This window comes from Diadema setosum (genome assembly GCF_964275005.1).
Source record: "Diadema setosum chromosome 20 unlocalized genomic scaffold, eeDiaSeto1 Scaffold_20_unloc_1, whole genome shotgun sequence".
Lineage (NCBI taxonomy): Eukaryota > Metazoa > Echinodermata > Echinoidea > Diadematoida > Diadematidae > Diadema > Diadema setosum.
This window is the reverse complement of record NW_027307649.1, coordinates 782686-926864: the sequence shown is the minus strand read 5'-3', so window position 1 is coordinate 926864 and position 144179 is coordinate 782686. Positions and strand designations below refer to the sequence as shown.

Below are 144179 nucleotides of genomic sequence, written 5' to 3'. Positions count from 1 at the left end.
CAAAGGGAGCGCACCGGGTGCCCACTGTACAGTCATGTTCATTGTAGACATCATTACTTAAATGGATGGTATAGTTTTGGTTGAGATGGGGCTTCAGGTTTCCATTGTGTGTGTGTGTGTGTGTGTGTGTGTGTGTGTGTGTGATAAACCTCTTATGAAATATGAAAGAGCATACACATTCTAAGAGGAATTCAAAGTTTATTTGATGAAAATTGGTTTTGAAATGGTCCGAGTTATCCAAAAACAAAGAGGTCCTGATAAAAGGCATGACCCACCTTTTATAAGGACCACTTTGTTTTACTTTGTTTGTAGATATCTCAGCCATTTCGAAATCGAATTTCATCAAATAAACTCACAATTCCTCTTAGAATCCAGTGTATATTTTTTTTTCATATTTCATGGGTGGTTTCTAATTATCTCACATTAAGTTGAATCTCAATCCCTCAATCTCAGTCAAAATCTTACCATCCCTTTGATAAAGATTCTTAGAAAAAGCCAAGTGAAATACACAAAACTTGTAGACCTACATATGCACCATTAATTCACCTGTGAAAGTACTCATACAACACTTATGAATATACTTGCATTTTCTTTTTCGTTTTGCATGTTGGTCAGATAGACAGAACATGTATACATAATATTAATAATGCAATATAATCTTTGCAGCGAGAAAGAAAAACCGGTTACAGCTCGTTATTCCGAAGGTTCGTTATTCCGAAGGCTCTTTATTCCTAAGATTCGTTATTCCGAAGGTTCATTGTTCCGAATTTCATTTTCGGATTAACCAATCTTCGGAATAACGAACCTTCGGAATAAATCCACAAATTTTTGGATTAACAAACCCTTTTCCATTTTCGGATTAATGAACCTCTAGGTACAGGGAATTCGCGTGATTCGGATTAACGACCCTTCGGAATAACGAACGTTCGGAATAGCGAACCTTCGGAATAACGAACAGCACCCGAAAACCACCTATTTCTCTCTCCTTTACTGACCAATCAAACATACCAATTAATACCTTGCAGATGATTTAGCTTTTGTTTTATTATCGCTGTGTGAGATATCAATCAACGCTAATTTTGAAGAATAAATTTCAATCCATTGCGTAGGGGAATCATTCGGTTCTGTACAAGTCTCTGAGAATCTCCTAGAGAACGCTTCACTGTTATCATTGTTACTTTATATCACTTCAATCACTAACATCATAACCATTATTGCATGCAGGGGGAGGAGTGTTTCAACTGAGTTTATTCGACGCTGTGTCATCATCATCTGTTAAATAATTTTAATAATTTCTCTGCCAAGATACTTATCTAGCTATGATTTTTTTTTTTTTTTTTTTTTTTACTTGCGTAATTTGTCTATGTATCAGCTGCACTCTTTGGTTTTCTTTATATGATGGGATTAAAAAAAAAATGTACTCGAGACATGTGTTATTTCATTGGAAATTCTCGTGTCATTGTAATCCAGCTGAGTTTTGTATAGGATATTGTAGATGAATAGAGCCGTAGATCAGCACACCACGCACTTCATAGGGAGGTTAATGAGAACTTGAATGAAAGGGTCCTACATTACGAAAGTCATCAAGTTAAAGAGATTATGTGATATACCACCTACTTTCCTCCGAGCTTACCTCTCACACTTCTGCTTCTGATCGTATAAAACAGACAGATTTTGTGAGTACATAATTATATTACCGTTGCTGTGTATCTACAGCACCATCTATCGGGAGGGTCTTCCGATCTAATAAGAAAAAAAAAAAAGATTGTGGCCTAATACAGCGATATAAATGTAGTAATTCCGGTATGTGACCACGAGATAGTATAATCTATTCTGCAGAAGTTTTCAATCACTCTTGAACATTTTCTAAGCACAGCTTATCTTTTACATACTGTATTGAACAGAAACAAATAAGTGCAGTTCATTGGTTACATACCTGCAAATGTAATTTTTACAGGTCCTATTGTTATTGCGTATCATCACACCTAAGCATGATTTTCTAGTTATATGCCATACAGTACTCCCATCTCATTCAGGTGGAGGAAATCCACTAAGAGTAAATATCAGTATGATATACGAAAATTTTTACATACAACTTTGGAAAATTACTATTCAAAAACACAGAAGAGGGAATTGGCAAAAGTCAAAGCAAGGAAAGTAAAGTTAACGGAAGCAACATTGTTGACTGAAACAAAATTACAAATAAGGAAAAGTAAAGGAAATGTAAATAGTAGAAAAATAATCCGTATTCAACATTCATAAAACTGATTACTGTATGTATATTCAAACAATACACATTTCATATGAACGTAAGGAAGTCTAAGACGCTAACATCAAATGCCTAAACAACTTTACCCACTCGGGTTACGCACACCAAGGAGTCCTTGCGCACATACAAGAACATCCATCCAAATCATAGTAAATCTATAAGTGACATGATGAAAACTAAATCTTATAATTCAAACAATTACATGTGGAGTGAATGAATACAAATTAAAATATACACTGTATATTTTTTTTTAAAGAGTAGGTCCTAGTGCTCTTTGTTGGGTCAAAGGGTAATGCTCAGTCCCCCCCCCCCGCCCCCCGAAGAATCTGGTACCATCTGGAAGTCATGATTTTTCTCCATTTTGTTTATTTTTTCATATTTTTGTTGTTTGTGTAGGAAACTACAACTGCGTTGGCTGGGGCCAGGCTGCAGCCCCCTAGGAAAGTCACACGCTTCAAATAAATGATTGAAGATACATTTTCTGCTGTGTTTTGTAGGTTTCGTGAAAATTGACTTAATCGTGCCCTGATAATTGAACATAGATTAAAGGGAAATAATGATGTCAATCTTCGACCTTCTTCCGTGTGATAGAAATGTTACAGAACATGTTACAGGGGCATGATATGCAAAGACTTTGTGTTCAAATCGATTACTTTGTACTGTAAATGTTAGGAAGCAGGATATCAGTCATTTTCATATCTTGATTCCAGTTAGATCGGAAAAACATGATTGATCTGTGGATTTGTCTGCATGCTCTTCTCAAAATAGGCCCAGAACAAGTCCTGCCCATCGTGGTCCTCTGTCCAAACCAAGTTAGGCCTGTTTCTGCTCAGAAAGAGTCTTACCAGGTATGGCAGCCGCTCATCTGGTATGTCTTCCAAAAATACCAGGATCACCTTGTCAAGTCCTGTTTCATTCACATGCTCCAGAGCCACTCTGACCTTGGTGATGAACCAGGCATCATCAACACAGTGGTTGCTAATCAAGAGAACAGTCTTGTAGCTGGTCTCGATGATGTGGTGAACAGCATCAATGTAGTACATTGAAACTCTGAGAGCTTCGTCGCCATAGGCAACCCGTTGGAGATGGGGCATTCTCTCTTCCAGTGCAGGTCTGAAGACACCGTGAACCCAGTCATCATCACCATCTTGGCACATGATGTTGAGCTCATACTCATAGTCATTTGCGTGTACGTCTTCTTCTTGTTGCTTATACCCCAAGACAAAAAGCTTCAGCAGGAAGATTTTGTAGTTCAACCACCAGCGTTTTCTGTAAATCAAAAGGCCCAGTAACGTTACTATGACACTGCCGGAGATAAGTCCAGAGATGAGTGGTGCGTTGATTCCACAAAAGTCACCTGGATAGAATGCTTCAAGTGGCAGGTTCACAATTTCTTTGAAGGAAGACTGTGAGCACAGGGTTTCGTTAAAGGGGGAGGCATTGACGTGGGTGGTATGGAGCCAGTTTTGGAACCATGCCAAGCTGCAGTCACAAGTGAAAGGATTGTGGGAGATATCAAGGCGCACAAGAGTCTCTGGAAAGTATGTGTTTGCAGAAATTGTAGTGAGATGATTATTATGAAGGTACAACCTTGTGAGATTCGGTGTGTAAATGAGTAGATTTTTCTCAAACAGAGATATCACATTATCCTGCAGAAGCAATTGCCGTAAGAATCCCAGTCCTCCAAAAGCATGTGGGTCGATTTTCTGGATTTCGTTTGAATACAGCAATAGGTGTGTTAAAGACGATAGGTGAGAGAACATCCCTGCTTTCAAAACGGCGATTCGATTATCGCTTAGGTTAATCATTTGCAGCTGACGTAAAGGTTTAAAAACCCAAGGGTACTCGTGCAAGTTTACCAACTTATTTCCCCATAGATCGAGGGATGTTAGTGAGTCTAACCCGAAGAAAACGGATAAATGTTCATGATTACTTACCAGGTCTGTGACACTCAACTTTGCGAGTGGCATGACGAGTGTTCTCATAGAGCTTGCATATGTAAATTGATTTAGTGACGCAAACTTAATAATTGTTTTCAAGAACGTTAGGTTCTCGAGGTTCTCCAACTTTTCAAAAGTACCATCAAGTTCGATAAACGGTTGAAAAGACAGATCAATAGATTTTAGGGAAGTGAGCCCGATAAATGTATCTTTGGAGATGTTTCTGATATTATTAGCGGTTAGGTTGACCTCTTGCACATGGGACATTCCTTCAAATGTGTTTTTATTCAAAGAATATATTTCGTTTTTTTGCAGTTTCAGTTTCCGTAAAGAAGGCAGATGCCATGGTCCTGCAAGCTTCTCTATTTTATTGCCGAAAAGATCAATATATTTAAGATAGCGAACGCCATTAAGTACAGAAGGATCCAACACTCTTATGTCATTGCTGTCCAGCCTGAGAAATTGTAGCTTTTTTGTACAGGCGAACGCACGAAGAGGCAAGTGTGAAAGTTTGTTTCCTTTCAGATTCAAGTATATGAGTGAATTCAATCCACAGAATGAGCTATTAGTGATCAAGTTTATCCTGTTGTCCCTGAGATTCAAATGTCGTAGGTTTCTAAACCCCCTAAATGCGTTGCTCTGTATTTGAGAGAGTTGATTCAGCCCAAGACTAATTGATGCCAAATTAGGAAAGTCTAGACGTTGGCAGGTGAGAGGTATAATAGTGTGAATTTTTGCGCTGTTGATCACCACATAACTGATGTTATAATTTCCCATGAAGGCTCTCATGTCGAATATTAGAAGGTTAAAGTGGTTCAAATAGAGACCCGTCAGGTTACGGAAATTCGAAAAGAGTTCTTTGGGAAGTTCCGATACTTTGTTGAAGGCCAGGTCGAGACGGTCTATTGTACAGTTCCAAATAGCAGCAAAACTCTCCTGATGAAGATGCGTGATCTTGTTGTTTGTGAGATCAATCTTAAATAGGTGTTGGCAGGATGAGAATTGAGCGAAACTGATGTTTGTGATCAGGTTGTGGCCGAGGTAAATAAACTTCAAGGCTCTAATGGACTCAAGAGCGTTATTTGGGATGTCGGTCAGTCTATTATGAGATAGCTCAAGGATTGACAGATGAAGATTGTTATGAAAGAGGGCATCTGGAAGTCGGCTGATGTTGTTGAAGTTCATATAAACCACTCTCAAGTCTAGGAGATGCTCGAACGAATTTCCCTCGATCTGAGTCAGCGCGTTCCATCGCAAAAGCAGGACTTGGAGCTTTCCATATGCAGCAAACGACATGTTGGTGATGGTCAAAATATTGTTGTATGATAAGTCAAGATTGTAGACGTCGTCTGGAAGATTCTGGGGAACAGCTGAGAGTTTGAGGTGAGAGCAGTCTACTCGCGGAAAGGGGCCCGGATAAGAGATGGAGCATTTGGGAGGAGATTGTACCCAGTGGCCAGCAATACATGACAAAGTCATCACTGTAGTTAAAACTGTAAAAACAACGCTTCCAGCCATCGTGGTTTGCGGTGAAATAGTTCACTCTGAATTCCCAGTGCTGCATGCAATCATTTTTGAATCTTTTCCAGGATTCTGGGTCACTTCATGAACAAGTGCAAGCGCTATCCCGTGTTCACTTGTTTCACTCTCGTTCTTTTGCCGTGCAACCATTCATACAAAGTTTAGTGAACTCTAGTTATGATATCAAGAGCTGCAGGAAGAAGGTGCAATCAAATAAAACAAAAACAAAAACAAAAAAAAACCACTACTCGATTTCTTTCCTAAGAGCTTTCCTTCCTAACGAAAGAAATTACAATAAGGAAGGAAAGATAGGAAAACAAACAGAAAGCAAAAGGGAATTGTGCATGTTCTAATTATGGGCTTAAAGATGGATCAAGAATATAATGCGCTGTGCGCTTTAGTAATAATTTGTCCATTAAATGAGCAATTCACTATACTCCCCTTCCATTCATTGCACGCTAGGTTTTAGGTCAAGGCATTCACTGTTTTGGACATTGATGGAATCTCATGTGAAACAAGACTTAAAGTTCCTTCTGCGATATGCACTTATGCTTTCATATAAAAAAAAAAATGTTCTTTATAAAAGTTATTTTATTCACTGAAGCCAAACATTCAGCACTATATAAGTGTTCTTCAACCCCCCCTCCTCTTTTCATTCTTTTGTTATTATCTTTTTTTTTTGTCCAGCAGACCAATGGGAACTGAGAATATTGCTGTTTCTGTTTATGATTATGGGTACTCATTATCTCACCGGGCTTGAAACTAGTTCCCGACTGTAGATTTTGCTAGTTGCAGAGATGTCTTCGCTAACCCACGACTCTTAGACCTCTTTTGTGAAGAAAATTTAAAGACACGATTTAACAATGTGGCTGGCCGACTTTAAAAATTCCCAGTCTGGGCTGTCTGACCTCTATTATTGTGTTCAGATGGATGAAAACTACAAAGAAAAGCAAGCATAATGAATATCATGAATCAATTTAATTGTAAACCGACACGCAATTCTAGGGCCCCATTTCTCTCTCTCTCTCTTCTTTCGCTCTTTAAAATAACAACAACGACACGCAATATCCTCAGTTCTCTTTGTATTTTTCAATGTACACTTGATTAAAAGTACGGGCTTTATTGCTAAACCACTTATGAACTCACGTCACTGCCAATCATGCCTGTGAAAAAACCTCGTCTCATTCACAATGATAACGGACAATGACAATGACACCGTCAGCCCCACATTCCACACATTGTGAACGCTACTGGTTCTATGGCAGCCGAATTGTCGCTGGTTTCGGTATATCTGAGAGTGCAAAATTATCACATTTGGAAAATTGCAAGGGTTGACAAAAATAGTCCTAAAATCGTAACGCATTAACCAAAATTAAAGAACTTAGTGTCATTCTATTGGAAACAGAATGGCCTTTCCAATACTATGCAAAATAATGACATGCTTGCAACAATATTGCTGAAATTCAAGATCTTAGGTGTTTCGTTCGTTTTGGGCCACCCTTTATATGACCACCCAATTCAAATCCACACCCCCCCCCCCACACACACACACATATAGGATTCTTTGTGATAGACTAAGACACAATGTAGTAAGTAAAGTTGACAAACCAGAAAAAAAAAGGCCTAGTGTCAAAATTCGACGGCTTAAAACAAAACCGAAATCAAGATATTAGCACTTTTCTGGACCATATTCTTTCGGCAGGCAGTGTTTTCACTCGGAAACAAAACATAGCACGCATGAGTGACCGAAATTTTTTAACGCGCTCTTTTCTCCCTTTCACTCTTTAAAAGGGTTAGAATATTTCAATATACCAATTTTATATATATATGTATATATGTATATATATATATATATATATATATATATATATTTTTTTTTTTTTACAGTGCATATAAAAATAGGTAATCCAAATGTGGAAGGCTACTATTTTAAACCTGTGAGCTGCTATGGAGGGCTGCTGTTCGTTATTCCGAAGGTTCGTTGTTCCGAAGGGTCGTTATTCCGAGGTTCTTTGATCCGAAACACGCAAATTTTATATACCTATAGAGGTTCGTTAATCCGAAAGTGAAAAAGGGTTCGTTAATCCGAAAATGAAAAAGGGTTCGTTAATCCGAACATTTGTGGCGTTATTCCGAAGGTTCGTTGATCCGAAAATGCAATAGATTTCGCTATTCCGAAGGCCCGTAAATCCGAAAATGAAATAGGGTCCGTTATTCCAAAGGTTCGTTAATCCGAAAATGAAATGAGATTCGGTATTCTGAAGGTTCGTTAATCCGAAAATGAAATAAAGGGTCGCTATTTCGAAGGTTCGTTATTCCGAAGGTTCGCTGATTCGAAAATGAAATAGGGTCCGTTATTCTGAAGGTTCGTTAATCCGAATATATCATAAAATTCGTTATTCCGAAGGCTCGTTAATCCGAAAATGAAATGAGGCTCGTTAATCCGAAATTGAAATAAGGTTCGTTAATCCGAAAATGAAATGAGGTTCGTAATTCCGAAAATGAAATATATTCACTGTGATAATAAAATAAGTTGTCGTAAAAAAAAAAATGCTTGCAATGAAAATTCGATATGTCTCGGGGAGGATGATACACGTGTATATTTTCAGCTAAAGCACGTCGTGTTGCGTGAAGAAGTGGCGTAAACAAGAATCTTGATTCTAATTCAGTCTGAACAATTATTTACCTTAGCAACGATCCAGGGCATAGGGGGCTGTGTGATTTTTCTATATCCTACCATCAGACACCTTCACATTTTTAATGATAATAACAGTAATGACGATAAGACTAATACAGATATTGATAAATACGTATTGACAAGACTAAAAAGTATTATTGATAGATAACGCAGGGCAAGTCTGATTATTACTAGATTCATAGTGAAAAGTGTTGTTGTTGTTTTATCACATAAACGTTGAACTCACCTTAGAATTGTATGCTCTTTACCTTTTCATAAAGCAGTTTCTAAGTATCTCGCAAAATATTAAATGCTGAATCCTCACCTAAACCAATACAACACCATCCCTTTTACCATGGGCGCTGTAGCATTCTTTTCAAAGGTATGTATATGACGCTGCACATTGTATTTGTCTATAATTATTATACCTGACAAAGGTTGATTCTCAGGTTGATATTCTTTATATTTGAAGATGGAAGTTCGAATTATAGGCCATTCCATTAAATAAGATGCACAATCACTTTAGCCGTCATTCAAGCGCATTACAGCTTGGGGTTCGGGGCTAGGACGACGTCCCAGCCTACTCCCAAGCTTATGAAAATAGTTTCCTTTCATACAGAAATTATTGTTCTTATATTACTTATGGTATATATCGTTGGAACGTTCTAATAACTGGATGTTCAAGCAAGTATGGAAAAATATTTGGAGCTTCATGATTGCTAAACAGGCATCATAGTAAACGCTAGACCACTAAGTTTTAGTTTCAGTGAGCCATAGTTGGAGCATTGTGTATTTAGTGATATAAGCTATGGTTGATGCCAGTGCTCTTGTTCTATCAATATTTCTGCACAGTCGTTGCTATACCAATCACCATGCCCTAGGGAAAATGTGACTTTGTATAACCAAGATACTAATGGGAAACAAAGCTTTAAACTGAAAGAGATATTTTCAGACACTTACTTCAAGTTTTTACATTATTTCATTATAAAAACATTGTAGTTTCCGGAACTTTTAAGTGTTACCATGGCAACAGCGATTGTTTATCATTCCCATTTCGATTGCATTTGAACAGGTGGCTGTAAGTCCATAAATCTTTAGTCACTTTTGGCACCCTTGCTACTGTAAAATGAGTAAAGGTATATTTTTTTCAAAAAAATGTGTTACTATGGCAACATGAGAAGAAATAAGGGAATAATTTGGACTTGTATTGCAATAGAACAAATAATTCCAGCACTATAAAGTGAACCACTTTTCTTTAACAATGGTATCATATCACTGGAAACACGCGATTTTTTTTTAATGTTGCCATGGCAACGGGAGAAGACGCCAGATTTCAGAAAGGCTCATTAGCAAAATCTGTTTGAATATTATAAGCCGAATGTGGTGCTTTTACACAGATTGAACAACTTGTTCATTATGTTGGCAGGAGAGAGAGAGAGAGAGAGAGGGGGGGGGGAGGGGAGAAGACCGCGTTCTCGTTAGCACGAACTATGTATGAGGGAGTAAAAATGGGAAAATAAAGGTAATGTCTTCATTTTTTACAGTAACAAGCAGGAATCAAACTTAAATATGACATCATGAGGTTTTCAACACATCGCTTTTTTTCACTTTAAAACTGAAAAAAAAAAAGATGAAAGGGAGGAAGAATTTCCTTCATAGCGGTTGACATACTATGTCGAGTAAGCCCTTTCAGTGCCATTATCCCCAGAGATGGGGCAAGTTTGATATTACTTTTGTAAAATTTGCTTCGAGTTTCCTTGAAATTTTACAGTGGTTTGGTCGTTTTTTCGTTTACATGATTAAGTTCATACAACAGTACAACGTGTATCTCAAACCGTTATTTTTTTTTTTTTACTGTTGTTGAGTCAATGAGGACATCATTTTGTAAGTTTGAAATATTAGTGCTCCATTCCATGTCCCACCTTCCCCATACTGTAGTCGGGATCTTCGATGTGCAGCGGTTCATTATGAGCTCAAATCGTCCACCTTCATAATGGTTATTTTTAGCACTCAGAATCATGATTATGATTGTTCGTATGATAACGACCTATATAATCGGCAACATCTATACATACATTTTTTTTTGTACAAATATCAAGTGACGCGGTGTGTCTTGTTTTCGTGAGGTGCTTGCAGTTAGTCCCCTTTTTATTTTGTGTCTGTGTGTATGTGTGTTGAGGCTTGTATCGATCTTCTGGGGGTATTAATGTCTTATACAGAATCATGGTTATTTCATAGAGGCAAGGCATTCTAAAGGGATAATATAGTTTTGGTTGAGATGGGAGATGCAAATTTTAACTTTTGGCAAGACAATTAGGAATCACCTGAGAAATTCAAAAAGGATACAATTCTAAAATAAATTCAAAGTTTGTTGTATCAAAATTGGTTTTTGAAATGGCCAGGATACACAAACAAAAATGTAAAACACAATGGGCTAAACAAAAGGTGGGCCCAACGTTTTATTAGGATCCGTTTGCTGTGGATATCTCAGCCATTTCAGAACCAATTTCATCGAATAAACTTTGAAGTCCTTGTACAATTACATGCTCTTTCATATTTCATAAGCAGTTTTTCATTATCTCACAAAAGAAAGTTGGAATATGCCTTCCCCTTTTAAGACGGTGACCGCGGCCACCCCCCCCCCACCCCAAGAAAAAAAAATCGTGTGTTTAAAGAAAGTGAAATGCATGCAAACTGACAGCTCTGTTTATATATATATATATATATATATATATATATATATATATATATATATATATATATAATATATACTTCTAACAATGGGTATCCTAACTTAAATATCCACACAGTATACACCTTACTATGTGTCCAAAATCGAGTTTTACACAGAAAAGTTGTAGTTTCTTTTATATACATGCATTTCTTCTTAGAAAATGAATAATGTAACGCACATGACCGTAAAAGACGTCGAGTTAATAAGGTCAAGGGTATATATAGAAATTGAAAGAGATGAGGAATGAAAGGTGTCAACGAACACATAAGACAGTATTGTAATCAAAACACAATATTTTGTCACGACAAGAATTTTACTCCTTTATTCGGAATTTAAGAGTCATATTTTATTTCGGATCAACGAACCTTCGGAATAACGAGCCTATTCTTATTTTCGGATCAACGAACCTTCAGAATAACGAACCTTGTTTCATTCTCGGATTAACGAACCTTCGGAATAACGATCCTATTATTATTTTCGGATCAACGAACTTTCTGAATAACGAACCTTATTTCATTTTCGGATTAACGAACCTTCGGAATAACGAACCGTATTACATTTTCGGATTAACGTTCCTTATTTCGTTTGCGGATTAACGAACTTTCGGAATAGCAGATCTTATTTAATTTTCGGATTATTAAACGAAGCTTCGGAATAACGAACCTTGTATCATTTTCGGATTAATGAACCTTCTGAATAACGAATCTTATTTCATTTTCGGATTAACGAACCTTCGGAATAACGAATCTTCGGAATAACGAACCTTCGGAATAACGAACCTTCGGAGCAAAGAACCTTCGGAATAACGAGCTGTAACCGCTATGGAGAGCACAATGTTGGTTGTGAGGAAAGAAGAACTCTTCCTCATCAAATGGTACCTAATTATGTTGACAAAATAATGTCATACACGACTGAGCACATGAGCTATTTCCAAGTTTGAGTGTTATCGTGAAAGAAACAATGAATGTCTCGCTGAGTGGATGAGATCTGTCAGTGAAAATGGTCAAATTAACAAGCCAGCCTACACAACTGCAGGTTTGTGTTTAGGGTTTCTTTTAGCCTTTTATGAGCCTACACAACTGCAGGTTTGTGTTTAGGGTTTCTTTTAGCCGTTTATGGTCCATAACGTTCAACATAGCCACGTTGTCCATATCTTGATAACTCAAGGCTACCAATTATCAATTTTTCTCTCTTTATATTCATGACATGGTTTGTCGCTGCGAGCTGTGTTGAATGTGAACAGAATAAAAATGGACTTCATGGTGATAAAGCTTGGAAAAAGTGCAATTTGTCATTGTTGTCTTTAAAGTTCATGTACTCAGTCATGCGTGACATTAGTCAATATAATTAAGTATCAATGGAAAGAAGAGGAGTCTCTCTTTCCTCACAACCAACATTAAGCTCTCCATAGCTGACAATGGTGAAATAGTAGCCCTCCAAAGTTGGATGATCTTTTTTCTGATATACAATGTATATATATACATATAAATATAATTTATGATTATACATATATATATATATATATATATATATATATATATATATATATGGGTGCAACATGCCTTTCTTTAGATGCGCCATCGCATTGAAGAAAAACACAGGACAACTAGTTTTAAAAATAATAATATGTAAATCTTTTTGTACATGTTTATTCAGTTGTTAAAACATCGCTAGGGTATGTACACAATATACAATAACGATATGAAATATAACAACATTCTTTTTTTTACATATACAGTCTATTGTGTTTGTCGCGCAGTAACTGTGCATCAAACAGGTTTCTATGACCTCTTTTTTAATTCACTTTTTTTTTGCAAATTCCTTACAAAGTGATATACATGTATTCGTGTGACTTAAGGACAGTATCGCTTTATCATTCGGTAAATTTACAAAATGTGAATGTGATTTTCTGCCTGACTTTATAGAGATTATCGGAATCAAATTATTGCTAACCGTCTGTGGCATATTCGCATTACCTCGGTTCAAATAAATGACATAGTCCCACGTATACACATCCGCATACATATGGACATATACCAGCACATATATTTTGTTTTCGTGATCTCATTCAAATCATGCTTGTCCACACACTTATCTCCGTGTATCACATACCTTGATTTTAAAAAAAAAAAAGAAGAAAAATCTCTCCATACAACTACGGGTGAAATAAAGTTTGCGTCGGCGCTTTGATTACCATTGATACAGATGGGAAGAAACAAAAAAAGAAGCATCTCTATCACGAAATACTACACACAAGAACTGAGGAAAAAACAGTCGCCGTTATCAGTTAACCAGATCGCTTGTAGTGGCGGATCCAGGGGGAGCGCACCGGGCGCCCACTTTATTTTTTTTTAAACAAAAGAAATTAAAAGAAAAAATGGGAGAAGGGTGTGTGTCTCTTTACGGAATTCCTGGATCCGCCCCTGGCTTGTTCTTTGTCTATCAGTGTGTGGTCGCATTTTGATATAGTACTACTGAGGGTGTAAATACACGACATCATTCTGCCTTCTGTTCAATTGCGTCACACCGTCAAAGCGAAAATAAGGGAGGCGAGTATTTACAAAGATTAGAACCGGAAAAATACAATATTTTGTAATTATGTACATTGTGAAAGCTGGCAAGATCGCACAATAGTTTAATTTCCCTGCTGCAGTCGACAAACTTAAATACTGATAAACCTTTGCCTGGCATAAGAGGTTCGGACAAACAAGCAAACAAACAAACAAACAAAATCTTCACATATTTTCTGTATTACAAAGAGCAGTGCAGCTTCAATGATAACAAAGTTAGCATTTTGTTTTGCTTACAATGAAATGTACAATAATAATAATAATAATAATAATAAGGTCTTATTTACCCAGGGTAGCCTCTTCAGTGTTGCCACTGCTCTACCAGAGGGCCCTGCTATTATTATTACCCTAGCGTTGCCAGGTACCCATTTATACACCTGGGTCGAGAGGGACATTGTGGGTAAAAACATCTTGTCCAAGGATGTAAGCACTGGGCGGGATTCGAACTCGCGGTCCTCCGTTCGGGAGTCGGGAGTCTTATCCACTATGCCACAGCCCCCCCCCCCCCCCCACAATGTTACCTTGACTTTCTAGAAAGACAACGACATTACTGTACATTCCGTGTGTGCCGCCCTAAAAGGATGATTAAAAACGAAAATGCGTACAGACCTGATTGCACTCAGCAATTCGTGGCTAGACTAAAGGCATTGCCTGTAAAGTAGAAAACTTTGCACATGCCATTTCCACGAGTTAATACTTTAATCGATGCATACTCTGATAAACTTATGTCTGCAAAGCTTCCGACCCTCAGAACACAGCATATTTCTCCCGAAGATACAAAGCACCTAACGAACGTCTTATATACTGGCACAAAGCAGCTATTTTTTTTTATCACAGCCTCTTAGATATAGTTTTCGATTCTACAACTCGCATTTTGTATTCCCTTTGTCCTACAACTTTATTCTGCCTATTACACGCCTACCATTTAATCTAACTGCAATTCATGTTTCATGAAACAGCACACCAGAAAACACGTAATAAATAGATCCTATATACAGCAGTTTGGTGGATTTACATCTTGGTGCGTGCATGCTTGGTAGGGAGCATGAACAAATTCACACAGGAAATATTTCACAGTGATTATACTTCTTTATAGATTTTACGGTAAGGTGGTGGCATGACAATTGTATTCTGAGTTGCTGAAGAGGCTACAATTATTGTTAAAAAATAGTTGGCCTCACAAGATACGTTGCTCACAAGAGTTGGTTTGCGTAAACATACTTTTTACTAACAATACACCGTTTTAATTGGTCACGAGGCACTGCTTTAAGCTGAATGTGAATTTGACGTGCTAAACAAATGTCAGAAGAGATCCAATTACATAAATTCTTCCTTACAAATACAATCCCTGCTAATGCTAAAGATATACACAATTCGTGACAATGATATCGTGAGGGTTTTAGACACTTATTGCGCTTCATTACACAAGCACATCCTCGTCGTTCATACAAAGTCATAAGCACACATAGACCGTGACAAGACATCTGTAACATTGTTTCAAGTGAAACTTGTGTGTCTATCTTAACCAGTGGCGCATCTCGGGAAAACGGCGCCCGGGGCAAGCGCGAAAATTGCGCCCCTAATTTCTGAAAAAATGTTCAACCCCAACCCCATCCCGGTAGGGACTTTAAACAAAGTCCACATGATATGTTTTTTCAAGCACTCAAAAGGGGTCTTTTGAGGGTGATTTAAATGTAATGAATTTTGATAAATTTTGGCGAACGAGCGCAGCGAGCGAGCCGAAATTTTTTTGTTTTTCAGCTTATGCAAAACATGGGATTCTTGTCATTTTTTTTGCTTGTTAAAGGTCCAGTTTACCTTTGGGAGCAGTGATTTCAAAAATGTTCAAGATATCACATTTGATGCATATGTGTAGGTCTGTTGTATCATAAAACATCCTACCATATGAAATATTTGCAATAAAACCTAAAATATAAGGAGATATCAGGGTTTTTCTCAGTAAACCGTAACTGTATACGGTTTAGTCTGGAAACATTTTTATTATAACTATTGTTCACATTTTGTGTATTTAACAACACTTAACATCGATTATACGGATTCAAATTTTGACAGTGGTTGTTTCTATCCCTAACTCACATTTTAGAACTATTTTAAAGCACTAATGCTTTCATCTGCAAATGGTAAATTATGCCTTTAAATCTTACAATTCTAATCAAGATACAGTGACGACCTTATAGATAACGATTTATACCAACAAACTGAGTACTTGAAAAAAATACTTTAAATTAGTACGAGCGAGGGAGCCGAAATTTGTATATTTCCGCGTCATCATTACGTTTTGTTCTTATCTTTTTGATTTTTTTGCCCCCCCCCCCACCGTATGTTCGAAACAGTTGGCGTCCTCTTTTGATCCAATCGGCGATCGCTTCAGAACGAATGAAATTGCAGTCGCTGCTCCGTGTAACATTTTTCCTGCTAAATATGAAATGACGTGTGTGAACACAGTAGACATTGTCATTTTGTCCGCGTCATCACCACGTTTTGTTCTTACTTTCTTTTTTTATATAAATTTTGGTGAGCGAGCGCAGCGAGCGAGCCGAAAATGTTTGCATTTCAGCTTACAGAACATGGAATTCTTGTGTGAACACAATAAACATTGTCATTTTGTCCGCGTCATCATCATGTTTTGTTTCTATCTTGTTTGATTTGGTTTTCTGCCCCCCTCCTTCCGGATGAGTTTTTTATTCTTATTCTTTTCATTTTTCTTTTCTTCTTCTTCTTCTTCTTTTTTTTCTTCTTCTTCTCTTTTTTTTTTTTGTTTTTTGCGCCCCAAGGAGTGGCGCCCGGGGCACGTGCCCCCCCCCTTGCCCCCCCCCCCCCTAGATACGCCACTGGTTTTAACTCTACACAATAAGGGAAAACAGTTAAAAAAAATCCTACTCGCTGATTCAGTTTGGTTTGATTAGTAGTCAAAGCAACAATAATAACAAACTTCAGGTGAAAGTCCGCAGGATATAGGATGTGTTAATGTATGAGAAGTGAAAATTAAATAGTTAAGATAACGAAGTATAAGAACGTATAAGAAATAAGCAAAAGTTGAACTTACCATCTCGGAAGATGCACGTATCTCCATCACTTAAATGGTATGTACTAGGTCAGAACTACGAGAGTGATATCCCAAATCTTTGCAATACCAGATACCACCGTTACTTCCACATTTAATAGTTCAAGTAACATTTTAACCATGCAATGGGAAGGGAGGTTGAATATATCATCAAGCATTTTGCCTTGTGGAGATACACTGACTATTTTTCTGTTATTTTCAAATGATTACTGTTTTTATTGAATCACGAATGTAAAAGAACAAGAAATGTGAGATAATGGATGACTTGTACACCAAATTTTGAAATGTAGCATCAGGTATGATTTACTCTTATAAAGTAAGCATTATTAATTCACATGTGAAATTACTCATAAGACATTAATGAGTATACTTCCATTTTCTTATATTTTAGTGCATGTAGGCCAGATAGAACATTTACACATAATATTGGTAATGTAAAATAAGCTTTGCAGACAAAGTAAAAAAGCACCACATATTTCTCTCTTAATTGACCAATTAAACCTTGAATGTGATTTAACCTTTTTATCATCATTTCGGTCATTTTTGTCGTATTCATTCTTTCGTGTTTACCTCGCTTCGTGGGACAAAAGATCAGCTTCATTTCCTTCAGTTTGTAACCACGATGATGAACATCTTCCGTGCACTATGTTTTTACTTTGTTTTTAGATATCTCAGCCATTTCGAAATCGACTTTCATCAAATAAACTCAGAATTCCTCTTAGAATCCAGTGTATTTTTTTTTTGTAAATATATTTCATGAGTGGTTTCTAATTATCTCACATAAAGTTAAAATCTGGATCCTCCATCTCAGTCATAACTTTACCATCCCTTTAATAACGAATCTTAGAAAAAAGCCATGTGAGATACAAAGAACTTGTAGACCAAATTTTGTACTATAGCATCAGGTATGATTAAAATTTAACCGTATAAAATAAGCATCATTAATTCACCTGTGAAACTAGTCCTTATGAATATACATGCATTTTCTTTTTCGTATTATTTAGTGCATGTTGGTCAGATAGACAGAACATGTACACATAATATTAATAATGCAATATAATCTTTGCTGCAAAGAAGAAAAACCACCTATTTCTCTCTCCTTTATTGACCAATCAAACATACCAATTAATACCTTGCAGGTGATTTAGCTTTTGTTTTATCATCGCTGTGTGAGATTTCAAGTAACGTGAATTTTGAAGAATAAATTTCAATCCATTGCGTAGGGGAATCATTCGGTTCGGTACAAGTCTCTGAGAATCTCCTAGAGAACGCTTCACTGTTATTATCATTGCTTTATATCATTTCAATCAATAACATCATTACCATTATTGTATGCAGGGGGAAGAGTATTTCAACTGAGTTTATTCGACACTGTGTCATCATAATCATTTTACACCTGTTAAATCATTTTAGTAATTTCCCTGCCAAGATACTTATCTGGCTATGATTTTTTGTTTTCACTTTCGTAATTTGTCTATGTATCAGCTGCACTCGTGGGTTTTCTTTATATTATAGTTTTAAAAAAAATGTACTCGAGACATTTATTATTTCATTGGAAATTCTCGTGACATTGTAATCCAGCTGAGTTCTGTATAAGATATATTGTAGACATGAAAAACTTCATTCCAAAAGATGCTAAATCCATTATTTTTTAATGGATTTAGCGCCTTTTGGAAGCAAGCTCTTCATATACAGAAGGTTAATGAGGACTTGAAAGGGTCCTACATTACAAGCGTCAACAAGTTAACTGAGGTTATGTGATATACAAACTACTTTCCTCCCAGCTTACCTCTCGCACTTCTGCTTCTGATCGTATAAAACAGACATATTTTGTGAGTACATATATTACCGCTGCTGCGTATCCACAGCACCACCTATCGGGAGGGTCTTCCAATCTAATAAGAACTATAATTGTCGCTATGCGACTGGTATGCCTCCGCCATAATGCATGATTCTCCTAATAGGTATACAGTTCAGCACTTTCCCTTGATCTTTGACCGTTTGACCTTTGACCTTTTTGGCAAAAAAAAAAAAAAACCCACACTTTCCCGAGAATCTCTATTGGGTTAAACATGCATGCACCAAGTTTAAAAAGAAAATAATCCTGCAGGCATTGCATAAATATGAGGGGTATAGTAAAATTTTGAAGTGTTACCCTTGACCTTTAACCCTGACCTTTGACCCCATGAACCCAAAATTCCCTAGATAATCACTGCCAGTCAGTACATGCATATATACTATGTTCTATGAAGATACCTTGAAGCATTTCCAAGGTATGGAGATAAAAGTGAAATTTTAACATTTTTACTTGACCTTTTGACCTTTGACCTTGAGCATGTGCACCCAAAAGTTGATAGGCACAACTTCACCCCCTAATATACATACATGCCAACTATCAAGAGGATACCTCCAAAGGTTTTTTAGTTACGCTGTCGACAAAATTCATTACGGACGGACGGAAGGACGGACGGACGGAATAACGGACAACCCGAAAACATAATGCCTCCGGCACCACTTCGTGGCGGAGGCATAAAAAGTGTGACCCAATACAGCGGCATAAATGTAGTAATTCCGGTATGTGACCACGAGGGAGTACATAATCTATTCTGAAGAAGTTTTAAAATCACTCTTGAACGTTTTCTAAGCACAGCTTATCTTTTACACACTGTATTGAACAGAAACAAATAAGTGCAGTTCATTGGTTACATACCTGCAAATGTAATTTTACAGATCCTATCATTGCGTATCCTCACACCTAAGCATGGAGTGGGTCCTAGTGCTCTTTGTTGGGTTAAAGGGTAGTGCTCAGTCCCCCCCCCCCCCCCCCGAAGAATCTGGAACCATCTGGTAGTCACTCATTTTGTTTTGTTTTGTTTTTTCATAGTTTTGCTGTTTGTGTAGGAAAATAAGTGCGTGGCCCGGGGCCAGGCTGCAGCCCCCTAGGAAAGTCACACGCTTCAAATAAACGATTAAAAGTACATTTTCAGCTGTGTTTTGTAGGTTTCGTCAAAATTAACTTAATCGTGCCCTGATAATTGAACATAGATTAAAGGGAAATAATGATGTCACTCTTCGACCTTCTTCCGTGTGTGAGAGATGTTACAGAACATGTTACAAGAGCATGGTATGCAAAGACTTTGTGTTCAAATCGATTACTTTCTACTGTAAATGTTAGGTAGCAGGATATCAGGCATTTTTATATCTTGATTCAATTTAGATAGGAAAAACATGATTGATATGTGGATTTGTCTGCATGCTCTTCTCAAAGTAGGCCCAGAACAAGTCCTGGCCATCGTGGTCTTCCGTCCAAACCAGGTTAGGCCTGTTTCTGCTCAGAAAGAGTCTTACCAGGTAGGGCAGCCGCTCATCTGGTATGTCTTCCAAAAATACCAGGATCACCTTGTCAAGTCCTGTTTCATTTACATGCTCCAGAGCCACTCTGACCTTGGTGATGAACCAGGCATCATCAACACAGTGGTTGCTAATCAAGAGAACAGTCTTGTAGCTGGTCTCGATGATGTGGTGAACAGCATCAATGTAGTACATTGAAACTCTGAGAGCTTCGTCGCCATAGGCAACCCGTTGGAGATGGGGCATTCTCTCTTCCAGTGCAGGTCTCAGGACACGGTGAACCCAGTCATCATCGTAATCATGGCACATGATGTTGAGCTGATACTCATAGTCATTTGCCTGTACGTCTTCTTCTTGTTGCTTATACCCCAAGACAAAAAGCTTCAGCAGGAATATTTTGTAGTTCAACCACCAGCGTTTCCTGTAAATCAAAAGTCCCAGTAATGTTACTATGACACTGCCGGAGATAAGTCCAGAGATGAGTGGTGCATTGATTCCACAAAAGTCACCTGGATGGAATGCTTCAAGTGGCAGGTTCACAAGTTCTTTGAAGGACGACTGTGAGCACAGGGTTTCATTAAAGGGGGTGGCATTGACGTTGGTGGTATGGAGCCAGTTTTGGAACCATGTCAAGCTGCAGTCACAAGTGAAAGGATTGTGGGAGATATCAAGGCGCACAAGAGTCTCTGGAAAGTATGTGTTTGCAGAAATTGTAGTGAGATGATTATTATGAAGGTACAACCTTGTGAGATTCGGCGTGTAGATGAGTAGATTTTTCTCAAACAGAGATATCACATTAGCCTGCAGCAGCAATTGCCGTAAGAATCCCAATCCTTCAAAAGCATGTGGGTCGATTTTCTGGATTTCGTTTGAATACAGAAATAGGTGTGTTAGAGACGATAGGTGAGAGAACATCCCTGCTTTCAAAACGGTGATTCGATTATCGCTTAGGTCAATCATTTGCAGCTGACGTAAAGGTTTAAAAACCCAAGGGTACTCGTGCAAGTTTACCAACTTATTTCCCCATAGATCGAGGGATGTTAGTGAGTCTAACCCGAAGAAAACGGATAAATGTTCATGATTACTTACCAGGTCTTTGACACTCAACTTTGCGAGTGACATGACGAGTGTTCTCATAGAGCTTGCATATGTAAATTGATTTAGTGACGAAAACTTAATAATTGTTTTCATGAACGTTAGGTTCTCGAGGTTCTCCAACTTTTCAAAAGTACCATCAAGTTCGATAAACGGTTGAAAAGACAGATCAATATATTTCAGGGAAGTGAGCCCGATAAATGTATCTTTGGAAATGTTTCTGATATTATTAGCGGTTAGGTTGACCTCTTGCACATGGGACATTCCTTCAAATGTGTTTTTATTCAAAGAATATATTTCGTTTTTTTGCAGTTTCAGTTTCCGCAAAGAAGGCAGATGCCATGGTCCTGCAAGCTTCTCTATTTTATTGCCGAAAAGATCAATATATTTAAGATAGCGAACGCCATGAAGTACAAGAGGATCCAACACTCTTATGTCATTGCTGTCCAGCCTGAGAAATTGTAGCTTTTTTGTACAGGCGAACGCACGAAGAGGCAAGTGTGAAAGTTTGTTTCCTCTGAGAGTCAAGTAGATGAGTGAATTCAATCCACAGAATGAGCTATTAGTGATCAAGGCTATCTTGTTGTCCTCGAGATTCAAAGAATGCAGGTTTCTAAACCCCCTAAATGCGTAGCTCTGTATTTGAGAGAGTTTATTCAGCCCAAGATTAATTGATCTCAAATTGGGAAAGTCTAGACCTTGACAGGTGAGAGGTATAATAGTGTGAATTTTTGCGCTGTTGATCATTACATAACTGATTTTATAATTTCCCATGAAGGCTCTCACGTCGAATGTAAGAAGGTTAAAGTGGTTCAAATAGAGACCCGTCAGGTTACGGAAATTCGAAAAGAGTTTATGGGGAAGTTCCGATACTTTGTTGAAGGCCAGGTCGAGATGGTCTATTGTACAGTTCCAAATAGCAGCAAAACTCTCCTGATGAAGATGCGTGATCTTGTTGTTTGTGAGATCAATCTTAAATAGGTGTTGGCAGGATGAGAATTGAGCGAAACTGATGTTTGTGATCAGGTTGTGGCCGAGGAAAATAAACTTCAAGGCTCTAATGGACCCAAGAGCGTTATTTGGGATGTCGGTCAGTCTATTATGAGATAGCTCAAGGAGTGACAGATGAAGATTGTTATGAAAGAGGGCATCTGGAAGTCGGCTGATGTTGTTGAAGTTCATATAAACCACTCTCAAGTCTAGGAGATGCTCGAACGAATTTCCCTCGATCTGAGTCAGCGCGTTCCATCGCAAAATCAGGACTTGGAGCTTTCCATATGCAGCAAACGACATGTTGGTGATGGTCAAAATGTTGTTGTATGATAAGTCAAGATTGTAGACGTCGTCTGGAAGATTCTGAGGAACAGCTGAGAGATTGAGGTGAGAGCAGTCTACTCGCGGAAAGGGGCCCGGATAAGAGATGGAGCATGTGGGAGGAGATTGTACCCAGTGGCCAGCAATACATGACAAAGTCATCACTGTAGATAAAATTGTAAAAACAACACTTCCAGCCATCGTGGTTTGCGGCGAAATAGTTCACTCTGAATTTCCAGTGCTGCATGCAATCATTTTTTAATCTTTTCCAGGAATCTGGGTCACTTCATGAGCAAGTGCAAGCGCTATCCCGTGTTCGTTTGTTTCACTCTCGTTCGTTTGCAGTGCAAACATTCATACAAAGTTTAGTGAACTCTATCTACTTATAATATCAAGAGCTGCAGGAAGAAGGTGCAATCAAACTATAAGAAAAAAAAAACACTACGCGATTTCTTTCCTAAGAGCTTTCCTTCCTAATGAAAGAAATTACAATAAGGAAGGAAAGATAGGAAAACAAACCGAAAACAAAAGGGAATTGTGCATGTTCTAATTATCGGCTCTCCATTGTGTCTGTAGTTTTGTAAAAGCAGGAATCTGTCTATGCACTAGGAGGACTGTCACTCATTTGCTGCTGCCTTCGAAAAAGTGTATCACATTCGTATAGTATACTGGGATGCATACAAGGAAGGGCCGTTACACTGAACTGAAAGAAAGGAGCAAGTTTGTAGCATATCTTCACTATTCTGTCATTTTGACTGTAGGTGTAAATAAGGAATTGCAATCTGCTTTTTTTGGTCCTTCCCTTCCATTCGTTGCACGCTCCGTTTTAGGTGAAGACATTCACTGTTTGGGACACTGATGGAATCTCATGTGAAACAAGACTTAAAGTTCCCTCTGTGATTGCTGTGTTTTCATACCAAAAAAAAAAAATGTTCTTTATAAAATTCATTTTAGTCCCAAACGTTCAGCATGAAATAACTCTTCTTCCATCCCTCCATCTTTTCTGTCTTTCTTTCTTTTTTCTGGCCAGCCGGTAGTGGCATAAAGAGTTTAGTGATCACCCTTCAACATTGTCAAGGACCTGTCAGCTTTATAGAGATTATGTTTTTGTGAAAGAAAGGAGTGGGTAAGATGGCTCCCTAATAAAACCACAATTTTATGACAGCAATGTACTGTCCCCTGCATGACAGTTGAACCTCGTTGTCGGGGGGGGGGGGGGGAATGCAATCGCGGTTGTTTTCAAGAAGTGGAGAAATGCGCATGGTATATATAGGAGTGAGTACATGACGTGAAAACATTTTAAGCATTCATGAACTTTTATGAAAAATAGCCGATATGTAAGGAAATACACGAGTGTTCATAATCTAGCTAACGACTTGAGAGAATTCATTCAGTAAGAAATAAAACGTCAGCAAAAGCGATGGTACCAAAGTACAAAAAAGTACAAAAGTAAAAATGTATGACCTATGAATAAATGTACTGAGAATTCGTATGCATTCAATACAGGGTGGCCCAAAAAGAACGGAACAACTAAGATCTAGAATTTCAGCAATATTGTTGCAAATATCTCATTATTTTGCATACTATTGGAAAGGCCATTCTTTTTTCAATAGAATGACACCAAGTTCTTTAATTTTGGTTAATTCGTTATGATTTTAGGACCATTTTTTGTCAAACCTTGCAATTTTCAAAATGTTATCATTTTGCACTCTCAGATATACCGAAACCAGCGACAATGCGGCTGCCATAGAACCAGTAGCGTTCACAATGTGTGGAATGTGGGGCGGACGGTGTGATTGTCATTGTCCGTTACTATTGTGAATGAGACGACCTGTTGGGCTCATTGAGATGCTAAATTTAGCTAGAAATTTAGCTAGCAATTGCTTGATTTATGCATTCGGCCCAATCTCACCGGGCTTGAAACTAGTTCGCGACTGTAGATTTCTTCTATTGCGATTGCGACTGAGATGTCTTCGCTATGTTATAGCCCACGACTCTGAGACGTCTATTGTGAAATTACAGTGTCTCCGAGCAGTCGCAAGATAATTTAAAGACACGATTTAACAATGTGACTGACCGATTTTAACATTCCTAATCTGGGCTGTCTGACCTCTACAATTGTGTTCATATGGATGAAAACTACAAAGAAAAGCAATCATAATGAAGATCATAAATTGATTTAATCATAAACCGACACGCAATATTCTCAGTTCTCTTTGTATTTATCAGTGTACACTTAATTAAAAGTACGGGCTTTATTCCTAAACCACTCATGAACTCACGTCACTGCCAATCATGCCTTTGAAAAAACCTCGCTATTTTCCAGCTAAATTTTGCATCTCAATAGGCGTTTTTACATCAGCCCGATAAAAATCCAAGCTCGAAATATTTTTCGCGATTGCGAATTAGAGCGCTATTTCATTTCTTATTCACATCAGCCCGAAGAGAATTAGTCCGCATTTTTTTCGAGCTAATTCGACAGCTAAGTATGTGCAAACAGCATCATGTGTGTGCCCTCTCAAAAATTCCTCATGATTTGTGTGCAGTTTGCCTCGATCGATCGGGTCACACACGCTAGGCATGATGGGATTCATCGCGCTAATTTCTCGAGTCGTTCTCACATTATCAAATAACGCGCTACTATCCCGCTATTTCAGAAATTTCCCGAGTTGGAGTCGAGAAATGTTCTCGATCAGAGCGATACAATTAGCGGGCTAATTTGTGTTCACATTATCAAATAGCGCGCTATTTCGCTATCGGGAAAATTTCCCAAGTCAGAAAATAGCGCGCTATTTGGAAACCTCCGGCTGATTTGAAAACGCCTACTGAGATGTTAAATTTAGCTGGAAAATAGCGAGTTTTTTTCAAAGGCATGATTGGCAGTGACGTGAGTTCATAAGTGGTTTAGGAATAAAGCCCGTACTTTTAATTAAGTGTACATTGATAGACACAAAGAGAACTGAGAATATTGCGTGTCGGTTTATAATTGAATTAATTAAACATCGGGCTGATGTGAAAATGCCTAATGAGCCCAGCAGGTCGTCTCATTTACAATGATAACGGACAATGACAATCACACCGTCCGCCCCACATTCCACACATTGTGAACGCTACTGGTATTCTATGGTAGCCGAATTGTTGCTGGTTTCGGTATATCTGAGAGTGCAAAATGATCACATTTTGAAAATTGCAAGGATTGACAAAAATGATCCTAAAATCATATCGCATTAACCAAAATTAAAGAACTTGATGTTATTCTCATGGAAAAAGAGTGGCCTTTCCAATAGTATGCAAAATAATGAGATATTTGCAACAATATTGCTGAAATTCAAGATCTTAGGTGTTTCGTTCTTTTTGGACCACCCTGCATATGACAGCCCAATTCAAATCCACACACACACACACACACACGCACACACATACACACACAAATATAGGATTCTTTGTAAATAGACTAAGACACAATGTAGTAAGTTATGTTGACAGACCCCCAAAAAAGTTTGTCTTACCTGGAAGAGTAATCCTTTCTGTAGCTTTAGGCCTATAGTGTCAAAATTTGACGGCTTAAAACAAAACCGAAATCGAGATATTAGCACTTTTCTGGACCATATTCTTTCGGACAGGCAGTGTTTTCACTCGGAAACAAAACATAGCACGCCTGAGTGACCGAAATCGTTTAACGCTCTTTTCTCCCTTTTCTGCGAACTTGCACTTCCTAACTTTCTCTCTCCCTCATTTCAATCACTTTTTGAACAGATTAGGATGGTTCAATTTACATATATATATATATATATATATATATATATATATATATATATATATATATATATATATATATATATAGTGCATATCAAAAAAGGTAATCCAAATTTGGAAGGTTACTATTTTAAACCTGTCAGCTGCTGTGGAGAGCACAATGTTGGTTGTGAGGAAAAAAGAACTCTTCTTCTATCAAGTGGTACCTAATTATGTCGGCAAATGTCATACACGACTGAGCACATGAGCTTTTTCCAAGTTTGAGTGTTATCGTAAAAGAACAATGAATGTCTCACTGAGTGGGTGAGATCTGTCAATGAAAATGGTCAAAGTAGCAGGCCAGCCTGCACAACTGGAGGTTTGTATTTAGGGTTTCTTTTAGCCTTTTATGGTCCATAACCTTCAACATAGCCACGTTGTCGATAACTTGGTCACTCCCATTAAGGCTAACCAATTATCCATTTTTCTCTCTTCATATTCAAGACATGGTTTGTCGCCTCGAGTTATGTGTTAAAATCCGTTAATGTGAACACACACACACATATACACAAAATGGACTTCAAGGTGATAAAACTTGGAAAAAAGTGCAATTTGTCATTGTTGTCTTTAAAGTTCATGTACTCAGTCATGAGTGACATTAGTCAATATTATTAAGTATCAATTGAAAGAGAAGAGTTCACTTTCCTCACAGCCATCATTGAGCTCTCCATAGCTGACAATTATGAAATAGTAACCAAAGTTAGATTATCTTTTTTTCTGATATACACTGTATATATTTGTACAGTTAACAACAAAATTATTCATACCCCTGGGAAATTTTTAGTTTTGAGCAGATTTCTTACAAGTAAACGATGAAGTGACAGTGATTGGGTGTTATATCTCATGGATTTTCTATTATTATGCAAATGAGGAGAAACTGGAATTAATGTCAATTTATGGAGGACGAATAAGAGTAAAAAGTTAACACCCAATCACCATCACTCCATCCTTCACTTGTAAGAAATCTGCTCCAAACTAATAATTTCTCAAGGGTATGAATAATTTTGTTGTTAACTATATATATATATATATATATATGGGTGCAACATGCCCTTTTTTAGAAACCCCATCGCGTTGAAGAAAAACACAGGACATCTAATTCTACAATAATAATATGCAAATCTTTTTGTAGGTGTTTATTCAGTTGTTAAAACAATCGCTAGAGTATGTACACAATATACAATAACGATATGAAATATAACAGCATTTTTTTTTTACATATACAGTCTATTGTGTTTGTCGCACAGTATACTGTACATAATATATGTTTCTACGACCTCTCTTTTTATAATTCACCTTTTTTTTTTGCAAATACCTTGCAAAGTAATATATTCGTGTGACTTGAGGACAGTATCGCTTTATCGTTCGGTAAATTCACAAAAACTGAAGGTGATTTTCTGCCTGACTTTATAGAGGTTATCCTTTCTTTATCAGTTTAAGGACGATTGTAGAATTCATTGATTGCCATATGCAAAAAAAAAAAAAAAAAACCACCCAAATTTCACGTTAAAATTGTATTGATATCTTACGAAAAACAAACTAACATGCAAGCATTCCATTTCTTGTTAAACATGTGTTGTGATGTGAATATCTTGTGCTGAAGTACGAAGATTATCATCATCTACCTGTCAGAATTATCATATAGGGCCACGAGATAACACGCGTTAGTGGTGAAGGACATGTGAATTAAACTTCACAGATATCCAATGCCGCCTACAAATGGAAACAAAAAAGAATATCGGTAAAAATCATGGTACTTTAATATCATCAATATCTGCTTGTCCTAAATTGTAAGTTGTCGTCTTGACTGAGAGGAGGAACAATATTTTCGTATTCAAAATACGTATCGAATTAGCAAGGGTGCTAGTACCGTTGATATTCTTTCTGTTGTTGTTGTTGTTGTTGTTGTTGTTGTTGTTGTTGTTTTTGTTGTCATTGTTGTTGTTGTTGTTGGCTGGTAATATATCAATCAATTCCACTTCAGAACATAATTCATATCTCCCCTTCTTAATATGTCCAAACTACGAAGAGTGTCATACATTCACATTTACAACTCATTCAGCTTGGCTGTCTTGTAAACCATGCACAGTTCCTTGTGGTACGCCTATATGGGCCGCAATGAATTTTCATACTTGCACTATACGTTACGAGGCTTTCGGCTAGTTCTACGACCTGAACGAGTGCGCACATATAATATGTCAGTAACTGGTTTGATTTCGGTCTAATTTCACTTTCTTCTTTCATTCCATATTGGAAGCTCTACAGTATTCTCACACCTCTTTCGTTCTTGTAGACTGACACACCATCGGCTGTGTTACTTGTGTGTAAAAGCGAATGAATCCCATTTCTACGTTCAGCATAACGTAAAACGGAATCAAATTATTGCTAACCGTTTGTGGCATATTCGCATTACCTTCAAATAAATGACATAGTCCCACGTATGCATATCCGCATAGGGACATATACCAGCACATATATTTTGTTTTCGTGATCTCATTCAAATCATGCTAGTCCACACACGTATCTTCATGTATCACATACCTTGATTTTAAAAAAAAAGAAAAAGAAAAATCTCTCCATAAAACTACGGGTGAAATAAAGTCTACGTCGGCGCTTTGATTACCATTGATACAGATGGGAAGAAACAAAGAAGAAGCAAAGCTTCTCTATCACGAAATACTACAAACAAGAACTGGAGAAAAAACAGTCGCCGTTATCCGTTAACCAGATCGCTTGCAGTGGCGGATCCAGAGGGAGCGCACTTTATTTTTTCTTTGTTAAAACAAGAGAAATTAATAGCAAAAAAAAAAAAAAAAAAATAGGTAAGGGGTGTGTGTGCCCCCTCCCCCTTTGATTTTGTAAAGGCGCCCCCTCTTTACAGAATTCCTGGATCCGCCCCTGGCTTGTTCTTTGTCTATCAGTGTGTGGTCGTATTTGGATCTAGTACTACTGAGGGTGTAAATACACGACATCATTCTGCCTTCTGCTCAATTGCGTCACACCGTCAAAGCGATAATAAGGGAGACGAGTATTTACAAAGATTAGAACCGGAAAAAAAAATACAATATTTTGTAATTATGTACATTGTGAGAGCTGGCAAGATCGCACAGTAGTCTAATTTCCCTGCTGCAGTCGACAAACTTAAATACTGATAAAACTTTGCCTGGCATAAGAGGCTCAAACAAACAAACAAAATCTTCAAATATTTTCTGTGTTACAAAGAGCAGTGCAGCTTCAATAATAACAAAGTTGTCCTTTTGTTTTGCTTACAATAAAATGTACAATGTTACCTTGACTCTCTAGAAAGACAACAACATTACTGTACATTCCGTGCCGTGCCGCCTTAAAAGGATGATTAAAAACAAAAATGCGTACAGACCTGATTGCACTCAGCAATTCGTGGCTAGACTAGACGGCTATAACTAAAGGCATTGCCTGTAAAGAAGAAAACTTTGCACATGCCATCTCCACGAACAAGTCAGCAAAGATACAGAGTTAATACTTTAATCGATGCATACTCTGATAAACTTAAGTCTGCAAAGCTTGCGACTAATGTCATGTAAGGACCCTCAGAACATAGCATATTTCTCCCGAACACACAAAGCACCTAACGAACGTCTTATATTCTGGCACAGAACAGCTATTTTTTTCATTTTTTTTTTTCATTTTTTATCACAGCCTCTTAGATATAAATCCTACAAATCGCATCTTGTTTTCCCTTTGTCCTGCAAGTCTATTCTGCCTATATATATTACACGCCTTCCATTCAATCTAACTGCAATTCATGTTTCAGGAAACATCATTCTAGAAAACACGTAATAAATAGATCACAGCAGTTTGGTGGATTTACATCTTGGTGCGTGCATGCTTGGTAGGGAGCGTGAACAATTCACACTGGAAATATTTCACAGTGATTATACTTCTTTATAGCTTTTCTTACGGTAAGGTGGTGGTATGTATTCTTAGTGGCTGAAGAGGCTACAATTATTGTGAAAAACAGGAGGGTTCACAAGATATGTTGCTCACAAGAGTTGTTTTGCGTAGACATAATTTTTACTCACAATACACCGTTTTTAGTTGGTCACGAGGCACTGCTCTTAAAACTGCTGCATGTGAATTGACACGTTAAACAAATGTCAGAAGAGGTCCAAATACATAAATTCTTCCTTACAAATACAATTCCTGCTAATGCTAAAAATAAACACAATTTGTGACAATGATATCGTTAGGGTTTTAGACACTAATTGTGCATGATTACACAAGCACATCCTCGTCGTTCATACAAAGTCATAAGCACACATAGACCGTGACAAGACATCTGTAACAATGTTTCAAGTGATACTTGTGTGTCCATTTTAACTCTACACAACAAGGGAAAACAATAAATATCCTCCTACTCACTGATTCAGTTTGGTTTAATTAGTAGTCAAAGTAAGAATAATAACAAACTGTAGGTGAAAGTCCAATAGGGATGTGCTGATGTTACAACATGAAGTGAAATGAATAGTTTAGATAATGAAGTATCAGAAACACATCCAAATAAGCAAAAGTTCGGCTTACCATCTCGAAAGATGCAAGTATTTCCACAACTTAAATGGTATGTACTAGGAAAGAACTGCGAGAGTGATATCCCAAATCTTTACAATACCAGATACCCCCGTTACTCCCACATTTTATAGTTCAAGTAACATTTTAACCATGCAATGGGAAGGGAGGTTTAATATATCATCCAGCATTTTGCCATGTGGAGATACACTGATTATTTTTCTTTTATTTTCAAATGATTACTGTCATTTTTGTAGACATTAATACATATGCGCTTACACTTACACTAGCTATCCTACCTGCAAGTTTAAATCTTCATGCTTGAAAAGGAAATCACAACTTGGAAAATTTGCAAACATGGGTAAAGTGGACAGGAGTTATGCATATACATGTAATATCATCATTTTCTGGTGGTCACGTGGTAAATAAAGGAGAATTTAGCAGTATTGTCCAGGCGAGCTTTAGCACTACTTTCTGCATCTTGTGGGGAAGTTCAAGATGCTGAGCTATATCTGGTTTTTTAAGACAACAGAAAGTCCCAACAATTTGGTGCTGACGTCTTTGGTGACATTTTTACACTTACATCTATGGAATGATCAAAGTGGCTTTTCCTGTTGTCGACACGCTTTTGTTTGTTTTTGCTTTTAATTGTGCGTTTAGAGATACACAAATCTACACCTCTCTTTGATACAACACTAGATTCATTGCATGCACAACAATGCTAATTTCAAAAGTGGTGTAACAAATAAATACTAAGAGTTTACCAACGAGGCATCGAAATATATATACTTTAAAAAAAAATATTGTCGATATTCCCTTTTGCCTTCAACAGCAGCTTTTGAGCCTGCTCATCAATCGAAGAACGTGTCTACATGAAACGTGAAGAAACTACTGCCATAATATTACACTCAGTACGTGCTTCTATAACAGACTCCCTCTTAAACGCAGGGCAGAATGTTTCTCACTCGATCGCTTCCTCCATCCTCCCCTGTTGCCATGGAGACATAGGTCCCTAATACGACCGAAAGTTGTCTTCTGGGTAGTCGGTATCGTTTAGAAGACCATCCGGGCTGAGGGATTCCCGTTCGTCCTTCTCCTGGATTAATCTTTCCATCTCCTCCCTCATCCGCCGTCTGAAGAATCCACACTTCACAGGAAAAAGAAAAGTGAAAGTGGTGCAAAATATAACACCACTTGAACAAAATGTATACAAAATTCCATACGAGACATACTTGTGTGCGTATATCATATTACATCTTCATAGTGTCTTCCCAGTGTATGATTTGGCAGTACTGTCTGAGGTGGGTGTACGTTGTGTGTGCGTGTGCATGTGCGTGTGTGCGTGTGTGTGTGTGTGTGTGTGTGTGTGTGTGTGTGTGTGCACTGAGATATAATTGCATTCATTTTGGGATTGTAGTTTAATAAGTGCAGGAATTATGACAATTATTATTCAGAAATTGAATTTAGAAGAATAAGGAAATATGTGCTGGGAAGTTGTTTATACAGGTATATCGGAGAATTCGTTAAAAACTAAAGGATGGAAGACAATTATATTGATTAAATATGTTTTATATTCAGCGAGATCAGAAGGGGAAGTACCAAATCTTAATGATGTAATGAAGTATTTTAGGGAGTGTACAGAAGAAGAAAATGAAATAGCAGTTAGAAGAGGAACAGTTGGAATAACTTATTTGTCAATGTGGGAACATATACAAGCCGATGACGTAATGTTTTAAGGTGAAGGTTTGTTTTTCTTTCTTTTCTTTCGTTTTTTTTTTTTTTGCCGTCTTGTTAAGTTGTCCTTGAGAGTCAGTCATTATTATGTGTTGCTGATTTTTTTCCATCACTTTCACATCACTACCAAAATGTATTGTATTGTATAAAGAAAAAAAAAAGGCAATTACACGTAGGCCAGATTTATTCAAGTTTTAATATACTTATAAATTGAAACACGAGAGCTGAAAGCATGCATGGGCTGGTTGGGGGTGAGTGTGTGTGTATGCGTGTGTGTGTGTGTGTGTGTGTGTGTGTGTGTGTGTGTGTGAGTTTGTGTGTGCGCTAAAAAAACCCGGATATTATTTTGATCAACTTTGATCAACTGAATCTTGATGTAAGATTTGACATACCTTTATAAACTTTGTATGTTAGTAAATGTTGTTTGTCTTTGTATAATGCTGTTTTGTCTTTGTGAATGTGATTTATGTGGCATTGAACAAAATTCGAATTAAGAATCATAAAAAAGTGTGTGTGTGTGTGTGTGTGTGTGTTAATGTGTGTGTGCGTGCACTTTCCTTCTGCCTTAACTTTTTTTTTCAAATCTTGCATAAACAATTATTGTAATTACTTTTGCGATTACACAATGTAGCAATCAAGCATCATTATTTGGGCCGTCTCCTTTCTTCTTCACTAGGCTCTATGTCTGACGAACTGCAGAAAATAATGTTTCGCATTTGTGTGTGTGCGTGTGTGTGTGTGTGTGTGTGTGTGTGTGTGTGTGTGGAAATTAGTTTGGATAAGAAGTGAACTATGGTGGCATATTGTGAACTATAATATCAGATTGCAGGGGTCATCAGTCATGCTTTTTTTTTCCCTATAATTCCCACCAGCAAATCACTTTGTTCGTCTTACTCTGATGATTTTGTACCTTACTAATATTGGCTCAGTGTATGTGCCTTGATAGCGTTACTTCCCATAATAGGGTATTTATAGGAAAAGATAAAAGAGGTATCTATACATCCTGGGCAGGGTCATGAGGTCAGTAGAATATGAGCCTCGGGTAAAGAAGAGGAATAGAGTATTCAACTGGTTGGCAAAAAGAAAAGAAAAATGAAATTACCTGTCACCTGATAGATATTGTTTACCACGTCTCGATATTAAAGGTATAATAGCCTTAGTTTGGCAAAGGCACCTCGCAATGGAATCGCAAACAGCGATCGGCTCGCTCAGCTCCGCTCGCAGGTCGCTTAGCTCCGCTCGCAGGGCTGGTCGCTTCACTTGCCGTGACTGTGCACGTCCACAAATTATAAGGAGCTGCCTTTGCAAAGGTTATGCCAAAGGATATTTCCATCTCTCTTTACATGTCCTAATCTCCCTCCCTTGTTTTATAGGCCTACATCACTCCATCTCATCGAACCACAAAATTCATGTTCTTATCCTGACTGTCAGCCTTGATCAAATAACTAAAGACTCATTAATTTCAAATTTTTACATTTGAACATATATAAATTAGTTATACTGGGTACAGAGTTTGAGGATTTATAATGATTGGGATGAAAAATAAGAATGTTTTCAAAGTTTATAACAAATTGCAATGAACAAGGATGATGACATGGCAGCCTCACCATACGAATGCATGAGATGTGGCTCAAGGAAGCAGCACAAAAGAAGAAGGTATGCATAGATTACACACAGGTGAGCTTGCAAGCATGCGGTATTGTAATGGAATGACACTGCTACATTTCTGAGATATGTGAGGCTCCTATGTCATCATCTTTGTTCAGTGTAATTTGTTTAAGGTTTTTGAAAGTACTGTTTCTCTGCTCAAGAACCACAATAAATTCTACAAATCTATACATGAAGCTGTTGATTTATGTACTACATGATGTGAAATTATGAAAATCGTCCGGAATGCCCCTTTAAGCCCCAGAAGGGCATTAGTGCCGTAGATGACACTTGGAATAGTATTGTTTTTCTTTACAAGAGTGAATAAGATCATTTGCTTGGGCTGTGAGGTGATTACTAAGTACTGCAGACATGAATATCAGAGGTAATTTGCACGCCTTGATATTGATATCTATATGGAGCTGCAGAAAAGTGCCATAGATTGGGCATTAAATCAGCACCCATCTGCTTATCTGAAGACCTGAAAACGGAGATGCTCAGGCTATGAAGTCCTTACTACCGACGTTCTTACCTTCCACATGACTAAAATGACGGCGACAAGACAGACGATTCCCGCTGCGATGCTCACCGCAATAACCCACTTTGGCACGGGCTTATTGGACACGGACGATTCCGTGTATATTAATGTTACGATCTGGACAAAGAGTGGAAGAAAACGCAACAGTAAAACATGACCAATAGCTAGTTCTTTGGTGCATTCACCCGCGCTGTCTAATTCTCACGCGTGACAAATTTCACGCAAAGAGTCGAACCCTTGAAACACACATTTCCAGAAACAAGTTAGGTTTGCCAGTCTTATAATCACATATTGCATACACACAGTGCATTTGAAAAGATATACAATCTATCCATTCAATGACTTATAATTCTACCTACCTACTTATGTCCTTTGACTTCAACATTCTAAAATATGAAAGATTAATTTCCATTAGTAAGGCTAATGTACCTTAGAGTTTGCATTTGCAAATTTGGTCCATGGCAAGGAACCACGTTCCTATGGTTTGGTGATGTATCTTTGTGCTGTAATTTTTATCGCTATGTGAGATTTGATCGATTTCCGGGAACATCATGTGTAATGTAGTCCTTTAAAGGACTTGTTTGGCAAGAGAAGAATCTAGAAAGAGGAGAGTAGAGAGGGAAGTGACGTAGAGAGAGTGTAGGGAAGGCAAATAGTGAGAATCAATGGGCAGCTGGGAGCTGGAAGTTGAGGATTGCACAAATGGAGATGGGAGAATAGGAAAACTTTCAAACAACACATTACTCTTTCTGTCTCAAATTTACAAATATTTGTATTCTTTTCCTCTGATGTTGTGCTGATCAAAATGAGTTTAACCCTAACTAGGCCGGGCTATTTAGGTAGATCATAGAGCCGGGGGGGGGGGGGGGGGGGGGGGTGGGGGGGCCCTCCAGATCTCGGCCGTCGACCGCGCGATCGCGACGAAAATTGGCACACACATTGCCTATGATGTAATCTAAAGTATCACAAAGTTAAATTTTTAAAAATTATCATTTATGCTAAATTATGCTAATTTATGCATAATGATGCATGAAATCAGACAATTTGGTATAAATCACTAAATAGAGCTCAAAATGGGCACATTTTTTGTGTGAACGTTCTTTTTAGTGTCCTGAACAAATATGAGAGAAAAAAATTTTGCCATCAGAAAAAATTTCTTAAGTATTTTATTGTTTTTTGAATTTCTTATGTATTTCTTTGTTTTTTCGACCTTATGTTTTTCATTGTTTTTTCGATGAAACTTGTCCGTGACATTGTTCCGATCAAGAAAATATGTTATTAATTGATTTTAATCAATAAAACCCCAAAATAATCATACTTTTATGAAATTTGCCTGTCAGCACAGTTTGCATTGAAATTGTACACGAATTCACGTTTTTGAGCAATTTTTGGTCTGACATGCACATACATATTTATGCGCAACTTCAGAACCGCGCACCCGGGCATTGCAAATTTGGTGACAAAAGATGCGGGAGACTCAAAAGAAAAAAGTCATGAAACGTCGCGGCGATAGCTTTTCCCGTTAGCGATACATCGCGCGGAACGTCGGGGGGGGGGGGGGCCTCGGAGGCCCCCCCCCCCGGCCTAGTTAGGGTTAACAGGTTTCATCTCATCTTTCCCAAATTCTCCAATGTCGAATATGCTATATCAATAATTCAGAGTTTTTCAGGGATTTTTAATGGGAGCAATACGGATCATATCTGAAGCAGAACTCCTGTAGGACTGAACGGGTTAAGTGATGACCGTATCCCTGCTACATCAATGATACACCAACTCACCTTTACTAAGTCAGGTCTGTCTGACGTTGGCTGTATATGTCTCCTAAGAGGGTCGTCCACGCCAATCTTCCCCTCGGCAACCAGCTCAATTTTCCCTAAATCTTCCTGCAGATCAAAACAATGTACATGAATGCATAAAATATCAGTACAAGGATGATGCACAATGTATCCAGGCAACCATTTAATTCAACTTCTCTTTGTTTAGCTGTGACAAAAAAAAAAAAAAAATCAGCATGTTCTTTATTCTCACATAATATGTCAGTTTACATTAACCCCCATTCATCCTCAAGGATGGAGACTTCAGTTCATTAAATTAGATCTACATATATTTTAATGTTATATTTCAGGAACAAAAAAATCACAATTTTGTTTTGTTTTGTGTTGTTTTTTAAATATTTAATACATTCAACATTTGCCTGTTCCACTAGGCAAAGGGAAAGAGAGCGTTTGAAGTATATCCAGCATAATTATATCTTTGCTCAATATGTTTCAGGGACTGCAGAACATTTTTTAGTGTGTGTGTTTGGGGGGAGATCTGCAGGCTAGATCGTGGGGTCAAGGGTCAATGGCAATTCAACAAGTTACAAGATCTATAAAAAAAAAAAAAAAAAAAAAAAAAAAGCTGCGGAATTAATGAACCTCCAGTCACTCCTATCACACCGAGCTCCATCTCACCTTCAAAAAGGTATCTTCAAATATCCTCATGCTGAATTCCACAACAGCGCCCCCACCCTGCTCCAAGGTGTCTACCGTGCAGGGAATATATGCACACTCTGTATTGAAACATGTCTGGAAGATTGTTAGAGAGAGAGAGAAAAAAAAATAAAGCACAGCATATTATTACCAGTGTATCACGTAAGTATGAATCATCACTGCTAGACTTTATAGCAGCTGACTGCATTCTCCACAGAGTTACATATGTATCTCAACAAAATATCATTAGATAATATCACAGTTAATTAGGGCGAATTATTTGTTTCCATGCTTATTTTAAATCTGATACCATCCAGCTGAAGAAGAAATGACAAGGAATGGCGACAAGCCATCCAAGAATAAGCCAGTTCACAGTTAGCTAATGGGCACATTGGTACAAATGACCTTTCTTTTTCTCCATTGGTTAGACACTTCACTCGTTTTCAAAGCAGCATGATGCATAAGCATGCCCACAATTTATGGAACTCACGTTAAACTAAGAATAAACTTGCGCAGAGCAGGTGACAAGAATGGTCTGTCAGTTGACACTTTGGCAGATGTTCATTTCACTGTTTTGTGTTGAATGCATAAACAAAGCCTTTCTTTGCAAATGATTGACAAATTGCCCTACATCGACGTAAATAAGCACTGAATTGATCAGTGTTTTTTAGTAGTTGCCATGATAAAAAATCATGAACTCGAGCAGGATTCGAACCTACGACCTCCTGATCACCGGACAAGCGTCATCTCCACTAGACCACCGAGCTTTCGCCCGACAGCAAGTGTTGGTTCTAATCCTTATAGCATGCAGCGGGTACTGCTTTGTTATTTAAATTTCTTCCGTCGAGATGTTTTCATTGCAACTGATTGACAAATTGCCCTACATCGACGTAAATAAGCACTTAATTGATCAGTGTTTTTTAGTAGTAGCTTTCTTCGACGGAAGAAATTCATGAATTTGAATAACAAAGCAGTACCCGCTGCATGCTATAAGGATTAGAACCAACACTTGCTGTCGGGCGAAAGCTCGGTGGTCTAGTGGAGATGACGCTTGCCCGGTGATCAGGAGGTCGTAGGTTCGAATCCTGCTCGAGTGTGTACGTTCATGATTTTTTATCATGGCTACTACTAAAAAACACTGATCAATTCAGTGCTTATTTACGTCGATGTAGGGCAATTTGTCAATCAGTTGCAATGAAAACATCTCGACGGAAGAAATTCATGAATTTGAATAAGTCTTTCTTATACCAACATTGCTAAATACCAGGCTTGCAGTCAGGTGGATGTGCTAGTAAGCACCATTTATAAGGGTTACATGAATAATCATTACATTAGGGATGCTTATCTCAGTGAATTAAAAAACAGTCATGCCTGATTGTGCAAATGACCTTTTTGTGCTCATGCGCAAATTGGAACTGTAAACTGGCTTACAGTTATCACACGTTTCTGGGCAAATGGACGTACGACTCTCTTTGCTGGTAATGAATGTTGTGATTTAATATATTCTGACATCTCAAATCACACTGTTTTACCCATTTTTTGTCCTTTCACTTCAATAAGCTGGGAGGAGGGACAAAGAAAGGAAATGCACCCAAATAAAAATCAAAATGCAAGTTGTAGACTACATGGATATTCAAGGAAATGATACTCAATTCATCTCCTGTCACTTATTCATTATTATTATTCTTTTTTTTTTGTAGCCATGAGATTACCAATAGCAAGAAATTCTTCCCTCGAGATGTAGGGCAATCCATCACCCCATCTTGCAAACAAGAAAGTCTATAATATTTTCTTAATAACAATTTAACAACATGTAACAATACAATAATTGAGGTATCCAACTGTTATTTGCTTGAAAAATATTACTAGAATGTCATGCTCATTGTTTTTAAAGATCTCGTATATATGAAGAGTTTGTTTGCAAAAACCGATAAGTCCATATTTGCCAAATGGAGATATTTGCGATTGAAGGTCAAGAAAAATAAAGAGAATAATAAGAAAAATGTTGATTCTTTTGACCATAACTTCAAAAATATACCTTTATAAGTAGTGACCAATATATCATTTAAAAAGTATTATTTTGTACTTTATGGCAGAGATCGTACTTTAAAATCTTCAAAAATGGACTTATCGGTTTTTGCAAACAAACCCTTCATATGTAATTTGTAAGATGCATGCCCTAAATGCTTATCACTCTTGGCTTTATACCATCAATCAGTAGCAATCTATTTGATATTTGATCCTGATTGGTCTATCTTGATCAGCTCTTGATTTTGTAAAGCCCGCCGCACACTACACGACTCACGACTATACGACCTTACGACCAAAAGACCCAGTCGTACGACCTGCCAACGCACACTATACGATCAGACCTTACGAGTAGGCTTACGACTGTTCTGTCTTCAGTACATTTTACCAAGGAGTATTAAAGTGCATGCAGTGCGCACTGCGTGCGCTTGCATTTTACTGTATCTTGATTGGCTGAAAGCCCACGACCGGTCGTAGAAATTCAACATATCAAATCTCTACGACTGGCGCTTAGACCCAGTCGTACCACTGGAAACTGGCAAGACTGCGACGTCACACTTCCAGTTTTACGGTCGTACGACCGGTCGGATCGTATAGTGTGCGGCGGGCTTAAAGGACAAGTTCACCTTCATAGACATGTGGGTTGAGTGAATGCAGCAATATTAGTAGAACTCATCAGTGAGAGTTTGAGGAAAATCGGACAATCCGTTCAAAAGTTATGAATTTTTGAAGTTTCTGCTCAGTCACGGCTGGATGAAAAGACTAAGTAAGCTTGTGATGTCACATGAGTAAAACGATATAAAGAAAGAATAGAGAAAGTTCTCGTATAACAAAAGAACACACGACTTCTCTCTTTCAGAAGGCAGGGGGAATAATATTACCCTTAACATACGTCAGTAGCAAGTCGAAGAAATGTGCACTTTATTCAACAAGGCAATCGCCAAATTGTGTCTCGCCCATTCGCGTACAAGGAATTAATATTTTTTATAACTCCCAGAAGTTAATTGACCTGCTTATGACCTTTGACCTTGTGGTGACCTTCAACACCCTAAGGGACATTTACCATCCAAGTTTGGTCACAAACGGAAAAAGGGATCAAAAGTAATGAGCCATAATCGAAATGCGCCATAAAAACTTAACATTGGGCCCTAAAAATTTGTTGACCCCTTTCTGTGACCTTTGACCTTGTGATGACTTTTAACTCCCCAAGGGACATCTACCGTCCAAGTTTGGTCACAAACGGACATAGGGATCAAAAGTTATGAGCCACAATCAAAATGCACCCTAAAAACATAACATTGGGCCCTAAAAGTTTGTTGACCCCTGTCTGTGACCTTTGACCTTGTGACGACCTTCACCTCCCCAAGGGACATCTTCCATCTAAGTTTGGTCACAAACGGACAAAGGGATCAAAAGTTATGAGCCATAAACGAAATGCGCCCTAAAAACTTAACATTGGGCCCTAAAAGTCCGTTGACCCCCGTCTGTAACCTCTAACCTTGTGGTTACCTTCAACTTCCCAAGAGACATCTACCATCACCAAAGTTTGATTGCCATTGTACAGTTTGTAGCAACATGTGCCGAGTTACGTGTGATAAGAGAGTCTTCCAAGTAAACTTTAACGCATGACCTCAAATGACCTTTGACCTTATCATGTGACCTCTTACGGCACCATAACATGAAGGTACCCCTAGTGCATCCATCACCCAAGTTTGATTGCCATTGTAGCAACATGTGTCGAGTTACGTGTGATAAGAGAGTCTTGCAAGTAAACTTTAACGTATGACCTCAAATGACCTTTGACCTTATCCTGTGACCTCCAACAGCACCATAACATGAAGGTACCCCTAGTGCATCTATGACCTAAGTTAGGTTGTAATCCAAGCAACTTATGTGAAGTTATTTGTCAAAAGAGAGTCTTGCAGGTAAACTTTAACATAGAAAAGAGAGTCTTGCACATACTCTTTAATATATGACCTCAAATGACCTTTGACATCATCACATGACCTCCGACAACACCATAACATGAAGATACCCCTAGTGCTTCTATCACCCAAGTGTGGCTGCCATTGCTGTAACAGTTGCCAAGTTATGCATCATAAGAGAGTCTTGCAGGTAAACTTTAACATTTGTGACGGACGACGGACGACGGACGGACGCCATGTGGATCCCTTAGTCTCGCCTTCACCTCCGGTGGGCGAGACAAAAAGTGAAGTTTTGTGAAATTCTCTTTTTATTTTCCTTATATAGTTGTATGCATGTGACATCATACACTGTAGTAGTCTTTTCATCCATCAGTGACTTCGCAGATATTTAAAATATTCATAACTCTTGAACGCATTGTCCGATTTTCCTCAAACTTTCAGTGATGCGTTCTACTAATATTGCTGCATTCTCTCAATCCTAATGTATATGAAGGTGAACTTGTCCTTTAACAATCGTGCAAGACAACAAGGCTATACGTTTAAGATACGCATCCTAGAACGCCCATTCTCATCCCTGAAAGACTGGTCACGTGACAAGTATTTACCAATCGCTTATTTTTGTTGGAGCCAAAGAGGGCCGATGCCACCGGACCGTTGGGTGTCTCCTCTGGGGTGGCCGTCTTGTTCCTCTGGGCCAACATGGTCTGTAGGAGTCGGGACTGTTCGGCCATGAGGGAGTGGATGTCACACGTGCCTGTTCCTTTCATCTGAAAGAAACATGTCAAGACACCAAAACGAACTCACTTGGGTGTTAACCCTATTTTAACTGGGCTATTTGAGACCAAATTTTTACGGGGGGGGGGGGGGTCAATTTGACCCTCCCCCCACCCCTTCAGATATCGGCTGCCGATCTCTTCTTCTTGTTTAACCCTATTCTAACTGGGCTATTTGAGACCAAGTTTTTACGGGGGGGGGGGGGGTCAATTTGACCCCCCTTCAGATCTCGGCTGCCGATCTCGCGATCGCCGCAAAATTTTGCCTGAAGATAGAGCCGGATGTCAACTACAAGATAACATGGTCATACAATAGAAAAATATTGGCTTTCTACTTCTAATAATAAATTAATTATGCAAATTTAAGCATTAAATCATATTTTCACCTATAACTCCATTAAAAAAACTGAAGGATCACGGAATTTTTGTGTCAAAGTTCCTCAAGACACATCGAATAATTTTTTTGCAAAAAAATAGCAAAATCAAAATCACTTTCTTTTGTTTTTTTATTGTTTTGTTAATTTCTTATGTATTTCATTGTTTTTTCAACCTTTTGTTTTGTTTTTGTTTTTTTTTGCCAAAATTTGTTGCAGGCAGTCTACATTAGAATTGATTGATTTAAGTGGTTAAAAGTTGAAATAATCTAATTTATATCAGTTTTTAAAAAAACACCCACAATTTGCATTGGATTTCCACACGATTTCATGAATTTGAGCTGTTTCCGGGTTGACATGCATATGCAAAACATTATGTAACTTCGGAATAGTGTACTCGCACGTCGCAAATTTGGTCTCAAAATATGCGGGAGACTTCAATAAAAAAAAGTCAAGAAAGGACGCGGCAAAATCTTTGCGCGTTGCGGAATCGTGGCGTGAAATGTCGGGGGGGGGGTCAATTTGCAAAACAACAACACTGTGTTATTTCCTTCACAAACACACACAAGCTGGATCTGATCGTAAGTTTCGATGTCGAACACCAACAGAGCTACCTTTTGCAATCATGTCAGTTTGTTCCTCTTCACAGCATCATTTCAAAACTTTTTCATGAAAGATTCTTAGGATTGAAACATCCGAGAGGATACTGTGCGATATATTTAAAAGTATATCACGCTCACTTCACAATCTATAATAAAACTTTCAAACGACAGTGTCAGACGAATATGCTTGTCCTCGGAGACTTACGGGAATGTGATAGACATTGAGGTGATGGTGTACATCACATTTTTGAAAATTTGTACATGCTCCCCAAGGTATGATGTTCCTGTTAAGTCTCTATTCTTGTTCTGGTACTCAATTCACTTTTTTTTAGGGGATCTCCACAATAAACTCCACTCTTCCCTTCAAAATCTATGCTATGATAACTAATAATAGTGAAAATATCCTCATCTTTAAATCAAATTATCATGTACGTAAGATATAACTGCAAATTTCCCACAGGAACATTATATATTACTTATTTTTTCCCCTTTATCTTCTTGCTAGTTTCAATGGCAGTATCAAATACACGGTACTGTAATTTGCAGGTGAGATTACATACAAACAAAAGGGCATGAAATACTTAAGTCAGAGGTGTTGTTAGTATTTAACAACAATGCCTTCGGTACTCTTGCAAAGGTGTATGGGCAAGATTAAGACAAGATAATCAGTTATTCCAGAGACTTGACTGAATCAGAGAGAATGATAGCGTCTCTTACCTCGATATTTGAGAAGTAAACCAGCATGTCTCCAGATTTTGTCTTCCAGGGAACGGAGATGTTGACGCTGGTCATAAAAGGGAGGTTGCTGGGGCCTAGATTCCTGGCCTGATGGAGAACAGGAAAGAGGCTTGAATTAGACCCGACGGCACAAACACATCTCTGTCATATTATACAGGTTTATCTTATCTGTACACGTTAAAGTGGTTTAGACCCAAGTAAATGCTATTCATAAAGTGTTGGAGAAAGAACACGAGAAACGGGCAAAAGAGAGTCAAACACAACACGAAATATTGGGGATGACACAAGTACGTCTTCATTTAAAGAAGCCAAACCTACAGGAACATTATTTTTTTTTCTCCATAGGCCACACAGAATTTAATCTTAGAGACTCAGTTTTTGAAAATAGAATGATTGATGTTATTCAATAGCAATGCACAGACACATCTGTTCGTTTCTTATAGGATAATAGGAGGTGATGATTCAAAAACAACAATTGGAACAACCTTAAAAAAAGGACATCTAAAAGACTTCCACAAAAACACCATCAACAACAATAACAGCAACAAAACGTATCAAATATCCACAGAGACAAACAAACAAACAAACAAACTTTAACGTAAGCAAAGGTTAAAGTGGTTACACAGATGCATGTACATGCATGAAATAAACTACATAAGATGACCACTAACATCATAAATGTGTCTGAATGATGGTCCTATGTGTCTGTCCATATCAAACTTGACATTCTCCGAGGGTATCAGAGGCATGCCGCTGTCCATCTGTGATTCTATGGTGGCCTTGTCCGGAGTGCTGGCCGCCTGCGTCTTGGGCTGACCGTACAACAAACTGTTGGGGTGGCTTACTCTGTGCCAAAGAAAAGAGATAGATAGACAGACAGAGAGAGCAATAAAAATAGACCATCTCAAAAAGAGGGGACCTTCATGTAAAACTCCGGGGAAGATCGATTTGCTTGTTATATCAGAACCAGTCCATGACGTCCCATCAGCCAATGTACGACAGTAGCGGGACTCGATGAGAAGCTTGCTTGTTAAATTATAGAGATAAAGATAGGACTGTCTATTTTTCTGGCCTTTATTCACGAAAAAGAACAGAGAAAATAAGAAAATATACTGTGCATATTGCATAACCTTCACATCTACTTGCAAGAATTTTCCTTACCAAATATTGGAGCATTAAAACCTTGCTTCCACAATGTGTTATCCTCCTTTAAAATTTCTCTTTCTGGGTGATGTCTTTCATCGGTCTTTGAGTGTTCCTTTTTTTTGTGATAAGTGAGGTTTTACATTCATCTTTGAGAAATCTCTTTTTGGATGGAAGTCTAACATCCTCCTTTGAGTACTCTCTGTTTTGGGTTGTTGGTTGTTGTTTTTTTTTTTTTTGGGGGGGGGGGTGGAGTCTCTAATCTTTGAGTATTCTCTTTTGAGATGGACTCTCTCATCCTTCTTTGAGAATTCACTTTTGGAATGGTGTCTCACATCCTTATTTAGTATTTCTTTTTGATGGAGATTCACATCCTTCTTTGAGCATTTTGTTTTGGGGATAAGGTTTCACACATTCTTTGAGTATTTTGTTTTTTTGGAAGGACTCTCACATCCTTCTTTGAGTACTCTCTTTTGGGATGGTCTCTCACATTCTTCTTTGAGTATTCTCTTGTGGGATGGAGTGTCACATCTTTTTTTGAGTATTTTCTTTTGAGATAGAGTCGAACATCCTTCTTTGAGTATTCTGTTTTGGGGATGGAGTCTTGCATTCTTTGAGCATTCTCTTTTGGGATGGCCTCTCACATTCTCCTTTGAGTATTCTCTTGTGGGATGGAGTGTCACATCCTTCTTCGAGTATTTTCTTTTGAGATGGAGTCAAACATCCTTCTCTGAGTATTTTGTTTTTGGGATAAGGTCTCATATCCTTCTTTGAGTGTTTTGTTTTGGGATGGAGTCTCACATCCTTCATTGAGTATTCTCTTTTGAAAGCGAGTCGAACATCCTTCTTTGAGAATTTTCTTCTCCTACAATCATGAAAAGTAGATCCTAGGTAAACGCCTAATCTCATCATGGAATAAAACACAAAAGTTGACAGATAAAAAAGAAGAAAACTGTAATGGTAACTTAATTCCTCAATCCGCAGTTAGGTCAGCCAAGTTCTCTTTATCCAGACCACAAATAGTGCACCCTGACTTTCTCCCCACACCCCTAAATGACTCTCTTACCCGGAAATTGTAACGTCTGCCTCTATCCTGATTGGCACCGTGATCCTCTGTACGTTATTCTGGAGGGTATTGTTGTATTCTGTGCTCGATGTCCTAGCCGTCACCACGATGTCGATGTTGCGGCTGTTGGCGTCTGCTGTCGGCACGGACAGCTTGACTCTGAAGCTGCTCTGCGAGGACGAGAGAAGATAAATCAAAGAGGAATAATCATCCTTTGCAAGCTTTCTGTTAAAGGACAGGTTCACCTTCATAGACATGTTTGTTGAGTGAATGCGGCAACAATTAGTAGAACACATCAGTGAGAGTATAAGGAAAATCGGACAATCCGTTTCAAAGTTATGAGTTTTTGAAGTTTCTGCTCAGTCACGGCTGGATGAGAAGACTATTATGGCTTGTGATGTTACGTGTGTACAACGATATAAAGAAAGAGAAAATTCAACGTATTTTCACTTTTCTCGCATAACAAAAGAATACTCGACTTCTCTCTTTCAGAAGGCAGGGGGAATAATATTACCCTTAACCCTATTCTAACTGGGGGGTCAATTTGAGCCCCCCCCCCCTCGACATTTTGCGCCGCGATTCCGCAACGCGCAAAGATTTTGCCGCGTCGTTTCATGACTTTTTTCTTTGAAGTCTCCCGCATATTTTGAGACCAAATTTGCGACGTCCGGGAACACCGTTCTGAAGTTACGTAATGTTTTGCGTATGCATGTCAACCCGAAAATGGCTCAAATTCATGATATCGTGTGCAAATCCAATGCAAATTGTGTTTTTTGGTTAAATTGATATAAATTAGATTATTTCAACTTTTAACCATTGAAATTAATCAATTTTAATGTAGATAAGTTTGAAAAAGTGCCTGCAACAATTTTGGCCAAAAAACAATAGAAAACAAAAGGTCAAAAAGGTCAAAAAAATGAAATACATAAGAAATTAACAAAACAATAAAAAACAAAAGAAAATAATTTTGATTGTGCTATTTTTTTTGCAAGAAAATTGTTCAATGTGTCTTGAGGAACTCTTACACAAAAATTTAGCAATCATTCAGTCGTTTTAATGGAGTCATAGGTGAAAATATTATTTCATGCGTAAATTTGCATAATTAATTTACTAAAAATAGAAAATAAAAATTTTTCTTTTGTATGACGATGTAATCTTGTAGTTGACATCCGGCTCTATGTTTAGCCAAAATTTTGCGGCGATCGCGCGATCGGCAGCCGAGATCTGAAGGGGCGGGGGTCAAATTGACCCCCCCCCCCCCCAGTAATAACTTGGTCACAAATAGCCCAGTTAGAATAGGGTTAACATACGTCAGTAACAAGTCGAAGAAATGTGCACTATATTCAAAAAGTAAAGTTTTGTGAAATTCTCTTTTATTTTCCTTATATCGTTGTACGCATGTGACATCATACACTGTAATAGTCTTCTCATCCAGCACTGACTGCGCACAGATATTTCAAGAATTCATAACTTTTGAATGGATTGTCCGATTTCCCCCAAACTTTCACTGACGTGTCCTACTAATATTGTTGCATTCACTCAATTCACATGTATATAAAGGTGGACTTGTCCTTTAAAACACCTGTAAGAAACAGGTGGCATTATAAAATCATGCTTCCTACTAACAAATAGCATGCTTCCTGACTTATTGTGTTTTTAATCCGCAATCTATCAAAATCATGATTCGCTACTAGAAGTTCATTTGCTCGCAGTGTAAAAGAAAAACGTGGAAACCGTCAAAATACACGTACAGAATTTGATTTTATTGGGAGAATTAGAGAAATGAAGATACACACGTCATTGTACAGCAGTGCGTCATATATAGTCACTGGCAAAATTATTTGCCACGCTCTTAAACACCACATACAAACTAAATTTCATCCAATGCTCGAAGCATATTTCAGGGATCTTTAAAATGCAGGCCAGTGCAGATAGTTGGAATTGATAGAAAATTCTATTATCTATTCTAGAACCCCAGTGTGGGAGGTTGGATTACAGCACACCACTCTGCTCCTATACAGTAATGTCTTATTCAAACTGGACCCTGGGCACAGTGCGGTCGATACATTTGTCTATGATTTGGCGGACGTAGGCCTACGCAGGTGACTACTAGATACGGCAAACAGCATATATGTTCACATTGTCTACCGAGCATCCTGTTATTTCCTGAACACCATCTGAGCAGTCCTGGGTAAATCCACACAAAGACAGTACGGGGATTGCATGGAAATCGAAACTCACATACAATGTGTTCACACAAAAAAATGAACATAATTGCACTGAGAGTAGAGATGTAAAAGTCTGTGCATTAAACAGCATTATCGTTGTGCCTGTCTCCCCAGTTCGCTATATAGAATGAAGGAGCCACACTATCTTTTTCTTTCTTTGATGTGACCACTAATGCATTCTAACTAATCTCATCTTAATGAAATCTATCTGCTGACAATCATAAAACATAAACCTGAAGTTAGGTATTCTATTAAATTCACTGCTATATACTTAACCTTGTACATACTTCCTGACACAGGAATAAAGACACCTGTATACAGGTATTACGACGGTGGTAAATAATCAACCTTTTGTAAGTGCTATATATACAGACGTCGGTATATACTCAACCTTTTTCGTTTTTTTAGTTCCTGACAGAGGTCAATATCACATCTTCTACAGGTTATATTTTCTGGCGTAGGTAAATATTGAGCCTTACGCAAATCACGTTTTCTGTTGTAGGCAAATATTCTACGTATAAAGGTAGCTAATGGCACCTGCGACTTACCCTTGAATTAGCCTTCATTGGGTTATCCACATCACATAAGAGGAAAGCAGTCATATTGGGTGCTTGCGGGAGACACAGCACAATGGCGTCTTGCTGTTTGGGTGAGGGACGAACAGATAAATAAGGTGAGTTCTTGTCATTTCTCATGTTTTGATGCATCATGCATTGTCCCAGACACAGAAGTATACAATTAATCATGCCTCAAGGGTAACGACAGGTCACTTTGAATGTTGTGGTGAAGCCAATAGAGTGTCGTGCAGGAGTGAGATCAGTACCTTCATAACGTTTTCACCTAAATGTTAGGACTTTAGAAATGTCCAAACATATTGGTGCAAGATTAGGCGATGGTTGCAAACCTTCCACGCTCCGATCAACTGGACCATAACATTTTAACAAGACCTCCAGGCATAGAGCTTCATTATAACAAATGCAAGCAGCCTTCTATGCTAATGGACAGGCTGAACCCTTGACTTATCATCATTCACGCACTCTACTAGCTTATAGGCCTAGATCAGATACCTTGCTCTTCCTCAAAGACATTACCAGGATCTTGTTGCATAAAAAATGTTACAAATGATTGTAACTCAAAAAATCAAATATTAGTCATCTGACATAACTTTGCATTTTTTTTTATAATGCTAATCTGTTGCACAAACAAGTTACGTTTGAAATCATAACATAACTTCCGATCACGTCCGAGCTGCGTTTGATCCAAGTTGCAATCAATTGTAACTGCTAACTTATTTGCAAACAGGCCCCTGGACAGACCATATGGGGACTATTATCCAACCTGCCAACGGCTCCCCCATCCCCATTCTCCAAAATATGGCTTATGGCTGCCACTATTCTCCATGAAAAAAAGAAAAAAAAGAAAGGTGAACGAGAAGCATGAAGACGAAGAGTCCCCAGAAATCATCCCTAAGCACATGCCTTCACAACAAGGAGCTTCCCATCATACTCACCCTGTTTGTCTCCACCCGGACGAAGGTGGTCTCCAAGGGATGCTCAATGATGACCTGGGCCTGGTGAGCTTCCTCGCCGCGATTTCTTAGGTCCACCATCACGTATATGTTGTCTGCTGAGCCCAGCGGGAGATACTGAGTACCCCTAGATGTCAAGGAGTAGCGAGTGATGCCCTCATAATGTTCAGTTAACATTAAAGACAACTGGTAGAGAACAATACTATGTCATTTTGATGTTCTAAATCTTAAAAGAATTTAGGAGAAGGGTGACATATTTTTGTCTCCATGCGTTTAATAGACAGCTTGAACACTTAAACATTTGAATGTTTGGGGTAGGTTTAGGGTACATCGTAATTTCTGACTTGGAGGCTGATTGCTGGTTTGCCATGCAGACAGAGCATTAACATATAAACATTAATTGTGAAAGGAGATATTAACAATCTGTGTACACTGCTACAGAGAGGCAATTCGACTACATTTCTGTCAAGAAAGTAATGTCAAATGAGAGTCATGAAGTAAAATAACATGATGCCTCCCTCCAGCCTCTGATCCTTTTGGCATGTTCTACCTTGGTATGATTACATCTGCCGTCAGCTGTAAGTCCGTCACACACTTTGAGTCATTACCACAATTATGGATGAAACTTGCCTGTTTGAAAAAAAGATGAAGAGAGGGAGGTAGAAACAAAATAAGGACGGTAAAGAAGATAGAAAGAAGGAACCTAGAGGTACAAAAGGGCCCCATTTTTCTCTCTTTCTCTTCTTCCTTAAAAACAACAAGAGGTACAAAATGATAATAAACAAACAAACAATTTAAACAAAATCTAACTTATGAACAATTATTTTTGATGTTGTTGATTCCTAACATTAACACAGTGAAAAATCATGAGATTACTAAAATCTATGACTATTCATTCAACTTCATACAAGTTTTACATTGATAAATGGAGTGTAAAATCATTGCAATTTTTTTTTAAAAAGGGCTTCCGTACCGGGAAAAGGGAAACTAAAGAGTTGTTCATATCATTAGAAAAGTCAGTTAAACTCAGTTTTACAATTGTCGTGAAAGGAATATCCTGTGTAAACATGAACAATGTGGGTATGTCTGTTTTCACATCATCCTTCCTGCAAAATCGAAATTTTGTACTTGAATACTTCATCTTGGGGAAACAGGACCACTGGATCTTGATTGTAATTAGCTTTCCCCACCATGTCGTAAATGTCTGTGCTTGATAAATTGCTGGTTTTTTTTTTCGAAATTAGTTGGAAATGGACTCCAGGAGTAAGTAAACTACGAGCACAGCACAAAAGTGTTCGACTGATCCTTCAGCCAATCTTTCTCTAGGTGAGAAGTTTTTCAGCACTGCTGTCACAAAGTCTGGAATAGTGTGCCATTCAGAGATATTGCGACCATTTTGTATTTAAATAGACTCTCAAACATACCTGTTTTTGTTGAAGTACACCTTATAAACTTTGTAAATGTGCTTTGTCTAAGCGCTATGGTGCTGTACAGTTTGTCATGCTCTAAATTCTATCATCATTAGCAGGTGTTTACAGGGTGTTTTGACTGTAACATGACTGCTACAATTAATGTGATGCCTTACCATCTGACCCACGCTGCTATCTGAATAGGGGCTGATTGTAGGACAAAGCCGCCCACACTGGGTGATGTATCGCGCCCCCGGCTGGGTCCGTAACTTGTGAGACAGTCTGAAGGGGACCGGACTCAGGAAATCCTTCATATCTTTCTGGAGAGATCAAAAGGGGCAAGGAGGCAAGACAGGCGATAATAAGGGGACAAACACATCACCAAGAAGGATTATATTAAAAATCATACTAAGTACTCCCACGAAGGTAAATTCATTTCGTGGAGATAATTCACTACGAAACGATGATTGAAAATAATTATTACCATGTTTTGCACAAATTTGCAAATAGAATCATACATATGTTGTAGAAAAGCAAGTTTCGAAATATTGTTTATTGGAACTCACTGTGATTTTGCTGGTTTTTTTTTTTCCTAGTAATGCTACTGTCCTCTTGTTTGATTGCAAATTTTGGTTTGTCTCACAATGCTAGTGATAAAGAGGTTAAAAGATGTAGTTTGCTGCTTGGAAGCACGAATACGCAACCGAGCGCTTAACACATGTATAAACAGCGCCACCATGTGGCTGGAGTATCTCCCGATGCCTGAATGCGTGTTTTTTTTTTAGACGGCACAGATTGGGGACCCTAACCCGAACCCTAACCCTAACCCTAGCTCTAACCCTAACCATCAAACCCTAACCCTAACCCTAACCCTAACCCTAACCCTAAACCCTAACCCTAACCCAACGTGTTTCCCATAGGTTTAATACGCGCCATGCCCCAATCTGTGCCGTCTTTAAAAAAAAACGCTTCCCGGATACGTTGAAAAAAAAATATAGCTTTTGAATGTAAATAACATTATGCACGGGAAAAAAAACCACATATCATATTTTTTACCTCTTTATCCCTGATAAAGACCATTATTAATGTTAATCTATGTTATATTTTCCTTCTAAAGAAAATATTCGTTATTCAAGGATAGTCCATAACTTTTAATACTCCTCTGATTTGAGTGTACGAATTCTGGGCCTTTACCCGAGTATCCAGAGTCTTCCCTTGTGAGAAATGTACAAGTGTATAGAGCATGAATTAGGTAACCCTTTCGTATTTAGTATGTACGATGTCCAGGTATATGTATAGAAAGGGTATGATATATTATACAGGTAGCACATAGATACACATCCTATGGAAATATAGTAATGATTAGATTCCTGTACCACCAGTATTTCTTTTTTTTTTTTTTTCATTGCCTATGTGGATTTTCAAGGCGCCATTGCCCGTTTTACTCGCAGTAAATTTGCTACCGATGTGTATATCAGTCATTTGAGTGTATATAGCTACGTTTTTATTACTTTTGTCACGTCACTATGCCATAAATCTGGCTTTATCAGTTTTCATATACTCATTTCTTTCTCTTCTATTATGCTCCGCCGAACTTTTTGTGAACGTTTATCTTTTTATTTTTATCGGAAGCCCACCGAGACACTCGAATCTTCGCTCACCTGTTGTGTGTGTTCCTTGTTCTTCTCTCTCATCATTACTGACCCTTCTAGCTCAACTTATCCTGCATTCTTTTATTCCCAGTTCCCTTCCTTCGCAACGATCCTCTATTTATTCAGGTATTTACGCAACCCATGCACATTGCTATGTGCATCGATTATTTCCCGTGCTTTGTCACATTCTGTCTGCTGGTTATTCTCCCTTTGCATAATAAATTGGCACTTCTCCATTACACCTATACTGTTAATGCAGGTTTATATTCTAGGCAATCTCGTCTTTTGTTATGGCTGATCTCTCGAATGCACCCTTTCATTCCGTGCCAAATGATGATTTTTTTTTTTTAATTGTGTAGGCTCACAACATCCGAATCCGACTCAGTTACTCAAGCAACTCCTTATGACAACTTAGTTGCCGATAATCTTAATTCAGCGGTAAATGAACTGCCTTAGGATTTTACTCATGATTTAAATTTGAATATGTCATGTAATTATAACAGTAAATCAATGTAAAGATATATATTTTAGTTTCTCTAAAGACACATTTTCTTTGTTGCATTTAAACATAAGAAGTTTGAAGAAGCATTTTGATGAGTTAAAGTTTTTATTAGAATCCGATGCTAGCCAATCACTTTCTGTCATTGGACTTAGCGAAACCTGGTTGACTTCCACTACGGAAGATTTCTTTGCAATTGACGGATACAATATGTATGTCAGTAATAGATCAGGCAGAAGTGGAGGCGGTGTGGCATTTTACGTATCAAGTATTTACAAATGTATTGTTCACAACGACATTTCTAGAATGGATAACACTGTTGAATCTCTTTTCGTAGAAATTTATATCCCAGGATGTAGGAATGTGTTATTGGGCATAATATACAGACCTCCAAATTCAAATATATTACATTCTTTTACTTATCTTTCAGACCTGTTAAAAAACCCAGTTTTTCGAAATAAGGATTGCTTTTTCTTGGTGATTATAATATTGATTTGCTAAAATCTGGAAATGATCATATCCCCAACGAGTTTCTCGAAACACTTTTGTCTTCATCCTTTCTGCCACTCATTTCCAAACCGACTCGCATCACGGATCACTCTGCTACTTTAACCCTAAAAAGACTGGGCTATTTTGGTAGCTCGAAAAACTGGGGGGGGGGGGGGCCTAAAGGGCCCCCCCTTAAGATCTCGGCCGTGGATCGCGCGATCGCCGCGGAAATTTGCACAATGGTAGTGTGCGATGTAATCTACAAGTTCGTATATTTAAATTTTCCAACATAGTCTTCTTTTATTTTATTTTGATTAATTATGCTAATTTATGCGAGAAATCAGACTTTTTGATCTAAATCAGTAAATAAAGCTCCCAAAGTGCTCATTTTTGGTCTAGATATTCTTTGGGGCATTCTTAGCAAATGTACTAGAAAAAAAAATTCGGTATCAAAATTAATTTCTTATTTATTTCATTGTTTTATGAATTTCTTATGCATTTCTTTGTTTTTTTGACCTTTTGTTTTTGTTGTTTTTTCGGCAAAATTTGTGGCAGACCCTTTTTGAAGCATAATACTACTAAAACAAATTGATTTTAGCCATTGAGAGTAAAAATAAGCCTATTTATATGAACCATGTGATAAAACTCAATTTGTATTGACTTTGTACACAAAATCACATTTTTGAGCCATTTTCGGTCTCACGTGCATGTACAAAAAGTTATGTAACTTCAGAACCGTACCCCCTGGCGTCACAAATTTGGTGTCAAAATGTGCGGGAAACTCGAAAGAAAAAAGTCATAGAGCATCGCGGCGAGAGCATTGCGTGTTGCTGAGTAATCGCGCGAAATGTCGAGGGGGGGGGGGGGCCTTTTAGGCCCCCCCCAGTCTTTTTAGGGTTAATTGATAATTTGTTTTGTAACATCTTACCCCTTCCCGAATCTTTTATAGTTGTTTCAGATGTGACCGACCATTTTCCTATCATGACCCACTTTACTTTGAAAACTTTAGTAAATGACGCAAAACCTTCATCTCTTTTATTCAAACGTAAAATTTCATGTGAAAAATTAGCTAGTTTTGATGCTGTTCTTGATAATGCTGATTGGCCACGAGTGTATGAAAGTGATGATGTTAATGAGTCTTTTGATAATTTTATGGAAATGTTTAATCTTCTTTTGGATGTTGTTATTCCAAAGCAAAAAAGTAAAATTGATTATAAAAAGACACCTAGGTTACCATGGATTTCTAAATCAATTCTCCGTTCAATAAATAGAAAAAATCGATTGTATTATAAATACAAAATGGAAAAAACTGAACGAACAAAGAAAAAATATACATCATATAAAAACACATTAACCAGGATTTTACGTTTGGAAAAGAAAAGGTATTATTCTCAGCAGCTGTTGAGATACAAGTCTGATATCAAGAATACCTGGAAAGTTTTAAAACAGGCTATGAATATTCCGAATAAAAAAGCAGAAATTGGTGAAATAAAGTGGGATGATGAAATAATTGATGACCCTGTTGATATTGCAAATATTTTTAATTCTTATTTTTCAAAAATAGGTGAAACGCTTGCTCATGGTATTCCGGCTACAAAACAGAATTTCACTGAATTTTTAGGCCAGAATAACCCAAATTCTTTTTTTTTAACTCCAACAAATAGATATGAGATTATCGACATTGTATCCTCTTTAACAAACAAACGAAGTTCCGGTTATGATGATATAGATGATTGTATCCTTAAAGGTGTCATATCCTCAGTTTTTAATCACTTTTAATCTGTCAATTTCTAATGGTATTTTTCCTGATAAAATGAAATTGGCTAAAGTAATTCCAATATTTAAGAAAGGTTGTCTGGATGTCAGCAATTATCGTCCATTCTCTTTATTATCTTCATTGCCGAAAGTTGAAAAAAAAAATAATATACACCAGAATTATTATTTTTTTTAATGTGCACAAAATATTCAGAAATTGCCAGTTTGGTTTTCGAGAGAGACACAGTACCATCCACGCAGTTCTTCATTGTATTGATAAAGCTGTTAATGCAACCGACAACCATTCTCATTTAATTAGTATATTCTTGGACTTCTCCAAGGCCTTGGATGCAATTAATCATAACATTTTGCTCCATAAGTTATCGTAAGTATAAGTAAGGCCTTGGAGTGGTTCAAGAGTTATTTAGCTAACAGAAAACAGTTTGTTTCAATTAAAGATAATCATTCAGTTATAAGAGATGTTAAGTGTGGCGTTCCACAGGGAAGTCTTTTAGGGCCGTTGTTATTCATAATTTATATCAATGATTTTTCCTCTGTTTCAGAGCTACTTTCTTTTATACACTTTGCTGATGATACCAGTGTTTTCCTTGCCCATAACGATATCGATGTTCTTGTTCAACAAGTAAATACGGAATTGAAAAAAGTGACCAACTGGGTCAGAGGTAACAAGTTATCTTTGAATGTTCAAAAAACAAAATATATGCTTTTCAGCAATACTGTTGGTATTCTTTGAACTCAGAAATAGTTCTGAATGATTGTAATTTAGAAAGTGTGTCATATTTTTAATTTCTTGGTATTTTTGTAGATAATAAACTTTCTTGGAAAATACATATTGATCATATCTGCAAAATTATTTCTCGCAATATAGGTGTTATGAATAGACTGAAATTTTATATTCATGAAAAGACCTTACTAGTGTTATACTCCTCTTTGATACTCCCCTACTATCATTATGGAATTTTAGCTTGGGGCAATACTCATCAGACACTGCTGAATAGAGTGTTATTATTGCAAAAGAAAGCCCTCCGTATCATTTCTAATTCTCCCACACGTTCACATACAAATGCATTGTTTGACTGTTGTAAGTTATCAAAAATCAACGAATTATTTTTTATTTAACTTAGGTCAATTTATGTATATGTATGATAACAATTTACTCCCACCTATCTTTGGTTCTATGTTTAAAAAAAAAAAATCAGTCATTCCATAATTACCCCACCCGACGTTCTAACGAGTTTCATTTACCACTTCTTCGAACGATTTTAGCAAAGAATACACTTATTTACACTGGACCAAATTATTGGAATTCCCTGAATCATGATTTAAAATCTGCTTCATCTTTTCTTTTCTTTTACAATCTTATAATGACGACTCCCAGAAACAGATAAGTTTATAGGCTTACTTCAATCTGCATTGCCGTTCTCTTTATTATTGTAACTATTACTTAAGCCTTGATTATAAGATTTTCTTTCACCTATACTTCGCAGTTGAAGGGTTTGTTCTATATTCTTTTTTCTTCTTTTTTTTTTCTTCTCTTTCTTCCTCAAACCTCCGAGGATCGTTGTCTGTGTTGCATATTCCTGTCTATTCTGTTACCTCTTTATCACGCTATAGTCTTGTTTCCTCTTGTGTCGTCTAGTCATTTTTTTTCTTTTTTTTTCCTCCTACAAGTAGTCTTGTTGCTGTCCCAGTCCTGTTTCATGTTCATTACTCTGTTTGTTGTTATTTTATGTATAACTGTTTGTTTGTCTGTCTCTTAGTGGGCTGCCAAACTTTTTTTGTGACGAACTTTTTATGCCGATTTGTTGTTGTTCAATTAAATTTTTGCATCGGGCTTTTAATACAAGAGGGGCCCACACTCTACAAGCTCTGTCTTTTTAGTGGGTCCCTCCGTTTTTGTTTTTGTTTTTTTCACACAGTGCATTGTATTATATTGACAACTATTTCACTTTCGTTATCTTAGCAACTATTGCAATGTATCGCTACTGTTAGTATTTTTCCTATTATTGTTGTCTTATCTGTACAATTGTATGCATTGTTTTTGTCACTTAAGAAAGTGAGATCTATGTTTGTATATTGTGGGAAAAAACGAATAAATATGAACTTGAACTTGAACTTGAAAATAAAACCCTGCTAAAACATACTTTAAAACTTCCTTATACATAGATCCTGATATCATTGCGAGATTAATACGTTATATTACAATTTATATCACTGAAAGGACTAGCTTCGACTAGCCTGCACACTATTGCCAGTTCTTTTTTTGCCAAAACTGTACTTCAACTATTGACTGTTGTGACTATGCTGACAATGTTTGTTTGGTAAATAAATTTCATTTCATTTCATAAAGGTTTTAATTTCTATTCACTTAAATAAAATATGGTGACTTGGCTCTTTCTTGAACGCGGAATTCTGGTCTTAAAGTCATCTTTTACTTCCAGATCTGATTATGTTTAGAGAACAGAATTTACAAATACGATTGGGAACAGAGATAAGTTCGTGCAAGTTTGAAGTGCTTTTCTAATAACATTATCTGCAAACAAAAATTGTCTTTAAATCAACAAACTTTATCTGTAATCACACGAAAGATGTGAAGCGACTAGTGATTTGCATACTCGCTTTACACTTCATAACTTTTTTTCTTTTTAGGGGGAGTGGGCTATAGTATCCCAACAGTTTATAAAGATTAGTCTTTACGGCACAAATAAAGTTCCTGAAGAATTATCATCATTTTATGTCACCACAAAGAAACCTCTAAAATTCCTGACATCATCTCATCAAATTTTGTACTATGTATTTGTTTTGTTTCAGTTCATTGAAATATTTGCAGTTTTCTTCGCATTTGAACTGCTGTTTGTGGTTGAGCATGTTGTGGTGTTTCCAATTAGTTTATAGTTTGCATGCATCTGACATAATGATTTCACACCTTCATGTGGGCATCAATCTCATAGCAGTTCTGCTGCCCCACTGCCAGCTGAATGTTTCGGGTCAGCTTCGACCCCATCACCATACCATCTTTCACTAGAGTCATGCGAGTGGGCAGCCCCGACGCAATCTTGAAGTGGTCCACTTCCAACACATAGTCAAGCCCTGGGAGGAGGGATGGGTGTAGAATAGAGTGACAGGGGGAGGGGAGGGGAGGGTATTGGGAGGGGGAGGGGAAGGTAGTAGGGGAGAGACAGGAAATTACAGAGGGGGTGACAGGAAGGGGAGGGAAGACAGAGAATGACATGGGGATTAAATGGGCAGGGTACAGGAAAGGGGAGAGAGGGTAGGATAGAGAGGGGGTTAGGAAGGGAGACAGAGAGATGTAGGAGGGGGAAAGAGAGGGGTGTAGGAATGGGGAAAAGCAGGTGTAGAAAAAGGGAGCAAAATAGTGGAAAAGGAGAGAGAGAATGGGATGGGTTGAGGAAACGAGATGGAGGGGAGGGGCGGATAGGAAAGAGACATAATGATAATTGTGACCACTGCATGAGTTTTTGAGATACACTTTAACGACTAATTTCACAGGCCCTGTCAAAAGAGATTAAAACTAAGAGGATTTTCTATTAACAAAATGCATCGTAATCGATTAACATCTGGATTCAGCAAGATGGTCTTGACGGTAGAAGATGAAATCCAGAAACCGCATGCATGCGAAGCGTAAAATCCTCCTCTCACCCATTGCAAATCTCTGATGATCTACTTGAATTTATCATGCAATATTAGTTTGTTGGCTGATGAATGAACGAGTCGTTTGGTCAGTATACATCATTTTCACGATATTTAAAGTAAGTATCATAAATTAGGTTGTCAGACCTTTCAGCTTATACTAAGGAACATGTTTACTATATAACCGAACTCTGATTAAACTGCCATGACTGCAGACGCAGAACAATTATCAAAGAGTGAACGAACAGTCTGGGCATGTTAAAGGGCATCGGAAAGTCTGATGCGTACCGATTCGGTTTGGCACGGACGCGCCGGTGTACTTGACACAAGCCATGATGTGTAGACAGGAGACGGGTTTGCCATGTTGCATGCAGGCCGTCTTGTTAATGTCGATAAGTGATGGAGTCAGGGTGATGAAGGACTCGATGTCAATCACGGCTTTACTCCTGGCAACGATTCAAACGTTTAACCCAAGGGGGAGAAAAAAGATTACGTGCTTGCAGGAGACACAAAGAACAATTAAGTTAACACAAGAGCATCTGCGAAGGAGGTTATGACTACTTCTTGTCATTTATGTTTAAAAACAAAACAAAACAAAACAACAGAATCATTTCCGTTATTAAACGTTTAAAGTTTAAAGCCCCAACTGCAAAAAGACAATTATTTCATGCTATTCTAATCGTGATTCTTTTCCAAATAAGTCAATACTTCATCACTTCATCTCTTTGTGTCTGTCTATCTATCTATCTATCTATCTATCTATCTATCTATCTATCTGCATAATAATTCCCGTAAAGTTTTTAGCGTTGTGCAAATGTTGACGTAAACTCACAGATAGAGGGCGGCAGTATCATTTGCATACGCGCCGATCACAATGTCGTTGTAGCCGTTGTTGTCCATGTCGATACCTCCCGAGATCGAACTCCCGAACGACATCAGATTCGGGTTCACACTCGAACCGGTCAACCTCTGTGCATATGAAAATGTTGATATCAACTTATACATCGAACTTCAAATGAGTAGTATGTTTTGATGATTCATTTTGAATTTCAGTTTTTGGTTGTTTTTTTTTTTAATTCAGATTCAATACCATTCACTTCTTTAACATAAAGATGTAACTATGTCAAAATCTAATTCATGGAATGAATTAAAGTACGTCTCAAAGGCTGAATTCTGCCGATTTGCCGAGCAGGGTAACTTGGTTTTACTTCAGGTAAAAACGTGACATCCAAACAAAACTTTAAATGCAGCAGGGCATTTATTTCATGTATGACCCTTAAATTCTGACTTAAACACATGAAACACACGATCAAACTGTTCAATTACATTCACGCATGTCCACATGTGATGATAAACTTCCGTGAGAAAAAAGTTCAGGAATAAGTTCCTCTCATGAGATACAACAACAGAGGTAAATGACCGAAGATGAATTCGTAACACGTGATGACAAAGAGGAAGGAAACGAGATGAAAATCAAACACTCAAAAATCCGACCGTAACATTAGATCGGTCAGAGTATGGTCATGAAAGTGGAAAACAAATAGCTGTACGGGAAATGGAATGTCAGTACTTTTGAACACACCAAAACCACGTAAAGGCAAATTCCATACTGATATCATGTTGATTTCTATGAACACAGGAAACTTATGGTACATGACCAAAGATAATTTCGTGAAAGTTGAAAACAAATAACTGAACGGGAAATTAAATTTCAATACTTTTGACCAAACAGAAATCACTTAAAGGTGAATTCCATACTAATATCATGTTGATTTCTATGAACACAGAAAACTTATGGTACATGACCAAAGATGATCTCGTTAAATGTGAATGACTAAGAGGAAGGAAATGAGATGAAATCATAAACACTTAAAAAAAGTAAAAACAAAACAAAACAAAACAACAACAACAACAACAAAAGAACGCAGGACATATTTGGCCATAGTCTGGTCATAAAAGTTTAAAGGAAATAGCTTAGCGGGGTATGAATACTTCTGACCACACAGAGTCCACTTTAGGCTAAGAATATTTTTCTACGGAGATAAAAAAAAAAATGGTAAATTGCAAATGGCAAACAAATGGCACAAACCAAAGAGCTGCTAAACACCTAGATCGCACAGAGTTGCCAATCTGTCTTACTCGATACACTTTTACAATATTTCTTATGTGTCCAATTTTTCTACAATTCACCAATCTACTTCTTATATTTTTCTGTTTTCACACAAAGCAACAGAATCTCAGGATGGAATTTCACTTAATAACGTTGGCTGAACATCACCATTAGTTTGTTGGATTTAAAGACCATAATAGTCTCAAGAAAAATAATGTCGTCCCTACTAAATGTTTTCTCCATGTACAATGTGCAATTGTGGACAACAAAATAAGTTTTCCGAAGTCAAGTGCAGTTTAATGAAATCATTGTTAATGTAATGTCACTGGATATGAAAATACTGAAACGTTTCTCTTCTTCCAAAACTCACATCAAAATAAACAAAAAAGAAGCTACAAATGCCCATTCATAACGTTTAATACAGAGAGCAAAAATCGTTCTGAAGCAAACTGTATTCCATCGAAACTCTGTGATATTTTTTGGTGAACAAAAAAAGTCATTGTGAAAGTCCCACATAAGTTATATGATGTATGTTACCTTGTACATAATATCTATTACATTTCTAATATTTTGTTCCAAAAGAACACAAAGAACAACGATTACATACACAGGGACTTGTGTTCTGTAAACAGCAAAATGTTCGCTTGCATTTTTAAATTCGCGAATTTCGCGAGAGCCAAGATTCGCAAAATTAAAAATACATTCAAAAGTTCTTGTCTACGGTATTGAATTGAATAAGTAATGAATGTCAGTGGCAATTCGTGAACATTTCATATCGCGAATATATAGTGTTTCACAGTAATCGTGGAATCCGAATGCAATCTGAAGACTTTTTTCTCTAATATTTTGATCAATGGAAGTTGGGTCAACTGAAAGACATGCTCCGGGGCTTAAAACATTGAAGTTCGTGTTTATGATTCATGGAATGTGAAAGGAATCCCGATGAAAATTCAAGGGAGACCTTTCACTTACTAAGTACTTCCCACTAAAGTTTTATGACAGCGCGATAGGCCTTATCTTATCTGTCTGCTCGGATGATTTCCTTCCGGAAAAAAAACTCAAGATCATCGACAAAAATGGCGTGTATTGTCCTGGTCCTCACTGTTTGCTCATACAACTACAACGAACTCCACGAAGCAACGAATCTAACATTGATTGTTATCACTAGGTGGCTTTATTGTTTCTTTGAGCATGAGCCTATTCATTTGTTTTGTGTTTTATCGGGGGGGGGGGGTGATGAGCGTCTTTTTGAATTTATTGAACAGGATAATTACTACATTATTTTGCAGACATCAAATCGAGCGTTGTTGTTGTTGTTGTTTTTAATCCTAACAAGTGACAGCATTTTTTTTAACAAATAAAAAATAACCAAAAAGTAATAACTAAATCATAGCACAAACAAAAACCAGCAAGGATGAACATATAGGCCTACTAGCATTTGGCAAAACATGTCTACTTTCAAATCAATTTCAGTCACATCTGGTGGGGATCTTTTAATAGGTCGTCGCAATCGAATGAGCAAAAAGAAAGAATGAATGATGCTATATGCTTCATAATTGCTTAAAAAAACAAGCAAAAATCTTTGTTTTCGAAGTTATGCGTTCCACATAGTTGACATCTACATCGTTTGTGTGTGCGCGTGTGGAAATGCTGTGTGATTAGAAAATTAATTTTTTGTGAGCATATTATTTGCAAAAAAAAAAAATATATATATATATTGTCATTCTTGTCAGTAGCTTCACAATTCATGAGTTCTATCAAATTTGAATCTCTACCGAACCGCCAAAATATTTTCATCATTCTTTGCAAACTCGACGAAAAGACGTCTTTTCGCTGATAAATATGCAAACACCACACGTCTCGAATAAAGAAAAAAGGTACATGTAGGGGAGCGAACTTTGAGACAGAAGATATTATCACTAAAAATCACAACTACACAACAGTGTTTCTTTAAACAGGAGAGATAATACGTTGGGCCCAGTTAAACCCTATTCTAACTGGGGGGTCAATTTGACCCCCCTCGACATTTTGCGCCGCGATTCCGCAACGCGCAAAGATTTTACCGCGTCGTTTCATGACTTTTTTCTTTGCGATGTCCGGGTACACCGTTCTGAAGTGACGTAATGTTTTGCGTATGCATGTCAACCCGAAAATGGCTCAAATTCATGATATCGTGTGCAAATCCAATGCAAATTGCGTTCTTTGGTTAAATTGATATAAATTAGATTATTTCAACTTTTAAAGGGACTGTACAGTACTGGTTGAGGTGGGGATTCATGTTTTGAACATTCCTAAGTGAGATAATGAAAAGCCTCTCATGAAATATGAAAAAGCATGTAATTTTAAGAAGGATTCAACATTTATTTGATGAAAATTGGTTTTCAAATGGCTGAGATATCCCAAAAAGTGCTAATAATAAATGGCGACATGCCACAACTTTATTAGGATCTCTTTGTTTCACCTTGATTTTGGATATCTCAGCCATTTCAAAACCGATTTTCATCGAATAAACTTTTGATATCCCTTAGAACTGCATGCTCTTTGACATCTTATAGAGTGGTTTCTGAATATCTCGCAAAACGTTAAAAGCTAAATCCTCACCTCGACCAGAACTGTACAAACCCTTTAATCAATTTTAATGTAGATAAGCTTGAAAAAGTGCCTGCAACAAATTTTGGCCAAAAAACAATAGGAAACAAAAGGTCAAAAAACAATGAAATACATCAGAAATTATCAAAACAATAAAAAACAAAAGAAACTGATTTTGATTGTGCTTTTTTTTTTTCAAGAAAATTGTTCAATGTGTCTTGAGGAACTCTTACACAAAAATTTAGCAATCATTCAGTCGTTTTAATGGAGTTATAGGAGAAAATATTATTTCATGCATAAATTTGCATAATTAAATTACTAAAAATAGAAAATCAAAATTTTTCTTTTGTATGACCATGTAAGCTTGTAGTTGACATCCGGCTCTATGTTTAGGCAAAATTTTGCGGCGATCGCGCGATCGGCGACCGAGATCTGAAAGGGGGGGGGGGGTCAAATTGACACCCCCCCCCCCCCCAGAAAAACTTGGTCTCAAATAGCCCAGTTAGAATAGGGTTAAACAAGAAGAAGAAAAAAAAGATGAACCCAAATAGTCTAGAATAGTAGTCCTTACTCCTAGACATACCTGGCTGTAAGGCTTTTTCAGTCCATACTCTCCGCCCAGGTAGATGTACACAGCACCTCTGTTGTTATTTTCATAAGGGGCTCCGATGGCCACGTCCTCGAAACCATCCCGATTGATGTCGCCTACCGACTCGATCACCGAACCGAAGCGAGCCCCAATGCTGTTGCTCCCCATCAGTTTGACATCCAGCTTCCGCATAATGGCCTGTTTGTTGCGGGAATTTGATTACAAATCGTTATATTCCAAAACCAAAAGTGTTTTAACTCATTCTATTTGTTTGTTTGTTTGTTTTCACTATAGGGGGAGAACATAGTCAATCAGTGGGAGGTGCTCTTAATGTTACCTTCCTCTTCTTCTCATGAAGCTACACATTCTTGCTGATTCTAAATCCGTATCATCATAGGGGTAAACGTGTCTTTCGCTTTCCTTATCATATCCACCTTCTTAATTTCTTCTTCTTCTTTTTCTTCTACTTCTTCTTCTTCTTCTTCTTCTTCTTCTTCTTCTTCTTCTTCTTCTTCTTCTTCTTCGTTTTCCCTGCTTCTGCATCTTCTGACCGCATCATCATGACAATCACCTTTGCCGTCTATCGGACATCATCATCTTCATTCATCATCACCATTATCATCATCATCATCATCATCATCATCAATGTCTTTTTCATCGTCCCTATGATCATGTCAACATCATCGCCGTCGTCATCAACATTACCATCATCATCATCATTATCATCAATGTCATTGTCATCATCATTACCGTAATGTCATCATTATCCTTCTCATCATTATCGTCACCAATATCAATGTCTATATCATTTAATAATCATGTCACCGTCACTATGATCAGCTTCATTATGATCATGTCATCATCATCACAGCCCTGTCAATGTACACAAGTGTTGCATGCTTCGCACGGCGTCTGGTCGGGCTACATCATCATCATTATTATCACCATCATGTCATCAACTTTCTTTCTTTTTTATAAGCACCACAGCTCATATCGCTGCAGCCCTCCTACCATCCCGTCGTTGATGAAGATGTAGACACGCCCTTCGTCCTGGTCCTCGGAGTACTGGGGCGCCCCCACCAGGAGATCCGTCAGTCCGTCGCGGTTAAGGTCGATACCGAGCACCGCTGCCCCAAAGTACGTATTCATCTAGAAAAGAGAAGGGTCTATCTCTATTAATCATGACCGGATTCTCGCGTATAAACTTAAAAGGGGCATTCGAGACATGATGTTTTAATTTCACATCACGTAGTACACAAATTGACAGTGAGATGTATAAATGTGTGGAATTGTGTTGTGTTCTTTGACAGGATATACCAATACCCTGAAAGAAAAAACACACACTGAACAAGATGATAAAGGAGGCTCACATATTCCAATAATGAAGCAATGTGATTACATTACAATACCAATTGCTTATCTAATTCACCTGTGTAGAATTTATGCGTGCTTTCGTTTGTTCTGCTTCATTGAGAACCCAATCAGGCATTCTTATGTGAAGCTGCTGATATCATCCTTGATGCCAAAGTCTACAAATCATCTTGAGGTCTCCTTTAAAGAAATTCTAATAACGGCACTGATTAACATTGTGCTTCTACCAGTAGTTACGTTCAGACGGTGATCCTTAATCTCGAGGATAAGCTAACTTCGAGAATAAGCGCTATGGGGCGCCAAGTGTCGCACGGTCGATTTCGTCACGAAAATGGCCATTTCGTTGACGAAATGATTGATTTCTTAACGAAATTGACCGTGACACATGGCACCGCATAGAGCTTATCCTCGATGTTACGGATCACCATCTAAACATAGCTCATGCCTCTGACATTGTGTAAAAGCATGGATATATAAGAATCCCAACAAAGAGTATGCGAGAATGAATGTGTTTGTAAAGTTTATTAGCACGGCGATTGGGGCAAATTGCATTGCTACAGAGATAACAGTATTTTCTGATTTCTTTCCCAACCATAAGAACCATTATAATTGTACAAACTAGTCGAAATAGTTCGACAGTTCCTGAAACTGAGCAGCCAATTTAAAACCTCTTAATTTTCTTGTGAAGTATAGCCTTCCCAGCGCAACCTTACCAATCTGTTCTTCCAAGCAGATTATGGCAGGATATTTTCACAGAAATATTACGATATACAGGTAGTAACCCGAAGGAAATAAACACTGGATTTTTTTAACATTAATAGGTTTGTCAGTCACGCTGTGCCTTAAAGAAGATGGCAGTGTCATCTACACTATAGGAAATGTCAAATTTGACGGATACTGCTCTCAACACAACCATGATGTCTCTAAATAACTACAGGAGATCTCTCAAGTTAGCGAATAACTTTTAATTCACGGGTCCGAAAAGTTGACGTCAAAGACTTGTTTCCCCTGAAAATGACTGAATCATCAAATACTCTATCAATGTGACTGTCTCTGCATTCACTTTAAATTAGACTTGACACCGATTTTCCAAATCTGATTACTCGTATCAGTTTATACAGCAGGAGGCATAAGGCATGGGATACATTACGATACAGATGCACGGGCTAATAAATCATTTCTTATCTCGTAAATGCCGTATAATATGTATTCGTGAAGGTGAGTGTACCACACATAAGGATATCTGTATTATACGCTTGGTGGCAAGGCGCGATCTCTTTCTTGCAATGAAAACACACACACACATACATACATACATACATACATACATACATATAAACACAGAAAAAACGAACAGACAAAAACAAAGAAAGCGAGAGCAACACAGCAAAGACAACGACAACAAAACTTCCACGAAGCTATCTGGTTCCGGTACAAAGCCAAGAGATCGTGACAGTTACAAAGACTCCGTGAAAAGTCTTCTTTTTTCCCTTTTCAGACTGATTCGCCGAATTCTTTATCTAGCACTTCTCAAGAAATGGACCCATGTCACTGGATAATGGCTACATCTTAGGGATCATGATTCTTGCGCTGTTGTTAACATGTCTTTTTTCACCGACTTTTTTTCTTGTAGATTTGATCCTTTTAAATTTAATGTACTTCATTTCATCTGATATTAGTTTCGTACATTTTATGTTATTTTGGTGGGTCCAAAGGTACTTTGTGATCACTTGTTCCAAATACTTCTTTTAATTAAGTTTAGAATGATTTATTGTGAAGATGAAAAGGATTCTGAGTGTGGGACCTTTTTTTTTTTTTTTTTTTTTTTTTTTTTTTTTTTTTTTTTTTTTTTTACTCCAACCACTCTATTGCAAATACGCACAATGAAATCTTCATTGGAGTTTCATTGTTCTGGTGCATTTTAAGTCACATGGCGCAAATGATTTTTATTATTTTTTTTTTAAGGGACAAGAAGAAACAATCTATAGCTTGTCAGTTAGGAATCACCATTCGAGTGACGTCATGTTCTCCCACTCATGGCTGCTTCAAACAGGTAATCAGAATAATCCTCAGATCTTTCGTCTGCTTTGTATCTTCTGCGACTCATTTGCTAACATTGTATGAACCAAAGTTACAACCATCAGTTGTTCTATATAGGTTGGGCATGGCTGAAGATGTTTTAACGCGGCCGCATTCTGTTCTCGGGCCCCGGCCCAGTTTTATCACAACTTGTAATTGATTATAATTTCACGAAATCAATCCCAAGTCTACAATTCAATCACAACTTTACAATCACTTGTAAGTTTCTTCATAAAAAGTGAACTCATAGTTGATTGAGAGTTAAAAATATTTGCAAGTGGTAAAAATATCATAGTTGACTTCACGATCAATCATAACTCTCGTTTGATAAAACGGGCCATTGCGTAAGATGTAAATACAGTACGCAATGGCAGTACATTGCGTGACAGAACGTGAAGCGAAAAATGACGCAAATTATGAAGGAAAAAAAAATGGACGTCTTTCGTGTGATATGACAGCGGAGAGTTTACTACGTGACTTACCGATTCGCCCTTAATGGATGAGATGAGGGTGAAATCCTGCAGGTTGTAGATATAGACCTGACCCTTCTCGTAGGCCCGGGGCGCACCTGTCACCCCCTCCACGGATGCTCTGGACATGAAGTGACCGGAACCCACGGCATAGCCTTGACAAGAAAAGAGAAGAACATACAAAGATAGTGTGTATATAATACATGGCATGCCCGGAGAATGGCATCTCAACATAAATGATGTTTACACAATGTTTGCCACAGAGAAAGACGCAAACAGAACACAACAAAGATGAGTCAGTCAAACACACACATGCATATAACTGTACATAATGCATTCGTATATTATTGATTATATATATGTTTTTTTTTTTAAAGAAATCCCTTTCAGTTACTAGTATGACGATATACCTGCCAAGCAATTTTGCTTGAATTGACGACTCTTTTGGCGAAGACTGTACATTTTTAATCAAAATACAAACGTCATAAATTCTCTCCGGTTGGGTTAAAGTTCTAATCTCTTAATCAGCGCTACAATGCATCCTCGGCAAAGATCATTGCAGATGTCTACTACTCATTAAATCAATACAGATTTACAATAGTAATATTCAAGGGCAAATCAAGTTCTGAGGTGATTTGAAGGACTAATCATGACCTTCTGATACCGGTTAATACAGGGAAACATACAACGACAGGAATATAATGCAATATTTACGGTATAGATAGAAAAAGAAAAATTGTTCCATGAAGCCAACTGGCTGGTCTTATGCTTGTGAAATCGATCGTCGTTCTCAAGGCAGACTGATTAGAGTCAATTAAGAATCCTCTATGCGTCTACGGGCACAAACAAAATAGGAGGTACGAGAAAATTAACAATTATAACAAAAAATTACCATTGTCTAAACAGCGATTCCCATAACCATTAAATCAGAAATATGATCTTAACATTTAGTACTTATTGACCTCGGCTTTGGGACTCTCAATGCACTGAAATTGATTTTATCGATAACGTGCACGATAAAATGTATGATAATTTATGACACTCAATGACAATATAAGCAAACGTAAATGATTTTGTTGTAATTTTTTAGAATATTTTTCAGTTATTCATGCAATCCCCTTAGAATGGAAAAAATATATTGAAGAGAAATCAGTAAATGATAATGAAATAAAGACACAACAAGAAGAAACGATATATAATTTGTTTAAAAGAATTAAGATATGTCGATATATACATCGAATATTATGTGAGAGGATATTTCAACCACCTAAATCAGAAAGGAAATGGGAAGAAATTTTTAATCAAAACTTAGACTGGACTAAAATATATAATGTTCCATATACATCTACTTTGAATCAAAGACTTCGTTATTTTCAGTACAAAATTTTACATAGAAATATTGGTGTGAACAAATTACTTTTTGCAATGGGGCTATCTGACACACACCTCTGTACGTTTTGTTCGAGCTCCACAGAAACAATCGCACATCTATTTTGGGAATGTGACGCTATCCAAAGATTTATCGCTCAAATACAAGAAATTATGTTACAGAATAAAATTCAAATTACTAAAAGTTCCTTTATACTTGGTTCGACAGAAAATCCAAAATGTTACAACGTGGTTTATTTGTACGCAAAATACTTCATACTTTCTGTCAGAAATAAAAAGAAATCGTTACATTTTAGCCAATTTTGTCAGTTCTTAAAACAAGCAAAGAAAGTAGACGAATATATGTCTGAGAAAACCGAAGGTTTTGTATCTAATATTAATTGGAATCGTATCTACATTGTTTAATTGTTTCGCAGTTACCTGTCAAATTTCGATCATTTGTCTTTATGTACTGCATGTGACATCATTTTATTTTGTACCTGAATGTTTATATGAATAAATTTTCTTTGTGAAAAAAAAAAACAAAAAAAAAAACGTAAATGATCCTCAGAAAACTTGTCTAAACAAAACTTGACCTACAATGTGGCAGTGTTTATTCTCTCATTCATAACCTAACCCTTCTCTCTTGTAAACAATGATATTAACGACTCAGAAAGAAGAGAAAAAAGGGACATAACGATCTAGATCTTTAATGATTCTGCTATTAAAGGAGTTGTTCGTCAAAGATATTCCATGGCAACTAAACTCGGCTCTCAACAACTCCCCGACGTGGCAGGAAGCTAAATATTTTTCACTTATGACTTCCTAGAACACAACGAAACGTTTCCGTGAATGGAGCGATTAGTAAACAGATCAAAGGAATCTCTTAATTTCCATGAGTGGGTAGATGAAGTAAGTATCGGATACAACGCCCCCACCGGCCTTCCAAAACTCGATACATTTGCTACGTGATAACAAGCACCTTGAAAACAGTTTGAATGAATCTATCACGTGTTTGATAATCTGATCAAGAGAGATAGGAATACAGTAATGACACAAGTTTCTACTTTCTATTTTACCTTGACGTTTTATCTTTAATATGTTGCCTACTTGGTATTAGATCGTCATCCATTAGAAACAGTCTTTCAAAATGTGATAAATGTAAACTAGCTAACGCTACGAAGTACATGTAGCAGTTATTCAATACTCTCGACATCTTTGAATCTTCAATAAAGTTTGATGTGTTCTACTAACTTAGGATATCACAGGGATGGTATAATTTTGGTTGAGATGGGGATTCAGGTTTTACCTTTTCATGAGATAATCACAAACTTTTTTTATCAAATATTACAACGCATACAATTCTACGAGGAGTTCAATGTTATTTGATGAAAACTGAAAAAGCTGAGATATTTAAAAACAAAGTGGTCCTAATAAAAGATGAGATCCACCTTTTATTAGGACCACTTTGTTTTACTTTATTTTTGGATATCTCGGGAATAAAAAAAAATAAAAAAACGATTTCTATGAAATAAACTTCGAATTCCTCATTAAACTGTATGCTCTTATCTCATCTAAGTGGTTTCTAATCATCTTACAAAAAAGCTAAAACTTGAATCCCCATCTCGATCAAAACTATACCATCCCTTTAAACAAACAAACAAACAAACAAAAAAGAATGTTATTGTTCAATATACTCAGTCACATTCCTCTTTGATACTCAAAGCTTTGATACTCAAAGGAGCAAAAGTTGCAGCAAATCGATAGTATGAGGTTAGTGTGCCTGAGGTACAATGATATCTCTGCAGGTTTTATTTATGCGGTGCCACTCGCCACCTGATGATGGCGTGGACTTTCAGTGGGGTTAAATAGTGTGCACAGTCGTTAAGCCTTGTCAAAAAAAAAATGTGATACAACAAGAAAGAGTTATGCCGACATAGAATTGACTTATGGACAGACTAAAAAGTGTAGAGTTACCTTTCAACGAAGACCAGTTTATAAATCATCTCTTTATTTTTTTTTATCAATCACATTTCTGTTTTCATAATAAAATTGCGAATAAACACGTGTTTTGTAGGTTACAGTCGTGTGACACCCGAAGCCTCCATTACCGCGCCCTGTGAGGAAATTTAGCTGGGAAATGTGTTCCCGCCGGACACGGTGCCGGTTTACGATGTATACACTGTCTGAAAAGGTGAGCCATTCATTGAAAAATCAAGTGAGACACTTACCGACATAACTTTCGTCTTTGTCATCCGGCGGGTACCAGCTGGATACATCCGCGACGTTGGCTTGCGCGTTGATTATAGACACCACGCTTCCTGCAGGGATGTAATTTTTCCATCATTTCAAAGAAATTATTAACCCTTTCCTTGCTGGGGACTTTGGACAATGTGTACAATGCTATGGGGTTTTCTGTGCCGATTGACACTCTCAGTACGCAAAGGGTTATAAATAGACGACAGCAGAACGTGCTGTGAGGTCATCAAGTTAGTACCTTTACTGCAAATACCGGTGATTCAGATAAGAATTATTATTGTCCATCCAAGCAATTTCTTCTTATTCTAATCTGTCGTCAAACCTTTGTCATATGGCAAATACATTGGCATCGCACTTGTGTCATTTACGAAATATTACTGGCATCTGCAATGGGACACACCTAGCTACATCTTCTGAGCGGAGTTTGAACGGAAAAGCCAGAGGTTGGATTTTAATAGTTAGATATTATCATGTAAGCACGGACGACATTGAATTTGTGTGTGTGTGTGTGTGTGTGTGGGTGTGTGTGTGTGTGTGTGTAGATTTTCTAAAAATTCATATCTTCCATATTCATTGTTTTCTCGTGGGTCTACGGATCATTATTTACAGGTATGAGACCTAACAAATTATCTCCACGAAGGGATAGACCAGGAAGGTGACTTCCACCTCCCTGCATGGATAGACCTACCTCTCCAGGCCAGCGACCCGACTGCGCCCAGGATAAGCGTGCGGCTGTCTAGGGAGTAAGTGGCGCTGAAGCCCGCCTGGCACCACCCGTGCCACGCTACGCCTTTTCCCTGGCTGTCCGCCTTGATCTGCACCTCTGTGGAGTTCAACCCAACATCGGGACGAGTGAGTTCCATGAAGATCACAAATATACTGACAGTCGCATAGGAAAATATCTAAAACGTCAGCCAATTTCTGTGATAACAGCACGAATCATCGATATGAGAGGAGTTTTATTTCAATGAAAATAATTCGAATTAAATTTGGAATAAGACACATAATTCATGTAACATTCCTTTTAAAAAATGGTAGAGAAGTTTCAGTAATCTTTGACATAACACATACAAAGTAACATTGCAGAGAGTGAAGAGAATTCTTATAGCCCCCTAAATATCCTCTCGATATCCGGTAAATTTAAAATACATTCTATGTACACTTTTTATTTTTCGAATAAAGCAATACAACTACTATAGTATACATATTGGGGACGACAAGACCTCGTATCTAAAAAGTGCCAAAAGTTCAGAAGAGCGAAAAAAACATGGCAGCCAAAGCAGTGTAACAAATGGGATGGCCTTTCCTTTGCAATGCCGTGTTGACTTCATTTTGGGGGTGAGACATCTAGGGTTTGGACAGGACATCACTTGACTGATTATCTGGCAATGAATCCCATTCCAAAAAAAAAAAGACGAAAAAAAAGAAAGAAAGAGGTTTTCACCAAAATTTGAGATACAAGGTCTTCAAAGTCATCATTAATGTTCTTCGTCATTTTCATTAAACTCGGAAAAAGGAAAAATACACGATGCACTCACTTAAAGGCATTCAAAGGTAAAATTCATGCACAATAGTTTATCTTCAAACAAAATCATTAGTATATCTTCGCATAATGCACTTGCATCACTCTCTTATAGTAGTTGTAGAATGGAAGTTAGAATAGATCAAAGGCAAATACACATGGATAATGTCTATTGAAACAGTATACCTCAGTTAGCTACAGTATAACGCATATGATGTCCGCATTTAATCACCTTAGTACCACAGAATCACCTGAACGTTTTTCGGGAAACCAGAACGATAATAATCACACTGATAATTCATTTCAAGAGAACATTCAAAAATTAAAAAGAAAATGAATTCAAATAATCAAAGCGTGAGATTAATCAAATAAATGATAGGCCCTACCTTTTTTTAACGAGATTAAACGTGAGAATAACAGTGACATCTTTTACGCATTACCATTTCAATACTAATCTTGTTTAGGTTAGTTAAGTGCAGCGTGTCCATTTAAATCACGTAAAAAAGGAATAAAAGGCATTAGATCTCACTTTCTTATGGATTCCGCAAAGTGGAAATGCTTGTACTTTTCCTTGGTCTTTCTTCTAAAACTTATAAGCTAGGGTGCCCTTACGAGTTACACACTGGCGACGAATTCATTCGAGGTGCGAAGCATTACAGCCATGCTCAGTAATAAACTGCAATATTTTTTTCCCCGATGGTCTTCCCGATGTCAACACACCGTTTCAAAATGAACCGCGCACATTGATGTCCAAGTGACCCACAGATTGGTTATAAAAAAAAAAATATATATATATATATATATATATATATGTTCTCTTCTCATAGCCTTTGTATCCATGCAAATACGATCTCTTTCACGCTTGTTTACAAAGAAAAACACTGTGGTCAAAGCGCAATCACAGTTGTGTGCACTTTATCACACTGTGTAATTACTGAACGGAATAAACATCACGAGGTGGCGAAACTCATTATCTACACTTTACCCTGTTTACAAATCAAATCATAAAAATAGTACATCAAGGCCTTATATACAGATCTGTAACTTTTCTTCCTCTTTTTTTTTTTCGCTATATACCTCCCTTCACTCTCTTACACGCACAATCTCTATTTCTCACTTTCTTTCTAACTTTCCATTTCTTAGCTCATATCTGCAGTAGATTTGTTATAAAAAAAAACAATCTCTAATGATTACAGATATAACATTTGTCACGATTGACGCTTGCAAAAAAAAAAAGGATATACAAAACGCGAACGTCTATATCATCTAAAATACATCTGCACTTTACTAGTAATTGATTCGAGTTATAAATTTGTGCTGCTAATAGTTGTTAACAACGAACTGTCAAAATCCCACGCAAGACTACTTTACATGCGGAGCTCAGTGCAAAGATTAAGTTCTACGTAAAGGCCAATCGGGACGTTTATCTAATCAAGGATAGTTACGTATACTGTTTGTGGGAAATGCACAGTACTTCACATCGGATTTGCTGAAAACGGCGTTACAACAAATTGTAACTGCTTTAAGCTTACCGCCATTAAAGAAATTAACTTAAGATCTGACCACACCAAATATTTGTGTAACAAAAGATCTGAATTAGTGAGCATGCGCCTGCAGAATGGGCACTAATACACTACAAAAATTTACGAGGTTTACAAGGAAGTGATTACAACAGGGCGGGGATGATTGACCGGAAACTACAACTAAACTTCCAACACACACTCACGTGTCAAACAGGGCGTGGTCCGGTTAACGCTCTGAAAATTCAGGTTGGCGTCCACCTCGTAACACGCGCCATTGGGGAAGATAACGCGGTATTGCGTCTGCACGTAGAACTGGTTGGACCACATATGGCCGCAGGTCTGTCGCGATAAGGAATATGAAGGAGCGAATGTGTATTTTGGTGATGATCACATGGTTTTGTTTGTGTGTATGAGTGAGCGTATATTGTGTGTTGTGTGAGCTTGCTTTATCCTTTTGCAGCTACAATGGCGACACAACATAATTTTATGGATCTACGACCTTATACCTCTGTTGCATTGAGCTAAAAGTAAAAGGCAGCGTCTTTTTCTAAAGAGAGTGGAACTTAGCCACCACATCCGCTTATTTTATTAAACTACGCGACACTACTGCGTGCGTGAACTTACAGGAATTGGAATTTCAAGTTTTTCCATCACTATGTCAGTTGCGTGAATAATTTTGGTGCTGCAATATTGTGCTGTCACTTAAATAACTCACACCAAATATCAGTTCCAACAATTGCTGTACACACCAATGTCTTCTTCAGACTGTACGAAAGCGAATATATACGCAACGAAATAGGCACTAACCGCCATTTTCAAATACAGACCAACTATATTGGGTATAGTATTTGAGGCACTGTTTGTGCCTAGAGTCATTCAACATTGTTCGAATTAGAACCCATCACAAAGAGACATTCCATAGTAAGTTGAAAATTTTGCGAAAGAGGGGCTTTGGCATTTGAAAATGGTTCTATTTGAATTACGAAGCTTTATTGCATTCCAGGAGGATAAGAAGGTCGTGAATGTGAAAGTAAGGCTGCGAATTAGAAAGAACTAGAAATGTCGCTACGGCGACTGATGCCTCCGCCATAATGCATGATTCTCCCAATAGGTGTATAGTACAATGTCTTGACAATGTGTGATGACAGTTTCACATAAGTGGCAAATATCGAAATAACAGGTTTGTCAGAAATATCTTGAATGTTCACTTTCCACGAACTGGGTTTGCTATAATTGTCTATTAAAGAGTGCAGGTACACATATTTGGGGAATTGAAAATTTTTACTTGACTTCTGACCGACCTTATTATAAGTTTATGCATTGAGTATAATTTTCAAGGTATGAAGAAAGAGTGTAATTACAGTACAAAATATTTTTTTTTCATTTAAACCTGACCTTTGACCCTTAACCTTTGACCTTTGACCTTCTGGCTGGAAATTTCCAAGAGAATCTCCATCAAGTAATACATGTACATATATTAAACACTTTTAAATCTAATAATGCAATCACTGCATACTAGTATGCATGTATGAGGGAAATACAGTAGTAACATTTTGAGGAGTTGACCTTGACCTTTGAACCCTGACTATTGACCCATGACCCCTAAATTCCCTAGATAATCCCTGCCAGTCAGTACATGCATATGTACCATGCTCCATGAAGATACATTGAACCATTTGCGAGAAAAATGATATTGCAACATTTTCACCTAACCTTTGACCTTTTGACCTTCGACCTTCTGACACATGAAACTCTCTCTGGAGAATCCTTACGCAGTAGTACATGTCTACACTAAGTTTCAAGAAAATAACTGCGGGCATTGCATAGATATGGGGGAAATAGCAACATTTTTAGCATTTGACCTTGACCTTTTGACCTTTGACCTCTTGTCAATGTCACTAGAATCTACTCAACTAATTGTCCCATCATACATCATCCTTGGACCAAGTTTGGTGAAAGCTGCTTCATCCAGTTTTGAGTTATCACATAAACAGATAAATTTTAGGATTTGACCTTGATCTTTGACCTTTGACCTCTGTCCGATTTCACTGAAAAACTAATCAAGTAATTGTCCCATCATACATCATCCTCCAACAAAGTTTGGTGAAATTTGCTCCATAAGGCGTGTCTTCATCAGCCCGAAGTTTCAAGATAGCGCGCTATCTTGCGGTTACCAAACTAGTCCGATGTCAAAATAGCGCGCTATCTGTGTAGTGAAGACGCAGATAGCGCGCTATTTGATCGGGAAAATTTCCCCCAAAATCTTGGTCTAGTTCGTCAACTAGAGCGCTAATTCGTGAAATAGCGCGCTATCTTGGGTGCGTCTCCATCAGCCCGAAATTTTCTCGATCCCTCCACGCTTCTGGTTAGCCAGCTGGCAATGGAAAGCGCATGTACAAGCAGCTAGTGATTGTGTTTCGTACATTACACGCACGGTGTATTCAAGGATCACATGTGTGTACTATAGGCCTACTGTTGTTGTGATCTAACCAGGGAGGTTATTTCTCTCACCTCCCTATTAAAACTCAGTGCCGTGCATGCTAGCTGGTTTTGTTTTTTTTTGTGTGTGTGTGTGTAAACTTCTTCTTCTGGTCCACTCTATTCATACCCTAGCTGAAGATTCTTGCAGATTGTGTGCATTTTGGATTTGTTTAAACATTGCAATTCGTTAATTTCATATAAGATGCTTCACTGGACAGAAGAAAGAGTAGCGTTATTAATATCCCTTTGGAGAGAATTTGCTGTACTGCTCACCTCCCTGGTTGTAGAATCGTACATACGGTGACATAGGAGATTTTGAGCGGGGAAATCCACTTTCGAACCGCGAGCCAGGCAGAGTAATATTGCAAAGTGCGCATGCGTCAATTTTCGGACTAATTTCCCGAAGCAGGCTGTTCGAGCTGATGAAGACGCATATTCGCTGTATCGGGCTATTTTCTAAGACCGCAAAATGTCCCGCTAGTTTGAACTTCGGGCTGATGAAGACACGCCTATACAGTCTTGAGTTATCGCGTAAACGGATACAATTTCATGATTTGACCTTGACCTTTGACCTTTGACCTTTAGCCGATTTCACCCAAAATCTTATCAAATCGTTGCCCCATCATACTTCATACTTGGACCAAGTTTGGTAAAATTCCAGTAAATATTACTCAAGTTATCGCGTAAACGAAAGCGGACGGACGTACGTACGGACGGACGGACAACCCGAAAACATAATGCCTCCGGCACCACTTCGTGGCGGAGGCATAAAAAAACACCATCAAACAGACAGTGATTAGGTAAATACTGTCATATTCTTGTTAGAAAGAAAATGGAGAGTGACCGTTTCGCAAAAAAGAGAGTCGCACTTTCGCAACTTCGGTGAGAATTAGTAGTGACAGGAGCTGTATAAACATTTAGCAACGACTTAATGGGGTAACTTCCTTCACAATTAAAAAAAAAAAGAACTTACCAAATTTTCTTAAGAATATTAATATCTCGAGGAAAAAAACTAAGTAACTATAATTTATGAATGTGTGTGTCCACGTGTATATGTGTGTGTGTGCGTGTGTGTGTGATTGGTATATCATGGTGGAGCATTATTTGCAAAATGTTGTTATACTGAAGTCCCGACTGGTCGACACACTTGAAATCGGATTTAGTTGCTAGTGGAAGTAGCCCCTAGCTCATTCGCAATACATCATGGGAATTCAGAACGGTAGTCAGCCCTTATAAGTGCCATGTTTGGAGGTATACTTGGCGGCGACTAGAATTACGACTTACTTACATCATCGCATCGCCAGATGATTGCCAAAATGTTATGTGTGTTATTGAGAAATGGTACCAGTTAAGTTAATATTCTCATCCCAAACTGATATGATTGCCGAAACATGATATGACAGCCGATAGGTGATGGGTGTAATGGTCACTTGAAGATGTGAAGAGAATCATGAAGCGTTTGAAGTGTAATTATCTTGCAGCTATAGGGGGTGGGGTGGTTCAGATTTGACACAGTCTAGACTAATGCCTATTTCAGTATGTTGATGGTTATCTTTGGAGGGGATAATGAATCTCTACTAATGAGAGCTACGCTCATGATATGTGAACCTTGACCAAGAATTCTACATGACAATTGTATGAATGAATTCTGTAGCACATGACATGTTGTCACAGACGGGGGAAGAGCATTGTATGACGGCCATGTATGGCGATGGTGGCAATAAAGTCATAATAGAAAAGGGAACGAAGTACGACCACAAAATGCGCAAGAATGGTGATAATTAAAACAATGATGATAACGATATTGGTATCAGAATCGGTCATAAATGATTCATCTACTATGCGATTCACAATAAGGTATCACGTTAGTTAAACCAATCGACGTGATAAAGAGAAATCATCCCTGAATATTATGAATATACATGATACGAGTATCGTGGGACCTGTCTATCCAACACCACATTGCGACAGTAATTTCAATTTAGTGTTGGGTATAATACTCGATATAGGTAGGTCTATAGGACTATATACAAAACCACCATATAGGTTGCACATTTTTAGTTTTAAACCACAATACAAGAAACCAAACACTAGGCACCAAACATGCTGGTTCATGCTGCATGGTCATCATTGATAGATAACATTGGAATGGAATGCGCGATTTGGATAAATATTTCAAAACAGGACATGTTAATGTGCGATAAAGGACAGAAGCGGTCACAGAAGTATTTTTGCATAAAGGAAAACACAAATTGTAACATCAGGATGGTCAAAGGAAAAAAAAAATCAGCCAACAGAGTGGGGTTAATCTTTCTAAGTCACAAATATATATGTTCATGGAGGAAAGGAAGCTAAATAGAACCAAATGATGTATAAGAAAACAAACTATTTCTACCACCACCCCACCGTCACCAACTGCAGCAACAAGCAAGCATCGTGCAATGACGTCATAATGGTACCTTTGTACAGGAAGGGCGAAGGGTTCCGGGGGGCCTTGAAAATGTCATTTAGTGCACATGAGCATAACATCCTGACACTGTTAAAAAAAAAAAAAAAAAAAAAAAAAAAAAAGGACTTGATGTCAGAGTTTTCTCATCTGTGATGTCATATCATTACATTAAAAAAAAACTGATGGTAAATTTGGGTAAGGTATGTTTATTTTACAATTATGTGTATTTATGTGGTTGTTTATTATTACGTGGACGCTGACTCAGGGTAGGATTGTCGATACAAACGTAAAGATTGTAACTGTGAATCAATCTCTCAGATTACACGTTGTTGAAATACGTACCGTTTCTCTATTTTTAGAAATCTTTCAAATCTAGATACATTCTGTTTTTGTTGCAATGGCTAATGGCAGGATTCTTGTGACTGTGATTGACGTAAGAGACAAAATATCCCCAAAACTGCCAAAAATAAACCAAATCTACAACCAGCAATGAAATTCAGCCTGAAGGAAATCGTAATGACTGTGGCAGATTCCTAGCCCTACCCGATGTTCATTGCACTGTTCCTCCTCATCTGTTTGTTTGTTTGTTTTTTTCAGTCTATTTTGGCGGGAAATGAGAAAAGCGCCTCCTTTTTTTATTCCCTGTCAGCTACAGCACATACACGCTCCAAAAGAGTCTATTTGATTTTCCGTTCTTCAACAAAACACGTAGTATCAAAACATACCCTCACAGTGGATTCAGACAAGACAAAATCTGAGCCCTCATACTGACTGCAGTTGCCATGGCAACACGGTGATAACGAACTTAATGTGCGCTGCTGGAGGTGTTCTAGTCTAATCATGGATCTCAAATTTTGCTTTCAATCTGAAAATCGAGGGTCTTAGGCCTGTTACGGCATTTGGGCATGTGTTTACTTTAGTTAATCATTATAACAACAATTATCACTATTTTCACTATCATGCATTTCCGTGAGCTTTAAACACGATCGCGATGACTGCATCTAGTGTTCTAGTGTATCTAAGTTCCAAATGTCGAAACGTGTTTGTTTGTTCATGCTATTTCATCTAACAAACGAGAGCACAAAAGGAATAGGACAGATAAGCAGGACCATTGTAACTACTTAAGCACACATTTAAGTCGACAACTGTACTTCATTGGGAAGTCGTACAACTTTGGTCAAACTAATATTCTGCGAATGTTTTTACTTCACAAATCTTACACAATTCTAAGGCAAGCAGTACACCTATGAAACCCCTGAGTATCAACTCATCGATCTAAACTTGGAGGTGGCTACCGCATCAATGGGGGTACAAAGTAAGCTTACGTATTAGCAACTTATATTGAACAATTTGGCATTTCACAGTTTTAGATGAACAACCCCTAATAATGTAATGTGGTAACTGAGGATGCACGTATACGTGCATGTCTGAGCGAGCTACCACGTGACCGACAACGGCCAGTACGCTATAAGTTATCTCCAAAGGACCAGACTATGAGGATGAAAAAAACATGAAAAAACTGCTGCTTGTAGCGTTCTAGATTCATGAACATCAAGATTGTATAAGTCCGAGGTATTCTGAGCAACTGTCGTTGTGCGTGGAATGTCAGTAGCGTTGACATATAAAGTTCTCAGTATAGCCTTGTTGTGGATCGCATGCATGAACTATCGTATTCATCGGTAATCAAAGAACCTCTATTACGATGTTTCTGCCTATATAATAGCAGCATTTTCCAAGTGTTTGACTATTTGCACACAGTCATCTCTCGATGACGTACAACAACAAAATCCGCAGAGATTCATCTCATCAGGCTCCGAAGACAAGACACAGCGACAGAAGGAATTTAGGACGTTTCACATGCATCTTAATATATCACGAACGTGGCGTATGCCTCTTTTGCTCACGTGTTCCCAGGAAATCAACGTGTACCATTGCGAGCAAGAACGTACAAGTACGCACGGACGCTGACCTACGGTCCGTGGACGGGTGGGGTAAGAGCACCAGATGTTCATATCTACCTATGAAAGCACACGCGGTATAATTTGACTTCACAGACGAGTACTCTATGCGCGTACTCGTTAAAGTTGTCCTGATATTAATCCATAGGGAATATGAAGCACAGCATCATGCGTAACAGGGAATCAAAATAAGATGCTGAGCGCGGTGCAACTTCTGATAACTTTATATCACTTTCACTACTGTCATACTGAATCACGCACACTACATACACACTGTGTGTAGAACAATTGATTCATCGTTAGAGTAGGGCAAACATACCACTTGCCCAAAAAAAAAAAAAAAAATGAGACGTATTTTACTAATTCAGCGTCAACAACTGCCAAAATAATGCGAATCATATTGCTCTGTCCACATCTCCACTTAGTAGTCCCCAGTTCCTGTCTTATGTCATTGAATGACATCACCTGCTTTCGGCCAGCTCTTTCATAAGTTTAAGTAGAAAGAAATATTTTCAGGCAAGAGGCTGACGTAAACATCAACGTACTTGTCATCAACTTTGGACCAAATTGCTGCCCCCCCTTTTTTTTGGGGGGGGGGGGGGGGATAATGGTGGGTCGGCGAATGTATGGCCTACATTGGCGGTAATGCTGTACTCCCAATGCATTCTTCCAAAACGACAAAAACAAATAAATGATGGGATATTCCGCTGACCATGTCAACTGGGTTAAAAGCTAATATTGCTGTTGTTCCTGGGACCATTACCTTTTTTCTTTCGTTGTAGTGAAATTCGATGCAGCTTTGTCACTTGGCCTGTAGCAACTTTAAATCCTTTATAGGACAAATAATGGGACACTCAAAGATTTTTCTTCCCGTTACCAAACAGAAAGGCAGGTCGTTCACATGTTTGATGCATTTCCTTCCAACGAAAATTACCGACTGCACTTTGAGATAAATTAGGAAGCGCTAGAAAAGATGGCTGCCATTCTCAAAGAGCGAAACTCACCGAAAAGACACGGTCTGGTCTTGTTGACCGTCTCGAAGTCGAACTCGGCATCGATCTCAAAGCACGCGCCATTTACCAGAATGACTTTGACTGAGGCCTTGAAGTACTCGTTGGACCACTTATGGGCGCATGCCTGATTTCGAGCATTCGGGGGACGTGCAGCAAACACAAACACATACGGTCGAGGAGAAATAAAAAACACACATGCGAATAAAATAAAATAGAGTAGGGGCAAAAAGTAAAATACAAAAACACCAACAAGAATCGTGCGACATACTGTGCATTGTGCATACAGTGTGCTCTGACACAAACATGCCTCGACGAACTCATGCTTGTTATGGGTGCAGTTGGTGAGAAGTTTTGTGTTTTTATTAGGGTCAGTAACGAGATCAAAGCCTGTACTTGCACTCATGCTTTCGCCGCAACCTACGGCGTCCTTTACTCCTACACCCAGCGAGTAACAAGTATTGTTGTCTAATATTTTGCGCAACTAATTAGGAGACTACAAACACTACGTCCACCATCACAAAAGGAGCTATCAGAGGTGGTTTAAGTTGCTACAACTCGAGCTGTACAGGAACAATCTAACCAAATGCATCGTTCGTGGCGCAGTATGCTGTTTATGTGACTGATAGAATAAATGTTTGTCTATAATTCACACACCTTATACTCTCACTGCACATAATGATATTCTTTTCAAAGTTTATTTTCAGAAGGAATATTCTGATTCACCGCAAGAGGCACTGACATTTTGGAAATGCATTTTTGATAGCAACATTGCACAGTTTATATCAATCTAGTGCAGCTTTCTTGATGAATTCAACAGCGAGAAAAGAGAGGCTAGCTCAACACGATATCAGCTCTGAATGGGACGTATTATTGCTTTCCTCTTTCAAAAATACACATATACTTTGCCATGTAATGTAACCCCAAAAAAAGTGTTAGCTGATGATTCACATTATCTGCGAAATCCTTCAAGTTCAAATTTAATGTAACGCTTCATTTCATCATTGTCTCAAGATGGGGCGAACAAAACTGGTCCTATGGCGACGCGCAAAGCTAACACGGCATAAATTTCTTACTATAGTCAATGTTGCTCGGATATTTTTTGATGGTGTGAAATATCACTGCTTTAAGTATAATTAAAGCAATATTAATATTGCATATTGTGCACGATGTGCACCATATACTAGTATTAATCTTAGTCGTGAGATGAGCAAGGCAATACACACACTTGTAAAGCGAGATACGAAGTGAGGCGTTTGACTGCGTCTTAAGCTGTGTAGTTAGCGCACCGGTAGAGGTATAGAATGTGATACAACATCAACTTCAAGCAATGCGTAGCTTGGTTGCATGCTTCATGATGTTGGCAACGTTTTGCTTTATGTCATGCAATTTCCTGGCTTTTTTTTTTCCTGAATTGTCAAGACAAGTAGACATTTTACATATTCTTTTATTTCCTGTTATAAGTAATCTTCTTTGATAGTGACGGTAAAGAAACAAACTCATTGCACAATATTCATTGTGTGCCGCTAAAGCATGTATTCAAAAGAGTATCTGTTGTGAGAAAGAAAAATGACATCGAAACGAAGGGAAAAGTAAATGAATTTCTGGTAGACGTCACTTTCAATGAATCCCATGATAATCGCCGTTGGGGGCAGCAAACGCCTATAGCATTGGCGTGTTACAACCATTGTGGGGAAAAAAAATATGTACAGTGTACCTGGGAAATGAAGAACTCAAACGTGGAGCCATAAGTTGCCGATTTCATAATGGATAACCATCCTACTCCACTATTGTTTTCCCAATAAAGATATCTTTGAGCTTACTGATATGCAAGTAGATGTCAACACTGTTGAAATCATTAATTAACATAAGAGAAATACCTACATGTACTAGACGCAGTAAAAATTCTGCGAATATTGTTACAGTATGAAGATTTTTCGAACAAACGTCCAACGTTTGTCAGAGTTTTGGCATCAGTGACAGTCATGGGGTGTGTTCTCTTTGTCACTGCCTGTATCACATTACAGCAGAGAAGGGTGTGAAAAGCTCCATCACAAAGCAGACGACGAAACCATTAGATGCCAGATGGCGGGAAGATCAATGAAGGCAATGAAGAAGGGGAAGAAATCTTGCCACAGTCTCAAGACATGCAACTTTCTAATCTTTACCCCCACCAAACCAACAATGAGCAGTCAACATGCCACATACAGCGTAAGTTTTACCCAAAATGAAGCCTGAAATGAAACAGGGAGGCTGTTATGGTACAGGAGCAGAATTTAGACGTTGCCATTATTTCCTTTACCAGTGCAATTTCGTCTTACCCTCCCCCCCCCCCCCTTCTCCTGCAAAACAGAAACTTGTCTTGTAAAATTCTGTCAGAGGTGGGTTGGAACATGCGAAGGGGTGAGTGCAAGTTTGAGTGAGTGCAGGAGGTACAAAAAGTAAGTAAGATGTTCAGACATTAAGGCAGTCGCATATTGACCGAGTGTGTCAACCACGACCCAGATCTGTTAAATTGCTGGGCGATGCTGGATTATTATGAGTAGAAGGCAGCGCGGATTATATCTTGGTAAGTACAATCTCGCAGGAGAATGAGTTCTGATATAAATTTGTAAAGCAAATTTGTACGCGCTCTCTTAGGTTTTAAAGAAGACCAGTCCTATCAAACAGTTGCAGACTCGGTCAAGATGCGACCTCACCGAAAAGAACAAGGAAGGTGTTAAAGTCGAGACCTAGGACCCGGAAAACGTGACGGTGCAGGTTGCAAAACTTACCACCAAGGCAAGGGCGTTGCTTTAGGACAGTGTTAAAGTTGAGCTCTGCGCTCACAGTGTAGCACACGCCATTGGGCAGAATGGCGTCGTGATAGTAATCATTCGCCCAGAGATGACCGCAGGTCTGAGGCGTAGGGGGAGCGGATGAGGGTGGGGTGGCAGGTAGTGTGGTTATATGTAGTGGGTGTGACGGGTTCCACGAGGTGTATGGTGACACACACGATACGCACACAGTGACAGAAAGAAACGAGAAATTGAGAAAGAAACAACGAACCAACAACACGATCCAATAGTTGTTTTGGCCACTTTCGTTCTTGTTTTGTTTGGTCTTTTATTTCAAACGTCCTCTACCTATACAATAGAAATTTATGAAATGACATTTTAGATTCTTGAAAAAAAAGTCTATGGCCATTTTTTTTTAATGAGATCTATTTATGCATGTCACATTTTGCGTTCTTTTATCATAAATTGACGACTTTTTGATACTGGTAACTTTTTCGTCGTTTGTTGCGAACACGTGTCAGTGAGGGATTCAGCATTACTGATGAAACATAAGGAGCTGCGACTACAGAGCAAGCGAAATTGAAAGCACGTGTGTATAGAGCGAAGTGATCTGCATCGTTTATGTATTGAAGCAATAGTATACGTGGATATAGACTGATTAATGAAGCCACAATAAGTATTTCTGTCACAAGAATACATATTGCACATGATGTGTATGGGATTCAAGTAATGGCATGGTATGATTGTGTGGGTACAATGGAGCAAACTGATGTATACTGAGTACACACATGCGAACGAGGAAAGCCATTCCAAACTCACAGCAAACTTACAATGATGACACAATTATTCAACAAGTTGTTACATTCTATAATTATTAAAATGCATCACAGTACAACGAACGAGCAAATCAACAGATAAAAGAATGGAAAAACAATATGTCAACGCACAAATGACATTTAACAGTGAACATGTTAGACAAATACATCGCTAAAATAAACCAACTTTTCAAACAAAACGTGATGTCATTGATATAAAACAATGATAGAAAATCATGGCAAACTACAATTGCTATACCTGACATTTCAGAACATACAAACACCTCTCATAAAACCCAATCAAAATTTGGCATGTACAGAAATGGTTTAGATTCTAGAGTCCGTGGTATTGTGCTCCGAGTGGTCAGGGGGATGAGGGACAGTTTTTCAGAATTTTTTTAATGGCATTTCTTTTACAATGTGGAACATGAAAGTGAATTTGGGATATGTCAATGTGTTTATATGCGTGTCAGGTCTTTTTTTGTGTGTGTGGTTTTTTTTTTCTTCTTTCTTTTTTTTTCTTTTTTTTTTTTTGCACATCGCCATCAAGCCATGAAGTGGCTAAATCTTGAATATCAAAATTTCCTGAAGACGAATAAAACTTCTTCATATAAGATTTGGAGACATTGAAGTCATCTGATCTTGCAGGAAAATCGTTCTTTTAAATGTCATTCATAAAATTTGAAAAAGAAAATATGGGTTAAGCGTTTGCCTGGTCGATATGTGTAGGATATTTCTCAAGATTATTCAGTGAAGTTTGAGTAAAAAGAAAACTTACCGTCACCTTGCCCCCGAGACCACGTGTTTTCTGGCGCGCCAGGGACACGCCAAGCCACTGGTTGTCCTTGGCATCGTGGACGTACGGCTTGGTTCCAGGCGGGCTCCGCTCGTTTCCTACCAGGGTTTGGGGTCAAGAATTAAGAAAGAAAAAAAAAAATCAAACTGCACTGCTTCCCCACTGTTCCCGCATTAAGGTGGCTGTCAACTTAGCACTGTGATATTGTGCCACAGGATATGACAGTTATTTGCATAACATCGGCGGTGGTGGTGGTAGTGACTTTGGTGGTGGGAGTGACTTTGGTGGTGGTGATGGTGATTGTGATGGTGATGGAGATGGCAATTATGGTGGTCATCCCGATGATGATGGTGATGGTGATGGTGGTGGTGGTGGTGATGATGATGATGATAATGGTAATGTTGGTGGCGAAGTTTGTGATGATGGTGGTGGTGGTTTTGACGATGATGATGGTAGTGATGATGGTGGTGACAGGAGGTGGTAGTCACGATAGCGGTGGTGTGATGGTGGTAGTGATAACGGTAGTGGTGGCAGAAATGATGGTGGTGGTGGTAGTGATGATAGACGTTGATGATAGACGTGATGATTATGGTGGTGATGGTGATAGTGATGACGTTGATGGTATGTCCGTGGTGATGGCGGTGGTAAATGATGGTGATGGTGGTGTTGACGATGCTGGTGCTGGTGATGATGCTGGTGCTGGTGATGGTGGTGGTGATGATGCTGGTGCTGGTGATGATGGTGGTGATGATGATGGTGGTGGTGATGACGGCACTGGTGATGGTGGTGATGGCAGTGGGTGCAGTGGAGGGAATTCGAATAGTACATGAATAATCTCACACTGGGTTGATTGTCAATGGTTAGCAAAATATGTTAGTGGTATACAACTGTACAGTGCGATAAACCTGAAAATCAGCATCCACAGTGATGACGACGAGTATCCCCTGCATAGGTGCTTAGCGTTATACATGCGAAACCAGTAGAGTAAGCGGCTCACTTTGAGCGCAGGTGTTTGGAGATGATAATAAACCGTAAGTCAAATGGTTGTCCGTGTGTTGTCGTCTCCATGGAACGTACAGTAATTTAAAACTTTGTACACTCGACGTTAAGAAATATCTTATTTTCGTCATGTTTTATGTCAGTTGTTAAACACTGCTATTGCGATGTACTGCTCATCAGATTTGAGAATAAAAAACGAAAATGCTGCTGAAAATATTTTCAAAATCACCAATTGACATCACAACATATTCCCCCAGTCGCTTAACGTATTGAAATGGTATTCTTTTTCTTTTCTTTTTGTTGGGGGGGGGGGGTCGCTGTTACGTTGAAATATTGGGCAGCACGGCATGCTGTGAGCTGTCTTTAAGAGCTTGCAAAGGTCACAACCGTCAAGCTGCAATAAGGCAAGTATCTTAGGAGAGGATGCGGGCTTTCTGAACGGAAAGACGGGTTGTCTGCTCGGCATTTCCCCAGTTCTCCTGGAGAGGAGGTGGTAGATTTGACCAGAAATCCGCTGGCGTGTTGAACATTTTCTTCGTTTTTATCTTTTACGTTGCTGTGCCTGTGCCTTTGCTGGAGAATGCTGAATGAACCATGAACAAGGTTGGTTCGTAATCAGTCGGTGAGCAGTAAAATGTCCAACACTACTTTTAATAGCCGCCACATACACGGAAAAGCTAGGCTAGAACAAAGCAAGCAGACTTTTGATACAAGAATTATGTATGCCACTTGATTCATGAAGATTTTCCATTTTATGGACAATAAATAAAATAAAATGACATGAAATGAAATAACCCCTTAAAAACGTAAATACATTACGTTCGATTTGGAAATCATGATCCTACGACGATTGGCTGATACAAAAGCATTTATAGAAAACAGAGGAAACATAATGATAATAACAACAACATGCAATTGGGATTCTCACTCAGTTTACATAATTATAGTATTATAAATGTTTATGACGAACAAAACTGATTGGAGGGGGGCTGCTAAAGAAGGCTAAGAACGGCCACTTTTTTTCATTTCGGAACTCTTTGCTTCTTCACTTACCCTTGTCGTCTAGCTTGACTTCCATGCAAACCGGTCGTGCGCCCGCAACGGTGGGTGCGGTGCATTTGAAAATGGCGCCTGGTCGTCTGATGGTAGGTTGGAACTGCGAATTGGCCTTAGGAGCTCCCGCTAGTACCCTAAGTCATCAGAATAAAAACAAGACAGGACAGGAAAAGAAAAATTGGATGAGTGACGTCATCACTGGGGTCAAGTTAGCCCATACATCGTACCATCTTTAGCGCACCAAATGGTCAAAGGGGAAACATCGGGAAAGAGATGCGTAACTGGGATTTTGTTCTTGCAAAACAGCGATATCAGTCATAATCACAATTGCCAATAAGATGAAGTCATGACACTTTGTCCTCTTTAAAGCTTCCCTTTGAATTGTTCTAAAATGTATTGGGGAACATAAATCACGCCACTAATAGAGCAAGTAGGCCTATTATAGTCCCCTTAAAAGTTTCACTTGTCGCCGTCGAACTTGCTTTGAAAATAAAATAACAAGCAATTCAACCAGGTTTTTGATTGGACAGTCCTCTGCTCGCACGTCTCGGCTTGCCAAACGAAAAAGCGTACTATTTCCGCAACCCTGACCCTGTACAATTAGAGCACTATACTCGGTGAGTATATACCTCATTGCCATCCCGATATGTATCATGCATCAGACAGCTGTAATTATTTATTTTATTAATTAATAGAGGTGACGTTGAATTTTCCCCCGTTCAGATAATTTCTCCCTCTTTTTGACTGGGAGGAACATTTTCGAAAAACATGTGCTGCACTTTATGCTAGCCAACCTCTACTTGGTGGTATTATCCTGGTATAATAGATATTATAGTAAAGTGTTTGGTAAGAACGTACATAAACTGATATCGCATAGTATTTCCGCACAACAAAATATCTGCTACTGAACATATTTCGGTTATTAACAGTAAACCTGCATAACAATATCGTATCAGCCACACTTGATGCATAGAGTGATCACATAGGCCTAAGCATTCTTATCGGACCGGAACTGACTAATCTCTGGTTGAGGTTATTTCTGAAACAATAGCTCTCCGCAGACAGAACTATATAATAACCATGGAATTAAAGCGAAAGAAAAATAAACCTGACTGCGGCTGCAGCTCAAGGAAGGCTGCAAAAACCACGTCACAACCAACTCTCATTTGAACATGAATAACAGAAATTTGCAGAAATGATCTATTTTTCTTCTTAATCAATTCAAACAAGATCATTAAACCCACGCACTTTTACACCACGCATTATTCTTAAACAGGAAATAATGATATCATCCACGGCCCAAATTCACACATCCTTCAAATGATTCGCTCAGGGATAATGAGCTAAGAGTTCTAGCCATCATTTACACCAAAGAAGAAAAGAAAAAAAAAGACCGAAAAAAATAAAAACAATTAAACAAGTACGGAGTTTGACGGCAAAACAAGTTGAACTCCATTTTTGTCAATTTGAGATATTCTACATCAAAACATGTAAAAACCAAAGAATGCACTAAGAAAATGAAGGATGCTTTTAAAGAGAACTTCTGATAGACTTATAGTAACACGTTTGAAAATTCGCAATTCATCAGAATTACCCTCTACTTTGCTCTAAAAGTTGAATGGGGTACTTGTTCTATTTATTTATCTATTTATTTATTTATTCATTCATTCATTCATTCATTCATTCATGCATTTATTCATTTATTTATTTATTTATTTATTCATGTATTCATTCATTAATTCATACATTCATTCATTCATTCATTCATTCATTCATTCATTCACTCGCTCACTCACTCACTCACTCATTCATTCATTCATTCATTCATTCATTCGTTCATTCATTCACTCATTCATTCATTCATTCATTCATTCATTCATTCATTCATTCATTCATTCATTCATTCATTCATTCATCTTGCTAAGAGGTGCACTCATCCCAAATCTTAGTGCAAAGAATTTGAGGAGCGAAGGCATATTTCTAACTTTTCTTATCTTATTTTCAGTGAGAAACATCCACCTATACTGCCTGAAAACACACAAAAAAACAAGTGATCTTTATTTCAATTCAATTCAATTTCATGCTGACTTTCACAATATTATTATTATGAAAAAAAAATCACTTGTGCTGCTGAATCACATTTTTGTCATACAATACAATGAATATATATAAACATATGCAAAAGTGGTATGAATTTCTCAATAACGTAATCTAGATTTGCACGACAAATACACACACACGCAGACCCACACACACGCAGACCCACACACACACACACACACATACACACACATACGCACGCACGCACACACATCAAAGTACAAGCAGTATAGGATATCGTCAGTTTTGTTGCATTGTATTCATGGTGCGCGGGCACCGCACAAACAGTGTGATGCACGCCGTCCACCATCTCAAGAGATTGTGTGCAACATCAATAAATATTGTGTCCACTTGAACTATTCTTTTCACATTTTCATAGTATTACTATCCCCCATTATACTATATAACAAAATATGTGTACGCTGCCAGAAGCTCTGCACGATTAACTGTTCATACTATTCAAGATGAGCAATATGCCACGTCATCCCATTCGCAAGTATTTATAGCTCGAACTCCATGTGCGATTATATGTTTTTTATCTCTCCTCTGGCTGGCTTCCAAATACGATTCGGAATTGACTGATTTTTTTTTTTTTTGATTTTTCTGTTGTTGTTGTTGAAAGCGACGGGTAATGACGTAAAAAGCCATATGCTTAGAGACATCACATAATAGTTATTGTTCATTCTTTCCTTCTACTGTTCCCGTTATGAACGTTCAAGCTCGTAACGATCCTCTCTAAATATAAAGTATCCCCCATCCTCCCCCCCCCCCAAAAAAAAAGAGTTGAAAGGGCCACTTGAGGCCTACATTGTATGGTGCCTCTTCTATTTTTGACCGTCAAAGCAATACAAGACAAGACACTTCATTGTCTTGATGGAATTGTTCTCTGTTCATATTCCAGCACTGTTTATAATATATTTTTGTATATGTAACCCCCTCCACTCCCCCCCCCCCCCCCCCCCCACACACACACTGCAAATTTCATCCGAAATTTAAATACGTCCTGCAGCTAATGACTGCATTTTCTATCATGTCCACATTACGGGCTTTATTTCAACCAAGGCCCGAAACCCTTCATCGTGTTAATCGTATCTAATACATGTATAGGGCCTATACCAATCTCTGATGATCTGCATTCGGACTCAGCAATAGAAGACTGTACAATAACAACTTTTTTTTTTTTTTTTTTTTTTTTACAGCAGTGTCATATTGGTACAATGCGATTTTTGTTCTTATTTTACTCTTTTCATTCCGAATATCACGTCAAATCCAATAAGTGGAACAGGAAACATCGACGTTTAGTTGTTGGTGGGTGTAAACCAGTGGAAAGTTTTTCGAATAACGGTGTCCTCAGTCGCTCAAACTGTGTGGTTGTGAACTATAGCCTTTTGACAAGGCCCTCTCGCTGTGTGATGGTTACAACCGGCGAGCGACCCGCTCGGTTGGGCTCCCTTCGTTCGTCCCCATTCGCTCGCCACCATACCGCGAGAGGGCCTTGGCAAAAGGCTAAACGCCATCACTAGAACTAGTGATGGCGTAACTAGAATTATAATACATTGTTTTTTGTGGGTTTTTTTTTTTATTTTGTGTGCCTCAAATACAAATACGACAACAAACAACAACTGAATTCATGGTTGTCACTAAAAGCGGACGATTCATAGATCATTTGAATTTGACAATAGTGCCCTGTACAGTTGGTCGAAAACAAATGCAAATCATGCTCTGTTAATTTCACGTGACCGTATGCCTTTCAGAGCTCTCAATATTTACAAATTATGAGATTTGATGAAAATCACTGAACAGTAGACTGGCTGGCTCGATATTTCATAAAACCGCAAAGCTTTCATTAATCTCGGGTAATGTTAGGATACATCACCGATTTCAGAGAAAATAAAGGACAGAAAGGGATAAAAGAAGATTAATTTAAATCTTACGTGACTTTTCCCTTAAATAGTAAGTACATGACATGTGATCGATTATAATACATTGTGTTATAATCGATCACCTCCTCTGTAACTCGCAATAACTAAACTACAAGTAGGATATAATATTTTAGTACGCCCTTCTTAAATATTATGTCAATATTGACATTTAGAAAAATTGACAGAATGATAACATAATACTAGTATTATGTGTGAGTGTACATAATGTGTAGGTGTGTATAATTATGTGAACGCGTAGCGCATGAAAGGACATGTTACGCACTGTTACATAAATCAGCACAGATAAAAATGTGGAAAATTGTATCAGTTTAACGAGTATTAGAGTCATAAACATCTGTAGCTCTACGTTTAATAAATGCTCTTCACCTAACCATAGGTAAAAGACTACACGGAAAATAAATTCAGAATGATAAACTCTGTAATAATCAAAATGAATAAATCGAAATAAATTAATAGATGAATAAATGTATTATTCGAATGAAAGTCAACTTATAATATAGAAAATAAGGGACAGACCTCATGTCGCTTCCGAAAAGAGGGAAAATTCATAAAAATGCAGCAACTGATGGGACTCCCATGGAAGGTAGCTAGTCTCGGCTGAAATTCGGGTCATGTCATTCGAACACAAGCTACACACAAACTCTTGTGGAAACTGGCTGGGCTTACAATAGGAAACTGCTTTTAAAGGGGTGGTATAATTTTGGTTGAGTGGGGGCTACAGGTTTCCACTTTTTTTTTTGTGAGATGATATATGAGAAACCTCTTCTGAAATATGAAAGAGCACACAATTCTGAGAGGAATTCAAAGTGTATCAGATAAAAACTGGTTTTGCAATGGCTGAGATATCCAAAAACAAAGGTGAGACCCAACTTTTATACGGACCACTTTGTTTTTGTTTCTTTGTTTGTTTTTAATATCTCGGCCATTTCAAAATCGACTTTCATTAAATAAACTTTGAATTCCTCTCAGAATTGTAGGCTCTTTCGTATTTCATAAGTGGATTCTAATTGTCTCGCAAAAAGTTAAAATTTGAATCCCCATCTCAACCAAACCTATACCATTCCTTTAAAGCTAGTGTGGAGGCCTTGTGAAGTGAACAGTAGGTCTATGCACTAGTAATTTAAGCAAATGATACCGCTCTATACCATCATGCATTTAACGATAAGAATTATATAGTTTTTGTCACCTACTACAAAACCTGCACAAACACAATGATACAGACAAATGCCTCATAGCCGCTTATACAAAAAGAGGTCTGTTCCCTGCAATTTCGTAAGCTATGATGTCGTTCTTCATTTTTCGTTTTATCTAAAGTTTGTCCATTCACATGAAGATAGGACAACGTGGGAACTTGCCAAGTTAACTATTCAGAAGAAGAAAAAAGGAGAAGAAATATTACAATGCACTGTTACATTCACAAAATTGCAAACGGGCTTTAATACAACCTACTTTGATTCAACAGCTGACAAGGAGGCGCGAATGTGTCAACTCAATTTTGCTTGCGGGATAGACGATTTCCATACACCGTTGTGCAAGAAGCCAATTTGTTAGGCCCGTGGGGCACAACTCTGTCCCTTCGACCGATCTTTAACATCACAAATTGATTCTCTCTCAAACGTCTTTTCTCCCTCTCTGTCTGCGAATCCACACACAAAAACTCACACAGAAAATGAATGACAATACTAACACTCCTTCAAAATAAGGATTTCATAAGATGTTTCCCCTCCCTCGTCGCCCCATAAGAAAAATTACCAATAAAAGAAAATGGGTCGCGGGGGGGGGGGGGTGATTTAGTGTTTCCGTTCTGCCGTTTGCGGTTGATGGCACATTTCTTTGCAAAGATATCATATTCCATTCACGGCAAATGTCAGTGCAACAACGCTTTTCTTCCGGGGAGGTAATTTCATACTTATTTCATACTAAGCACTTGTCAAGCCATGTTTTTTGATACGTCTGTTCTCCATTGTGAGTGGTTGACGAGCTGGCGGCCTTTATTTGTTTCTTCTAATGGACATTTTGTGTCCGCATGTCCATCAAATTTGCCAGTTACAGTAGCAGTAGCTAATCGATATATTACACGCTACTTATATACACAAAGAAAATAAAACAATTGCCTATAATAAATACAAAATATATCACAAAGCTTTTCGAAGGCAAAAAACAAGTGTATCAGTCAAACATATATATCCATTTTATATACCTAAGCGTATTTTGAAGGGCTGCCAAAAAAAAAAAGAGAATACTGATGGAAAATTACAAAACATTAGCAATTTGGAAGGCAAAAATTATATTTCAGGAAAGTACGGAGTATACACATGCAGTGTAGTCATCATGCTTCATGAGGTAACGGGGTAAATAATTCTAAAATAGTTATTTTTCATAAAGAAAAAACAACAACAACTGAATATCGTAAAAACATAGGCCTATTAATAGCAACTCTGTTTATACTGCGACCGTAGTTTTAAAGGGACATTCCAGACGATTTTCATAATTTCACATCATGTAGTACATAAATTGACAACTCCATGTATAGATTTGTGGAATTTATTGTGGTTCTTGAGCAGAGAAACAATACTTTGAAAAACCTTAAACAAATTACACTGAACAAGGATGATGACATAGGAGGTTCACATATTTCAGAAATGTAGCAGTGTAATTCCATTACAATACCGCTTGCTTGCCAGTTCACCTGTATATAATCTATGCATGCCTTCTTCTTTTGTTCTGCTTCCTTGAGCCCCAACTCATGCATTCTTATGGTGACTCTGCCATGTCATCATCCTTGTTCATTGCAATTTGTTCTAAATTTTGAAAATATTCTTATTCTTCATCCCAATTATCACAAATTCTGAAACTCTGTCCTCAGTACAACTGATTTATAGTTGTTCAAATGTAAAAATCTGAAAATCATCCAGAGGTCTCCTTTAAGTCTACTAATATCAACAGCGTAAAATCTATCGACTTCAGCTGACTTGATCACGAGAGAATGTATTTATATTCTTTATGACTGAAGTATTGAAAGAAAGAATAGGAAAAAAATTACAATAGATTACTTGTTATTTCAATCATTACGTCATAAAATTTCAAATTTGCGGCACCGCGCAACACTGGTACGAGCTGAACGCTTTCAAATTCGTTTCAACGCATTTCATGTACAGTAGGACAGCAGAGGCATGCATCCAAAGAGAAATTCAAGAATGTGTTTTCAGTAGTTTAGCTAGCAAACCTTTGAGTATGGTTCACAACTAAAAATTTAACAGTCATATTCTGTATAGTGATGATAGCAAAATATAAGTTTTCATTCATGTCAGTTTGCAGAAATTGGTGGTTTGACATTCTGCTGGGAACGGAATGCTACTCGACAGCTCAAAACTCAGAATATCTACGACTCGAATGCTCGACAATTGGCTACAAAGAAACGCGTTGATTGCAGATCAATGCCAATTTGAATCTAACGATGCAAACAAACTGTCGAAAATAAATAAAAAAAAAAAACTCGGGTAAGACTCTCCCAAACATGTAACATCCTGGCCGACATGCTGTATTTTTTTTTCTGTCTTTCAGCTTCTTCTCCAATGACCGCGACCTCAAGTTTACCGAAAAAAAGAGAATCAAAACACAGACACCCTGTTCCATCAAGACAATTACATGTGGCACATCCGTCAAACACATTCACAAGTATCGCAACTACAGTCCCGGTAGGTTTCCGTGGCTCAAGCTGTCAATCAGCGAAACCAAATCTCACCTTTATTTTTTACGAGGTGAAATTGTAAGCTCTTTTTCTACGTACGTTTCAACCATGAAGCTACTATACAGATAGATATGACTCCATGTTTCGACCATGGAGCTATACACGTAGAATTCTTTCATTACGGAAAAGGAGTACAAGCGGTGAATCTTGCAAATTTTCTTGCATATTGACACGAAACCGACAAGGACAACTGTACTATCTACAGTCAGAATAGGTTTCGGTGGTGTCGAAATACCGATCAGCGAAACCGAATCTCACCTTTTTTTTTTTTTTTTTTTTTTTTTTTTTTTTTTTTTTTTTTTTTTTTTTTTACGAGGTGATACTGGAGGCCTGGTTTCCACTACGCAAAGAAGTACAAACGGCTCATCTGACAATTTTCTTATTTCTTCATATTGGCAGGGGCAAATGTTCAGATATCACTGGTCTCGAGTCATAATTTCACAAATAAATGTAAATGGCTTTAATCAGTTTTCCTCTCTATAAGACTCCCTTCAAAAGGGATATGAACCTCCAGGGCATTAAAGACATGAGAACATGCGTCAACGAACACACACCGACCGAGAAACGACACGTTGCACAAAATAGTGCTAGGCAAGTATAAAACATGGAGCTATGATACCATCAATGCAAGTAGGAAGTATTATCATTTGAGCCAATGTTTTCTTGCCTGGGCCGAAGACTGCTCTGATTTACATTGAAAACAAAAACCGGGTTAAACTTGGAAAGAAAAAACAAAAAACGCGCCAATAATCATAAACAGAAGTGACCACTTCTCGGCTTCCAGCAAGTGAGGCTATTATACTCTTCAATATGTAAATAAGGTTTACATGATTTCCAAAGTACAATTTTCGTGTATCAAGGTTATAATACTTATCATTCAATTTCCAGAATAACCGAAGTCATTTAAACTTGATTGCAGAGGTCTACTAAGACGACACAGGCAATCCAAGTAACATTGACTTATTTTGCAAATCACTGTCCTTCGATGGCCCTACAATTTGAAATAGACGTTAGTCACTCTTTATGGAGGAAAATAATGCATTAGTTTGTATCAGGGGTCGTCTTTTGATGTATTTTGTATGCCCTGAGAAAAAAAAACAAAACAAAAAGAAACAAACAGTTGGTAAACGATACACACACACAAAATAAAGATCAGGAGTTGATTTGAAATATGTCATTTAACATGTCGTTCAATGATGACATCGACATAGGCCTATAGCCGTCTTAAACTAGTTACTGTATCTGTATTACGTGATCGTAATCCCGTGTGCTTCTCACACTCAATATTCTTATACAACAAGCGTGATACCTCTCGGATTTGCGAAATCAACACAAATACACATACATACATTACGTGCATACGTACATACACACATACACACACAAACAAAACTGGACAGTATTATGCAATGGACATTCACTGACATTACAAACTACAGTCACAAGCCCAAGACTGTTTTGAGTAACCGCATCGACGAACCGACTTCGAGCTGTCGAGGTGAGGATTTAGCTTTTAACGTTTCGCGAGATATTCAGAAACCACTCTATGAGATGTCAAAGAGCATGCAGTTCTAAGGGGAATCATAAGTTTATTTGATAAAAATCGGTTTTGAAATGGCTGAGATATCCAAAAACAAGGTGAAACAAAGAGATCCTAATAAAAGGCGTGGCCTGTCGCCTTTTATTACTATCATTTTTTTTTGATATCTCAGTCATTTGAAAAAAAAAATTATCAAATAAACGTTGAATCCTTCTTAAAATTACATGCACTTTCATATTTCATAAGAGGTTTCTCATTATCTCACTTAGAAATGTTCAAAACATGAATCCCCACCTCAACCAGGACTGTACAGTCCCTTTAAAGTTTAGAAAATACTTAGTGATCAATGATTTCACTTCGGTATGTACGTGCGTACATTTCTGTTCTGCTTACACATGTAGGGGCTACATTGTATGTGAATTTCATACAAAGTTGTCAAATTTAGAAATCACGGCAAGAACGTGATAGTTGTGAACTTACACCAACAAAAAAAAAAGAAGATAATTCACACATTTACATGTTTTTATTGAGCGACACCTCACAATCCCCACACTACAACTGAATTATATGATTGTTTCCTACGCCAGCTATAGAAGCAATGTACACTTGTAAGCATTGAACCATCGGACCGACTCCCTGCGAACGGCCTGTGTGAGGACAGAGTGCCTTGTTATAGGCGCGTAACTGCTGCTTGCAGGTAGTGGATTCGAACCCAAGACCAATGCTAGTCCTTGGTCTTTTGTCCACTGAGCCACACCTGCCACAAGAGAAGCAGAGCGCATAGACTTCGTCGGCATCCTTGTAACCTTACACAGTGCAATAAGGGGTGTCGAGAAAAGAAGAGAAATCGCAGACAAAATGTCTTTTTTATCCACAGGGTATAAGCCTCTTCAGTGTTGCCACTGCCTTACCAGAGGGTGCTGTAATTAGAATACTGAAAAAAAAAATGACAAAAATTTGAATGCCATGGAGATAAAAGAACGAAAGGGAAAAAGATGAGACATAATTGAATCATTGAATTCTGCATCATTTGACCATGGACCCTATACAGGGTCCATGATTTGACAAAGACATCTGACTCGACAAAATATAATATAAAACGTGACTAAATTTAGGCCCGTACTTTCCGACCTTGAGATGGCCTTAATCTGGGTAATTTGCAGACGGGAACGGAAATACTGGAGGAGGAGAAACATCCGACTTAAGGGAGTTAGGAGAAAGCGTGCCCAGCATGGCAGTCAGACGCCTTTAATAAAGTGGCTCGTTTGGACACGGATATACAATGTACATTAAAAAATACCCCAAAACACTTTCTGTTCGATAATTCAGCAGGTAAAAACTCTTCCTTTTAACAGTAATTATTACTGGTGTATGTTTTGTTACCAAAAGGGAAGTAGGAGAGACAACTCCTGTTGCGTCATATAGCTCCCCGTAATCACTGGATCATAATCTATTGGTTTTTCATTTTCATTTCATTCCACACAAAAAAAGAGATGTAGAAACAAACGAGTGCATGTCAATAGCAGATTAAAGGCATAATTTACCATTTGCAGATGAAACAAAAACCCAACATTAGTGCTTAAAAATATATCTAAAATGTGAGAAACAACCACTGTAAAAATTTGAATCTGTATAATCGATGTTAAGTACTGTTAAGTACACAAAATGTGAACAATAGTTATAATAAGAATGCTTCCAGACTAAACCGTATACAGTTATGGTTTATTGAGAAGAATGCTGATATCTCCTCATGTTTTAGGCTTTATTGCAAAAATTTTATATGGTAGGATGTTTTGTGATACAACAGACCTACACATATGCATCAAATGTGATATCTTGAAAATTTTTGAAATCACTGCTCCCAAAGGTAAACAGGACCTTTAAGGGTGATGACATCATTATTTCATGTAATTTGCCTAGTAGTTGTGTTAGTAACCAATGTCATATTTTGAAATGGAATTCACATGTCGTCTCTATGTTCTTGAACTTATCGTTGTAATGTGATGATGATTATCGGCGGGTACGTATAAATCACATGAGACTTAAGGTTAGAAAAAAAAAATCAGTAAAATGAGTTGAAGTGAACAGAAAGATAATATTTCCAGCAACTGAATTTAAACATGACCAGTTACATACAGTAACCTATTAATATGTTATTTTTTTTATTGTAATATCGTGGTATAGACCTACGGAGAGACTGCCGGTTTCGCCATGTTGAACATGATGTCATCGTTCCACAGTGGGGTCGAGATAAGTTTATATACCGAAGATGAATACACAAGAACAATAATGACAAAATGGCAAATGCACGTATCATTTAAAGAAGAAGAAAAAGAAGAAGATGATGATGATGATGATGATGATGATGCTTCTGATGATGATGATGATGATGGTGATGATGATGATGATGATGGCGATGATGATGGTGATGTCAGCACGTGACATTATGCTGCAGGTTTTTTAGTACACCATGTATCAATTTACAGATTGCGGTCTAACTCTTGAATAAAGTAATTAGGCAGGTATACATGATTGACTCACAGCGTATGCGAGCACAAGCATGAGTGTAGCTATACATGCGCGTCAATACACTCTTGATGTATATCTTCGCACCTGCAAATATTGCATGAATGTAAAATCTGCGGGTCGAAATATAAAAAAAAATGGAGACGACTGAGGGTAACGAAATACCCATTACCGAGAGCAGACGATTCAGGTGTAACATGACAGAATATTTACAAAAGGATACTGAAAAGGTGAATCGGTCAAGGCGTGTCAAAACCTGTGTTTGTCTAAACTCACCCCAAGCTGATCATGCATGTTGTAAGCCACAACGGTGAAGTGCGTGTAGGGCCTAAAGAAGGCTTGGAACCACGCTATGGCAGTCAGTAGACTTGCTAAATAATAGAGGCAGAGTTAAAGCCATTATTTACCACTTGCAGATGAAAGAAAACCCCAGCTTTAGTGCTTCAAAATAGTTCTAAAATGTGAGTAAGAGATAGAAACAACCAATGTAAAAGATAATGTTAATCAGTATAATCAATGCTATTGAAGTATTGTTAAATACAGAAAATGTGAACTATAGTTCATAATGAAATTGTTTCTACAATAAATCGTCTACGGTTATGGTTTATTGAGAGAAATAGTGATATCTCCTCATACGCTTTATTGCGATTTTTTTTTACATTGTAAGTAATTATGGTAGGATGCTTTGTGATACAACTGACCTACACATATGCATCAAATGTGATAACTCGAACATTTTTTAAATCACTGCTCCCAAAGGCAAACAATACCTTTAACACTTTCAGACATCCTTCTGACTGAATCCTCGAGGAGGTTGTGGGTGGGGGGATCCATGGTCATTGAAAACGTCAAAAAAAAAAGTCACAAAAAGTTGATTGGGTGATGCATGCCTTCACTAGACTTAGACCTACGTGAAATGTTTCGTGGAAGCACATTTGTCGTGAGGGGACCTAAAGTCAGATGACATCGTCAAGGTCTACATATTATTTTTAGATTTGAGCGTGTTGCAATTGTGAACTATCGAAACGTCTTCGATCTATCGCGTCAACCGGATGTTCTGATGTGAAATTTTCAAGATATTATCCCTTTACATATGGGTAGGGATAATGACAGTCAGTCTCTGTACATGAAACATATATTCAACACAGCATTCTGCCGAAACTTCACAAGGAATCCTCAGGATCACACAATTTCCCCCGTAGACACAAACGACATGCGTCAAGCCGTCTGATGGCGCAATCTCTTAATAACGCAACCGGACAACTTGACTCATTCTGCGCATGTCGCGCTATTACGGTTGGATGGGGTGGGAGGGGGATAACACTCACCAGAAGTTAGACTACAGTCATGAGTGCAAATGTACAGACCTATAGGCATGTGAGAAAACAGAAACACGGTTACGTTTCTCTGTGGAGCTCTAGTGTATAGCTCCATGGTTTCTCACGGCAAGACAGGAAGTGTACATGGAGAACTCAACCATCGTGGGTCATTGCACGCGACAGCTTTAGCCTCTATGGCCTTCTGCATCCTCGGCTGCTCAGTGCAACTTTTCCTCTCCTCTGTCGCGGTGGGAAAGGCAGAGAATGGATGGCAACTTTCAGCAGACAAAACGAAAAAAAAAATCCGACAGAAGAGCAACTTTAATAACCTTTGCTTTGTTCAGTTTGCTATATAATCAAGATTCACAAACGTAGAATCTGCATCGGGCCTACATACTACACTAGTCTTGAATTCCCCTTTAACTGGACTTGTATAAGCCCCCCACCCCCCCCCCCCCTTTGAATGGGTTTTGTTGTTCTTCTTCTTTTGTAGCTAAAATGTATTTGTGATGGGGGTGTTCCGCCACCCCCCCCCCTTTCTTCCGATCAGCGGATACAGCAGGTCGCCTGTACAGTGTATTTACCCATGATGCATATACGACAATTGATGGACAGCTATAGATATTGGAGTGAAAAGGGTGTGTAAAATGGTCGGGTCAATAATAACCGCCTCTGTTCATTTCATGTTGTGCTCTGATAAAACCACTGCATACCCTGATACGTGCATGGAATTTTCCACCAGTTCACATCGTTCGATTGTAAGATAAACCCGACATTATCACTGGCGAAGGTAGCCGTCCGAAACAGGTTGAAGGCGAAAGCACGGTAGTTTCGAATTGCAAGATTATTGCCGTGATCAACACGTAATAGCTCTAAAAAGAAAAATCAATGAGTGAAACAATTATGACAAATCTCGTGGGTTTAATGACCTTTAAGTACATCAGTTCAAGGGATCACATGACTATGATGTCACAATCGCAATACACTTCCTCTGCATGCTGCATGGAGTCATTCACTTGAAATTTACATTTCTAACCTTTTTGGGTGAGATAATGAGAAACCGCTTTTGAAATATGAAAAGAGCATGTAATTCCATGAGGAATTCAATATTCATTTGATGAAAATTGGTTTTGAAATGGCTGAGATATACCCAAAATAGAGCAATCCTAATCCCACATTTTATTACGATCGCTTTGTTTACTTTATTTTTGGAGTTCTAAGCCACTACAAAACCGATTTTCATCAAATAAACTTTTAATTCCTATTAGAATGGTATATGCTCTGTACTATTTCATAAGTGGTTTCCTGGTATCTCGCAAAAAGCGAGATACGTCATCCTTCAATGATCACACACTTATCTCTTATGGTAACTGGTATTTGTAGTAACTTTAATGATAATTAATTACTACAAGAAGTATAACACAGATCTTATAGGCAGACGAATAGAACTATACTAATCATTTAGGTTAACACTAAATGAACTTGAAAGTAGAACGCAATTTTGCAAGATGCGGGAAAATAATGTTAAAGACATAATTTACCATTTGTAGATGAAACAAAAACCCAGTATTAGTGCTTCAAAATAGTTCTTAAATGTGAGTTAGGGATAGAAAAAAAAAAAGTGGAAAATTTTGAACCAGTATAATTGATGTTTAATAACGATTGTTAAATATACAAAATGTGAATAATAGTTATAATAAAAATGTTTCCAGACTAAACCGTCTACAATTATGGTTTAATCATAAAAATAGTGATATCTCCTTATAAATATTTTACGCTTTATTGCAAAAAAAAAAGTATTTATATGTGGTAGGATGTTTTGTGATACAACTGACCTACACATATACATCAGAAGTGATATCTTGAACATTTTTTAAATCATTGCTCCCAGAGGTAAACAGGACCTTTAAGGCGAATTTCTTCCACTAAAATTCCATGCACATTGATGTACATAGGGAATGTCAGGCTGTAATACATCTGCATAAACATGTCCAGAAAAAGAGTAACGAGTACATTCACTCATCTCAAAACTGATGAATTGGTTTTGAAATGAAATCTAACACGGGATGAAAAGTGCAGAAAATAGTAATCAAGGGCATGGGGGGACGCAGGAAGGGCAATGTGGGGGAGGGGAGAGTTGACCATTGACATTCCGGTTAGCACAACGTAAATTTGTCATCTACTTTAAGCTCTGACGGGTATTTCATATAATTATGACCTGAATACAAGGAAATGGGGTGGGGGGGGGGGGGTATGGCGAGGGGAAGAATTTAGAACACCAGAAGGAAATATTCTGTAACGACTGCATGAAAGCGAATGAGCACTGCATGGAGTACAGACCAATCTTTAGAAAACATCTGGTTATTCAAAAATGCCAATGCTAAAGGTATGAATAAGAAAAGATTATAATCATGTCATATTTGCACATATTATTATCAATGGATGCAGTTTTCTTTTAAAGGTGAACATTTATGTTATTTCTCTTTGACTGAATATTAAGACATGAGATTTCAGTAGGCCTATAAGGAATCACAGTCATAGTCATGATGGAAAATAAAATGTCCATCATGAACTTGATTTTTTTTTTCTGTGAGTATTATCTCACAAAGGCCCGCATGACGTCAGAGCGAAAGTAGGATTGGTAGTTACTGACTTTCAGATCTTGTTCTCAGTACATTACAGTATGACTCAATGGTAAGGAAAGGGTCCCAGCCTCATTCACACAAAGCTCAGCAACTGCACCTGGCAAAGACGTTCGCTTTCAGCGTGGCGACACAACCAGTGAGCAACAATTTAGTGAGCAATCAGACCGACCCCCACGTCGAGGTAATGGCCCAGTTTTCATGGTGACGAAGTCCCCCCCCCCCCCCCGCATCCGTAATGACTCAAACATGAAAGGGGACAACCAAAAGGAAATGAGGAGGAGAAAAGTTGCCCGAACTATAAAAAGATTCCCAGAATTATAGACCCTAATATAAGCTGTATCGGCGTCGCGTTCGCCCCTTGGAAACGCGCTGAATAGGAATTAGCCCTAATCCCTTATGTGAGGCGGGACGGGGGGGGGGGGGTAGAAAGGGTGACAGAGAAGAGAAGGGGGAGGGGCCTCTAAACATTCTAAACAGGAAGTTCAGCTGCAGAGAAGAGTTGTAAGAAAATGACGTGCCTTACAATGTATGTCTATCGATAAAAGTCACTGGCTTAGCACGTTCAGCCCGAAGGATGGTTAGTGCAGTCATTTAAGTGAGATATCAAACTTGTATACGTAATTGTTCATCAGCTCTTCCAGCGAACAAAAATCAAATTCAACGAAGGAATGAATTATCAGCTTCATCATAGCCACTGCAGCAAAGGAGGTACATTACTCGCCTAACCTACCTCCTTACACAAACAGTCGTTGTGGCTATGTGGGTAATCAAGACCCGTGTTCGCATGAGGTCCTCAGTCCGAGTGTCCGTAGGAAAGGCATTATAACCCTTACAGTCCTTTCGAAAGAACCAAGATTGCTTGCTTATTTTCACTTCGTGGTTATTGCTTCCCAAGAATAGTCACTCGATATACAACTCTAATATACGAACGATTATACGTGACCGATGATCAGAAAAAATATACTAGCAGACATTATACCTAGCTCAGCTACTGAAACAACTACAGTGAAATGATGACAGGTGTAACTAGTACTTATCATCATCCTCAACATCATCATCATCATCACCATCATCATCATCATCATCACCATCATCACCATCATCATCACCATCATCACCGTCACCATTTTGTTTACATTATCACCATTATACACACTCTAAAGATCGGTGTTCAGGTTGGCTTCCCGCTGATACATTGTACAGCCTGTACTACAATTCTCGAGCAACATTTTCTGCACACACAAGTTTCGCAGACCACGAAACTGAGCGCAACGTTTCGTTGTGAGCATGCATCCCGTAACAGTTCTAAAAAAACAAACAAACAAACAAACAAACAAACATAGGGCTCACAAAGTGACCGAGATTCATTGTAACGACAAGGGGCCTTCAGAGAAAAGCTATGATTACCCAGATGATCTAAGCAGTGCCAGACGTTGAGAGACAGATGTAACCACGCGTGCAGGATGAGCAATTGGAAAGATGCCATATTTATCCGATACTCTTCCGACAAAGAAGATGAACAGTATAAGATAAAGCACACGTCCTGCAATGAGCAGACACAGCAGACAGCAGAGAAAAAAGAAAGTAAAACAAGGCAAACATGTCCACGTTATTGATAAAATTGTTTGGTATGAATGATGGCTAAATATTACTGTTATCTTAAGCTAAGAAACGACTTTGACCAAGACTAACTGAGCTTGAAAAATGCCTGAAATTGTCGCACTATCACACGGCGGAAGATTTTGAAAAAGTAAATGATAAACGAGTAAAGAATATAAAAAAAGGGGCGTGAAAAACAAATGATATACAATGTAAGATAAAATGAAACTAAAACAAACCAGAGGAAACAAAAAACAAAACAAAAAACACACACAAAAAAAACGGACGCGTTCTTGGCTCGCATGTTTCATTTTCCTCAGGAGTCAAGTGCATGCCAGCGACTTCAGAAAGATGTTAAAACAATCAAACCGGAGGAAAACGGATATCCCGTGGTGTGACAGACTCTGGTCTTATTTCAACCCTATGTCTACGCTGAATACAATGTCACGGACGTATCACTCAAGTGCCCTGGCGTGAACCTTGAACAATTCTGTGTTTATTTTGAAGGCAAAATTTCGTCCTCTTCGAGACTTTAATGAAAGTGATCGCAATATTTTGACACGGTTTTAACTGGCAGCATAATTAGGATGAATTATCTTATTTGGTACAAAGCGCAAAAGAGCTGTGTAATTTTGATATAACCCAGGAATACAAAAAACATGCATTGCACATTGTGTTGGCTGTTTTCAAGCGCGCAGCATTCTATAAGACATGCACGCACGATGGCAATTGTAAATCCAAACAGCTTCTGAATATGCATCCAAAACTGTCTTTCACCACGGTTAACTTCCCAATCAGTACAACCACTTGTGTACACATGTATGTTGTGCCATTCTTGAACTAATTTCAAGATTTCCTTGACATCAATGCGTTTTGTGTTCTCTGTACTTATTAACCCTTCAAGGGATGTACAGTATATAAATGCATGACATGCGCAGAAACAGAACATAATTTTTCCACCTAATACACACAATAAAATTTGGTTTTCAATAATTCTTAACGGTAGGCATGCAGAGGCATTGTTGTTGGCAATAGACCAGACTTCATGATGAACTCAATCCAAATCAATATAACCATAGGAAATGGAAATAATCAACCTGTAGCCCAATTCCAGTCGTAATTGTCAGAATTAAAGGGTTCTCACAATGGTTTTATTCGCGAATCAACAGTGAATTATCCTTATTTTGCCAGTTTATTCTAACACATTTGACTTCGGTCTAGTAATTACTGTCATGCCAATCGACAACTGGGAGAAGGAAAGACCGTATTTTTTTTTTGAAAATATATCGCTAAGTTGTTTCACATAATCAAAGATAATTCCACATATTGTGGTAGCATGGTTGGAACAGTGAAATGATTTAGAATGTAGACAACGATGAAAGTAGCTGTTCCCTCAACTCTTCCAAAAGTTAGCCTCCTTTTTTCGTCCTCCTAATTCTCCTCTTTCTCTTTCTTTTTCCTTTTCCCCTTGTCATTCTCCTCCTCCACCTCTTTCCTCCTCCTCCTTTTTTCTTCTCCTTTTCCTTCTGCTTCCTCTTTTCCTTATTCTTTTCCTTCTTCTTCCTCCTCCCTTTTTCTCCTTCTCCTTCATCTTCTTCTTCTTCTTCCTCTTCTTCTTCTTTTCCTTCATCTTCTTCTTCTTACCCCTTTTCTTCTTGTTCTTCTTCTATTTCTTCTTCTTCTTCTTCTTCTTCCCTGTTTCTTCTCTCTCTTCATTTTTTTTTCTCCTCCTCCTCCTTCTTCTTCTCCTTTTCTTCCATTGTCTCCTCATCTTTTACCATCTTCTCGTTATTGCTACCATTTCGTCCTCTTTCGATCTTCCTGTCTTTTTTCCAGCAAATAATTATTGTCGTCGTCATCATCAACATCAACATCATCATCATCATCATCATCACCATCATCATCATTGTCATCATCGTCTATTTCTTTCTCATCTTGTTTGATCTTTGTCATTGTCTAATCCTTCCTTTTCCTTTCCTTTTCAGCTTAGGTGTATGTCTGCATGAAAGATGAAGAGCTATGTCATCCGTGCATATCGTCCAGGGGCTTGATTTATCCAACTGTTCACAGGCGCAATGAGTCAGAAGTGGGATTATATTTAGTTCTCACAAGGGACAGAGTATCTAAATAGACATGTTGAATATTATGTAGCTGTAACATACATCAGAGCTGATGTGTTGAAAAGATATAGGATACGGATTCTGTATACGAATAAGAACTATATTGTATTTGGATGAACGTAACGCGATTTACAGTAGCACATGTGAAAGTGAATATTTGAAGAGTTTTATCGCAAAACGAGCTAAATCCATTCTTGTTAAGTTGAGATAATTGTTATTGAAGCTGTTCAAAACAAAGAAAATAATAAGAAAATACAGGATATTTTTAACACCTTCCAGAATATTCCTTGTTATGTCACAAGTGAGGTATTACTGGAAAGATTAAATTTTTCTCTATCTGATGGATTTACTTTGAAATGGATGGCGCTTACCTCATTTTACAATAAAACTCTTCATTTGGACTTCACAAACCTTCATACGGTCGCTATTGACTTCAGAGTACAAATCACAACTAAAGAGATCTGCTACACCCTCTAAGGACAACTTTCGGAAAGATGCAGTTTTCATTTCATGCAGTGTACAAGACAGTAGCCGCTAATAACAGGGTTTGGCAAGCGATTTTCATCATGCTCATATAAATAGCTCAATTCGAAAGGAAGGCTGAGGAGGGACTTTCCTAACATAGAGGGCGGTATTCACTGATGGGCTGTGATAATCGGACGCGTGTCCTTTGCAGCTCTTCGCCTTGATTTTTCCATGGAGCTACATGTACTAACTTCTTGGCGCAGACAATCGAATCTATAAAGAGAGAAATTGTGTTTGCGACCCAGTATGGAACATAACCCAGAGTTACGGAAAAACACATACAGATGGAATTCGCAACCAATCGAGAGAGGTAACCCCATTTGACCAATACCATGAATCCACGGGACCAACGATTGTAGTTTTATATACTAGTAGTTCCCTCTGAAGGACAAAATAAATACTGAAGATAATAAAGTGTGTGTTGATATTATGTTTGTAAAGTTTTTGCTGTGATGAGTCTTGAGCAAAGACTAACCTGCCAGCTGTAGCTTGATGTAATACGATTCTACTCCACGTGCGGACACTCACTAGATACTAATAACCTGCTGAATATTTAAAAAGACACACTCTCTAAGCCTTACAATAGTCTCAACAATGTATCTTCATTTCTAAGCATTCCCATTCCAAATCAACGGCATCAAAATGCCAAGAAAAGTGCCTTGGATGTAGGTACACCTCCTACTGGAAGGGGATTCGCACCAGGAACACCATCACTGGGACTCTGAAAGTACACCGTCGTTGACACACTTCAACGATAACTTTTATAATTGCAGTAATCTGTCCATTTGGACCCAAAAATCCACTCGCCATTTGCTTAGCATAATAATGACTAAGAAAGTACGTGGGAACCAGTGGCTGCTATATCTCTAGCCGACAGATAAATCGGCGAGCAAAAATAATACTAACAGGTATCATTTTATCGCAGTTTTTTTTTTTTTCCATTGTTGTCCAACGGGCAACGATAGTGCATTTAGTCTTCGTCATAGGCCGTTCACAGCGGTTTCAGACCTAAATGAATTACAGAACTAAAACTCGAGTATAGCATGACAGGTGCTGCTGAACACATTCACAATTGAGTTCTTCTTTTAGTCCGAGACACTTCTTTATATCGAGAACTTGAGCAATCTGAATAGAATGATTAGGATGGAAACTGTTACATTTTGCTTACATGCCTACAATTTCCTGCTCGTGATAAATCATAAATCACACAGTAATCATTGATTTACTGTCAGACCTACAGAGATCGGTAGCCTGTCCATGTTGCTAATTATTTTCCGCTTCAACAGACATTCGACATTCCACGACCACTTGAGTATGATTTTACACACAGTCTCGTAATTACTAGCGGGCTAAATATAACATTAGTTGATGTATAACCATCTTAAGGTATTCGAAAGATTATCTTATACAGCGTAGGACTATACTTCATTTGACAGCCAGCTAGTCATTTTCAAACGGCTGCAAAATGAAATCAGAATAAGCGTAGTATTTAAATATCCTGGAGAAAAAATATCCTGTTTCCCTGATATCGGCCTTGTTGGAAATAGTAGTGGTTTCTTCCAATTTATACGGGTATATCTATCATGGGAGAAGGGTAATAAAAATAACAGAGGATCGCTAGATTACTAACAACTAGACTGACCTTATAATACAATGAAGTGACAAATTGGGCCACTGTTTGTTTGGGTTTTTTTTTCCGAAGGTTCGTTATTCCGAAGGTTCGTTTATAGTGCCGTCTGTGCGCACCGTCTGTTTAATCAGGGAGGTGGGAAAAGACCCACCTCCCTGGTTTGATAGTATTCGGATTAACGAACCTTATTTCATTTTCGGATCAACGAACCTTCGGAATAACGGACATCACCCACATATTGTACCCGCGCACATTCCATGTGCATACATTGTTTTATGAAACGAGGGAGGTGATGCACTCCATATTGACTTGATATTGACCGAAAAGACACGGTAAATTGGGCTTCGTGATATGTATGACGATAACATAGTACAAACAGCACAAACAACTCAACCCGACGGGTGGTATAGTGTGTATGTATAGTTGAGGAATTTCCTTTGCTTTTGTTGTTCTTGTTCTTCATATCGTATTATACCATTTTCGTTGATGAACGAACATGTTTTCGCCTTTCTTACATGTTAACTCCGACGCGACGACACAACAGATGTTGGGACAAAATACAAAGTGTATATCCATAACTCGGCATAGCTTGGCCTTAGGGCCAGCCATTTCCCAAGCCGCCTCCCCCACCCCCCCCCCCCACCCCATCCCCACTCGTCGTTAAACAGTCAAACCTTGAACGTAACCCGATTTATCAGGGCGTCTAGACGGGGTTCCACATGTGTGTATGCGCAGGTACCCCAAGGGGGATGGTCGGAGTCCTCAAGCGTGCGTCGAGTCTGACTGGGAGCAGAGTTAGCAAAGTTCTGTTGTCAGAAGAGTGGGCGTGAGTTTGCGATGCTCTTTGTATAACTCTGAATAATAATGGAATAGGAAGCTTGCTGGGGCTTACCACCATTTTCAGTTTTGAAAACAACAACAACAACAACAACAACAACAACAACAACAACAACAACAGCAACAACAACAACAGCAACACAAATCTGAGCTGCATGCACCTACATGCTACCAGCGTCTCTCAGATTTGGTAGAAAGAAACTTATAACAAACGTGCGGTTGAAAATGACCGTGAATATAATGTCTCCTCCTCTAGTGGATTTACGTTTCTTCGTTTTGTCCCACAGACAGTTGTGAAAATAAACCCTTTCTATTAACGAGTTGATTTGTTCACATTATTTCTTTTAAGAACTTTTGCATGCTTAAGTGTTTCTCATCCATTTGAACGGCTCACTATACACCCCAGCTGGCAAAGTTCGCCATATTTTTTTTATTATCAGGATGTTCCTTGGATGACAGATTGATGCTAATTAATGCATCTAAAAACAGCAACAACAAAGCTTTCAAAAATGATATGTTATATATATATATATTATACTACGATGAAAGTCCAAGAGGGAACAGAAATTGCAAGCTAATAGAGTGTATGTACATCAACCTGTATTAACAAGACCACAACACCACTTGCCCTGTAACGAGGAAACATCATTTCCTGTTCATGAACCATGACGAAGACAATATTACATGACGTACAATCAACACCCCCTCCCCCACCCCCCTCTCCCTCCTCCTTCTCCCCCCCCCCCAAAAAAAAAAAAAGTTTCAGTAAATCTTGTACATGTATACATTGGCAGGTGCGAAGTCAAAGTTTTCCGCTGACTTGCAACTAGTCGCAAGCAAATGTTTTTCGGTGCAAAACGTGTGTATTTTTTTTCATGCAGAATACACACACTCACACACACACACACACACACAGAAACACACACACACACACACACGCTCACACACACACATACACACACACACATACACACACACACACACACACACACACACCCTCTCACAAACAAACAAACAAACAAACACACATACACGCACACTCCCATACACACAAAAACGTTTTCTCACAGGTTGTCGGTCAACGTGAACATATAAAATTGGCAACTCGTGAACACCGGTGATTACTTGACGAACTATTTCAAAGCGGTTGGGGATTGTCGTCCGAAAATAGCACTGCGCCGAGCAACCCCCTAATGACCCGCCAAAATCACGAGAAAGGAAATCAAGTGCAAACGAGAGCAGTTCAGCAAAAAGAAGCGTCCTCAGCATGGTCCTCAGTCTCTGACTTCTCGTCGTTTTGCTCTTTCTGTAATTTGACATGTTTCCACGCAAGCATGGAGCTTATTATGTGACTGTCTGTGTTGTTCACCCCCCCCCCTTCCTCTCCCGCTGACTTTGCGACTCTGATGTGCTAACGCGTCGCACCTGCTGAGCGTTAACCCAAGGTTCAGCGCCTCTTCATAGCAGCAGCCTTGACGGAGAACCATGCTTCCACGTTCAACCTCCAAGTGCGCCTTTCTCCGTAAACGAATGAATGTAGAGCAGATATTATTGACTCCACTCAGTTCTTTTCCCGTCACCTCAACAGATGTGATGACTCTATTCCCTGCCCTTGACTGCTTAAAGCACGTTTCAAGGTGGCTACAAACAACAACGCCTTCGACAAAACGTATAATCTTTGACAACCTCTTACCTAACACCAAAGAAAAAAAAATGCGATTACCCCTTTTATGATAAAGAGCTCAAACTCGCATGACATTTTGCGAAACTCGAATAGATACAGTTTAATTGTTATACCATGGAGCTACACAGCTCCATGGTAAGAAATAGGGATTGCTCTTGTCGAAGAATGAACCGTCCTTTCAGCGTCTGGAAGGAACATGCAGAGAGCAGTATATCGAGAAAAATTAAGGAAAATGCAAGAATTCACGTTGCTTATGCTTCCATTGGTTCCAGTTTGCTGCTTGCTTCAGCGAAATTTGACTATTATTATACACACGTACTGGTCCTAACGCTAACATCAAGAGACCAATATTGACGAAGATTTGCCGCTGGCACTATACGTTATGATATACGGTATGAATATTTATTGTCTACTCATTCACTGAGACAGAAATTTGATTTTCACAAGTGACATATAAGCAACAAGTAATATATTACTCAAATACAATCATACAAACTTACATACAATACTCTCTAAATTCCTTAGATTGGAAATCAATCTATAAAATTGTGGTTCGGGATCGACAGATCCAAAATCAGACTTAAAAATTAGATTGACTTCTGAATCTATCAGATTGAGATTTGCAATCTAAATTTGGGATTTTTTGTCCCTCATATCAATCTCAGGAATTTAGAGAGTATTACATACAATTACACACATCGCTTTAACACTAGAAACAGCTGCAACTGTCACGTATGAAATGATTTTTGTGAGTAATTGGGCGGGGCATACTGAAATATGTAAGCATCGATGACTCCTTAACAAACACAAATGATTTACGTTTAAACAACGAATATCAGTGTATGAATACATGCATAACATAGGGCCTATACATGTATAAACTTTAAAGGCATAATTTACCATTTGCAGATGAAAGCATTAGTGCTTTAAAATAGTTCTAAAATGTGAGTTAGGGATAGAAACAACCACTGTCAAAATTTGAATCCGTATAATCGATGTTAAGTGTTGTTAAATACACAAAATGTGAACAATAGTTATAATAAAAATGTTTCCAGACTAAACCGTATACAGTTACGGTTTACTGAGAAAAACCCTGATATCTCCTTATATTTTAGGTTTTATTGGAAATATTTCATATGGTAGAATGTTTTATGATACAACAGACCTACACATATGCATCAAATGTGATATCTTGAACATTTTTGAAATCACTGCTCCCAAAGGTAAACTGGACCTTTAAGGCCCGAATTCACGAAGGTGGTATACAATTGAAACCACGGTTTAAACAATGGACAATTTGTATGGAGCGCCAAGTATCACATGGCCTATTTCGTTACGAAATGATCATTTCGTCGACGAAATGACTGATTTCGTAACGAAATAGGCCATGTGACACTTGGCGCTCCATACAAATTGTCCATTGTTCAAAACCGTGGTTTCAATTGTATACCACCTTCGTGAATTCGGACCTTTGTGTGTGTTTAGTTCTTCAATAATGATAATCTGTATATCTTGAACACTCCTCTTCTCAACATCCAGTACTCTCAGGGCGCACCGTAAAGTTAATCATGTTACTAGCAGAAGGAATGCTGACTCATCTATCAACGTGCTTGCAAAATTCCATTCCATATTTTTCGGAGTAATGTCACACTAACACACGTTCCAACATTCTGGGTTGGGGTTCCTTTCTCTGACTGGAGAATGTTTCCAGTTTCTACAACTAATGCAAACACATTTTTCAGATACATGTTCCATAATCACTGTTTCCCTAATTCTGAATTTGGCGTTACAAGGGCTCTAGTGTTTTCCTTTAAAATATACCGAGAGCGACATCATGACTCACATTGGTTTCACAAATTCAATGCCATTTTATTTGGCAAGCTCTGTATCTAATTGTCTGTACACTGTTTTGAACATTACCTTGTGTTACGGTGACTTGAACAACAACTACAGCCGCTAAAGGTCGTCTCATTTGATGAATACAGTAATATGAAAAAAAGAATGAAAAAAAAAGTGAACGGAAGCAGTTTCTTCCGAAGAATGGAGGTTGCGGAAATGTAAGTTTCAAATGTTTGTGATATCACTGCCTCTCCCATTGATCGTACATGCAAATATTCTAAATTTTGTTGTTTTGAATTTAGCAACAACTATACAACTCCCTTTCATCATCAATGCTTATAGAACTTAACGCCATCTTTTGCCAGAGTGACCGCGGCTAAGTTCTTAGAAGTGAAAAGTTTTACTTTCAAAATTTTTTTTCAAAGCTTTTAAATACTCTTTCCAAAATAGAATAAAAATATACACAGATCAACATGAGGTATATTGGGTGATGACATCCTTAGCTCATTAAATGGGCATTTCTGATTACGATCAATTGTTTTTGTTTTGTTTTTTCTCGTACAAAGGCAACTCTCTAATGTTGTAACATAATAGTCTTTCATGTTTACTTGTAATGATTCATTAATTTTGTTCGATATGAGTGTCTCTGAGTCATTTGTTTGTTGGATATTTTTTATCTCGTTGGCAAAGCCAACCTGAACACAGGGCAGCTTTTCGCGCTAAAAGGGATGTAAGTTTCGAATCTGAACCTGTAGAGATATTCTTGCGAAAGAACTAGTGAAGCAAAGAAAGGGGCGATCCTTTCAAATAACATACTGAAAGCCTTGAAGGTACATAGCAAGATGACAATACAAATATTAAATAAATAATTAGACGCATTCAAACTTACGAGCCAAGATCCAATTAGTTTATGGTGAGTGAACTTCAAGTATAAGGAACTTGACTATAGCTGATTGACGCTGTCAATCATGGAATTTTTACAGTTACCATTGCCTTTCATGCTCAATCTTTTTATATATATATATATATATATATTCGCCTCCCCTAAGGGCCCTCGCCCCCCCCCCCCCCCCCCCCTCTGAAATGGGGAAAATATGTACATGTTCAACTTTGACTCTTTTGACTATACTGGATAAAGCTAAGACTAAAGCTAAGACCATAACTTTTGCCCCCCCCCCCAAAAAAAAAAAAAAAAAAACCAACAACAACAACAACAACAACAAAACAAAACAAAACAAAACAAAAACATAGTAGCATACCTCACGATATTGTTGCGACACATCACCATCGCGCAAAATTTAAAGGCAGAATTGACTATTTGCAGAGGAAACAAAAACCCAGCTTTAGTGCTTCAAAAATAGTTCTAAATGTGAGATAGGGATAGTATAGAAACAACAAATGTAAAAACGTTCAACAGTATAATCAATGTTAAGCATTTCTAATATGTAAAATGTGAACAATAGTTGTGATAAAATTGTTTCTAGAATAAACCGTCTTCTTCAGTTATAATGGCTTATTGAGAAAAATAGTGATATCCCCTTATATTTTATGCTCTATTGCGAAATGTTGGTATATTATGGTCAGGATGTTTTACAACTGACCTACACATATGCATCTAATGGATAACTCGAACATTACTTAAATTACTGCACCCTATTGTAAACAGTACCTTTAAAGGGGCACAGTCAGGGGCGGAGCCAGGAATTCCGTTAAGGGGGGGGGGACCCTTTACAAAATCAAAGGGGGAGGGTGCACATGCCACCCTTCCCCCATTGTTTTAAAGGGGGCATGCGCCCGGTGCGCCCCCACTTGGATCTGCCACTGACAGTGGGAGGAGGAAGAAAGGGAGGGAATAAGGAAGGGTAATGGTGGGGGGGGGGGGGGGGTGAAGAAGGGATAATGGACGTGGTATGAGGGAGGGGAGAGGAAGGGGGATAAATGGGCAGTACGTGGCTATTGGATACCTCATATTCATGTGACGTGGGGGTATTTTGGCACCCAGGGCCAGGCACTTCATTAGTACTCGCTTGGGTGGTCGGTAATTCAGAAATCACTTCATCGCCACGAGGGTACAGACCCAATTCAGAAAGGGTTTCTCAAGTACGACCGTGGTACGACCCAAATCTGGCTCCCAAGGGTCAACTGTCACTTTTAAAGGGACCGTACAGTACTGGTTGAGGTGAGGATTCATACAATTTATAACATTCCTAAGTGAGATAATGAGAACATGGAGAAACCTCTTACGAAATATGAAGGAGCATGTAATTTTAAGAAAGATTCAACGTTTATTTGATGAAAATTTTGGTTTTCAAATGGCTGAGATATCAAAAAAAAAAAAAAAAACCTGATAATAATAAAAGGCGACAGGCCATGCCTTTTATTAGGATCTCTTTGTTTCACCTTGTTTGTTGGATATCTCAGCCATTTCAAAACTGATTTTCATCTAATAAACTTTTGATTCCCCATAGAATTGCATGCTCTTTGACATCTCATTGAGTGGTTTCTGAATATCTCGCAAAACGTTAAAATCTAAATCCTCACCTCGACCAGAACCGTACAGTCCCTTTAAAGGGTGTGTACAGTTCTGGTCGTGGTGAGGATTTTAATAGCTTTTAACGTTTTGCGAGATATTCAGAAACCACTCTATGAGATGTCAAAGAGCATGCAATTCTAAGAGGTTTAAGTTTATTTGATAAAACTTGGTTTTGAAGTGGCCGAGATAGCGAAAAACAAGGTAAAACAAAGAGATCCTAATAAAGTTGTGGCCTGTAGTCTTTTATTATTATCACTCTTTTGGATATCTCAGCCATCTGAAAACCAATTTTCATCAAATAAACGTTGAATCCTTCTTAGAATTACATGCTCTTTCATATTTCATAAGAGGTTTCTCATTATCTCACTTAGGAATGCAAAAAATATGAAACCCCACCTCAACCAGTACTGTACAGCCCCTTTAACAGAGCCTTTAAAAGATGTGTTGGTCGGGCCCCACGTACAGAGCCTCCACAGTTCGGAAAAAAAAATCTACAGCAGGCGAAAACAGTTTCTTCTATGCAGCTTTATAGGTCTACATTATGAGTTTGGAGAGAAAAAAAAAAAAGGAAGAGTGAAGTCTTGGCTGTCTTTGACTCTCTACAAGTGGGTAATGGGAGTATTCACCTAGCAATGGTATTATGTGTATCACGTTTTTGTTTTGTTTTTTCCAAGGGGGGGGGGTTGTAATGCATTAACAGGTATATCAATCATATTTGATGATATGCATGCGTGATAATATATCATTAAATTCAGCTATAATAACTCACTCTTCACAGCAGCTTTAAAGGATATAATGTAATGCGGACACTAAACCACCTCACAAATAGCACATTTGTCATTGTAGGCCTATCACATATTCCCCTTGGATGTATAAATACACATAGAATATAGGGCCTATGTCATATACTGTTATCCATACTGTGGGCATCACATACGTCTGCATGTCGACAGTTCTCACATGATCTGCAGATTAGCATGGAGGCGGTATTGCTTTTGATATGAGTGGTCAGTGAATGGTCAGGCTTTGATAAGATTTTCGAGAACGGGAAGTGACCAATCCAGATATCCGCGGATGTGTCATGTATAGGGTCGCTTGGGACTGAGGACACAGGAACAGACCAACGGTCATCGTAGCTAGCGCTACGTCAGGCTCGCAAGCATTGAATAAATGTTAACTCTCACCTCTCATGTCTTTCTAGTCAGCCGTGGGTGTGTAAATATTTCGGTAAACAAGGGTTTCTGACAAAAATAGTAGTGTAAGGTAGACCTACAATGTATGTAACGTGTAATCACAAAAAGCTGATTCTTCGAATGTTGCGCCCACAAAATTTAACTTTTTATTTTCAGACTAACTGTTAACTGGTCCAGAATTTCCCTTTAACACATACGCTTATACCATTTTTATAAGAGGTGCATGATACGCTAACGGCATACTATACGAGTTCGGTATAAAATAGTATACTCCTTGATTGTAAAAAGGCGCGCGGGTTTCCAATATTACGGTGGTTTCCCCACGTGTACCCCCAGCCCGTAGTGACTGGACAGACGACTCTATTTTTGGCGGGAGGAAGGAAGATGCCAATCAGGGGCAATCACGACTGTCTTGACACCTCCTCTGACAGTTAGGCACTCGACCCCATGCAGCAAGGGGATGAGGGTGGAGGGAAGGTACCAATCAATTCGTTCAGACTTTTACTGATCAACGAGCGAAAAAAAAATGGGAAAAAACAACAACATTGAAACCGTTAGCGTACCATCATGACGTCCGTGAGGTTTGCACGGGCGACAAAATTTTGCTGGTATTCATGCAGCTACACACTTGCTACATCACGATAATTTGGAAATCACGCCAGCTGGCCCCATGCCTGCAATATGTGTGGCGATATTATTTTCTAGACAAACACATTCGGCTGTCATGAGCCGTCGCCAGTAAAATTCCCCGGGCAGTTTCCTTGCAATCTGCTACTTGGTATTTCTTCACAACCCAGCATTGTCAAACTTGAAACTTTCGAACTTTCACAGCCTTTGTGCCAATAAACTACAAGCCAGCATTGTCAAACTTGAACTTTAGTACGTTTACAGCCTTCGTGCCAATAAACTATAACATGAAATAGTGCACCCGTAACATAATATCAAAATAATGTGCTGTGGTGCTCCTTGCATTGAAACTGACATTAAGTGGAAGCTTAAAGGGTGTGTACAGTTCCGGTCAAGGTCAGGATTTAGCTTTTAACGTTTTGCGAGATATTCAGAAACCACTCTATGAGATGTCAAAGAGTATGCAATTCTAAGGGGTATCAAAAGTTCATTTGATGAAAATCGGTTTTGAAATGGCCGAGATATCCAAAAATAAGGTGAAACAAAAAGATCCTAATAAAAGGCGTGGTCTGTCGCCTTTTATTATTATCACTTTTTTGGATATCTCAGCCATTTGAAAACCAATTTTCATCAAATAAACGTTGACACCTTCTTAAAATTACATGCTCTTTCATATTTCATAAGAGGTTTCTCATTATCTCATTTAGGAATGTTCAAAACATGAATTCCCATCTCAACCAGATATACTGTACAGTCCCTTTAAAGCTCTTTAACATTTACATGCACAAGATGCCATTGTGAGCGTTTCCTCTTAGTTCGTTTGTGTGCAGTTTTTTTCAATCATTTTTTTCATGTATAATAGGCCTACTTCACGAGCGGAGATCGTTATCAATTGGCTACGTATATATCTGACAGCTGTACTAACGCTCATTTCAAGAGAATCACATACAGAATCGCCGTTTCATTTCGTTATCTACGGCATCGCAATTTTGCGTCTTATCAGCGTATGAAATATTAAAGAAGAATTCTTGACTAGTTAAAAGACTTTCTGAAAAGAACTAGTAAACTTTTTCGAGCACACTATTACAAATTTCATCATAATTGGATAAAAAATTAATAAAGTTATGAAATTGTGAAGTTTGGCAAACTGATTATTAGAATTTGAGGCTCGAGTATAATTGCGTTTGAACAACAACAACAACAACAAACCTGGAAGGTTCAGGATTTTTTGTAAAGACTATGCTTGGCAAGCTATGAAGTGATGACATCATCAATTCATTCATTTGCATATTCTTTATTGACTGTTCAAAAACAGGACAACTTCCTTAATTTTTGTCCCATTTTGAACACATTTTCACTGTTATGCTCATAAAATTTCACTCTTTCTTATCAGTCTAACTTTTGACTGATGCGGAATGTCCCTAGAAAGAGCTGAAGATTTCATGAAAAGCCGAGGGCGGTATCGGAGGGAGACAAAGAAACGAACAGGAGCAGCGAGAGAGAGAGGGGGAGGGGAGAGAGGACGGAGACAGGGGAAGCAGGAAGGTGAGAGAGATAACCTCCCCAGGAAGAGAAAGGATGGGAATGATGAGATCAACATGAAATTTTACTCACACAAGGGCGGTATGCATATAATTAAAGTAACGGGTTTGCCAGGCTAGAAGCGTGGCTTCGCTCGATATCCAAGGAACTTATATCTTTTAGGTTACTCAAATAATCATCAGATTGGTTTCTGTGGATGAGTATGGTGTAGGAGAATTATTCACGGAAGAGACTGATGGCACGTTCTCTTACAAGTAACATGGAGCTATTCACGCAGGTTAAATCCATGACATTCGCCCCTGCGACAAGTCTTATTGCTTGTTGTTGTTGTTGTTGTTGTTGTTGTTGTTGTTGTTGTTTTGATTTTACTGGCGTGTATCACTCAAGATTGAGTATTGCTCCTAAGGAAGCCATAGCCTTTTGTCAAGGCCCTCTCACTGTGTGATGGCTATAACAGGCGGGCGGCTGAGCTAGCTTCGTTCGCCCCCATTCGCTCAGCACCATACAGCGAGAAGGCCTTGGCAAAAGGCTACGGTAGCCACGGAGCTGTAGACGCTGATGTGTCTCAACTTGAGCAAAAAGTCTACATTGACACCAGGCCCGTAACTAGGATTTTTATTGGGGGGGGGGGGGTTCAAAATTTGGTAGGATTTTTATGGGGGGGGGTTCAAAATTGGAAATAGTGGACCTTTCTGAGGGAGTTAAGCAACCAAGCGGGATAGGGTCTCACTCTGGAAGGGGTATATTTTGGACCCTGCTCGCTAGCGGGGGGGGGGGGGGGGAACCCCCCCCCCCATCAATAGTTACGGGCCTGTGACACGGTTGATATATCCTTGACGGAACTACGCGACAAACGTACTGTACCTCAAGACAAGATCAACACACCTCCGATTTTCGTGACTGCGTGCTCCCTTATGCTATATTGCATACTCAACAACTGTAGATTGCAATAAAACTGTCCTTCGAAACACACACGTGGTACATGTTCACATAATAATTTCATACCGTCTACAGGGGAAACTAGGTGAAGTCAATTATCATGGAAGTTTGAAAAGTCTCTGACCGGAACTGCTCAACGACCATGACGACAGGTAATTGAACGGTCAAGAATGGGAGTTACGTACCAACAGAAAAATCCTTAGCGCAAAGCTTCTACATTTCCCCCTATTTTCAGAATCAAAATATCTCAAATTACAGCGCAAACACAGTCCGGATTGTTAAAATCGGAAAAATTAAAAGTAAACCTCTTCTTTTCTTTCGGGTTCTGTGAGTGTGATAAAAGCACCATCAATTCGTCTTTGGAACAAAGAGTCTTCGGAACAAAATTAATTCAAAATTCTGACACTTAACTACAAATGGTTATCGTGTAATATCTTTGCACCGTGAGCTGCCAGTCAAAGCTACACTAATCTGCTTTCTCCAAGGTGACCTGCAAGCAGGAACTTGATACGACTGCAAAGTTCCCGTTTAGTATCGGAGGTGAGACTCTTGTTGTCCAAGATTCAGTTTGAATGATAACTGATCATAATTCTCATGTAATTTGAACCTAGATGAACTTAAGATATTTCAATGAAATCCAAACGCTCGTCACCGGCTTCATCTCGATATGCAAAAATATGACAAATAGATAAATAAATTAATGAATAAATAAATATATAAATAAACAAATATGTAAATTTAAAGAAATACGAATATACAAATGTAGGCCGACATATATACATATATATCATATATAAATAGATACCCACACAAATATGGAATGTGGGAGACATGACTCCAGTATATGATTATAACTGCTATCACTTGTCATAATATAACTGTATCATAGAAATATTTTTCAACATTCGTCCATTAGCATTCATTATTTACTTACACGCGGAGGCCTCGATTCTCCTTTCTAAGCATTATGTCTAAATCAATGTTTTTGTTAGCAAATTATGTGATAGAAAACCAAAGCCTATATACACATAGCACTCCAAAGACGATATGGGAGCTAAGCAAGGGTAATTTACGCTACAAAAAAATGCACAAGCTACGGTCTACACTATAGGGCTTTTTACACTTGCAAATCTTTGCTTAGTCCCGTACCAACGGTGGGGCTAAGGGGGGCCTTAGCCCCACCGTTGGTACCGGTACTTGTACAGTGCACAGCGTATCGTGAATATTCATGTGGTTTGGAAAGTACGAGACTAAGAAATACGAGCGTAAAAAGGTCAGTTTTCTCCTGGACAAGAGCTTAGTACGGGATTTATTGGCGAGTGTAAAAAGCTGGAAAAAAAAATGGTACGGGACTAACGATAGTTCTGGGTCAGAGAAAGTGCGGGGTTAAGAAACACACATGTAAAAAGGGCTGAAAAGTCCTCATTCATCATTTTGATGGTAAAAGCATAATTTTCAGTCAGACGATCTCCCCTTCAAAAACTAAATACATGAATGAAGTACATGACTCATACACCAAGTCTATTGAAAAATAAAAATCTGCAGGTCTACTCAATTCGCGCGGAGCAGACGTTACGCACATGTTCTTCAAATCACACCAGAAATCGAATTAGTTATGAAATTAATCTTCGCATACGGAATAAGGTTTGATAATGACACGCCTGGCGCAAGTGATGCAATCTGCACACACATACACAGCCAACGTATGAGCATAGCAACCAACCTCCCTGTTTTCAACCTCCCTCCTCCGAGGTATGGCTGGTTTTTATAACTTCTTTTTGTATTGTTGCTTTTATCGAAACGAAAAATGCAGCATATCAAAAATATCACCAAGACAGTTCTACTCTACCAACACAAGACAGACGTTTTTATAACTTGTGCACGGATGGTCCACATGGGGGCAAAGTTGCGAGCTCTGGTCCTGGGAAATCATCTTGTTTTCATAATTGAAAGTGGAATCTTCTGCAGCTATGTATATTTGACATGGGAAGATGATCTGGGTCCGATAAACTTACGCGGCACTGTTATTGCAGCCTTCACCTGAGAAATCCTGTCGAGCGGGAACACAGATCCCTTTCGACAGCCATTAAACTAATATTCTATGTTATTTTGGTCACTGCTGACTCTGAATTAAACACCTCCGTATACTACATGAGATTGTCTCTCAGTTTTAAAGACAGATTTCAAAGGTAATTTCGAAGGTGTAGACCACACATTTTTCTCAACTTTCATTACATAGTTCTTGAAATATTATTTTGTTCATTTTGGTATTCAGATCGCTCACTGAAAAAAAAAAATGCATCACACGCTGACCAAAGAAAACGTAAGTTGGGTGTGACCAGACAAACAAGGAAAAGTAGAAATTACGCGGTGCGTAATATATGTCCCCGCCGGAAGTAGCATTTTGTAACAAAATGTGCAATATAGGTCAAAAATCAAGGTCAAAGGTCAAAGAAGACAAAGGTCAAAATTCTGTGTAGAAGTTTTAAAGCCCTCACCTAGTGCTATCAAATAAAGCAAACGGAATCGAAATCGGGTTAGAAATGGCGAAGGAGTAGCATTTTGTAGCAAAATGTACAATATAGGTCAAAGGTCAAGGTCAAAGGTCACAACTGAAATTCTGTGTAGAAGTTTTAAAGCTCCTATGTAGTGCTATCATATAAAGCAAACAGAATCAAAATTGGCTCATAAATGACAGAGAAGTAGCAAATTGAACATTTTGATCACACACGGACGCACACACGGACGGACGCACGGACGGACGGACGGACGCACAGACACACACACGTACGGAGCCCGTTTCATAGTCCCCTGCTCGAACTCGTTCGGCGGGGACAAAAAATGGCTACTATACGTTCCGATATAATATAGACCCTATTAACTTGAATTTATCATGATCTACCAATTGCGCGTTTTACCAAGGACTTGTATGAAGAGGTCCACTATAGCAAATTTTTAGGCCTACATCATGACCTTTTCTTGCTATGTTCACAGCCCGAAACTATTATTATCATAGCATTATTATGAAGGAAATATTGAACGAGTCTAATACCATACATTGATATGTAATCAATCGATGTTTGCTGTCTATTTACTTAGATTCGGTATATGGATCATAGTAGGCAGTAGGCAGAGAAATGAGTAGATATATCGCAAGTAAAATGTTAATTTGATGAGATTATGATAAGATATAGAATCTAATATATAGATGGAATCATGAATACGTTGACGTAAACATGGATGTAGGCCCTATACATGTAGGTACTGAATGTAGAAATTGACACATATGAGCAAGAAATAATTCATGAAATTCTTTCACTTCTTATGACTATACCACGTTTGAGCTAAATTTAGACGCATGCTTTCTGATATATCAAATGGCGTCTCCTATGTATTGGTCTTAAAGTGGCATTCGGTGGGAAGTAAGACAGCTTGGTGGGGGGGGGGTGGGCTCAATGTTTAAAAGATGGATCAAATTTTGCGACGTGCTTGGTGGATGCATCAACGTGAAGAGTGAGTGAACTCAGTGAAGTATCGAGGCGTACTCGTCTTCACCGTCGATCACAGCGTTGGAACAAACATATGCATGGAAGATTATTTCTGTATAGCTTATCCTACAGCGATTAATGCGCATCAAATCAGAAGTTGCTCGCTCTTTTTTTTCCGCGTTGTTTCCACATATGTTACTTTAAACCAGATCTGAGACAGTGTCCCAGTGTGAGACCAAAACTGAGTTTCTTTCGATCGAGTTACGTGACCATGAAGACCACGATATCCTGCTGCTGTACGTGAATAAAAGCTGAGATTCCCGCTCCTGCCAAATCCGTATGTTCACAAAAGAATCCGAAGAAACTTGTGACCAAGTTTTCCCCCGTGCGCTCCTCCCCCAACCCCCCCCCCCACAATAAAAAAAAACCAACAACCACACACGTGACAAAACAAAATGCCTCAATGCTGTTGTTGGGTTGTTGTTGTTGTGGTTGTTCTTTTCATATTTTCCCCCATTATTCGACGCCTCGATAGAAAGTTCAAGTCGAATGAACCTTTGACCCGCCTCTTCTTAATTGGCAATGACGCTAACATGGACCAGACGCAGAGAGTCTTTGATTCTGATTTGGTTTGCCATGACAAATAATGGCATCAGGAGTCTCGCTAATCACGTTTGTGTTTATACCAAGCAAATCTTCGATAAAAAGACATCGTAAATCAAACGTGGAAAAAAGAAAGAATTTGATAAGATGAAAATATGACACATAATGAACATAGTGTGCATTTCAACAAAGCCAGTCAGAAAGTTGATTGTCTGTTTATTTGTTTTTGTTTGATTGTTTTTGTTTGTTTGCTGACAGCATTCAAACAACTATTGGAAGAAAATTACATACCTACAGTAGTAACAGGACCTACTCTCTCTTACTGACCACTGACCATGCGCAAAGCTGCACAACAAAGGACAAGGTGAAACCCGATAAGTATTTTTTAACTCTCTCAATACCGTAGGTAACCTGTAGGTGCACTAAATGCCCACTAAATCAGTGCATTATGACGTCGTGGTTGTGAATCATGGGTTAAGCCACACCTCCGTCTCTGGTTTCATCTCCCAACAAGGTTACTCCAAAACGCTGCACATGTTGTATTTAGCAAATATAGTTAGTTAGTTAGTTAGTTAGTTAGTTAGTTAGTTAGTTAAGTTAGTTAGCTAGTTCACAACAGTAATAATTCGGGGAAACTCAGTGAGAGACGTTATTTTAACGAATTTACGCCCATTTACGCTTTTTCAAGTAAATGACAGATTATTATAAATTCGTCCTATCAAGCGCTCATTCGTTATTTGTGACATTGGATTTGAACCAATAAAAGAGGTCATTCGAAGATGATTGTGACGGAAGCTGCGGTCAAGGTAGTCCTATCTGAACGTTGTTTGTGGTATACATTGTACAGTGAACATGTATTTGTAAAGCGGCGACCAAACATATGATCTTGACATGAACAAACATTATCTCCGCAAAACGATTGTGAGCGAGCGCCATGAGACAGTGATCGATGGCTGGCATTCAGAGTAAAATTAACGGCTTAACCCTAAAGGGGCCGGGCTTTTTTGGCTATGCTCAGACCGGGGGGGGGGGGGGGCGGATTCCGCCCCCCCCCCCTGAGATCTCGGCCATCGGTGGTGCGATCGCGATGAAATTTTGCATGCGTGAGACCCGCGTCATAATCTACAAGATTGTGTTATAAGATTTTTTGAAACAATCAATTTCTAATTTTAATTAATTAATTATGCAAATTAGGCTCAAGGTGATATTTTAGCTTAATTAAAAGCATTGAGAGTCTAATTTTTGATCTGTAAATCTGTTTTAGCATATTCAACAATTGTACATCACAAAAACTTCCAAAACTCGTTTCAATTCTTATGTATTTTATTGTTTTCAGAATTTCTTATGTATTTCCTTGTTTTTCAACTTTTGTTTTTTCTTTGTTTTTTCATTGGAAATTGTCACTGACCACTTTTCTACCATAATTAGCACAAAATTAATCAATGAAAGTGATTAATTGTAAAAATAATCAGGTTTTTATGCCTTTCATGACAGAGCACTGTTTTCCATAGGAAATGTACACAAAATCACAAAATTGTGCCCGTTTTGGAGCGACATTCCGTTACAAAAATGGGCGTGGCTTCGCAAAAGTATGCGCGGACGTTGCAAATTTGGTCTCAAAAGTTGCGCGAGACTTGAACGAAGAAAGTCAAGAAGCCTCGCGATGAGGCCTTCTCGCGTTACAGAATTATAGCGCGAAACGTCGAGGGGGGGGGGGGCGGATTCCGCCCCCCCCCGGCCCTTTTAGGGTTAAAGGGATGGCATATATAGTATTGGTTGAGGTGAGGATTCAGCCTTTAACTTTTTTGCGAGGTATTTAGAAACTGCTTTATGAAGTTTTATAGAGCATACAATTCTATGGGGAATTCACAGTCTATTTGATGAAAATCAGTTTTGAAATGACTGAGGTTTAAAAATAAAAAACCAAACAAACGATCCCGATAAAAGATGGGTCCCATCCTTTAATATGATAATTTTGTTTTGGATATCGCAGACATTTCAAAACCAACTTTCATCAAATAAACTTTGGATTCCTCTTAGAATCATATGCTCTTTCATAATTAATAAGATTTCATTATCTAAAAAACAAAACAAAACAAAAACTACTGAATAAAAAAATCACTGGAAACCTGAAGACCCATCTCAACCGAAACTGCACCACCCCTTTAATCCGCAATGTTAACTGCAACATTAGTCCAGTGCACTTGTAGGTTTTATAATAAAAATTATGCATGATTCCTTCGATGAAAAACAGTCATAATTTGTGTTTTACGCATCAGGAGTTATGACAAATATATAAATATATATATATATATATATATTTCAATTGATGTGTTCAATCATTCAGACAAAAAAAAATACAAAAGGACAGTGAGAAATACCATCCCTTCCATCTACCCCCCCCCTCTCTCTCTTCTCTCTACCTATCTCTCTCCCTACCCTACCTTTCCCTTCATCCATCCATCCGTCCATCCATCAAATACATACCCAGACGATGTACACACGAGCCCGCATACAAGGGCTGTATAAGTACATATTATTATTATCATACCGTCATACATCCGCTCATACATACATGCATACATGCACACACGTGCATGTTATTGTTTATACTATTCAATTTCAAATACAGTATGCATGCAGAAATGCATTATAAGATGAGGATTTTAGTCCATGTGTTGGTTCCAGTACACAAAAGATGAACAGAAGACACTGTGAAGCATTATTAGCGATTAGAAGGTGTTGGACGCTATTGGTGCATTAGAATCTCTTCTTTTCACCTTTTGAAATACGTTTTATACACACATCTGTCTACATTCCCAGAGGGATAATTATCGTGTGGATTCAGAGCTTGCAGAACTATTTGAACAAATCAGTAAGGTTTCAGGAAAGTATAGCAATTTTTAAAAAGTTTAGAATTTTTGAAGTTTTGTTTGGATTCCCGTGCCGTCATCACCGTTTGAGATGGTTGTAATAGCCCTATGCAAAGAAAATATAGAGAGATATCCACAAATTGTACAATAAAAATGTAGATTGTTATGAATAGTATACATATTCCATTAGTATTTGTATTTAACATAAGGGTATGATATAAGGTTATATCAGTCCTCCTGTCTTCTGAAGATGGTAAGTTTGTGAGCTCTTCCATTACGCTAGAAAATAGACAATATGTGAAATTCTCTTCATATTTTCTTTATCTCTCCCCCCCCCCCATGTGACAGAACAGAGTTTTTCAGTCTTCTTATCAAGCAATGGCGGAGCGTCGTTTGTACCCAGAACTGCAGAAACTCATATTTTCTGAACTTCGAGCGCTTTTCCGCAAACTTCACTGATGGCGTTCCACTGATATTTCTGCATTCACTGAGCCAACATAATTTATCTGTTCTACGATAAGTTATCTATACACATGCCCAACACCATGGGTTAGAATTAGCAGTAGCAATTATAATCATGCACTGATAAAGTGCTCATTTAGAATGTTGTCATGGTTGTACAGTGCTTTCATTTTTTTTTTCAGCTGCACAGCTTTAAAGCCAGCGTGCACATCATGTCAGAGAAAATAATATTCCGATTTGTTGGCAAGACGGCACAATATGAAGATCTATTTGACGGGCTGTAGACTTAAATTTCTTAAATTTCTTCTAAATTTCTTAAAATTCTTAAATTTCACTCATGCAGAGAGCAATCCTTGACAACTGAACGTCCATTCATCTTACAGATTTTTTTTTCAACATGTACCCCGTGGATGTCACTCACCATTTTCCCTGGCGGTTTTCGTGGAGTAGAACGGAGTATCCGAAGTACGAGCCGGCGGGGTTGTTGTTGTAGACAATGGGCGTGGTCTGGTCGACGTTAAAACTGCTCGTGTGATCGAGCACGGCAAGAGCGAACAGCGCCGCGATTTGCAGTATTGTCCTCATATTCCACATGATTCCGAAGCGAAAGGCAGCTGCTTCGCTGAGAAACGCGACGAGTTGAGCTGGAAAATAAGAGGTGAAATAGAAATTAGTTGTTCTTTTGTTTACGAACTTGCAAAAGGCACAGATCAGCCTGCTACAACCAGAATACAACAATTAAATTATCAAAAAAGACAAACACAGTATTGAAAACGCCCAAATCTGTGCACTAAGCTGATAAGAATCTCTGATTTTCAACCCCTCGAAATCATCCACCAAAGGTAGTCTGAACATCACAGTTCTGGTATAGTAGAACAATTATAAACATCCACGTACAAAGCATATACTTCGTTAACCGCACCAGCGACCACAACCCGTACCGAGTCGGGGTCGCATGGCAGCCCTATGGCTATCGAAGAACCGCCTGATATGGCTTAGCATTTTGGTGACCAGAGACCAGAATACTTATTTACACTGAAATACTGTTAGATAAGATACTAACAATCAGAGCCGCGGAAATCGATTTACAATATGATCTGTTTTAAGAGTCCAGCGAAAGATTTTATCCGAGGTTTTAGTTCCTCCACACTTCGTGTCGTAGTACAACTTACACAGCGCATACGCTAACAGCCTTGCTGTCGATCGGGTATGGATAAAACGTAGCACATATTGTAATACACAATGTATGAGTGTGGAAAAAAAAATCCAGGACGGCTAGCTGAGAACTGAAATGAATATTCATTCGTGCATGCGCAGATCATTTTATTTACGTGATATGTTCAAAATGGCGATTCGCATCTCGCGGAGATGGTCTCAAAGATGATGACGATTAATCTTGTTTTCGGAGGTAATGGTGAGGGATACATAGTTGCCTATAATATTCAACAATATGGTATAACAACATGTGACCTTTCGTTGCGAATCCAAGTGTCGTTTTGAACGATGAGTTGTTTACTGAATTGCAAGCATCGCAGTGCACTTGATTACTTCACTAAATTGCATACAAGTCGTCGGGGCGCGCCGGGCGTAGTACTTCGTATACACGAAGTTCATGTAGTATACCCTAATTATCTTCGTGCATTCTTTCTATACTCGAGGCTATTCTTTTAATAAAATGTGATGCGATACGTGTACGTACTCAAGAAGTAGGAAGAACCTTCATTAGCTTTTACATAAGAAGTTTTAAACTACAAATTTACGCCGGTGGGAACCACCTCCCTGCATATAAGGTGTACCTTATTGAGGGAGCGAATCGGAGAGGGGATCTGTCGGTGCATGGTGTGTGCAAGAGAGTGGACCCTCTTACCCGTGTATAGGAGAAATACAAAATCATTTTCAAGTTGCATTTAGGGTACAGTTTTAAAGATGAACTGTCGACACGGCTTAAGTTACGCGGTAACTATTTTCGCAAGATTCCTTGGCCACTTGAGCACTCGGCTCCAAGAGCACACGAACATTACAATGCATAAAATTATATACTATAGGCCTACATCGCAGACAACGCAGCTGTGCGGTTGAAGAGCGTTTGGCAGTATTGATCATTAGTATACTATGACTATTGGCCCGGTAAAAAGTACATTTGGGACAAAGGCAGTGCAAAAGACTGGTCACGTGATAGCTCTCAGCCAATTGTTTGATAAGGATCCATATGATCATTTTATAAAGTTGTCCAACCAAGAAACTTTGAAATGGTCACAAGTGATTTTGTACTGCACAACTCCTTGCAAAGCCCCCACTGATTGGAATTGGTTGACGAACTAACCTTTTTTCAGGAATAACATAATATGAGCATGCATGTCGCGTTGATTTAACAAAAATGGCAAAGCTCATTTCACTGGCTACACTAGAGAAATGGTGTAAGAGTGTAATGTTCGGCTGACAATCTTGTGACCATACACGGTGGCCTTTTCCCAAGCTTCTTTGACCTAAATTTCAATCAGCCTACTTCGAAAGGTTTACACGTCAAAAAGATTCTCGCGCCCCATACGTCAAAACAGCCCCGGAGTAAGTTTGCTTTCGACTAACAGAAAAAGTTGTGTTTCCGATTGGGCGACATTGACCCCTGAACTTGCGTCACAGCGTCTGCAAATCCGAATTTAATCATCACCGCCGTCACCGCGGCGAACGAGCGGCGGCGAGAGCCTGACAGAACACCCCTGACGCGGCCGGTGATGGGGTTTTTCGAATACGACACGGCAAAAGTTTCGTCGACGACTGACGAGCCAAAGTTACCGGGTCTTGTCGTCTGCATGAGATCGCGCTGCTTTCCATCTGCTTCCTCTCCAAAAATATATCATTGGCCCTCTTTTACAGGTCAGTTAAGTAGGTTTTACTTCGTGATGAATGATATCTAAATGGCGTGCAGCTGCAACATCAAAAGGAGCGCAGAAACGCGACCCGACATCTTTTTTTTTTCTCCTTCTGCTTAAATGGGGTTGCCCCGTGGGAGACACAAAGACCCACACCAGTCTCATCAGGTGCGCGTTTGATATGCACCACTTCACCGGTCGAAATCGGCTCAACTCTTGTTGTCCAAATCTTGTGCTACCCTCGATGTACATCGGTAAACACCGAGTTGGTATAGTACTTGAGTTTTCAAAAGTTCCGATGTTTATACTACCACCTATATGAAGAGATCTTGATAACAAATGTCACCATGGAAATGCACCGTTTATTGAATCAAAATCTATCCTAAAACTAATATGTATGGGAAGTACAAGGTATGGTAAATCCGGTCACTCGAAGGTTTTTCACTTTGGCAGCATTTATTTTCTCAGGGACTCTTTACTGGCAATTGACAATATGATGACATGAAGTAAAATAAGATGAACAGATCGCCCGAACTTTCATCAAATCGCGCGGGAAATGGGAACATTATGGCATCTTGAAGTTTCAAGTGTTTTCACCGATCAATAGTGATAATGGTAGAAAACACACATGATGTACTACATCCCACTGTAATCGCTTTAGGCCTATACACAAACGCAATCAGTAAGCATGGAAATGGTGTTTACACCAATCATACACCAATCATCTACAAACCATTAAACCTTACAAGTCACCGTTGTTCGGTTATTAAATGAGTACGCTAATGTAATGCAAAGGAGGAAATAGAGAATACATAGCTGTAAGATTTATGGACATAACAGGTCAAGGAAATACCTGTGAGTTGCTGGCATCATAACTCAATTCTGTCATATATCATTATAATGAATGTTTTATCATACTGGCTTATAAATGCGTACAAAAAGTCTTCTTTTCACATAAATTATTGTTTTATCATGGCCGACATTTATTGAGTGAAGTTATGGAGGAGCCCATGCTTTAAAGTTTGCCGTTGGTCTAAGTAATAGCTCCGTAAATCATGTCTGTATAAAAACCTGTGTATTTATCCAACAGTTTATCCGCGGGGTTGTTTTCTTCGAATCTCTCTACACAATGGACACCGCTTCACTTATCAGTTCTCTCCGATGTGTCCAGTATTTATTCAGAGACTTAACAGTAGCTGCGTGATTCGACGACGCGTGGACAATGACTGTGATCGTAATGCAAGAAGGGTCACAAAGCTATCTACGTATGTGGATAACCATCTATCATACATAAGCCCTTATAATAATGAAGCACGTAATTGTGTAAGTGGCATTGTGCAGCATCATGAGCAAATCAGGCAACATGATGATTCACGTCAACACGTGATCTGCGCTCAGTGCTCACCGCTGCATGCGGTATAAGCTGTTCTATACAGCATTTCTTGCAAGAAATTTAAAGAAAACGTCTTAACTGTAGAATTGACACGGATTCCGGCAAATTGTTGATTCCGTTTGTGGAGGCTGATGGGTGCTGACCTATACTACTGTGAAACCACGGAAAGTGGGTGCATGTAGTCAGTATTCGATACACCGGTGGGAAACGAGATGGTCTTCGTGTCCTATTACTACAGTTTGACTCCATTACTTCCATTGTCCCTGAGAGTATGTATGAGAGTATAGACGTAACTCCTTGGTATAACATTCCGTGAAATGTTTACACACGAGAGAAGGAGTATATGAGCAAGGGAATACGGGTGGGAGAGAAATAGAGGGTGGGATTTACACACGATTGTGTGGACATCTTCACATCAACATGCCACTTAACCCTAAAAACACCCCACACCGTAACAAACGTCTGTGTTTCTTTGTCTCCTCTGCAGGTGATGAAAAATTCGGCCAGTTTTCTCTCTTGAACTTGCGCTTTGAAATCGGCGCCTCCATCTGACAACGCTTGAGTGACAACCTACTTTGGTTGTTTATGTAAAGAGATCATTGCACTTCAGTTAAAAGTGGTTGTTGGTTGAGGGCACGACATTCTGGTTACAGTTCGTTATTCCGAAGGTTATTCCGAATGTGCGTTACAAAGGAAATCCAGTCTAATTATAAGTTAGTCTGATAAAAAAAAAAAAAAATCTTACGAGTTCAGCGGTAAAAATTTGACTGAAATCGGATGAAAAAGAAGGAAGTTATGACATTTTGAAGTTTTGTTTATTTCTGCTAAACAGTTCTTGTACAGTGGATATGAATATGCAAATGAGAGAGCCAACCATGTCATACCCTCACAATTTTCCACTGATCGTGTACAAAAAAAAAAAGACGAAAATTTATTGTTTCTGTCATTGACGTCTGAAACATGACGTTATTCCTGGTTGAATAACTTCAGAATAGTGATCAGTTAGATATGAGGATTTGGGCCTCGGGCATGATTGCGCTTTAATGAAAATCTGGAAATTTCAACATTATGTAAAAACTATATGGTAAGTTATGTGAGGGAATGACATGCTCACTTTGTCATTTGCATATTCATATTAACTGTTCAAGAACTGTTCCCCCCCCCCCAAAAAAAAAAAAGAAATAGCGAAACTTCAAAATGTCATACCGTCCTTATTTTTCATCAGTTTTCGATCAAATTTATACCGTTGAACTCGTAATATTTTACTCTTTCTCATCAGACTAACTTATATTTGGATTGGATTTCCCCTTTCATGGGGAAAGAAAATAAGGTTCGTTGTTCCGAAAGGTTTTTTATTTTGAAGTTTCGTTAATCTGAAAAATGAAATATGGTTCGTTATTCCGAATGTTCGTTTATCAGAAAATGCAGTTCATGATAACGTTCCTTTATCCGACAACGAAATAAGGTTCGTAAATTTAAGCTTAACAAACCTTCCGAATAACGAATCTTCGGAATAATGAACCTTACTTCCTTTTCGGATAAACGAACCTTCGGAATAATGGACATCACCCGAAATTCGTTTACATAATGAGATTGACGTTCAGTTAACTCAAATGGACGTTTGATTGCATGCGTACCGTCCGCGAACTAGCATCTGAAAGATACGCGAAGCATTGTGCTTCTTACAAGCAGTGAAAAAATCACTCTTTTTCCAAGTTGACCTCAAAAAGGGACAAAACCAAACACATTTTCACTTATATTGGACTTGAGCATGAGACAGGTGTGGAAAGTTTCCCACGTTTCGCTACAATGCAAACTACAAAACTACGACCTCATCATTCTCCCATTCACTTGCACACAAGTCTTCACCAGATGTCTTTTTTATACCTAAAATGAATTAAAGGAGAAGAAATTTTTATGAACTTGTAAAATAGAGGGACGACATAGTCGCCAATATTTCGACAAAACGGATGATTGAATAATGATTTACGAGCAAACCAACGGGGAAAATTAAGTTTGGCAATGATAATCTCGTTTATAACATTCTCCGTGACTGTGATAAATACATAATATGTCTCGCAAAAAAGGTTTTCGCTTTAAATATTCCTACTTTTTTCCTTTTTTTTTTGGGAGGGGGGTGGGGGGAATGCGATTGGGATGATTGTGCAGTCTTGGTTTTGTTTGCTCAAGGAAGTATCGAGAGGTTTGCTTGACTTCATTATAATAATATACCGTGCGGATTTACACTCCGAAGTCGCTAGCCTCTTAGTACGTAATTTTCGATATCCGAAATCAGTACGACTGTATAGTTTTCTCAAATGTGAGATGATTGAGTGGTCACAGAAGGTACATAATTATGGCAAGGTAACCATTCGGGAGAGGGAAACAAAAACAATTTCTGGCACATGATGATATCCTTTCCCATCCTAAAAATGATATCATTCGTCCAAAAGTGACTATCCGTATATGGATGACTATAGCATCAAGTGGACGGTATAGAGATCCTGTTCTCCTCTTACTGCAGTATGAAATGCAGTCTGTCTAAACACGTACTCCAGGTACCGTACTGACGGAACCCGACCTCGCGGAACTTTACACGGAACTTCCAACTCAGACCTAGCCATTATAAGTCTGTTCATGTTTGTTGTTTCGATTACTACACAGACACAAATACTTCCTATATTATGTTAATCTTGACAATAATTGAAGCACGGCTCATTATTATGCAAATGGTATTTTTGTGATTGGTTATGGTTTATAGGTGCCTGCCATACAACGTAGCCACTCGCAACATTTCTTGCTTCTTTTGTACATGGTCAGCTTCCTTCCTTGTTTCTTTCTGGTCTGTCCTTTTTATCATTTCCTTTTCTCTAATTTTCGTTCGACTTTCACCGACTCCTAGTACGTTTTTTTTTTTTTTTGATTCATTCATTTATTTTGGATTATTTATTTCATACTGCAGAGTTGGCCTCTTCAGTTTTGTAAAGCTGCTTTCCACAGGCGCCCTGCAGTAACAACAAACATCATTCTACATGAAAATACAAAATACATAACAGTTATAGGTAGCATTGTAAACTCAAAGCGTGGAGAGTGGATTAAATGCCAACCATTCATCTTCTACGTAATACGAGCGATTACGGTAAGCACGTTTAGGCCTATACAGTGGACTCCCGTTAAAACGAAGTCCTAGAGACACCCAGTTTTCTTTCGTTATACAGGTATCGAAATATCGTTGTAACCGAACGATTGTAACAATAAAAAAAGAAACATACAGCAGATAACGTTGCGGCCTGAATTTTTATTTCGGTTTAACCGGAATTTCGTTATAACCGTCTTCGTTATAACGGGAGTGCACTATACACCGTGCATAAATCACTGAAGGTCCCATACACACTTGTAAATAAAGTGGACCAGCGCTATCACTTTGTCGTGTACTATCAATAAAACGTGCTATTATATATTGGGAAGGAATTTATGAAAATCACCATTATCAGTTTGCTGAAAAGTATTTATCTGTGGTCAACGAAAGTGAATTCCTCAACAAAATGTATCGCATAAAGGAGCATCAGCTCAGTGCTCTTTCTTATAAATAATTTAACCCCCCCCCCTCTCTCTCTCTCTCGCTCTCTGACTCACAAAACACGTGCAATTTTAGCATGATGAAATCTCCACTCCGTTTTCCAAGGATCTCATAAACGGAGTTTCCGCAGAAGAACATCCCTCGTAAATTTCAATACTGAAGTGAATCGAGTTAGTGTACTTGAAACACGAAAGACACTGACTTTTTAAGAAACGCTATTTTTTCATTAAATCATATTACAAATTAGTTTGAGACCTTTCGGGTACATTCGAAAACATCATAGGGATTCAAGTTACAGAATCACTTTGAACTCCTCGATAGAATCTGTAATATACACCATACATGGAGAGAGGGGGATATTTTCTGCCGGAGCTATCAACGTGCACACGCACGGAAGTTGGTTGGCCCATAATGAAAACAGAGGTGTGTAGCATGAATGTTAGGATTGCATAGAAGATGGAGAGCTTCTTGAGTGTTATGCTTTTTTTTATCAAGGTCCCAATTTGTGAAATACTTCACCGAACGAACTGAAAAACTGCAAATCATTGCAGCAGTTCAGAAACAACTTTAGACGAACTTTCCGTATTTAATAGCAACAGTTTTGTATATTCTGCCAGTATACTCTTGACTCTTTTCCTTCTTCAGCCTGTTCTGATTGTATACCAAATGACTGATTTCGTAACGAAATATTCCATGCGACACTTGGCGCTCCATGGTTTTTGTCCATGGTTGAAACCATGGTTTCATTTGTACCACCTTCGTGAATTTGGGCCTTTGTGCTCTACATATTTTGTACCCCTATTTTTTAAGTTGAGAAAGTCTTGTATTGACTTTTCCCAACAAGCCTGAAAGGCTTTAATTGGTCTCCCACAATGAGTATGTTTATACTATGACTTGAAAATGTAATGATTGTTGTTTTGAATGTGAAAATAAAATAAAATTAAATTAAATACATCTGGTAGTAATGTGGGGTAGAAAGACAAACGGGAAAACAGTGTGATCTTCTTCCGGTCTTCTTACAGGCTTAGACCTTGCTTAGACCGTACACAATCCTCGTACACGTAATGTATAGTGCTCTCCCCGAAAACTTTATGTGACGTGACAAATGGTTAACTATCATATACTGTAAGATACATACAAGGAATCAATTTTCATGTTGAAAGAATTCTCACGATGTGCCTCAGCTGATGCCCAATATCAATTTTGGTTTTATATATCATGTAATATATGTCACGTAATCATATATGGTGTTACGATGAAAAGCAGATGAATCGTTTGTATTTTGAAGTTATTTGATCAGAATCGATCACTTTAATAGGTTATGTGTTCTTGCCAAAGTGAGAAAGATAATGCATGTAAAGCCATTTTTCAAGACGAATGAAACAATATTACTTTAACACGAAAATATTGTAACCACAATTATGGCAGACTGGATTCGTAACATACTGTTGCGAATCACTAAAACAAAAAACAAAAAACAAAACAACAACAACAAAAACCCTACAACTGAAACTAAGAAATTAATTTTTTTTTTTTCTTGATACAGACTCCGGCTTTGTTTAGAGCGAATGTGGAACGATGACAACTATGTATGCCAATAACGCAATGATTATGTAAATAACACATCTCGCGAAATTGATTGGCTATCTTTATCACACAATATGGCGCTTTATAAAATTTACTCCCTTCCCATCTCACTTCCTCCCCTCCCTTCCTCCCTCCCTCCTTTCCACTCTATCTCCGTCTATCTATCTCTATCTATCGATCTGTCTATCTATCTATCTATATCTATCTATCTATCTATCTATCTATCTATCTCTATCTATCTTTCTATCTATCTATATCTATCCATCTATCTATCTATCAATCTGTCCATCTATGTATATATCTCTATCTATCTATCTATCTATCTATCAATCTGTCTATCTATGTATATATCTTTATCTATCTATCTATCTATCTATCTATCTATCTATCTATATATCTCTATCTATCTATCTTTGGGCAAGTCCAAGCTATTTTGCACCAGTAACGCGTGGGACATCACAAGAAGATTTAGCCCTATATTGCACTGTTAAGATTGAAACTTCATATGTTGGGTTGCTCTTGATAGCTAGTAGGTATCTTCATTCAAAACAATAGAAATAATGAGAATCACGCATTCAGTATTTAATTTATGCAAATTTATTCTCCAGTAACGCGTGGGACCACAAAAATTGTCCTTTTTTTCTTCTTTTACTTTTATCTCAATTATCGTGAAAATACTTAGTATACTATAAAATCATTACAAACATCTTTTCCTACAACAATTACTGTACCTGAAACAAAACATTTCAGAAAAAATCATGAAACTGTTTTCTCTCAAGGTCAATTATAGAAAGATAGGTATAGTAACGCGTGGGACAAGTAACGCGTGGGACATTTTTGTCACTATGAATATTGTGATGTGAATTGCACATTTGCTCAGAGAAACTTTAATATGGGGTACTAATTATCTAAATAGATGTATTTCTAATAAATTCTTGCAAATTCAAATGATTTAGACCCACCAAAACAATAGATATAATAAAAAATATGAAATGCCTGTGTTATCCTTTATTTTTCAACATTTGACTTTGAATGTGACCTTGAAAATAGCATGTAATGATCTTTTGTGAATTATTTATCCAAAGTGGAGTTTTTCACCAAATTTCAAGTCAGAATTCAGAAAATTACAAAAAATCCCTCAATAATGTACACATTTCCCATAGAAGACTAAGATTTAGTACACTTCCATTGACTTGTACACAAATCGTCCCACGCGTTACTAAAATGTCCCACGCGTTACTAAATCTAATTGAAAATTGCAAGTATGAGATTTATCCGACTAACTTTTTATCTCTTGGATATGATTAGGTTCATTGTGAATTTGGTCTTTTGAAAGTTTCAGGTCAATTAAATCATTAACTTTTATGCAAATGAGAAATAATGACCTAAAAAAGTAACGCGTGGGACATGCTAATTTTGGCCCATCCCTCATTTGCATATCTAATCAGTTGAGAAACTGAAAATCACAGTCATGATAACTTGTTAGTCAGACTTAAGGTCACCATACTTATTTTCGTAAAAACTTGTAAAAATTAAAAGATATATTTTAAAATGCAGAATTTTTGAATGTCCCACGCGTTACTCTAAATTTTAATTTATGCAGATTAATTAATTCATTGCTGGTTATGCGGAAGGATTTTTACTTTTTCTTTTTGAAATTCATGTATTTTAACTTCTTAGCTTTAAAATGATACCAAGTTTAGGTAGATTGACCCATTTTGAATTTTCAGTCTTGTGTGATCAAATAGCTTGGACTTGCCCCTTTCCACCTCTATCTATCTATCTCTATCTATCTCTCTATCTAGCTATCTCTATCTATCTATGTACCTATCTATCTATCCATCTATCTATCTGTCTTTCTATCTCTATCTATCTATCTATCTATCTATCTATCTATCTATCTATCTATCTATCTATCTACCTATCTATCTATCTCATTTTAGTTTGAATGTAACCTTCAGTCTTTTTTATGAGGAGTCCACCAAAATACATTTTCTCTCACCAGACAGCTTAGCAAGATAGCATAGTACGCCACCATTAATCCGACGGATCAGCCTCGGCGCTGCTTGACTAAGGCGGGGACAGACTTTACGAAGCGTTTTCTTTCTTTTTCTTTCTTTCTTTCAGACATTTTTTTCATTGGCTTACCGACTCACTGTTCTGCGCAGATGATTGACAATTGATTGCTCAAATTAATGACAACGGTCCGAGTGTCAACAGAACAAAGGTGCTAAGCACCACTGCTTTCCCGGAAACTCTAGCTCGCGAACAATTCTATTATCGCATTATCGCATGAAAGTGACAATACATTCCTTTGCGTCCAAGTGACTTACTTCGGTTTGTCAATGTTTGTTGAAGAAAAGCCTCACATTCTGTGTATATGATGTATAATACACATTGTATACATTGTGTGTTTTACAGGGCACTTCAATTTGACTGATACGACGCACAGTAGCAAGCGGCGAAGTGCCTACAAACTGGCTTTATACAAGGATCATGACACCTGGTACGGATGCACGGCTGGCTAATCGGTTTGATGTTGAGTCATAAATACTACCGGGAGAAATTATTCTACAATGTTGTGTGCTGAAGTACCTATAAAGACAGATAGCGTAACTGCTACAGTAGTAGGCCTACGTGTATAATGGGTCAAATTGGCTAAATTCTTCTATTGTTCTGTTTGGTCTGTTGGACTTTTCAAAAGACACGTTGTGCAAATTCAATGCTTTGGAAAAATCTTTACAAACTATAATCGAGATATCCATCAAACTGTGTGCTTTTGAAGAGAACACATTGTTTCAAACTGTTGAAATAATATTTGCAAAGCATGATTAATGAAATAAGACAGCTCTCGGGGGCTATCTTGCCATCAATTCTACGGTTCGAGACATAATAACGAGAGCTACGTTTCATTTGCGAATATCGAAAAGTAAGATACGGTGTTATCTCGTTCCCTTGGCAACAGGAAAAAAAGTAACGTTCTCCATTACAATAGTCAAATGCATCGAGTCACGAACAGTGCAGTAAACTCGTTTTCCTTTTAACCCTTAAACGTCATCTTCTTTTTCCTCAATATTCTTTCATTTCTTTCTCTTCTTTAACATAAAACATGTTTAAAAGTCTGCAAAATAATGAACGAAATAAACTTTGTGCACGACATAATATAGTGCTTTAGTGCAGCACCAACATGTATGCAGTCTTCTTTTTCTCAATATCCTTCTTTCATTTCTTTCTCTTTTTAACATAAAACATGTGCAACCGCCTGTAAAATAATGCCCGAAATAAACGTTGTACACGGCATAGTGCTTTATACAGCCAGAGAGTTAGATTCCTTGCCAGATTCGACCTGGATAGGGGGCTCTTTTAATCGGGGAAGTAACAGATTATTGGCGAGCAAACATCTGTCTTTACGCGCGAGAAGCGACCTTCATTAACGGCCTACACTATACTTAGGGCGCAACCTTCCTGTAGGATTACTGTGTGCTCAAGAAGCGTTTGCACCGAGATCCCCCAACAAATCACCCTCAATCGACAATTTATACTACAGTGTGGTGGAGATAGAAAGATAACAATTTAAAGGCATCGTATAGTTTTGGCTGATACCTAATTAAATTTCAGGTTTCCAACATTTTTGGTGAGATAATGAGAAACCTCTTATGAAATATGAAAGAGCATGTAATTCCATGAGGAATTCAACGTTTGTTTAATGAAAATTGGTTTTGAAATGGCTGAGATATCCAAATACAGAGCGATTCAGTAAAGTGTAGGACCCACATTTCATTACGATCGCTTTGTTTTACTTTGTTTTTGGATGTTTCAGTCATTCCAAATCCGATTTTCATCAAATAAACTTTAAATTCCTCTTGAAATGGTCTGCTCTGTACTATTTCATAAGTGTTTTTCTTGGTATCTCACAAAAAGTTAAAAGTCAAATTCTCATCTCCACCAAAACTGTACTATCCCTTTAATGTCGCTGAAAGCATGCAAGACGGAGAGATTTGTCAGTCTTTTACCATCACTTTTCTGTTATTCTCCTCCTTCATTCACCTTTTTTTTTAACGAAAAGTTAGAATCTAGAAGAGCTTATACTGATGGTGCAGCAGCGTACCGCTACAAAGCCACTTTTTTTTTTTTGCAGGCGCACCCTGCCCTGGAAGGCAACCATAATTCATTGTTGAGTAAGATGAATGAATATTAGTCTTTTAAAAATATCGGGCCCCATGCTCAAAATGCCTGTTCGGGCACGTGGAATAATAAGTATGAATATGGAGATCGCGGTCTGCCTGCAAGGCCACCCACCATGAATGGCCTAGATATGACACATAGGAATTATTATATGAATAAATTACGGTGGAAATTACAGTTTAAATAATGTTAAATTAACCACTTAAACCGTTCACTGACATGATGGTACTAAACTTGTTCATAGTTCTCTCAAGGAAGTTTATCGTGTGTGATACCTCCTTGGTTCTCTTGAAAATGTCAATACAATTCTCTGTCTTGTGTGTGTGTGTGTGTGTGTGTGTACAGGTTGTATGTGTGTGTATGCTGGAATGCTGACTTTTTCTTGTTTTTTTTTCTATGCGCTTAAACATCATCATACAACTCAGTCGGCAAATTTCAATATTTTCTGAAATCCACCCACCACTATTTTCAAAGGTATAAAGCCATGTAAGTCAAAATTTATTGTGACACTTTCCCCTGTCTAATTTACTCCATTCATTATTTCATTCATTAACGAATACTATATTGCCTTTAACGTCTCGGTATTCCTCAGTAACCGAAATAAATCATGATTGACAATGTTTTTCGGTTATGTTTGACCGTGTTCTTGCGCAAATATTTACGCAATCTTGACGATACAACGACAAGCGGACAACGACAGTCACAGCCAAATTATTCAAACTTGGCAAAGACTGTCAGTGACTGTGTTCGCCAAAATGTAGCAACAAATATTCCATGGTTATACACCGTAGATATATGTAGGCGTTATGTGATTTACTCCTCTACATAATGTCTTCTGACATTTGACAGTGATGGCTT

At 38.2% G+C, this 144179-nt stretch overlaps 3 protein-coding genes across 3 annotated transcripts; all 3 read right to left on the bottom strand.

Moving 5' to 3' along the window:
- Positions 1-2979: 2979 nt before the first annotated feature.
- On the bottom strand, positions 2980-5505 carry LOC140245686 (toll-like receptor 3). Its single transcript, XM_072325229.1, has 2 exons — positions 5086-5505; positions 2980-3918 (listed from the first exon to the last, which is right to left on the bottom strand). Exons 1-2 carry the CDS (start codon positions 5503-5505, stop codon positions 2980-2982), a joined length of 1359 nt encoding a protein of 452 aa, XP_072181330.1.
- A 14504-nt stretch (positions 5506-20009) lies between these two features.
- LOC140245685 (toll-like receptor 4) lies at positions 20010-22718 on the bottom strand. The gene is made up of 3 exons (XM_072325228.1): positions 22116-22718; positions 21594-21707; positions 20010-20948 (listed from the first exon to the last, which is right to left on the bottom strand). Exons 1-3 carry the CDS (start codon positions 22716-22718, stop codon positions 20010-20012), a joined length of 1656 nt encoding a protein of 551 aa, XP_072181329.1.
- A 7483-nt stretch (positions 22719-30201) lies between these two features.
- LOC140245684 (integrin alpha-9-like) lies at positions 30202-132518 on the bottom strand. The gene is made up of 25 exons (XM_072325227.1): positions 132293-132518; positions 130128-130350; positions 89386-89522; positions 87316-87431; positions 82940-83072; positions 72691-72825; positions 71975-72064; positions 68388-68530; positions 65467-65604; positions 64450-64653; positions 60000-60136; positions 59456-59613; positions 58443-58606; positions 51277-51420; positions 50242-50321; positions 49674-49818; positions 48712-48804; positions 45936-46105; positions 44398-44572; positions 43706-43813; positions 41845-42006; positions 37269-37382; positions 36594-36698; positions 34810-34932; positions 30202-32043 (listed from the first exon to the last, which is right to left on the bottom strand). The coding sequence occupies exons 1-25, from the start codon at positions 132516-132518 to the stop codon at positions 31909-31911; spliced, it is 3558 nt and encodes a 1185-aa protein (XP_072181328.1). The 3' UTR covers positions 30202-31908.
- Positions 132519-144179: the final 11661 nt, after the last annotated feature.

Excerpts from the sequence above, each read along its gene's own strand:
- LOC140245686 (XM_072325229.1), bottom strand. The coding sequence starts at position 5,505 with ATGTCGTTTGCTGCATATGGAAAGCTCCAAGTCCTGCTTTTGCGATGG. Across the intron at positions 3,919-5,085 it reads TCGACCTGGCCTTCAACAAA|GATAATGTGATATCTCTGTT; the intron begins GTATCGGAACTT and ends TTGCTTCTGCAG.
- LOC140245685 (XM_072325228.1), bottom strand. The coding sequence starts at position 22,718 with ATGACTTTGTCATGTATTGCTGGCCACTGGGTACAATCTCCTCCCACA. Across the intron at positions 21,708-22,115 it reads TCGACCTGGCCTTCAACAAA|CTACAATTTCTCAGGCTGGA; the intron begins GTATCGGAACTT and ends TGTACAAAAAAG. Across the intron at positions 20,949-21,593 it reads GCAATAAAATAGAGAAGCTT|GCTAATGTGATATCTCTGTT; the intron begins GCAGGACCATGG and ends TTGCTGCTGCAG.
- LOC140245684 (XM_072325227.1), bottom strand. The coding sequence starts at position 132,518 with ATGCAGACGACAAGACCCGGTAACTTTGGCTCGTCAGTCGTCGACGAA. Across the intron at positions 72,065-72,690 it reads CGGGTCGCTGGCCTGGAGAG|GAAGCGTGGTGTCTATAATC; the intron begins GTAGGTCTATCC and ends ACATCCCTGCAG. Across the intron at positions 50,322-51,276 it reads ATAGCAGCGTGGGTCAGATG|GCAAGTTTCATCCATAATTG; the intron begins GTAAGGCATCAC and ends TTTTTCAAACAG.